We start from the raw sequence: 144179 nt of genomic DNA, 5'->3' as shown, positions 1-144179 counted from the left end.
CGGGATATCTTCTCTCATCAGTAGAGAAAGTCAATAGGGGTGGAAGAGAAGGCCGCCTCGTAACCGTCACGGGCCTCGTTGCCCAGCACGCAGGTGCGTCGTCCAGAAGCTCGTCTGCTTGGGAGGCTCAAGGGAGCCCTTATGTAGAAAAAACAGCAATGGACCGCACACCGCTAGCCCCTCCTCCGGGTCGCCCCTAAGCACTCTGGTATGTGCAGTGCCTGAAGTACGAAGAATTACTGAAAGTTCGTAAGTGGTTCACCTATGTAGGTGCAAGTAGATACTTGTTGTTCCCAAGATCTCAAGACCCGGGACATGGCCCAGGTTTCGGGATATCTTCCCTCATCAGTAGAGAAAGTCAATAGGGGTAGAAGAGAAGGCCGCCTCATAACCGTCAGGGGCCTCGTTGCCCAGCACGCCGGTTCGTAGTCCAGAAGCTCGTCAGCTTGAGAGGCTCAAGGGTGGCCTTATGTATAAAAAACAGCAATGGAACGCACACCGCTAGCCCCTCCTCCGGGTCGCCCCTAAGCACTCTGGTATGTGCAGTGCCTGAAGTACGAAGAATTACTGAAAGTTCGTAAGTGGTTCACCTATGTAGGTGCAAGTAGATACTTGTTGTTCCCCCGATCTCTAGACCCGGGACATGGCCCGGGTTTCGGGATATCTTCCCTCATCAGTAGAGAAAGTCAATAGGGGTGGAAGAGAAGGTCGCCTCGAAACCGTCACAGGCCTCTTTGCCCAGCACGCAGGTGCGTCATCCAGAAGCTCGTCAGCTTGGGAGGCTCAAGGGAGCCCTTATGTAGAAAATGGAGCAATGGACCGCACACCGCCAGCCCATCCTCCGGGTCGCCCCTAAGCACTCTGGTATGTGCAGTGCCTGAAGTACGAAGAATTACTGAAAGTTCGTTAGTGGTTCACCTATGTAGGTGCAAGTACATACTTGTTGTTCCCAAGATCTCTAGACCCGGGACATGGCCCAGGTTTAGGGATATCTTCCCTCATCAGTAGAGAAAGTCAATAGGGGTAGAAGAGAAGGCTGCCTCGTTACCGTCAGGGGCCTCGTTGCCCAGCACGCCGGTTCGTCGTCCAGAAGCTCGTCAGCTTGAGAGGCTCAAGGGAGCCCTTGTGTATAAAAAACAGCAATGGAACGCACACCGCTAGCCCCTCCTCTGGGTCGCCCCTAAGCACTCTGGTATGTGAAATGCCTGAAGTACGAAGAATTACTGAAAGTTCGTAAGTGGTTCACCTATGTAGGTGCAAGTAGATACTTGTTGTTCCCCCGATCTCTAGACCCGGGACATGGCCCGGGTTTCGGAATATCTTCCCTCATCAGTAGAGAAAGTCAATAGGGGTGGAAGAGAAGGTCGCCTCGTAACCGTCACAGGCCTCGTTGCCCAGCACGCAGGTGCGTCGTCCAGAAGCTCGTCAGCTTGGGAGGCTCAAGGGGGCCCTTATGTAGAAAATACAGCAATGGACCGCACACCGCTAGCCCCTCCTCCGGATCGCCCCTAAGCACTCTGGTATGTACAGTGCCTGAAGTACAAAGAATTACTGAAAGTTCGTAAGTGGTTCACCTATGTAGGTGCAAGTAGATACTTGTTGTTCCCCCGATCTCTAGACCCGGGACATGGCCCGGGTTTCGGTATATCTTCCGTCATCAGTAGAGAAAGTCAATAGGGGTGGAAGAGAAGGCCGCCTCGTAACCGTCACGGGCCTCGTTGCCCAGCACGCAGGTGCGTCGTCCAGAAGCTCGTCAGCTTGGGAGGCTCAAGGGAGCCCTTATGTAGAAAAAACAGCAATGGACCGCACACCGCTAGCCCCTCCTCCGGGTCGCCCCTAAGCACTCTGGTATGTGCAGTGCCTGAAGTACGTAGAATTACTGAAAGTTCGTAAGTGGTTCACCTATATAGGTGCAAGTAGATACTTGTTGTTCCCCCGATCTCTAGACCCGGGTCATGGCCCGGGTTTCGGGATATCTTCCCTCATCAGTAGAGAAAGTCAATAGGGGTGGAAGAGAAGGCCGCCTCGTAACCGTCACGGGCCTCGTTGCCCAGCACGCAGGTGCGTCGTCCAGAAGCTCGTCTGCTTGGGAGGCTCAAGGGAGCCCTTATGTAGAAAAAACAGCAATGGACCGCACACCGCTAGCCCCTCCTCCGGGTCGCCCCTAAGCACTCTGGTATGTGCAGTGCCTGAAGTACGAAGAATTACTGAAAGTTCGTAAGTGGTTCACCTATGTAGGTGCAAGTAGATACTTGTTGTTCCCCCGATCTCTAGACCCGGGACATGGCCGGGTTTCGGGATATCTTCCCTCATCAGTAGAGAAAGTCAATAGGGGTGGAAGAGAAGGCCGTCTCGTAACTGCCACGGGCCTCGTTGCCCAGCACGCAGGTGCGTCGTCCAGAAGCTCGTCATCTTGGGAGGCTCAAGGGAGCCCTTATGTAGAAAAAACAGCAATGACCGCACACCGCTAGCCCCTCCTCCGGGTCGCCCCTTAGCACTCTGGTATGTACAGTGCCTGAAGTACGAAGAATTACTGAAAGTTCGTAAGTGGTTCACCTATATAGGTGCAAGTAGATACTTGTTGTTCCCCCGATCTCTAGACCCGGTACATGGCCCGGGTTTCGGGATATCTTCCGTCATCAGTAGAGAAAGTCAATAGGGGTGGAAGAGAAGGCCGCCTCGTAACCGTCACGGGCCTCGTTGCCCAGCACGCAGGTGCGTCGTCCAGAAGCTCGTCAGCTTGGGAGGCTCAAGGGAGCCCTTATGTAGAAAAAACAGCAATGGACCGCACACCGCTAGCCCCTCCTCCGGGTCGCCCCTAAGCACTCTGGTATGTGCAGTGCCTGAAGTACGTAGAATTACTGAAAGTTCGTAAGTGGTTCACCTATATAGGTGCAAGTAGATACTTGTTGTTCCCCCGATCTCTAGACCCGGGTCATGGCCCGGGTTTCGGGATATCTTCTCTCATCAGTAGAGAAAGTCAATAGGGGTGGAAGAGAAGGCCGCCTCGTAACCGTCACGGGCCTCGTTGCCCAGCACGCAGGTGCGTCGTCCAGAAGCTCGTCTGCTTGGGAGGCTCAAGGGAGCCCTTATGTAGAAAAAACAGCAATGGACCGCACACCGCTAGCCCCTCCTCCGGGTCGCCCCTAAGCACTCTGGTATGTGCAGTGCCTGAAGTACGAAGAATTACTGAAAGTTCGTAAGTGGTTCACCTATGTAGGTGCAAGTAGATACTTGTTGTTCCCCCGATCTCTAGACCCGGGACATGGCCCGGGTTTCGGGATATCTTCCCTCATCAGTAGAGAAAGTCAATAGGGGTGGAAGAGAAGGCCGTCTCGTAACTGCCACGGGCCTCGTTGCCCAGCACGCAGGTGCGTCGTCCAGAAGCTCGTCATCTTGGGAGGCTCAAGGGAGCCCTTATGTACAAAAAACAGCAATGACCGCACACCGCTAGCCCCTCCTCCGGGTCGCCCCTTAGCACTCTGGTATGTACAGTGCCTGAAGTACGAAGAATTACTGAAAGTTCGTAAGTGGTTCACCTATATAGGTGCAAGTAGATACTTGTTGTTCCCCCGATCTCTAGACCCGATACATGGCCCGGGTTTCGGGATATCTTCCCTCATCAGTAGAGAAAGTCAATAGGGGTGGAAGAGAAGGCTGCCTCGTAACCGTCACGGGCCTCGTTGCCCAGCACGCAGGTGCGTCATCCAGAAGCTCGTCAGCTTGAGAGGCTCAAGGGAGCCCTTATGTATAAAAAACAGCAATGGACTGCACACCGCTAGCCCCTCCTCCGGGTCGCCCCTAAGCACTCTGGTATGTGCAGTGCCTGAAGTACGAAGAATTACTGAAAGTTCGTAAGTGGTTCACCTATGTAGGTGCAAGTACATACTTGTTGTTCCCAAGATCTCTAGACCCGGGACATGGCCCAGGTTTCGGGATATCTTCCCTCATCAGTAGAGAAAGTCAATAGGGGTGGAAGAGAAGGTCGCCTCGTAACCGTCACAGGCCTCGTTGCCCAGCACGCAGGTGCGTCGTCCAGAAGCTCGTCAGCTTAGGAGGCTCAAGGGAGCCCTTATGTAGAAAATACAGCAATGGACCGCACACCGCTAGCCCCTCCTCCGGATCGCCCCTACGCACTCTGGTATGTACAGTGCCTGAAGTACAAAGAATTACTGAAAGTTCGTAAGTGGTTCACCTATGTAGGTGCAAGTAGATACTTGTTGTTCCCCCGATCTCTAGACCCAGGACATGGCCCGGGTTTCAGTATATCTACCCTCATCAGTAGAGAAAGTCAATAGGGGTGGAAGAGAAGGCCGCCTCGTAACCGTCACGGGCCTCGTTGCCCAGCACGCAGGTGCGTCGTCCAGAAGCTCGTCAGCTTGGGAGGCTCAAGGGAGCCCTTATGTAGAAAAAACAGCAAAGGACCGCACACTGCTAGCCCCTCCTCCGGGTCGCCCCTAAGCACTCAGGTATGTGCAGTGCCTGAAGTACGAAGAATTACTGAAAGTTCGTAAGTGGTTCACCTATATAGGTGCAAGTAGATACTTGTTGTTCCCCCGATCTCTAGACCCGGGTCATGGCCCGGGTTTCGGGATACCTTCCCTCATCAGTAGAGAAAGTCAATAGGGGTGGAAGAGAAGGCCGCCTCGTAACCGTCACGGGCCTCGTTGCCCAGCACGCAGGTGCGTCGTCCAGAAGCTCGTCAGCTTGGGAGGCTCAAGGGAGCCCTTATGTAGAAAAAACAGCAATGGACCGCACACCGCTAGCCCCTCCTCCGGGTCGCCCCTAAGCACTCTGGTATGTGCAGTGCCTGAAGTACAAGGAATTACTGAAAGTTCGTAAGTGGTTCACCTATATAGGTGCAAGTAGATACTTGTTGTTCCCCCGATCTCTAGACCCGGTACATGGCCCGGGTTTCGGGATATCTTCCCTCATCAGTAGAGAAAGTCAATAGGGGTGGAAGAGAAGGCTGCCTCGTAACCGTCACGGGCCTCGTTGCCCAGCACGCAGGTGCGTCGTCCAGAAGCTCGTCAGCTTGGGAAGCTCAAGGGAACCCTTATGTAGAAAAAACAGCAATGGACCGCACACCGCTAGCCCCTCCTCCGGGTCGCCCCTAAGCCCTCTGGTATGTGCAGTGCCTGAAGTACGAAGAATTACTGAAAGTTCGTAAGTGGTTCACCTATGTAGGTACAAGTAGATACTTGTTGTTCCCCCGATCTCTAGACCCGGGACATGGCCCGGGTTTCGGGATATCTTCCCTCATCAGTAGAGAAAGTCAATAGGGGTGTTAGAGAAGGCCGCCTCATAACCGTCACGGGCCTCGTTGCCCAGCACGCAGGTGCGTCGTCCAGAAGCTCGTCAGCTTGGGAGGCTCAAGGGAGCCCTTGTGTAGAAAAAACAGCAATGGACCGCACACTGCCAGCCCCTCCTCCGGGTCGCCCCTAAGCACTCTGGTATGTGCAGTGCCTGAAGTACGAAGAATTACTGAAAGTTCATAAGTGGTTCACCTATGTAGGTGCAAGTAGATACTTGTTGTTCCCCCTGATCTCTAGACCCGAGACATGGTCCGGGTTTCAGGATATCTTCCCTCATCAGTAGAGAAAGTCAATAGGGGTGGAAGAGAAGGCCGCCTCGTAACCGTCATGGGCCTCGTTGCCCAGCACGCAGCTGCGTCATCCAGAAGCTCGTCAGCTTGGGAGGCTCAAGGGAGCCCTTGTGTAGAAAAACCAGCAATGGACCGCACACCGCCAGCCCCTCCTCCGGGTCACCCCTGGCCTGCAGCATTGTAGCCTTTGAAGAGAGGAGCTTTTGCCCAGCCGCACCGGCCGAGCAAGATCTCTTCTCCATTCCATGCCCCGTCAACTTCCGGGAAACAGCCAAATTACTGGCAACGCCACCTGGCCGTCAGGAGCAACTGTGCATCTGCTCCGGAAGGACTAACAAGCACCGGCAACGGGTGGGTTGCCCCACCCCGCACGCACACTTCTCCGGAGGCCTGCCACACCGGCAGCGCTGCTCCAATCAATGTTTCCCTTGCAAGAGCCCACAATTCTAGGGAAAGAAAGAAAACCGTCCTACCTTCCCCGTGCTGCTCAAACCGTAAACAAGTTCACGGGCACCTGACTACCCGATGGCCCTAAGACAGCATGACCGGCAGCATGTAAAATGCTGCCAGGCTGAACACTGAAGTGCTACAGCCACATCGCCTCCACACCAGAAATCTATGCATCCGGCAGCACAGTCCAGTACTGGGTTTGAAAAGAGGAGTCAGCCGCAACTATACAAACATGGATGGAGACGCGGTCCCATCAAAAAGTACCAGAGACAGCCATAAAGGCCCACAGCGCCACCTGGTACCTGCCCACTACACCGCATGTCAGCCATGGCCCAGGAGATAAGCACGTGGCTTGCACCGAACGGGCCTAGGGAAGTGCATCCGCCACCTTATTAATCAAGGTACCTGCAGGATCAGCAACCTCCTCCCAGGCAACAAGCACTGAAAATGGCAGAGTGACCCGCCTGGTACTGAGACTGTATAACAATAAAGGGTACCGCACACCGCTAGCCCCTCCTCCGGGTCACCCCTAAGCACTCTGGTATGTGCAGTGCCTGAGGTACGAAGAATTACTGAAAGTTCGTAAGTGGTTCACCTATGTAGGTGCAAGTACATACTTGTTGTTTCCAAGATCTCTAGACCCGGGACATGGCCCAGGTTTCAGGATATCTTCCCTCATCAGTAGAGAAAGTCAATAGGGGTGGAAGAGAAGGCCGTCTCGTAACTGCCACGGGCCTCGTTGCCCAGCACGCAGGTGCGTCGTCCAGAAGCTCGTCATCTTGGGAGGCTCAAGGGAGCCCTTATGTAGAAAAAACAGCAATGACCGCACACCGCTAGCCCCTCCTCCGGGTCGCCCCTTAGCACTCTGGTATGTACAGTGCCTGAAGTACGAAGAATTACTGAAAGTTCGTAAGTGGTTCACCTATATAGGTGCAAGTAGATACTTGTTGTTCCCCCGATCTCTAGACCCGGGACATGGCCCGGGTTTTGGGATATCTTCCCTCATCAGTAGAGAAAGTCAATAGGGGTGGAAGAGAAGGTCGCCTCGTAACCGTCACAGGCCTCGTTGCCCAGCACGCAGGTGCGTCGTCCAGAAGCTCGTCATCTTGGGAGGCTCAAGGGAGCCCTTATGTAGAAAAAACAGCAATGGACCGCACACCGCTAGCCCCTCCTCCGGGTCGCCCCTAAGCACTCTGGTATGTACAGTGCATGAAGCACGAAGAATTACTGAAAGTTCGTAAGTGGTTCACCTATGTAGGTGCAAGTAGATACTTGTTGTTCCCCCGATATCTAGACCCGGGACATGGCCCGGGTTTCGGGATATCTTCCCTCATCAGTAGAGAAAGTCAATAGGGGTGGAAGAGAAGGCCGCCTCGTAACCGTCACGGGCCTCGTTGCCCAGCACGCAGGTGCGTCGTGCAGAAGCTCGTCAGCTTGGGAGGCTCAAGGGAGCCCTTATGTAGAAAAAACAGCAATGGACCGCACACCGCCAGCCCATCCTCCGGGTCGCCCCTAAGCTCTCTGGTATGTGCAGTGCCTGAAGTACGAAGAATTACTGAAAGTTCGTAAGTGGTTCACCTATGTAGGTGCAAGTAGATACTTGTTGTTCCCCCGATCTCTAGACCCGGGTCATGGCCCGGGTTTCGGGATACCTTCCCTCATCAGTAGAGAAAGTCAATAGGGGTAGAAGAGAAGGCCGCCTCGTTACCATCAGGTGCCTCGTTGCCCAGCACGCCGGTTCGTCGTCCAGAAGCTCGTCAGCTTGAGAGGCTCAAGGGAGCCCTTATGTATACAAAACAGCAATGGACTGCACACCGCTAGCCCCTCCTCCGGGTCGCCCCTAAGCACTCTGGTATGTGCAGTGCCTGAAGTACGAAGAATTACTGAAAGTTTGTAAGTGGTTCACCTATGTAGGTGCAAGTAGATACTTGTTGTTCCCCCGATCTCTAGACCCGGGACATGGCCAGGGTTATGGGATATCTTCCCTCATCAGTAGAGAAAGTCAATACGGGTGGAATATAAGGTCGCCTCGTAACCGTCACAGGCCTCGTTCGTTGCCCAGCACGCAGGTGCGTCGTCCAGAAGCTCGTCAGCTTGGGAGGCTCAAGGGAGCCCTTATGTAGAAAAAACAGCAATGGACCGCACACGGCTAGCCCCTCCTCCGGGTCGCCCCTAAGCACTCTGGTATGTGCAGTGCCTGAAGTACGTAGAATTACTGAAAGTTCGTAAGTGGTTCACCTATATAGGTGCAAGTAGATACTTGTTGTTCCCCCGATCTCTAGACCCGGGTCATGGCCCGGGTTTCGGGATATCTTCCCTTATCAGTAGAGAAAGTCAATAGGGGTGGAAGAGAAGGCCGCCTCGTAACCGTCACGGGCCTCGTTGCCCAGCACGCAGGTGCGTCGTCCAGAAGCTCGTCTGCTTGGGAGGCTCAAGGGAGCCCTTATGTAGAAAAAACAGCAATGGACCGCACACCGCTAGCCCCTCCTCCGGGTCGCCCCTAAGCACTCTGGTATGTGCAGTGCCTGAAGTACGAAGAATTACTGAAAGTTCGTAAGTGGTTCACCTATGTAGGTGCAAGTAGATACTTGTTGTTCCCCCGATCTCTAGACCCGGGACATGGCCCGGGTTTCGGGATATCTTCCCTCATCAGTAGAGAAGGTCAATAGGGGTGGAAGAGAAGGCCGTCTCGTAACTGCCACGGGCCTCGTTGCCCAGCACGCAGGTGCGTCGTCCAGAAGCTCGTCATCTTGGGAGGCTCAAGGGAGCCCTTATGTAGAAAAAACAGCAATGACCGCACACCGCTAGCCCCTCCTCCGGGTCGCCCCTTAGCACTCTGGTATGTACAGTGCCTGAAGTACGAAGAATTACTGAAAGTTCGTAAGTGGTTCACCTATATAGGTGCAAGTAGATACTTGTTGTTCCCCCGATCTCTAGACCCGATACATGGCCCGGGTTTCGGGATATCTTCCCTCATCAGTAGAGAAAGTCAATAGGGGTGGAAGAGAAGGCTGCCTCGTAACCGTCACGGGCCTCGTTGCCCAGCACGCAGGTGCGTCATCCAGAAGCTCGTCAGCTTGAGAGGCTCAAGGGAGCCCTTATGTATAAAAAACAGCAATGGACTGCACACCGCTAGCCCCTCCTCCGGGTCGCCCCTAAGCACTCTGGTATGTGCAGTGCCTGAAGTACGAAGAATTACTGAAAGTTCGTAAGTGGTTCACCTATGTAGGTGCAAGTACATACTTGTTGTTCCCAAGATCTCTAGACCCGGGACATGGCCCAGGTTTCGGGATATCTTCCCTCATCAGTAGAGAAAGTCAATAGGGGTGGAAGAGAAGGTCGCCTCGTAACCGTCACAGGCCTCGTTGCCCAGCACGCAGGTGCGTCGTCCAGAAGCTCGTCAGCTTAGGAGGCTCAAGGGAGCCCTTATGTAGAAAATACAGCAATGGACCGCACACCGATAGCCCCTCCTCCGGATCGCCCCTACGCACTCTGGTATGTACAGTGCCTGAAGTACAAAGAATTACTGAAAGTTCGTAAGTGGTTCACCTATGTAGGTGCAAGTAGATACTTGTTGTTCCCCCGATCTCTAGACCCAGGACATGGCCCGGGTTTCAGTATATCTACCCTCATCAGTAGAGAAAGTCAATAGGGGTGGAAGAGAAGGCCGCCTCGTAACCGTCACGGGCCTCGTTGCCCAGCACGCAGGTGCGTCGTCCAGAAGCTCGTCAGCTTGGGAGGCTCAAGGGAGCCATTATGTAGAAAAAACAGCAAAGGACCGCACACTGCCAGCCCCTCCTCCGGGTCGCCCCTAAGCACTCTGGTATGTGCAGTGCCTGAGGTACGAAGAATTACTGAAAGTTCGTAAGTGGTTCACCTATGTAGGTGCAAGTAGATACTTGTTGTTCCCCCGATCTCTGGACCCGGGACATGGCCAGGGTTTCGGGATATCTTCCCTCATCAGTAGAGAAAGTCAATAGGGGTGGAAGAGAAGGCCGCCACGTAATCGTCACGGGCCTCGTTGCCCAGCACGCAGGTGCGTCGTCCAGAGGCTTGTCAGCTTGGGAGGCTCAAGGGAGCCCTTATGTAGAAAAAATAGCAATGGACCACACACCGCTAGCCCCTCCTCCGGGTCGCCCCTAAGCACTCTGGTATGTGCAGTGCCTGAAGTACGAAGAATTACTGAAAGTTCGTAAGTGGTTCACCTATGTAGGTGCAAGTAGATACTTGTTGTTCCCCCGATCTCTAGACCCGGGACAGGGCCCGGGTTTCGGGTTATCTTCCCTCATCAGTAGAGTAAGTCAATAGGGGTGGAAGAGAAGGCCGCCTCGCAACCGTCACGGGCCTCTTTGCCCAGCATGCAGGTGTGTCGTCCAGAAGCTCTTCAGCCTGGGAGGCTCAAGGGAGCCCTTATGTAGAAAAAACAGCAATGGACCCCACACCGCCAGCCCCATCTCCGGGTCGCCCCTAAGCACTCTGGTATGTGCAGTGCCTGAAGTACGAAGAATTACTGAAAGTTCGTTAGTGGTTCAGCTATGTAGGTGCAAGTAGATACTTGTTGTTCCCAAGATCTCAAGACCCGGGACATGGCCCAGGTTTCGGGATATCTTCCCTCATCAGTAGAGAAAGTCAATAGGGGTGGAAGAGAAGACCGCCTCGTAACCGTCACGGGCCTCGTTGCCCAGCACGCAGGTGCGTCGTCCAGAAGCTCGTCAGCTTGGGAGGCTCAAGGAAGCCCTCATGTAGAAAAAACAGCAATGGACTGCACACCACCAGCCCCTCCTCCGGGTCGCCCCTAAGCACTCTGGTATGTGCAGTGCCTGAAGTACGAAGAATTACTGAAAGTTCGTAAGTGGTTCACCTATGTAGGTGCAAGTAGATACTTGTTGTTCCCCCGATCTCTAGACGTGGGACATGGCCCGGGTTTTGGGATATCTTCCCTCATCAGTAGAGAAAGTCAATAGGGGTGGAAGAGAAGGCCGCCTCGTAACTGTCACGGGCCTCGTTGCCCAGCACGCAGGTGCGTCGTCCAGAAGCTCGTCAGCTTGGGAGGCTCAAGGGAGCCCTTATGTAGAAAAAACAGCAAAGGACCGCACACCGCTAGCCCCTCCTCCGGGTCGCCCCTAAGCTCTCTGATATGTGCAGTGCCTGAAGTACGAAGAATTACTGAAAGTTCGTAAGTGGTTCACCTATATAGGTGCAAGTAGATACTTGTTGTTCCCCCGATCTCTAGACCCGGGTCATGGCCCGGGTTTCGGGATACCTTCCCTCATCAGTAGAGAAAGTCAATAGGGGTGGAAGAGAAGGCCGCCTCGTAACCGTCACGGGCCTCGTTGCCCAGCACGCAGGTGCGTCGTCCAGAAGCTCGTCAGCTTGGGAGGCTCAAGGGAGCCCTTATGTAGAAAAAACAGCAATGGACCGCACATCGCTAGCCCCTCCTCCGGGTCGCCCCTAAGCACTCTGGTATGTGCAGTGCCTGAAGTACGAAGAATTACTGAAAGTTCGTAAGTGGTTCACCTATGTAGGTGCAAGTAGATACTTGTTGTTCCCCCGATCTCTAGACCCGGGTCATGGCCTGGGTTTCGGGATATCTTCCCTCATCAGTAGAGAAGTCAATAGGGGTGGAAGAGAAGGCCGTCTCGTAACTGCCACGGGCCTCGTTGCCCAGCACGCAGGTGCGTCGTCCAGAAGCTCGTCAGCTTGGGAGGCTCAAGCGAGCCCTTATGTAGAAAAAACAGCAATGGACCGCACACCGCTAGCCCCTCCTCCGGGTCGCCCCTTAGCACTCTGGTATGTGCAGTGCCTGAAGTACGAAGAATTACTGAAAGTTCGTAAGTGGTTCACCTATATAGGTGCAAGTAGATACTTGTTGTTCCCCCGATCTCTAGACCCGGTACATGGCCCGGGTTTCGGGATATCTTCCCTCATCAGTAGAGAAAGTCAATAGGGGTGGAAGAGAAGGCTGCCTCGTAACCGTCACGGGCCTCGTTGCCCAGCACGCAGGTGCGTCGTGCAGAAGCTCGTCAGCTTGGGAGGCTCAAGGGAACCCTTATGTAGAAAAAACAGCAATGGAACGCACACCGCTAGCCCCTCCTCCGGGTCGCCCCTAAGCACTCTGGTATGTGTAGTGCCTGAAGTACGAAGAATTACTGAAAGTTCGTAAGTGGTTCACCTCTGTAGGTGCAAGTAGATACTTGTTGTTCCCCCGATCTCTAGACCCGGGACATGGCCCGGGTTTCGGGATATCTTCCCTCATCAGTAAAGAAAGTCAATAGGGGTGGAAGAGAAGGCCGCCACGTAACCGTCACGGGCCTCGTTGCCCAGCACGCAGGTGCGTCGTCCAGAAGCTCGTCAGCTTGGGAGGCTCAAGGGAGCCCTTATGTAGAAAAAACAGCAATGGACCGCACACTGCCAGCCCCTCCTCCGGGTCGCCCCTAAGCACTCTGGTATGTGCAGTGCCTGAAGTACGAAGAATTACTGAAAGTTCGTAAGTGGTTCACCTATGTAGGTGCAAGTAGATACTTGTTGTTCCCCCGATCTCTAGACCCGGGACAGGGCCCGGGTTTCGGGTTATCTTCCCTCATCAGTAGAGAAAGTCAATAGGGGTGGAAGAGAAGGCCGCCTCGCAACCGTCACGGGCCTCTTTGCCCAGCACGCAGGTGCGTCGTCCAGAAGCTTGTCAGCCTGGGAGGCTCAAGGGAGCCCTTATGTAGAAAAAACAGCAATGGACCGCACACCGCTAGCCCCTCCTCCGGGTCGCCCCTAAGCACTCTGGGATGTGCAGTGCCTGAAGTACGAAGAATTACTGAAAGTTCGTAAGTGGTTCACCTATGTAGGTGCAAGTAGATACTTGTTGTTCACCCGATCTCTAGACCCGGGACATGGCCCGGGTTTCGGGATATCTTCCCTCATCAGTAGAGAAAGTCAATAGGGGTGGAAGGGAAGGCCGTCTCGTAACTGTCACGGGGCCTCGTTGCCCAGCTCGCAGGTGCGTCGTCCAGAAGCTCGTCAGCTTGGGAGGCTCAAGGGAGCCCTTATGTAGAAAAAACAGCAATGGACCGCACGCCGCTAGCCCCTCCTCCGGGTCGCCCCTAAGCACTCTGGTATGTGCAGTGCCTGAAGTAGGAAGAATTACTGAAAGTTCGTAAGTGGTACACCTATATAGGTGCAAGTAGATACTTGTTGTTCCCCCGATCTCTAGACCCGGTACATGGCCCGGGATTCGGGATATCTTCCCTCATCAGTAGAGAAAGTCAATAGGGGTGGAAGAGAAGGCTGCCTCGTAACCGTCACGGGCCTCGTTGCCCAGCACGCAGGTGCGTCGTCCAGAAGCTCGTCAGCTTGGGAGGCTCAAGGGAACCCTTATGTAGAAAAAACAGCAATGGACCGCACACTGCCAGCCCCTCCTCCGGGTCGCCCCTAAGCACTCTGGTATGTGCAGTGCCTGAAGTACGAAGAATTACTGAAAGTTCATAAGTGGTTCACCTATGTAGGTGCAAGTAGATACTTGTTGTTCCCCCTGATCTCTAGACCCGAGACATGGTCCGGGTTTCGGGATATCTTCCCTCATCAGTAGAGAAAGTCAATAGGGGTGGAAGAGAAGGCCGCCTCGTAACCGTCATGGGCCTCGTTGCCCAGCACGCAGCTGCGTCATCCAGAAGCTCGTCAGCTTGGGAGGCTCAAGGGAGCCCTTGTGTAGAAAAACCAGCAATGGACCGCACACCGCCAGCCCCTCCTCCGGGTCACCCCTGGCCTGCAGCATTGTAGCCTTTGAAGAGAGGAGCTTTTGCCCAGCCGCACCGGCCGAGCAAGATCTCTTCTCCATTCCATGCCCCGTCAACTTCCGGGAAACAGCCAAATTACTGGCAACGCCACCTGGCCGTCAGGAGCAACTGTGCATCTGCTCCGGAAGGACTAACAAGCACCGGCAACGGGTGGGTTGCCCCACCCCGCACGCACACTTCTCCGGAGGCCTGCCACACCGGCAGCGCTGCTCCAATCAATGTTTCCCTTGCAAGAGCCCACAATTCTAGGGAAAGAAAGAAAACCGTCCTACCTTCCCCGTGCTGCTCAAACCGTAAACAAGTTCACGGGCACCTGACTACCCGATGGCCCTAAGACAGCATGACCGGCAGCATGTAAAATGCTGCCAGGCTGAACACTGAAGTGCTACAGCCACATCGCCTCCACACCAGAAATCTATGCATCCGGCAGCACAGTCCAGTACTGGGTTTGAAAAGAGGAGTCAGCCGCAACTATACAAACATGGATGGAGACGCGGTCCCATCAAAAAGTACCAGAGACAGCCATAAAGGCCCACAGCGCCACCTGGTACCTGCCCACTACACCGCATGTCAGCCATGGCCCAGGAGATAAGCACGTGGCTTGCACCGAACGGGCCTAGGGAAGTGCATCCGCCACCTTATTAATCAAGGTACCTGCAGGATCAGCAACCTCCTCCCAGGCAACAAGCACTGAAAATGGCAGAGTGACCCGCCTGGTACTGAGACTGTATAACAATAAAGGGTACCGCACACCGCTAGCCCCTCCTCCGGGTCACCCCTAAGCACTCTGGTATGTGCAGTGCCTGAGGTACGAAGAATTACTGAAAGTTCGTAAGTGGTTCACCTATGTAGGTGCAAGTACATACTTGTTGTTTCCAAGATCTCTAGATTCGGGACATGGCCCAGGTTTCAGGATATCTTCCCTCATCAGTAGAGAAAGTCAATAGGGGTAGAAGAGAAGGCCGCCTCGTTACCGTCAGGGGCCTCGTTGCCCAGCACGCCGGTTCGTCGTCCAGAAGCTCGTCAGCTTGAGAGGCTCAAGGGAGCCCTTATGTATAAAAAACAGCAATGGAACGCACACCGATAGCCCCTCCTCCGGGTCGCCCCTAAGCACTCTGGTATGTGCAGTGCCTGAAGTACGAAGAATTACTGAAAGTTTGTAAGTGGTTCACTTATGTAGGTGCAAGTAGATACTTGTTGTTCCCCCGATCTCTAGACCCGGGACATGGCCCGGGTTTTGGGATATCTTCCCTCATCAGTAGAGAAAGTCAATAGGGGTGGAAGAGAAGGTCGCCTCGTAACCGTCACAGGCCTCGTTGCCCAGCACGCAGGTGCGTCGTCCAGAAGCTCGTCATCTTGGGAGGCTCAAGGGAGCCCTTATGTAGAAAAAACAGCAATGGACCGCACACCGCTAGCCCCTCCTCCGGGTCGCCCCTAAGCACTCTGGTATGTACAGTGCATGAAGTACGAAGAATTACTGAAAGTTCGTAAGTGGTTCACCTATGTAGGTGCAAGTAGATACTTGTTGTTCCCCCGATATCTAGACCCGGGACATGGCCCGGGTTTCGGGATATCTTCCCTCATCAGTAGAGAAAGTCAATAGGGGTGGAAGAGAAGGCCGCCTCGTAACCGTCACGGGCCTCGTTGCCCAGCACGCAGGTGCGTCGTGCAGAAGCTCGTCAGCTTGGGAGGCTCAAGGGAGCCCTTATGTAGAAAAAACAGCAATGGACCGCACACCGCCAGCCCATCCTCCGGGTCGCCCCTAAGCTCTCTGGTATGTGCAGTGCCTGAAGTACGAAGAATTACTGAAAGTTCGTAAGTGGTTCACCTATGTAGGTGCAAGTAGATACTTGTTGTTCCCCCGATCTCTAGACCCGGGTCATGGCCCGGGTTTCGGGATACCTTCCCTCATCAGTAGAGAAAGTCAATAGGGGTAGAAGAGAAGGCCGCCTCGTTACCATCAGGTGCCTCGTTGCCCAGCACGCCGGTTCGTCGTCCAGAAGCTCGTCAGCTTGAGAGGCTCAAGGGAGCCCTTATGTATAAAAAACAGCAATGGACTGCACACCGCTAGCCCCTCCTCCGGGTCGCCCCTAAGCACTCTGGTATGTGCAGTGCCTGAAGTACGAAGAATTACTGAAAGTTTGTAAGTGGTTCACCTATGTAGGTGCAAGTAGATACTTGTTGTTCCCCCGATCTCTAGACCCGGGACATGGCCCGGGTTACGGGATATCTTCCCTCATCAGTAGAGAAAGTCAATACGGGTGGAAGATAAGGTCGCCTCGTAACCGTCACAGGCCTCGTTCGTTGCCCAGCACGCAGGTGCGTCGTCCAGAAGCTCGTCAGCTTGGGAGGCTCAAGGGAGCCCTTATGTAGAAAATACAGCAATGGACCGCACACCGCTAGCCCCTCCTCCGGATCGCCCCTAAGCACTCTGGTATGTACAGTGCCTGAAGTACAAAGAATTACTGAAAGTTCGTAAGTGGTTCACCTATGTAGGTGCAAGTAGATACTTGTTGTTCCCCCGATCTCTAGACCCGGGACATGGCCCGGGTTTCGGTATATCTTCCCTCATCAGTAGAGAAAGTCAATAGGGGTGGAAGAGAAGGCCGCCTCGTAAACGTCACGGGCCTCGTTGCCCAGCACGCAGGTGCGTCGTCCAGAAGCTCGTCAGCTTGGGAGGCTCAAGGGAGACCTTATGTAGAAAAAACAGCAATGGACCGCACACCGCTAGCCCCTCCTCCGGGTCGCCCCTAAGCACTCTGGTATGTGCATTGCCTGAAGTACGAAGAATTACTGAAAGTTCGTAAGTGGTTCACCTATATAGGTGCAAGTAGATACTTGTTGTTCCCCCGATCTCTGGACCCGGGACATGGCCAGGGTTTCGGGATATCTTCCCTCATCAGTAGAGAAAGTCAATAGGGGTGGAAGAGAAGGCCGCCACGTAATCGTCACGGGCCTCGTTGCCCAGCACGCAGGTGCGTCGTCCAGAGGCTCGTCAGCTTGGGAGGCTCAAGGGAGCCCTTATGTAGAAAAAATAGCAATGGACCACACACCGCTAGCCCCTCCTCCGGGTCGCCCCTAAGCACTCTGGTATGTGCAGTGCCTGAAGTACGAAGAATTACTGAAAGTTCGTAAGTGGTTCATCTATGTAGGTGCAAGTAGATACTTGTTGTTCCCCCGATCTCTAGACCCGGGACAGGGCCCGGGTTTCTGGTTATCTTCCCTCATCAGTAGAGTAAGTCAATAGGGGTGGAAGAGAAGGCCGCCTCGCAACCGTCACGGGCCTCTTTGCCCAGCATGCAGGTGTGTCGTCCAGAAGCTCGTCAGCCTGGGAGGCTCAAGGGAGCCCTTATGTAGAAAAAACAGCAATGGACCCCACACCGCCAGCCCCTCCTCCGGGTCGCCCCTAAGCACTCTGGTATGTGCAGTGCCTGAAGTACGAAGAATTACTGAAAGTTCGTAAGTGGTTCAGCTATGTAGGTGCAAGTAGATACTTGTTGTTCCCAAGATCTCAAGACCCGGGACATGGCCCAGGTTTCGGGATATCTTCCCTCATCAGTAGAGAAAGTCAATAGGGGTGGAAGAGAAGACCGCCTCGTAACCGTCACGGGCCTCGTTGCCCAGCACGCAGGTGCGTCGTCCAGAAGCTCGTCAGCTTTGGAGGCTCAAGGAAGCCCTCATGTAGAAAAAACAGCAATGGACTGCACACCACCAGCCCCTCCTCCGGGTCGCCCCTAAGCACTCTGGTATGTGCAGTGCCTGAAGTACGAAGAATTACTGAAAGTTCGTAAGTGGTTCACCTATGTAGGTGCAAGTAGATACTTGTTGTTCCCCCGATCTCTAGACGTGGGACATGGCCCGGGTTTTGGGATATCTTCCCTCATCAGTAGAGAAAGTCAATAGGGGTGGAAGAGAAGGCCGCCTCGTAACTGTCACGGGCCTCGTTGCCCAGCACGCAGGTGCGTCGTCCAGAAGCTCGTCAGCTTGGGAGGCTCAAGGGAGCCCTTATGTAGAAAAAACAGCAAAGGACCGCACACCGCTAGCCCCTCCTCCGGGTCGCCCCTAAGCTCTCTGATATGTGCAGTGCCTGAAGTACGAAGAATTACTGAAAGTTCGTAAGTGGTTCACCTATATAGGTGCAAGTAGATACTTGTTGTTCCCCCGATCTCTAGACCCGGGTCATGGCCCGGGTTTCGGGATACCTTCCCTCATCAGTAGAGAAAGTCAATAGGGGTGGAAGAGAAGGCCGCCTCGTAACCGTCACGGGCCTCGTTGCCCAGCACGCAGGTGCGTCGTCCAGAAGCTCGTCAGCTTGGGAGGCTCAAGGGAGCCCTTATGTAGAAAAAACAGCAATGGACCGCACACCGCTAGCCCCTCCTCCGGGTCGCCCCTAAGCACTCTGGTATGTGCAGTGCCTGAAGTACGAAGAATTACTGAAAGTTCGTAAGTGGTTCACCTATGTAGGTGCAAGTAGATACTTGTTGTTCCCCCGATCTCTAGACCCGGGACATGGCCTGGGTTTCGGGATATCTTCCCTCATCAGTAGAGAAGTCAATAGGGGTGGAAGAGAAGGCCGTCTCGTAACTGCCACGGGCCTCGTTGCCCAGCACGCAGGTGCGTCGTCCAGAAGCTCGTCAGCTTGGGAGGCTCAAGCGAGCCCTTATGTAGAAAAAACAGCAATGGACCGCACACCGCTAGCCCCTCCTCCGGGTCGCCCCTTAGCACTCTGGTATGTGCAGTGCCTGAAGTACGAAGAATTACTGAAAGTTCGTGTTAGACGGAGACCTGAAGGGTCGGCCGAGCACAGTGATCGCACAGACAGGTAACTTCCCCCCCACAGATGGACACCACACAAAGATCAGGGTAACACCTTTTATAGGCACTTCTGGTAGTAGAGTGGTACGATACAAGGCGATCAGGACACGATGATCCTCTCAATTCTAGTCTCTAGTAAGGGGAGGGGGTAGCGGGACAGTCTTGGTACCCACGGGTACGGAGGTGTAACGGTGATAGCTCACAATCCGCGAGCTCGGTGTTCGGATGGGTCAGACCGCGGCAGCGCCGGCAGGGCCCGAAGAGGTCGTAGGTGGCAACGGGCCGCGGCAGCGCCAGCAGGTCCCAACGAGGATGAAGGTTACAACGGGCCGCGGCAGCGCCAGCAGGTCCCACGAGAATGCAGGTTGCAACGGGCCGCGGCAGCGCCAGCAGGTCCTACGAGGATGGAGGTTACTACGGGCCGCGGCAGCGCCAGCAGGTCCCACGAGGATGAAGGTTGCAGAGGGCCGCGGCAGCGCCAGCAGGTCCCACGAGGGTGAAGGTTGCAGAGGGCCGCGGCAGCGCCAGCAGGTCCCACGAGGATGAAGGTTGCAGAGGGCCGCGGCAGCGCCAGCAGGTCCCACGAGGATGAAGGTTGCAGAGGGCCGCGGCAGCGCCAGCAGGCAGGACAATAGTTCACAAGGCAGGGCTGTGGCAGCGCCAGCAGTCCGTCAAGGATGAGTTCTTCTCGGTGTCTCTCGACTCCAGGATACAACTGCCTTCCTGTCCTGGGGCTGCCTCAGTTATAGGTCTGGCGCCCTTTGATGTCCGGACCCTCGCTCTTGGAGGTCGGGAGGTCTGGGATGAGGGAGTCCAGACACCCAGCAGGGGGGCGGAGCCAGCGCCCAAGGAGGTTGGGGGTGCTCGGCACCTGGCGGGGGAGAGCCATCGACACTTCGTACTCCCATTGACCTGCCAAGTGGGCCGTTCACCTCCTGGGTGGAGGGTGGTGCCGGGATGTCGGGGCCTGGCCAGGCCCAGGGTTGGGGTCGGGCTGAGGCCGCGCGGCCGCGTGGTGCCGTGTCCAAGATGGCGGCTGGGCCGGGCAATGGTGCTGACGGTGGCCCGGGCCCTGTCCTGCGGGGAGGGAGCAAGCCCTTCACGTGGCCTGTCCAACATGCGTCCCCCCCAGCTGAAGGCGGGGAGAGTCACCCATCTTCTTGGGGACTTTCCTCGTCGAGGCGGAAAAAGCGGGACAGGCCATCCGCGTTGGCGTGGTCTTGGCCAGGGCGATGTTCCACAGTGAAGTCCATCCCCTGCAGGGAGATGGACCATCGCAATAGTTTGGGGTTCTCCCCCCGCATCTGCATGAGCCATTGCAGGGGCCGATGGTCCGTCTGTACCCGGAAATGGGTTCCGAAGAGGTATGGCCGGAGCTTCTTGAGGGCCCATACCACCGCGAAGGCCTCTCGCTCAATGGTGCTCCAGCGCTGTTCTCGGGGCAGTAGGCGTCTGCTGATGAAGGCCACTGGTTGGTCCACTCCTTCGGGGTTCAGTTGGGAGAGGACGGCCCCAATACCATGGTCGGAGGCATCGGTCTGCACGATGAACTCGCGGCTGTAGTCGGGGGCCTGGAGCACAGGAGCGGTGCACATGGCGGCCTTCAGCGTCTCGAAGGCTGCTTGACAGTCGGGAGTCCAGTTGACTCTTTTTGGGTGGTTCTTAGACGTGAGCTCCGTGAGGGGCCCCACAATGCTGCCATAGTCCCTTACAAACCGCCGGTAGTATCCGGTGAGCCCCAGGAAGGCTCGGACCTCGGTTTGTGTCTCGGGGGGTTGCCAGGACTGAATGGCAGCTACCTTGAGTTGGAGGGGGGCCACCAGACCGCTCCCCACTTGGTGTCCGAGGTAGGTCACGGACCCCTGGCCGATTTGGCACTTGCTGGCCTTTATGGTGAGGCCGGCCTGTTGGAGGGCCTGCAGGACCTCTCTGAGGTGGTGGAGGTGATCCGCCCAGTGGCGGCTGTATACCGCGATGTCGTCCAGGTAGGCGGCGCTGAATTCTTCGAGGCCCGCCAATACCTGGTTCACCAGTCTTTGAAAAGTGGCTGGAGCGTTTTTCATGCCGAAGGGCATCACTCTGAAATGGTAGTGCCCATCCGGGGTGGAGAAAGCGGAACGTTCTTGGGCTCTGGGGGTGAGGCCGATCTGCCAGTAGCCCGCTGTCAGATCGAAGATGCTCAGGTAGCGGGCTGCCCCCAGGCGGTCGACTAGTTCATCTGCTCGGGGGATAGGGTGAGCGTCGGTTCGGGTGACCGCGTTCAGACCCCGATAGTCGATGCAGAATCGGAGTTCAGGTGTGGTGCCCGGGGCCGCGGCCTTGGGGACCAGGACGACCGGGCTGGCCCAGGGACTGTCCGAAGGTTCGATGACTCCGAGGGCGAGCATCTTGGAGACTTCTTCTTGGATGCATGTACGTACCCGATCCGGTACTCGGTACGGCCGTTGTCGAACAGGAGGACTGTCCCCCGTGTCCACGTCGTGCAGGCACCAGGAGGTGACTCCGGGTGCGAGAGAGAACAGGTTTGCGAACGGCAGCAGGAGGGCCCGGCAATCTTGACGCTGCTCTGGGGTCAGGGCCTCAGAGAGTCGGACCCCGTCCACCGACCCATCTCTTTCCCGGGTCCTCAGTAGGTCAGGGAGGGGCTCGGAGTCTCCTTCCGCGCCACTGTCGGTAGCCATCAGCAGGCTGAGCTCTGAGCGCACGAAGTGGGGTTTGAGTCGGTTGGCGTGGAGGACCCGGAGGGGGTTCCGGGGGGACTCCAGGTCGATGAGATAGGTGACGGGGCTCCTGCGCTCGATCACCTTGAAGGGCCCCGTCCATTTGTCCTGCAAGGCACATGGTTCGATGGGGGACATCACCCATACCTGCTGACCCGGTTCAAACTCGATGGAGGAGGCATGTTGGTCGTACCACTTCTTCATGTCCTCTTGACTGGCCTCCAGATTGGCTTTAGCGATCTCCCTGAATTTCCGGGTCTGATTACGGAGGGTCAGGAGGTATTTGTAGACGTCCGGAGGGGTCTTTAGGGGGGCCATCTCCCATTCCTCCTTCACTAGGCTGAGAGGCCCGCGAACGGGGTGTCCGTACAGGAGTTCGAAGGGGCTGAAGCCGAGGGACTTCTGGGGGACTTCTCGGTAGGCGAAGAGGAGGCACGGTAGTAGCACGTCCCACTGGCGGCGTAGGGGTTCTTCCAGCCCCATGATCATCCCCTTGAGGGTGCGGTTGAACCGCTCGACCAGTCCGTTCCCCTGGGGGTGATAGGGGGTGGTGAATCGGTAAGTGACTCCGCACTGCTACCAGAGGGATTTCATATACTTTGAAATAAAGTTCGTACCCCTGTCGCTGACGACTTCCCGGGGGAAGCCCACTCGAGAGAAGATCCCCATCAAGGCTCGACCCACTACTGGGGCTGTTATCGTACGAAGGGGGACCGCCTCAGGATAGCGGGTAGCGTGATCCACCAGGACCAGGATGAAGCGATGTCCCTGTGCTGTTCGGGGGTCCAGGGGCCCCACAATGTCTATTCCCACCCTTTCGAACGGGGTGGTCACCACGGGGAATGGTTGTAGGGGTGCCTTGAGTTTGCGGCCGCTCTTCCCACTGGCCTGGCAGGTCGGGCAGGACCGGCAATGGTTGGATACGTCATTTCTCATTTTGGGCCAAAAAAAGTGAGTCACCAGGCGGTGGTAGGTCTTGTCTTGGCCCAGGTGCCCGGCCAGGGGGACATCATGGGCTAGGTTCAACAGGAAGTCTCTGAAGTGGAGGGGCACCACCAGCACTCGCCCGGCCCCCAGTTCTGCGATTTTCTGTTCGCTGTACAAGAGATCATTGTCCCAATAAACCCAGTGGGCCCCGGTGGTGTCTCCTTGGCTCTGGGCGAGCGCTTGCTGTCGCAATCCCTCGAGGGAGGGGCAGGTCTTTTGCTCCTGCCGGAATTGTTCCTGGGTGGGCCCCCCTTCTTGACGCCACTGAGCCAGGTCGGGAAGCTCGGGGGGCTGTGTGGACCCCTCTGGGGTGGGGTCCGGGTGGTCGGTCTGGAGGAAGTCTTCTTCTGGAGTGATCGAGGGCGGAGGTGCTGCCCATTCTGGTTCTTCTGGTCTAGGGATGGTGCGGGTGGCCATGGACCGGGTGGTTACGCACGCCCAGTCCGGGAGACCCAACATCCCCAGATGCTCTCTTCTTTCCACAGCGGCCCACGGGGAGCTCTCGAGATCGTTCCCCAGGAGGCAGTCTACGGGGGCATCGTCACGGACAGTTACTTTCAGCATGCCGGACACTCCTCCCCATTCGCAGGGGACGCAGGCCATCCGACACAGGCTCTCTGAGTTATCTGCCGATCGGACGGGGCAAAGTACGTTTGGTAGGATTTGTTCCGGGGTTACCAGGTGACAGCGGACGGCCGTCACACTGGCCCCGGTGTCACGCAGGGCCTCGGCCTTGCGCCCATTGATGCTCACCCATTGGCTGTACTTCCGAGTGTTCGCGGGCAGGGGAGTCCGCGGGACCATGTCTCTTCCTCCTAGGCACGCCAGGGTCATGGCGGCGGGTTCCCACTCGAACTGCTCCGACTCATAGGTCTCCGTGTCTTCGGAGGCTTGTTCTTCTCCCAGGGCGGCGGCCGCCATTTGGCGGGGCCCGGGGGCCTGGTTCTTCGGGCAGGTCGGGTCACTGGCATAGTGGCCGACTCGCTGGCATCGATGACACGTCACGTTAGCTCGGAACCCCGGGCGCATCGGGGGGTTTCCCCGGCCTGCTGGGGCCGGGGTGGCGTTAGTGGGTGCGGCCGGGGCGGCGTCTCTGCCCCGGCCCGGGCCTCCTCCTCCTCCTCGGGGACGATGGTGACCTTGGTTGGTTCTGTTCTGCTCATTCGGCCCACTCCGGGCCACTCGGGTGCTCTCCCACCGGTCAGCCTCGGTGGCGAGCTGCCGGGGTTCAGTCAATTTACTGTCGAGGAGGTGCTGCCTGAGCTCGACAAAGCAGTTGTTGGAGAGGTGCTCCCACACAATGAGATTGAAGAGTTGTTCGTAAGTGGTTACGTTGTTACCCTTGATCCACCCCTCGAAGGCTCGGCTGAAATAGTTCACGTATTCCAACCACGTCGTACCTGGGATCCGGGTGCAGTTGCGGAACCTCTGGCGGTACATTTCGGGTGTAAGTCCATATCGACTGAGGAGGGCGGCCTTCATGTGGTCATAGGACGTCATTTGATGGTCCGGAAGTTGCAGCAGGGCATCACGACCCTCGTTGACGAATCTCCCCCATAGACCGGCTCCCCAGTCACTTCGAGCGACTCGGTGGGCGGTCATGGCAATCTCATAGGCCTTGAACCACTGCTGTATGTCGTCGTTCCGGTGATATTCTCGGACCACATCCTTGGGGATGTGGACCTTCTGCTCGGTAGGACCCGGGGAGTGCGGTTGCTCGGGCACCCCTAGGTTTTTGTTCAGTTTGCGTATTTCTATCTCCGCTAGTTTGCACTCGTGCTCGTATGCCAGTCTTTTTTCTTCGAGGTCTCTCTGTCTCTGTTTTTCCTCTCGCTCTTCTCTGAGCCGTAAGTGTTCTAAGTTTATTTTTTGTTCCGCCAGTTTCAATTCTCCGTCTAATCTGAGTCGTGCCAAGTCTAACTCGTGTAATCTATTTTTTTCCCGCTCTTGGATCTCTTCATGGGAGGGGCCTGTTCTCCGTTCCTCCGTCCGGGTGGTGTTGACTTCCGGGGCTGCGGGGTCCCGGGGGGTTGCGGTATTTGTCTCTGTCCAGGCCTCTAGGGCGTTTTTGAAGTCTTCTTTTGTGCTTAGCCCGGTGGTAGCAATGCCTAAGTCCATGCAAAATTGTTTGAGCTCTCGGTGGTTGTATTCTTCCAGCTTTTCCATCTGGAACTTCTCCGCCGATCCGCTCTCTTTGGTCGTCATTGTGGTTTTAGTCGTAGGGTGAGTTACTGTCTGTACGGTACGCGTTGGTTCGGATCGCGCCGCTAGCCACCAATGTTAGACGGAGACCTGAAGGGTCGGCCGAGCACAGTGATCGCACAGACAGGTAACTTCCCCCCCACAGATGGACACCACACAAAGATCAGGGTAACACCTTTTATAGGCACTTCTGGTAGTAGAGTGGTACGATACAAGGCGATCAGGACACGATGATCCTCTCAATTCTAGTCTCTAGTAAGGGGAGGGGGAAGCGGGACAGTCTTGGTACCCACGGGTACGGAGGTGTAACGGTGATAGCTCACAATCCGCGAGCTCGGTGTTCGGATGGGTCAGACCGCGGCAGCGCCGGCAGGGCCCGAAGAGGTCGTAGGTGGCAACGGGCCGCGGCAGCGCCAGCAGGTCCCAACGAGGATGAAGGTTACAACGGGCCGCGGCAGCGCCAGCAGGTCCCACGAGAATGCAGGTTGCAACGGGCCGCGGCAGCGCCAGCAGGTCCTACGAGGATGGAGGTTACTACGGGCCGCGGCAGCGCCAGCAGGTCCCACGAGGATGAAGGTTGCAGAGGGCCGCGGCAGCGCCAGCAGGTCCCACGAGGGTGAAGGTTGCAGAGGGCCGCGGCAGCGCCAGCAGGTCCCACGAGGATGAAGGTTGCAGAGGGCCGCGGCAGCGCCAGCAGGTCCCACGAGGATGAAGGTTGCAGAGGGCCGCGGCAGCGCCAGCAGGCAGGACAATAGTTCACAAGGCAGGGCTGTGGCAGCGCCAGCAGTCCGTCAAGGATGAGTTCTTCTCGGTGTCTCTCGACTCCAGGATACAACTGCCTTCCTGTCCTGGGGCTGCCTCAGTTATAGGTCTGGCGCCCTTTGATGTCCGGACCCTCGCTCTTGGAGGTCGGGAGGTCTGGGATGAGGGAGTCCAGACACCCAGCAGGGGGGCGGAGCCAGCGCCCAAGGAGGTTGGGGGTGCTCGGCACCTGGCGGGGGAGAGCCATCGACACTTCGTACTCCCATTGACCTGCCAAGTGGGCCGTTCACCTCCTGGGTGGAGGGTGGTGCCAGGATGTCGGGGCCTGGCCAGGCCCAGGGTTGGGGTCGGGCTGAGGCCGCGCGGCCGCGTGGTGCCGTGTCCAAGATGGCGGCTGGGCCGGGCAATGGTGCTGACGGTGGCCCGGGCCCTGTCCTGCGGGGAGGGAGCAAGCCCTTCACGTGGCCTGTCCAACAGTTCGTAAGTGGTTCACCTATATAGGTGCAAGTAGATACTTGTTGTTCCCCCGATCTCTAGACCCGGTACATGGCCCGGGTTTCGGGATATCTTCCCTCATCAGTAGAGAAAGTCAATAGGGGTGGAAGAGAAGGCTGCCTCGTAACCGTCACGGGCCTCGTTGCCCAGCACGCAGGTGCGTCGTGCAGAAGCTCGTCAGCTTGGGAGGCTCAAGGGAACCCTTATGTAGAAAAAACAGCAATGGACCGCACACCGCTAGCCCCTCCTCCGGGTCGCCCCTAAGCACTCTGGTATGTGTAGTGCCTGAAGTACGAAGAATTACTGAAAGTTCGTAAGTGGTTCACCTCTGTAGGTGCAAGTAGATACTTGTTGTTCCCCCGATCTCTAGACCCTGGACATGGCCCGGGTTTCGGGATATCTTCCCTCATCAGTAAAGAAAGTCAATAGGGGTGGAAGAGAAGGCCGCCACGTAACCGTCACGGGCCTCGTTGCCCAGCACGCAGGTGCGTCGTCCAGAAGCTCGTCAGCTTGGGAGGCTCAAGGGAGCCCTTATGTAGAAAAAACAGCAATGGACCGCACACTGCCAGCCCCTCCTCCGGGTCGCCCCTAAGCACTCTGGTATGTGCAGTGCCTGAAGTACGAAGAATTACTGAAAGTTCGTAAGTGGTTCACCTATGTAGGTGCAAGTAGATACTTGTTGTTCCCCCGATCTCTAGACCCGGGACAGGGCCCGGGTTTCGGGTTATCTTCCCTCATCAGTAGAGAAAGTCAATAGGGGTGGAAGAGAAGGCCGCCTCGCAACCGTCACGGGCCTCTTTGCCCAGCACGCAGGTGCGTCGTCCAGAAGCTCGTCAGCCTGGGAGGCTCAAGGGAGCCCTTATGTAGAAAAAACAGCAATGGACCGCACACCGCTAGCCCCTCCTCCGGGTCGCCCCTAAGCACTCTGGGATGTGCAGTGCCTGAAGTACGAAGAATTACTGAAAGTTCGTAAGTGGTTCACCTATGTAGGTGCAAGTAGATACTTGTTGTTCACCCGATCTCTAGACCCGGGACATGGCCCGGGTTTCGGGATATCTTCCCTCATCAGTAGAGAAAGTCAATAGGGGTGGAAGGGAAGGCCGTCTCGTAACTGTCACGGGGCCTCGTTGCCCAGCTCGCAGGTGCGTCGTCCAGAAGCTCGTCAGCTTGGGAGGCTCAAGGGAGCCCTTATGTAGAAAAACAGCAATGGACCGCACGCCGCTAGCCCCTCCTCCGGGTCGCCCCTAAGCACTCTGGTATGTGCAGTGCCTGAAGTAGGAAGAATTACTGAAAGTTCGTAAGTGGTACACCTATATAGGTGCAAGTAGATACTTGTTGTTCCCCCGATCTCTAGACCCGGTACATGGCCCGGGATTCGGGATATCTTCCCTCATCAGTAGAGAAAGTCAATAGGGGTGGAAGAGAAGGCTGCCTCGTAACCGTCACGGGCCTCGTTGCCCAGCACGCAGGTGCGTCGTCCAGAAGCTCGTCAGCTTGGGAGGCTCAAGGGAACCCTTATGTAGAAAAAACAGCAATGGACCGCACACTGCCAGCCCCTCCTCCGGGTCGCCCCTAAGCACTCTGGTATGTGCAGTGCCTGAAGTACGAAGAATTACTGAAAGTTCATAAGTGGTTCACCTATGTAGGTGCAAGTAGATACTTGTTGTTCCCCCTGATCTCTAGACCCGAGACATGGTCCGGGTTTCGGGATATCTTCCCTCATCAGTAGAGAAAGTCAATAGGGGTGGAAGAGAAGGCCGCCTCGTAACCGTCATGGGCCTCGTTGCCCAGCACGCAGCTGCGTCATCCAGAAGCTCGTCAGCTTGGGAGGCTCAAGGGAGCCCTTGTGTAGAAAAACCAGCAATGGACCGCACACCGCCAGCCCCTCCTCCGGGTCACCCCTGGCCTGCAGCATTGTAGCCTTTGAAGAGAGGAGCTTTTGCCCAGCCACACCGGCCGAGCAAGATCTCTTCTCCATTCCATGCCCCGTCAACTTCCGGGAAACAGCCAAATTACTGGCAACGCCACCTGGCCGTCAGGAGCAACTGTACATCTGCTCCGGAAGGACTAACAAGCACCGGCAACGGGTGGGTTGCCCCACCCCGCACGCACACTTCTCCGGAGGCCTGCCACACCGGCAGCGCTGCTCCAATCAATGTTTCCCTTGCAAGAGCCCACAATTCTAGGGAAAGAAAGAAAACCGTCCTACCTTCCCCGTGCTGCTCAAACCGTAAACAAGTTCACGGGCACCTGACTACCCGATGGCCCTAAGACAGCATGACCGGCAGCATGTAAAATGCTGCCAGGCTGAACACTGAAGTGCTACAGCCACATCGCCTCCACACCAGAAATCTATGCATCCGGCAGCACAGTCCAGTACTGGGTTTGAAAAGAGGAGTCAGCCGCAACTATACAAACATGGATGGAGACGCGGTCCCATCAAAAAGTACCAGAGACAGCCATAAAGGCCCACAGCGCCACCTGGTACCTGCCCACTACACCGCATGTCAGCCATGGCCCAGGAGATAAGCACGTGGCTTGCTCCGAACGGGCCTAGGGAAGTGCATCCGCCACCTTATTAATCAAGGTACCTGCAGGATCAGCAACCTCCTCCCAGGCAACAAGCACTGAAAATGGCAGAGTGACCCGCCTGGTACTGAGACTGTATAACAATAAAGGGTACCGCACACCGCTAGCCCCTCCTCCGGGTCACCCCTAAGCACTCTGGTATGTGCAGTGCCTGAGGTACGAAGAATTACTGAAAGTTCGTAAGTGGTTCACCTATGTAGGTGCAAGTACATACTTGTTGTTTCCAAGATCTCTAGACCCGGGACATGGCCCAGGTTTCAGGATATCTTCCCTCATCAGTAGAGAAAGTCAATAGGGGTAGAAGAGAAGGCCGCCTCGTTACCGTCAGGGGCCTCGTTGCCCAGCACGCCGGTTCGTCGTCCAGAAGCTCGTCAGCTTGAGAGGCTCAAGGGAGCCCTTATGTATAAAAAACAGCAATGGAACGCACACCGATAGCCCCTCCTCCGGGTCGCCCCTAAGCACTCTGGTATGTGCAGTGCCTGAAGTACGAAGAATTACTGAAAGTTTGTAAGTGGTTCACTTATGTAGGTGCAAGTAGATACTTGTTGTTCCCCCGATCTCTAGACCCGGGACATGGCCCGGGTTTTGGGATATCTTCCCTCATCAGTAGAGAAAGTCAATAGGGGTGGAAGAGAAGGTCGCCTCGTAACCGTCACAGGCCTCGTTGCCCAGCACGCAGGTGCGTCGTCCAGAAGCTCGTCATCTTGGGAGGTTTAAGGGAGCCCTTATGTAGAAAAAACAGCAATGGACCGCACACCGCTAGCCCCTCCTCCGGGTCGCCCCTAAGCACTCTGGTATGTACAGTGCATGAAGTACGAAGAATTACTGAAAGTTCGTAAGTGGTTCACCTATGTAGGTGCAAGTAGATACTTGTTGTTCCCCCGATATCTAGACCCGGGACATGGCCCGGGTTTCGGGATATCTTCCCTCATCAGTAGAGAAAGTCAATAGGGGTGGAAGAGAAGGCCGCCTCGTAACCGTCACGGGCCTCGTTGCCCAGCACGCAGGTGCGTCGTGCAGAAGCTCGTCAGCTTGGGAGGCTCAAGGGAGCCCTTATGTAGAAAAAACAGCAATGGACCGCACACCGCCAGCCCATCCTCCGGGTCGCCCCTAAGCTCTCTGGTATGTGCAGTGCCTGAAGTACGAAGAATTACTGAAAGTACGTAAGTGGTTCACCTATGTAGGTGCAAGTAGATACTTGTTGTTCCCCCGATCTCTAGACGCGGGTCATGGCCCGGGTTTCGGGATACCTTCCCTCATCAGTAGAGAAAGTCAATAGGGGTAGAAGAGAAGGCCGCCTCGTTACCATCAGGTGCCTCGTTGCCCAGCACGCCGGTTCGTCGTCCAGAAGCTCGTCAGCTTGAGAGGCTCAAGGGAGCCCTTATGTATAAAAAACAGCAATGGACTGCACACCGCTAGCCCCTCCTCCGGGTCGCCCCTAAGCACTCTGGTATGTGCAGTGCCTGAAGTACGAAGAATTACTGAAAGTTTGTAAGTGGTTCACCTATGTAGGTGCAAGTAGATACTTGTTGTTCCCCCGATCTCTAGACCCGGGACATGGCCCGGGTTACGGGATATCTTCCCTCATCAGTAGAGAAAGTCAATACGGGTGGAAGATAAGGTCGCCTCGTAACCGTCACAGGCCTCGTTCGTTGCCCAGCACGCATGTGCGTCGTCCAGAAGCTCTTCAGCTTGGGAGGCTCAAGGGAGCCCTTATGTAGAAAATACAGCAATGGACCGCACACCGCTAGCCCCTCCTCCGGATCGCCCCTAAGCACTCTGGTATGTACAGTGCCTGAAGTACAAAGAATTACTGAAAGTTCGTAAGTGGTTCACCTATGTAGGTGCAAGTAGATACTTGTTGTTCCCCCGATCTCTAGACCCGGGACATGGCCCGGGTTTCGGTATATCTTCCCTCATCAGTAGAGAAAGTCAATAGGGGTGGAAGAGAAGGCCGCCTCGTAACCGTCACGGGCCTCGTTGCCCAGCACGCAGGTGCGTCGTCCAGAAGCTCGTCAGCTTGGGAGGCTCAAGGGAGACCTTATGTAGAAAAAACAGCAATGGACCGCACACCGCTAGCCCCTCCTCCGGGTCGCCCCTAAGCACTCTGGTATGTGCAGTGCCTGAAGTACGAAGAATTACTGAAAGTTCGTAAGTGGTTCACCTATATAGGTGCAAGTAGATACTTGTTGTTCCCCCGATCTCTAGACCCGGGTCATGGCCCGGGTTTCGGGATATCTTCCCTCATCAGTAGAGAAAGTCAATAGGGGTGGAAGAGAAGGCCGCCTCGTAACCGTCACGGGCCTCGTTGCCCAGCACGCAGGTGCGTCGTCCAGAAGCTCATCAGCTTGGGAAGCTCAAGGGAGCCCTTATGTAGAAAAAACAGCAATGGACCGCACACCGCTAGCCCCTTCTCCGGGTCGCCCCTAAGAACCTTGGGATGTGCAGTGCCTGAAGTACGAAGAATTACTGAAAGTTCGTAAGTGGTTCACCTATGTAGGTGCAAGTAGATACTTGTTGTTCCCCCGATCTCTAGACCCGGGACATGGCCCGGGTTTCGGGATATCTTCCCTCATCAGTAGAGAAAGTCAATAGGGGTGGAAGGGAAGGCCGTCTCGTAACTGTCACGGGGCCTCGTTGCCCAGCTCGCAGGTGCGTCGTCCAGAAGCTCGTCAGCTTGGGAGGCTCAAGGGAGCCCTTATGTAGAAAAAACAGCAATGGACCGCACGCCGCTAGCCCCTCCTCCGGGTCGCCCCTAAGCACTCTGGTATGTGCAGTGCCTGAAGTAGGAAGAATTACTGAAAGTTCGTAAGTGGTACACCTATATAGGTGCAAGTAGATACTTGTTGTTCCCCCGATCTCTAGACCCGGTACATGGCCCGGGATTCGGGATATCTTCCCTCATCAGTAGAGAAAGTCAATAGGGGTGGAAGAGAAGGCTGCCTCGTAACCGTCACGGGCCTCGTTGCCCAGCACGCAGGTGCGTCGTCCAGAAGCTCGTCAGCTTGGGAGGCTCAAGGGAACCCTTATGTAGAAAAAACAGCAATGAACCGCACACCGCTAGCCCCTCCTCCGGGTCGCCCCCAAGCACTCTGGTATGTGCAGTGCCTGAAGTACGAAGAATTACTGAAAGTTCGTAAGTGGTTCACCTATGTAGGAGCAAGTAGATACTTGTTCTTCCCCCGATCTCTAGACCCGGGACAGGGCCCGGGTTTCGGGTTATCTTCCCTCATCAGTAGAGGAAGTCAATAGGGGTGGAAGAGAAGGCCGCCTCGCAACCGTCACGGGCCTCTTTGCCCAGCACGCAGGTGTGTCGTCCAGAAGCTTGTCAGCCTGGGAGGCTCAAGGGAGCCCTTATGTAGAAAAAACAGCAATGGACCGCACACTGCCAGCCCCTCCTCCGGGTCGCCCCTAAGCACTCTGGTATGTGCAGTGCCTGAAGTACGAAGAATTACTGAAAGTTCGTAAGTGGTTCAGCTATGTAGGTGCAAGTAGATACTTGTTGTTCCCAAGATCTCAAGACCCGGGACATGGCCCAGGTTTCGGGATATCTTCCCTCATCAGTAGAGAAAGTCAATAGGGGTGGAAGAGAAGACCGCCTCGTAACCGTCACGGGCCTCGTTGCCCAGCACGCAGGTGCGTCGTCCAGAAGCTCGTCAGCTTGGGAGGCTCAAGGAAGCCCTTATGTAGAAAAAACAGCAATGGACTTCACACCGCCAGCCCCTCCTCCGGGTCGCCCCTAAGCACTCTGGTATGTGCAGTGCCTGAAGTACGAAGAATTACTGAAAGTTCGTAAGTGGTACACCTATGTAGGTGCAAGTAGATACTTGTTGATCCCCCGATCTCTAGACGCTGGACATGGCCCGGGTTTTGGGATATCTTCCCTCATCAGTAGAGAAAGTCAATAGGGGTGGAAGAGTAGGCCGCCTCGTAACTGTCACGGGCCTTGTTGCCCAGCACGCAGGTGCGTCGTCCAGAAGCTCGTCAGCTGGGGAGGCTCAAGGGAGCCCTTATGTAGAAAAAACAGCAATGGACCGCACACCGCTAGCCCCTCCTCTGGGTCGCCCCTAAGCACTCTGGTATGTGCAGTGCCTGAAGTACGAAGAATTACTGACAGTTCGTAAGTGGTTCACCTATGTAGGTGCAAGTAGATAATTGTTGTTCCCCCTTCTCTAGACCCGGGACATGACCCGGGTTTTCGGGATATCTTCCCTCATCAGTAGAGAAAGTCAATAGGGGTGGAAGAGAAGGCCGTCTCGTAACTGTCACGGGCCTCGTTGCCCAGCACGCAGGTGCGTCATCCAGAAGCTCGTCAGCTTGGAAGGCTCAAGGGAGCCCTTATGTAGAAAAAACAGCAATGGACCGCACACCGCTAGCCCCTCCTCCGGGTCGCCCCTAAGCACTCTGGTATGTACAGTGCCTGAAGTACAAAGAATTACTGAAAGTTCGTAAGTGGTTCACCTATGTAGGTGCAAATAGATACTTGTTGTTCCCCCGATCTCTAGACCCGGGACATGGCCCGGGTATCGGTATATCTTCCCTCATCAGTAGAGAAAGTCAATAGGGGTGGAAGAGAAGGCCGCCTCGTAACCGTCACGGGCCTCGTTGCCCAGCACGCAGGTGCGTCGTCCAGAAGCTCATCAGCTTGGGAGGCTCAAGGGAGCCCTTATGTAGAAAAAACAGCAATGGACCGCACCCGCCAGCCCCTCCTCCGGGTCGCCCCTAAGCACTCTGGTATGTTCAGTGCCTGAAGTACGAAGAATTACTGAAAGTTCGTAAGTGGTTCACCTATGTAGGTGCAAGTAGATACCTGTTGTTCCCCCGATCTCTAGACCCGGGACATGGCCCGGGTTTCGGGATATCTTCCCTCATCAGTAAAGAAAGTCAATAGGGGTGGAAGAGAAGGCCGCCTCGTAACCGTCATGGGCCTCGTTGCCCAGCACGCAGCTGCGTCATCCAGAAGCTCGTCAGCTTGGGAGGCTCAAGGGAGCCCTTGTGTAGAAAAACCAGCAATGGACCGCACACCGCCAGCCCCTCCTCCGGGTCGCCCCTGGCCTGCAGCATTGTAGCCTAGGGAAGAGAGGAGCCTGTGCCCAGCTGCACCGGCCGAGCGAGATCTCTTCTCCATTCCATGCCCCGTCAACTACCTGGAAACAGCCAAATTACTGGCAACGCCACCTGGCCGTCAGGAGCAACTGTGCATTTGCTCCGGAAGGACTAACAAGCACCGGCAACGGGTGGGTTGCCCCACCCCGCACACTTCTCCGGAGGCCTGCCACACCGGCAGCGCTGTTCCAATCAATGTTTCCCTTGCAAGAGCCCACAATTCTAGGGAAAGAATTAAAACCGTCCTACCTTCCCCGTGCTGCTCAAACCGTAAACAAGTTCACGGGCACCTGACTACCCAATGGCCCTAAGACAGCATGATCGGCAGCATGTAAAATGCTGCCAGGCTGAACACTGAAGTGCTACAGCCACATCACCTCCACACCAGAAATCTATGCATCCGGCAGCACAGTCCAGGACTGGGTTTGAAAAGAGGAGTCAGCCGCAACTATACAAACATGGATGGAGACGCGGTCCCATCAAAAAGTACCAGAGACAGCCATAAAGGCCCACAGCGCCACCTAGTACCTGCCCACTACACCGCATGTCAGCCATGGCCCAGGAGATAAGCACGTGGCTTGCACCGAACGGGCCTAGGGAAGTGCATCCGCCACCTTATTAATCAAGGTACCTGCAGGATCAGCAACCTCCTCCCAGGCAACAAGCTCTGAAAATGGCAGAGTGACCCGCCTGGTACTGAGACTGTATAACAATAAAGGGTACCGCACACCGCTAGCCCCTCCTCTGGGTCGCCCCTAAGCACTCTGGTATGTGCAGTGCCTGAAGTACGAAGAATTACTGAAAGTTCGTAAGTGGTTCACCTATGTAGGTGCAAGTAGATACTTGTTGTTCCCCCGATCTCTAGACCCGGGACATGGCCCGGGTTTCGGGATATCTTCCCTCATCAGTAGAGAAAGTCAATAGGGGTGGAAGAGAAGGCCGCCTCGTAACCGTCACGGGCCTCGTTGCCCAGCACGCAGGTGCGTCGTGCAGAAGCTCGTCAGCTTGGGAGGCTCAAGGGAGCCCTTATGTAGAAAAAACAGCAATGGACCGCACACCGCCAGCCCATCCTCCGGGTCGCCCCTCAGCACTCTGGTATGTGCAGTGCCTGAAGTACGAAGAATTACTGAAAGTTCGTAAGTGGTTCACCTATGTAGGTGCAAGTACATACTTGTTGTTCCCAAGATCTCTAGACCCGGGACATGGCCCAGGTTTTGGGATATCTTCCCTCATCAGTAGAGAAAGTCAATAGGGGTAGAAGAGAAGGCCGCCTCATTACCATCAGGTGCCTCGTTGCCCAGCACGCCGGTTCGTCGTCCAGAAGCTCGTCAGCTTGAGAGGCTCAAGGGAGCCCTTATGTATAAAAAACAGCAATGGACTGCACACCGCTAGCCCCTCCTCCGGGTCGCCCCTAAGCACTCTGGTATGTGCAGTGCCTGAAGTACGAAGAATTACTGAAAGTTCATAAGTGGTTCACCTATGTAGGTGCAAGTAGATACTTGTTGTTCCCCCGATCTCTAGACCCGGGACATGGCCCGGGTTACGGGATATCTTCCCTCATCAGTAGAGAAAGTCAATACGGGTGGAAGATAAGGTCGCCTCGTAACCATCACAGGCCTCGTTCGTTGCCCAGCACGCAGGTGCGTCGTCCAGAAGCTCGTCAGCTTGGGAGGCTCAAGGGAGCCCTTATGTAGAAAATACAGCAATGGACCGCACACCGCTAGCCCCTCCTCCGGATCGCCCCTAAGCACTCTGGTATGTACAGTGCCTGAAGTACAAAGAATTACTGAAAGTTCGTAAGTGGTTCACCTATGTAGGTGCAAGTAGATACTTGTTGTTCCCCCGATCTCTAGACCCGGGACATGGCCCGGGTTTCGGTATATCTTCCCTCATCAGTAGAGAAAGTCAATAGGGGTTGAAGAGAAGGCCGCCTCGTAACCGTCACGGGCCTCGTTGCCCAGCACGCAGGTGCCTCGTCCAGAAGCTCGTCAGCTTGGGAGGCTCAAGGAAGCCCTTATGTAGAAAAAACAGCAATGGACTGCACACCGCCAGCCCCTCCTCCGGGTCGCTCCTAAGCACTCTGGTATGTGCAGTGCCTGAAGTACAAAGAATTACTGAAAGTTCGTAAGTGGTTCACCTATGTAGGTGCAAGTAGATACTTGTTGTTCCTCCGATCTCTAGACCCGAGACATGGCCAGGGTTTCGGGATATCTTCCCTCATCAGTAGAGAAAGTCAATAGGGGTGGAAGAGAAGGCCGCCTCATAACCGTCACGGACCTCGTTGCCCAGCACGCAGGTGCGTCGTCCAGAAGCTCGTCAGCTTGGGAGGCTCAAGGGAGCCCTTATGTAAAAAAAACAGCAATGGACCGCACACCGCCAGCCCCTCCTCCGGGTCGCCCCTGGCCTGCAGCATTGTAGCCTAGGGAAGAGAGAAGCCTGTGCCCAGCCGCACCGGCCGAGCGAGATGATCTCTTCTCCACTCCATGCCCCGTCAACTTCCGGGAAAGGGCCAAATTACTGGCAACGCCACCTGGCCGTCAGGAGCAACTGTGCATCTGCTCCAGAAGGACTAACAAGCACCGGCAACGGGTGGGTTGCCCCACCCCGCACGCACACTTCTCCGGAGGCCGGCCACACCGATCAATGTTTCCCTTGCAAGAGCCCACAATTCTAGGGAAAGAAATAAAACCATCCTACCTTCCCCGTGCTGCTCAAACCGTAAACAAGTTCACGGGCACCTGACTACCCGATGGCCCTAAGACAGCATGACCGGCAGCATGTAAAATGCTGCCAGGCTGAACACTGAAGTGCTACAGCCACATCGCCTCCACACCAGAAATCTCTGCATCCTGCAGCACAGTCCAGGACTGGGTTTGAAAAGAGGAGTCAACCGCAACTATACAAACATGGATGGAGATGCGGTCCCATCAAAAAGTACCAGAGACAGCCATAAAAGCCCAAAGCGCCACCTAGTACCTGCCCACTACACCGCATGTCAGCCATGGCCCAGGAGATAAGCACGTGGCTTGCTCCGAACGGGCCTAGGGAAGTGCATCCGCCACCTTATTAATCAAGGTAACTGCAGGATCAGCAACCTCCTCCCAGGCAACAAGCACTGAAAATGGCAGAGTGACCTGCCTGGTACTGAGACTGTATAACAATAAAGGGTACCGCACACCGCTAGCCCCTCCTCCGGGTCGCCCCTAAGCACTCTGGTATGTGCAGTGCCTGAAGTACGAAGAATTACTGAAAGTTTGTAAGTGGTTCACCTATGTAGGTGCAAGTAGATACTTGTTGTTCCCCCGATCTCTAGACCCGGGACATGGCACGGGTTTCGGGATATCTTCCCTCATCAGTAGAGAAAGTCAATAGGGGTGGAAGAGAAGGCCGCCTCGTAACCGTCACGGGCCTCGTTGCCCAGCACGCAGGTGCGTCGTCCAGAAGCTCGTCAGCTTGGGAGGCTCAAGGGAGCCCTTATGTAGAAAAAACAGCAATGGACCGCACACCGCCAGCCCATCCTCCGGGTCGCCCCTAAGCACTCTGGTATGTGCAGTGCCTGAAGTACGAAGAATTACTGAAAGTTCGTAAGTGGTTCACCTATGTAGGTGCAAGTACATACTTGTTGTTCCCAAGATCTCTAGACCCGGGACATGGCCCAGGTTTCGGGATATCTTCCCTCATCAGTACAGAAAGTCAATAGGGGTAGAAGAGAAGGCCGCCTCGTTACCGTCAGGGGCCTCGTTGCTCAGCACGCCGGTTCGTCGTCCAGTGCTCGTCAGCTTGAGAGGCTCAAGGGAGCCCTTATGTATAAAAAACAGCAATGGACTGCACACCGCTAGCCCCTCCTCCGGGTCGCCCCTAAGCACTCTGGTATGTGCAGTGCCTGAAGTACGAAGAATTACTGAAAGTTCGTAAGTGGTTCACCTATGTAGGTGTAAGTAGATACTTGTTGTTCCCCCGATCTCTAGACCCGGGACATGGCCCGGGTTTCGGGATATCTTCCCTCATCAGTAGAGAAAGTCAATAGGGGTGGAAGAGAAGGTCGCCTCGTAACCGTCACAGGCCTCGTTGCCCAGCACGCAGGTGCGTCGTCCAGAAGCTCGTCAGCTTGGGAGGCTCAAGGGAGCCCTTATGTAGAAAATACAGCTATGGACCGCACACCGCTAGCCCCTCCTCCGGATCCCCCCTAAGCACTCTGGTATGTACAGTGCCTGAAGTACAAAGAATTACTGAAAGTTCGTAAGTGGTTCACCTATGTAGGTGCAAGTAGATACTTGTTGTTCCCCCGATCTCTAGACCCGGGACATGGCCCGGGTTTCGGTATATCTTCCCTCATCAGTAGAGAAAGTCAATAGGGGTGGAAGAGAAGGCCGCCTCGTAACCGTCACGGGCCTTGTTGCCCAGCACGCAGGTGCGTCGTCCAGAAGCTCGTCAGCTTGGGAGGCTCAAGGGAGCCCTTATGTAGAAAAAACAGCAATGGACCGCACACCGCTAGCCCCTCCTCCGGGTCGCCCCTAAGCACTCTGGTATGTGCAGTGCCTGAAGTACGAAGAATTACTGAAAGTTCGTAAGTGGTTCACCTATATAGGTGCAAGTAGATACTTGTTGTTCCCCCGATCTCTAGACCCGGGTCATGGCCCGGGTTTCGGGATATCTTCCCTCATCAGTAGAGAAAGTCAATAGGGGTGGAAGAGAAGGCCGCCTCGTAACCGTCACGGGCCTCTTTGCCCAGCACGCAGGTGCGTCGTCCAGAAGCTCGTCAGCTTGGGAAGCTCAAGGGAGCACTTATGTAGAAAAAACAGCAATGGACCGCACACCGCTAGCCCCTCCTCCGGGTCGCCCCTAAGCACTCTGGGATGTGCAGTGCCTGAAGTACGAAGAATTACTGAAAGTTCGTAAGTGGTTCACCTATGTAGGTGCAAGTAGATACTTGTTGTTCCCCCGATCTCTAGACCCGGGACATGGCCCGGGTTTCGGGATATCTTCCCTCATCAGTAGAGAAAGTCAATAGGGGTGGAAGGGAAGGCCGTCTCGTAACTGTCACGGGGCCTCATTGCCCAGCTCGCAGGTGCGTCGTCCAGAAGCTCGTCAGCTTGGGAGGCTCAAGGGAGCCCTTATGTAGAAAAAACAGCAATGGACCGCACGCCGCTAGCCCCTCCTCCGGGTCGCCCCTAAGCACTCTGGTATGTGCAGTGCCTGAAGTAGGAAGAATTACTGAAAGTTCGTAAGTGGTACACCTATATAGGTGCAAGTAGATACTTGTTGTTCCCCCGATCTCTAGACCCGGTACATGGCCCGGGATTCGGGATATCTTCCCTCATCAGTAGAGAAAGTCAATAGGGGTGGAAGAGACGGCTGCCTCGTAACCGTCACGGGCCTCGTTGCCCAGCACGCAGGTGCGTCGTCCAGAAGCTCGTCAGCTTGGGAGGCTCAAGGGAACCCTTATGTTGAAAAAACAGCAATGAACCGCACACCGCTAGCCCCTGCTCCGGGTCGCCCCTAAGCACTCTGGTATGTGCAGTGCCTGAGGTACGAAGAATTACTGAAAGTTCGTAAGTGGTTCACCTATGTAGGTGCAAGTAGATACTTGTTGTTCCCCCGATCTCTGGACCCGGGACATGGCCAGGGTTTCGGGATATCTTCCCTCATCAGTAGAGAAAGTCAATAGGGGTGGAAGAGAAGGCCGCCACGTAATCGTCACGGGCCTCGTTGCCCAGCACGCAGGTGCGTCGTCCAGAGGCTCGTCAGCTTGGGAGGCTCAAGGGAGCCCTTATGTAGAAAAAATAGCAATGGACCACACACCGCTAGCCCCTCCTCCGGGTCGCCCCTAAGCACTCTGGTATGTGCAGTGCCTGAAGTACGAAGAATTACTGAAAGTTCGTAAGTGGTTCACCTATGTAGGTGCAAGTAGATACTTGTTGTTCCCCCGATCTCTAGACCCGGGACAGGGCCCGGGTTTCGGGTTATCTTCCCTCATCAGTAGAGTAAGTCAATAGGGGTGGAAGAGAAGGCCGCCTCGCAACCGTCACGGGCCTCTTTGGCCAGCATGCAGGTGTGTCGTCCAGAAGCTCGTCAGCCTGGGAGGCTCAAGGGAGCCCTTATGTAGAAAAAACAGCAATGGACCCCACACCGCCAGCCCCTCCTCCGGGTCGCCCCTAAGCACTCTGGTATGTGCAGTGCCTGAAGTACGAAGAATTACTGAAAGTTCGTAAGTGGTTCAGCTATGTAGGTGCAAGTAGATACTTGTTGTTCCCAAGATCTCAAGACCCGGGACATGGCCCAGGTTTCGGGATATCTTCCCTCATCAGTAGAGAAAGTCAATAGGGGTGGAAGAGAAGACCGCCTCGTAACCGTCACGGGCCTCGTTGCCCAGCACGCAGGTGCGTCGTCCAGAAGCTCGTCAGCTTGGGAGGCTCAAGGAAGCCCTCATGTAGAAAAAACAGCAATGGACTGCACACCACCAGCCCCTCCTCCGGGTCGCCCCTAAGCACTCTGGTATGTGCAGTGCCTGAAGTACGAAGAATTACTGAAAGTTCGTAAGTGGTTCACCTATGTAGGTGCAAGTAGATACTTGTTGTTCCCCCGATCTCTAGACGTGGGACATGGCCCGGGTTTTGGGATATCTTCCCTCATCAGTAGAGAAAGTCAATAGGGGTGGAAGAGAAGGCCGCCTCGTAACTGTCACGGGCCTCGTTGCCCAGCACGCAGGTGCGTCGTCCAGAAGCTCGTCAGCTTGGGAGGCTCAAGGGAGCCCTTATGTAGAAAAAACAGCAAAGGACCGCACACCGCTAGCCCCTCCTCAGGGTCGCCCCTAAGCTCTCTGATATGTGCAGTGCCTGAAGTACGAAGAATTACTGAAAGTTCGTAAGTGGTTCACCTATATAGGTGCAAGTAGATACTTGTTGTTCCCCCGATCTCTAGACCCGGGTCATGGCCCGGGTTTCGGGATACCTTCCCTCATCAGTAGAGAAAGTCAATAGGGGTGGAAGAGAAGGCCGCCTCGTAACCGTCACGGGCCTCGTTGCCCAGCACGCAGGTGCGTCGTCCAGAAGCTCGTCAGCTTGGGAGGCTCAAGGGAGCCCTTATGTAGAAAAAACAGCAATGGACCGCACACCGCTAGCCCCTCCTCCGGGTCGCCCCTAAGCACTCTGGTATGTGCAGTGCCTGAAGTACGAAGAATTACTGAAAGTTCGTAAGTGGTTCACCTATGTAGGTGCAAGTAGATACTTGTTGTTCCCCCGATCTCTAGACCCGGGACATGGCCTGGGTTTCGGGATATCTTCCCTCATCAGTAGAGAAGTCAATAGGGGTGGAAGAGAAGGCCGTCTCGTAACTGCCACGGGCCTCGTTGCCCAGCACGCAGGTGCGTCGTCCAGAAGCTCGTCAGCTTGGGAGGCTCAAGCGAGCCCTTATGTAGAAAAAACAGCAATGGACCGCACACCGCTAGCCCCTCCTCCGGGTCGCCCCTTAGCACTCTGGTATGTGCAGTGCCTGAAGTACGAAGAATTACTGAAAGTTCGTAAGTGGTTCACCTATATAGGTGCAAGTAGATACTTGTTGTTCCCCCGATCTCTAGACCCGGTACATGGCCCGGGTTTCGGGATATCTTCCCTCATCAGTAGAGAAAGTCAATAGGGGTGGAAGAGAAGGCTGCCTCGTAACCGTCACGGGCCTCGTTGCCCAGCACGCAGGTGCGTCGTGCAGAAGCTCGTCAGCTTGGGAGGCTCAAGGGAACCCTTATGTAGAAAAAACAGCAATGGACCGCACACCGCTAGCCCCTCCTCCGGGTCGCCCCTAAGCACTCTGGTATGTGTAGTGCCTGAAGTACGAAGAATTACTGAAAGTTCGTAAGTGGTTCACCTCTGTAGGTGCAAGTAGATACTTGTTGTTCCCCCGATCTCTAGACCCGGGACATGGCCCGGGTTTCGGGATATCTTCCCTCATCAGTAAAGAAAGTCAATAGGGGTGGAAGAGAAGGCCGCCACGTAACCGTCACGGGCCTCGTTGCCCAGCACGCAGGTGCGTCGTCCAGAAGCTCGTCAGCTTGGGAGGCTCAAGGGAGCCCTTATGTAGAAAAAACAGCAATGGACCGCACACTGCCAGCCCCTCCTCCGGGTCGCCCCTAAGCACTCTGGTATGTGCAGTGCCTGAAGTACGAAGAATTACTGAAAGTTCGTAAGTGGTTCACCTATGTAGGTGCAAGTAGATACTTGTTGTTCCCCCGATCTCTAGACCCGGGACAGGGCCCGGGTTTCGGGTTATCTTCCCTCATCAGTAGAGAAAGTCAATAGGGGTGGAAGAGAAGGCCGCCACGCAACCGTCACAGGCCTCTTTGCCCAGCACGCAGGTGCGTCGTCCAGAAGCTCGTCAGCCTGGGAGGCTCAAGGGAGCCCTTATGTAGAAAAAACAGCAATGGACCGCACACCGCTAGCCCCTCCTCCGGGTCGCCCCTAAGCACTCTGGGATGTGCAGTGCCTGAAATACGAAGAATTACTGAAAGTTCGTAAGTGGTTCACCTATGTAGGTGCAAGTAGATACTTGTTGTTCACCCGATCTCTAGACCCGGGACATGGCCCGGGTTTCGGGATATCTTCCCTCATCAGTAGAGAAAGTCAATAGGGGTGGAAGGGAAGGCCGTCTCGTAACTGTCACGGGGCCTCGTTGCCCAGCTCGCAGGTGCGTCGTCCAGAAGCTCGTCAGCTTGGGAGGCTCAAGGGAGCCCTTATGTAGAAAAAACAGCAATGGACCGCAAGCCGCTAGCCCCTCCTCCGGGTTGCCCCTAAGCACTCTGGTATGTGCAGTGCCTGAAGTAGGAAGAATTACTGAAAGTTCGTAAGTGGTACACCTATATAGGTGCAAGTAGATACTTGTTGTTCCCCCGATCTCTAGACCCGGTACATGGCCCGGGATTCGGGATATCTTCCCTCATCAGTAGAGAAAGTCAATAGGGGTGGAAGAGAAGGCTGCCTCGTAACCGTCACGGGCCTCGTTGCCCAGCACGCAGGTGCGTCGTCCAGAAGCTTGTCAGCTTGGGAGGCTCAAGGGAACCCTTATGTTGAAAAAACAGCAATGAACCGCACACCGCTAGCCCCTGCTCCGGGTCGCCCCTAAGCACTCTGGTATGTGCAGTGCCTGAGGTACGAAGAATTACTGAAAGTTCGTAAGTGGTTCACCTATGTAGGTGCAAGTAGATACTTGTTGTTCCCCCGATCTCTGGACCCGGGACATGGCCAGGGTTTCGGGATATCTTCCCTCATCAGTAGAGAAAGTCAATAGGGGTGGAAGAGAAGGCCGCCACGTAATCGTCACGGGCCTCGTTGCCCAGCACGCAGGTGCGTCGTCCAGAGGCTCGTCAGCTTGGGAGGCTCAAGGGAGCCCTTATGTAGAAAAAATAGCAATGGACCACACACCGCTAGCCCCTCCTCCGGGTCGCCCCTAAGCACTCTGGTATGTGCAGTGCCTGAAGTACGAAGAATTACTGAAAGTTCGTAAGTGGTTCACCTATGTAAGTGCAAGTAGATACTTGTTGTTCCCCCGATCTCTAGACCTGGGACAGGGCCCGGGTTTCGGGATATCTTCCCTCATCAGTAGAGAAAGTCAATAGGGGTGGAAGAGAAGGCCGCCACGTAATCGTCACGGGCCTCGTTCCCCAGCACGCAGGTGTGTCGTCCAGAAGCTCGTCAGCCTGGGAGGCTCAAGGGAGCCCTTATGTAGAAAAAACAGCAATGGACCCCACACCGCCAGCCCCTCCTCCGGGTCGCCCCTAAGCACTCTGGTATGTGCAGTGCCTGAAGTACGAAGAATTACTGAAAGTTCGTAAGTGGTTCAGCTATGTAGGTGCAAGTAGATACTTGTTGTTCCCAAGATCTCAAGACCCGGGACATGGCCCAGGTTTCGGGATATCTTCCCTCATCAGTAGAGAAAGTCAAACGGGGTGGAAGAGAAGACCGCCTCGTAACTGTCACGGGCCTCGTTGCCCAGCACGCAGGTGCGTCGTCCAGAATCTCGTCAGCTTGGGAGGCTCAAGGAAGCCCTTATGTAGAAAAAACAGCAATGGACTGCACACCACCAGCCCCTCCTCCGGGTCGCCCCTAAGCACTCTGGTATGTGCAGTGCCTGAAGTACGAAGAATTACTGAAAGTTCGTAAGTGGTTCACCTATGTAGGTGCAAGTAGATACTTGTTGTTCCCCCGATCTCTAGACGCGGGACATGGCCCGGGTTTTGGGATATCTTCCCTCATCAGTAGAGAAAGTCAATAGGGGTGGAAGAGAAGGCCGCCTCGTAACTGTCACGGGCCTCGTTGCCCAGCACGCAGGTGCGTCATCCAGAAGCTCGTCAGCTTGGGAGGCTCAAGGGAGCCCTTATGTAGAAAAAACAGCAAAGGACCGCACACCGCTAGCCCCTCCTCCGGGTCGCCCCTAAGCTCTCTGGTATGTGCAGTGCCTGAAGTACGAAGAATTACTGAAAGTTCGTAAGTGGTTCACCTATATAGGTGCAAGTAGATACTTGTTGTTCCCCCGATCTCTAGACCCGGGTCATGGCCCGGGTTTCGGGATACCTTCCCTCATCAGTAGAGAAAGTCAATAGGGGTGGAAGAGAAGGCCGCCTCGTAACCGTCACGGGCCTCGTTGCCCAGCACGCAGGTGCGTCGTCCAGAAGCTCGTCAGCTTGAGAGGCTCAAGGGAGCCCTTATGTAGAAAAAACAGCAATGGACCGCACACCGCTAGCCCCTCCTCCGGGTCGCCCCTAAGCACTCTGGTATGTGCAGTGCCTGAAGTACGAAGAATTACTGAAAGTTCGTAAGTGGTTCACCTATGTAGGTGCAAGTAGATACTTGTTGTTCCCCCGATCTCTAGACCCGGGACATGGCCTGGGTTTCGGGATATCTTCCCTCATCAGCAGAGAAGTCAATAGGGGTGGAAGAGAAGGCCATCTCGTAACTGCCACGGGCCTCGTTGCCCAGCACGCAGGTGCGTCGTCCAGAAGCTCGTCAGCTTGGGAGGCTCAAGCGAGCCCTTATGTAGAAAAAACAGCAATGGACCGCACACCGCTAGCCCCTCCTCCGGGTCGCCCCTTAGCACTCTGGTATGTGCAGTGCCTGAAGTACGAAGAATTACTGAAAGTTCGTAAGTGGTTCACCTATATAGGTGCAAGTAGATACTTGTTGTTCCCCCGATCTCTAGACCCGGTACATGGCCCGGGTTTCGGGATATCTTCCCTCATCAGTAGAGAAAGTCAATAGGGGTGGAAGAGAAGGCTGCCTCGTAACCGTCACGGGCCTCGTTGCCCAGCACGCAGGTGCGTCGTGCAGAAGCTCGTCAGCTTGGGAGGCTCAAGGGAACCCTTATGTAGAAAAAACAGCAATGGACCGCACACCGCTAGCCCCTCCTCCGGGTCGCCCCTAAGCACTCTGGTATGTGTAGTGCCTGAAGTACGAAGAATTACTGAAAGTTCGTAAGTGGTTCACCTCTGTAGGTGCAAGTAGATACTTGTTGTTCCCCCGATCTCTAGACCCGGGACATGGCCCGGGTTTCGGGATATCTTCCCTCATCAGTAAAGAAAGTCAATAGGGGTGGAAGAGAAGGCCGCCACGTAACCGTCACGGGACTCGTTGCCCAGCATGCAGGTGCGTCGTCCAGAAGCTCGTCAGCTTGGGAGGCTCAAGGGAGCCCTTATGTAGAAAAAACAGCAATGGACCGCACACTGCCAGCCCCTCCTCCGGGTCGCCCCTAAGCACTCTGGTATGTGCAGTGCCTGAGGTACGAAGAATTACTGAAAGTTCGTAAGTGGTTCACCTATGTAGGTGAAAGTAGATACTTGTTGTTCCCCCGATCTCTAGACCCGGGACAGGGCCCGGGTTTCGGGTTATCTTCCCTCATCAGTAGAGAAAGTCAATAGGGGTGGAAGAGAAGGCCGCCTCGCAACCGTCACGGGCCTCTTTGCCCAGCACGCAGGTGCGTCGTCCAGAAGCTCGTCAGCCTGGGAGGCTCAAGGGAGCCCTTATGTAGAAAAAACAGCAATGGACCGCACACCGCCAGCCCCTCCTCCGGGTCGCCCCTAAGCACTCTGGTATGTGCAGTGCCTGAAGTACGAAGAATTACTGAAAGTTCGTAAGTGGTTCAGCTATGTAGGTGCAAGTAGATACTTGTTGTTCCCAGGATCTCAAGACCCGGGACATGGCCCAGGTTTTGGGATATCTTCCCTCATCAGTAGAGAAAGTCAATAGGGGTGGAAGAGAAGACCGCCTCGTAACCGTCACGGACCTCGTTGCCCAGGACGTAGGTGCGTCGTCCAGAAGCTCGTCAGCTTGGGAGGCTCAAGGAAGCCCTTATGTAGAAAAAACAGCAATGGACTGCACACCGCCAGCCCCTCCTCCAGGTCGCCCCTAAGCACTCTGGTATGTGCAGTCCCTGAAGTACGAAGAATTACTGAATGTTCGTAAGTGGTTCACCTATGTAGGTGCAAGTAGATACTTGTTGTTCCCCCGATCTCTAGACGCGAGACATGGCCCGGGTTTTGGGATATCTTCTCTCATCAGTAGAGAAAGTCAATAGGGGTGGAAGAGAAAGCCGCCTCGTAACCGTCACGGGCCTCGTTGCCCAGCACGCAGGTGCGTCGTCCAGAAGCTCGTCAGCTGGGGAGGCTCAAGGGAGCCCTTATGTAGAAAAAACAGCAATGGACCGCACACCGCTAGCCCCTCCTCCAGGTCGCCCCTAAGCACTCTGGTATGTGCAGTGCCTGAAGTACGAAGAATTACTGATAGTTCGTAAGTGGTTCTCCTATGTAGGTGCAAGTAGATAATTGTTGTTCCCCCTTCTCTAGACCCGGGACATGGCCCGGGTTTTCGGGATATCTTCCCTCATCAGTAGAGAAAGTCAATAGGGGTGGAAGAGAAGGCCGTCTCGTAACTGTCATGGGCCTCGTTGCCCAGCACGCAGGTGCGTCGTCCAGAAGCTTGTCAGCTTGGGAGGCTCAAGGGAGCCCTTATGTAGAAAAACAGTTATGGACTGCACACCGATAGCCCCTCCTCCGGGTCGCCCCTAAGCACTCTGGTATGTGCAGTGCCTGAAGTACGAAGAATTACTGAAAGTTCGTAAGTGGTTCCCCTATGTAGGTGCAAGTAGATACTTGTTGTTCCCCCGATCTCTAGACCCGGGACATGGCCCGGGTTTTGGGATATCTTCCCTCATCAGTAGAGAAAGTCAATAGGGGTGGAAGAGAAGGCCGCCTCGTAACCGTCACGGGCCTCGTTGCCCAGCACGCAGGTGCGTCGTCCAGAAGCTCGTCAGCTTGGGAGGCTCAAAGGAACCCTTATGTAGAAAAAACAGCAATGGACCGCACACCGCTAGCCCCTCCTCCGGGTCGCCCCTAAGCACTCTGGTATGTACAGTGCATGAAGTACGAAGAATTACTGAAAGTTCGTAAGTGGTTCACCTATGTAGGTGCAAGTAGATACTTGTTGTTCCCCGATATCTAGACCCGGGACATGGCCCGGGTTTCGGGATATCTTCCCTCATCAGTAGAGAAAGTCAATAGGGGTGGAAGAGAAGGCCGCCTCGTAACCGTCACGGGCCTCGTTGCCCAGCACGCAGGTGCGTCGTGCAGAAGCTCGTCAGCTTGGGAGGCTCAAGGGAGCCCTTATGTAGAAAAAACAGCAATGGACCGCACACCGCCAGCCCATCCTCCGGGTCGCCCCTAAGCACTCTGGTATGTGCAGTGCCTTAAGTACGAAGAATTACTGAAAGTTCGTAAGTGGTTCACCTATGTAGGTGCAAGTACATACTTGTTGTTCCCAAGATCTCTAGACCCGGGACATGGCCTAGGTTTCGGGATATCTTCCCTCATCAGTAGAGAAAGTCAATAGGGGTAGAAGAGAAGGCCGCCTCGTTACCATCAGGTGCCTCGTTGCCCAGCACGCCGGTTCGTCGTCCAGAAGCTCGTCAGCTTGAGAGGCTCAAGGGAGCCCTTATGTATAAAAAACAGCAATGGACTGCACACCGCTAGCCCCTCCTCCGGGTCGCCCCTAAGCACTCTGGTATGTGCAGTGCCTGAAGTACGAAGAATTACTGAAAGTTTGTAAGTGGTTCACCTATGTAGGTGCAAGTAGATACTTGTTGTTCCCCCGATCTCTAGACCCGGGACATGGCCCGGGTTACGGGATATCTTCCCTCATCAGTAGAGAAAGTCAATACGGGTGGAAGATAAGGTCGCCTCGTAACCGTCACAGGCCTCGTTCGTTGCCCAGCACGCAGGTGCGTCGTCCAGAAGCTCGTCAGCTTGGGAGGCTCAAGGGAGCCCTTATGTAGAAAATAGAGCAATGGACCGCACACCGCTAGCCCCTCCTCCGGATTGCCCCTAAGCACTCTGGTATGTACAGTGCCTGAAGTACAAAGAATTACTGAAAGTTCGTAAGGGGTTCACCTATGTAGGTGCAAGTAGATACTTGTTGTTCCCCCGATCTCTAGACCCGGGACATGGCCCGGGTTTCGGTATATCTTCCCTCATCAGTAGAGAAAGTCAATAGGGGTTGAAGAGAAGGCCGCCTCGTAACCATCACGGGCCTCGTTGCCCAGCACGCAGGTGCGTCGTCCAGAAGCTCGTCAGCTTGGGAGGCTCAAGGAAGCCCTTATGTAGAAAAAACAGCAATAGACTGCACACCGCCAGCCCCTCCTCCGGGTCGCTCCTAAGCACTCTGGTATGTGCAGTGCCTGAAGTACAAAGAATTACTGAAAGTTCGTAAGTTCACCTATGTAGGTGCAAGTAGATACTTGTTGTTCCCCCGATATCTAGACCCGGGACATGGCCCGGGTTTCGGGATATCTTCCCTCATCAGTAGAGAAAGTCAATAGGGGTGGATGAGAAGGCCGCCTCGTAACCGTCACGGGCCTCGTTGCCCAGCACGCAGGTGCGTCGTGCAGAAGCTCGTCAGATTGGGAGGCTCAAGGGAGCCCTTATGTAGAAAAAACAGCAATGGACCGCACACCGCCAGCCCATCCTCCGGGTCGCCCCTAAGCACTCTGGTATGTGCAGTGCCTGAAGTACGAAGAATTACTGAAAGTTCGTAAGTGGTTCACCTATGTAGGTGCAAGTAGATACTTGTTGTTCCCCCGATATCTAGACCCGGGACATGGCCCGGGTTTCGGGATATCTTCCCTCATCAGTAGAGAAAGTCAATAGGGGTGGAAGAGAAGGCCGCCTCGTAACCGTCACGGGCCTCGTTGCCCAGCACGTAGGTGCGTCATGCAGAAGCTCGTCAGCTTGGGAGGCTCAAGGGAGCCCTTATGTAGAAAAAACAGCAATGGACAGCACACCGCCAGCCTATCCTCCGGGTCGCCCCTAAGCACTCTGGTATGTGCAGTGCCTGAAGTACGAAGAATTACTGAAAGTTCGTAAGTGGTTCACCTATGTAGGTGCAAGTACATACTTGTTGTTCCCAAGATCTCTAGACCCGGGACATGGCCCAGGTTTCGGGATATCTTCCCTCATCAGTAGAGAAAGTCAATAGGGGTAGAAGAGAAGGCCGCCTCGTTACCATCAGGTGCCTCGTTGCCCAGCACGCCGGTTCGTCGTCCAGAAGCTCGTCAGCTTGAGAGGCTCAAGGGAGCCCTTATGTATAAAAAACAGCAATGGACTGCACACCGCTAGCCCCTCCTCCGGGTCGCCCCTAAGCACTCTGGTATGTGCAGTGCCTGAAGTACGAAGAATTACTGAAAGTTTGTAAGTGATTCACCTATGTAGGTGCAAGTAGATACTTGTTGTTCCCCCGATCTCTAGACCCGGGACATGGCCCGGGTTACGGGATATCTTCCCTCATCAGTAGAGAAAGTCAATACGGGTGGAAGATAAGGTCGCCTCGTAACCGTCACAGGCCTCGTTCGTTGCCCAGCACGCAGGTGCATCGTCCAGAAGCTCGTCAGCTTGGGAGGCTCAAGGGAGCCCTTATGTAGAAAATACAGCAATGGACCGCACACCGCTAGCCCCTCCTCCGGATCGCCCCTAAGCACTCTGGTATGTACAGTGCCTGAAGTACAAAGAATTACTGAAAGTTCGTAAGTGGTTCACCTATGTAGGTGCAAGTAGATACTTGTTGTTCCCCCGATCTCTAGACCCGGGACATGGCCCGGGTTTCGGTATATTTTCCCTCATCAGTAGAGAAAGTCAATAGGGGTTGAAGAGAAGGCCGCCTCGTAACCGTCACGGGCCTCGTTGCCCAGCACGCAGGTGCGTCGTCCAGAAGCTCGTCAGCTTGGGAGGCTCAAGGAAGCCCTTATGTAGAAAAAAGAGCAATGGACTGCACACCGCCAGCCCCTCCTCCGGGTCGCTCCTAAGCACTCTGGTATGTGCAGTGCCTGAAGTACAAAGAATTACTGAAAGTTCGTAAGTGGTTCACCTATGTAGGTGCAAGTAGATACTTGTTGTTCCTCCGATCTCTAGACCCGAGACATGGCCCGGGTTTCAGGATATCTTCCCTCATCAGTAGAGAAAGTCAATAGGGGTGGAAGAGAAGGCCGCCTCGTAACCGTCACGGGCCTCGTTGCCCAGCACGCAGGTGCGTCGTCCAGAAGCTCGTCAGCTTGGGAGGCTCAAGGGAGCCCTTATGTAAAAAAAACAGCATTGGACCGCACACCGCCAGCCCCTCCTCCGGGTCGCCCCTGGCCTGCAGCATTGTAGCCTAGGGAAGAGAGAAGCCTGTGCCCAGCCGCACCGGCCGAGCGAGATGATCTCTTCTCCACTCCATGCCCCGTCAACTTCCGGGAAAGGGCCAAATTACTGGCAACGCCACCTGGCCGTCAGGAGCAACTGTGCATCTGCTCCAGAAGGACTAACAAGCACCGGCAACGGGTGGGTTGCCCCACCCCGCACGCACACTTCTCCGGAGGCCTGCCATACCGATCAATGTTTCCCTTGCAAGAGCCCACAATTCTAGGGAAAGAAATAAAACCATCCTACCTTCCCCGTGCTGCTCAAACCGTAAACAAGTTCACGGGCACCTGACTACCCGATGGCCCTAAGACAGCATGACCGGCAGCATGTAAAATGCTGCCAGGCTGAACACTGAAGTGCTACAGCCACATCGCCTCCACACCAGAAATCTCTGCATCCTGCAGCACAGTCCAGGACTGGGTTTGAAAAGAGGAGTTAACCGCAACTATACAAACATGGATGGAGATGCGGACCCATCAAAAAGTACCAGAGACAGCCATAAAAGCCCAAAGCGCCACCTAGTACCTGCCCACTACACCGCATGTCAGCCATGGCCCAGGAGATAAGCACGTGGCTTGCTCCGAACGGGCCTAGGGAAGTGCATCCGCCACCTTATTAATCAAGGTAACTGCAGGATCAGCAACCTACTCCCAGGCAACAAGCACTGAAAATGGCAGAGTGACCCGCCTGGTACTGAGACTGTATAACAATAAAGGGTACCGCACACCGCTAGCCCCTCCTCCGGGTCGCCCCTAAGCACTCTGGTATGTGCAGTGCCTGAAGTACGAAGAATTACTGAAAGTTCGTAAGTGGTTCACCTATGTAGGTGCAAGTAGATACTTGTTGTTCCCCCGATCTCTAGACCCGGGACATGGCCCGGGTTTCGGGATATCTTCCCTCATCAGTAGAGAAAGTCAATAGGGGTGGAAGAGAAGGCCGCCTCGTAACCGTCACGGGCCTCGTTGCCCAGCACGCAGGTGCGTCGTCCAGAAGCTCGTCAGCTTGGGAGGCTCAAGGGAGCCCTTATGTAGAAAAAACAGCAATGGACCGCACACCGCCAGCCCATCCTCCGGGTCGCCCCTAAGCACTCTGGTATGTGCAGTGCCTGAAGTACGAAGAATTACTGAAAGTTCGTAAGTGGTTCACCTATGTAGGTGCAAGTACATACTTGTTGTTCCCAAGATCTCTAGACCCGGGACATGGCCCAGGTTTCGGGATATCTTCCCTCATCAGTAGAGAAAGTCAATAGGGGTAGAAGAGAAGGCCGCCTCGTTACCGTCAGGGGCCTCGTTGCCCAGCACGCCGGTTCGTCGTCCAGTGCTCGTCAGCTTGAGAGGCTCAAGGGAGCCCTTATGTATAAAAAACAGCAATGGACTGCACACCGCTAGCCCCTCCTCCGGGTCGCCCCTAAGCACTCTGGTATGTGCAGTGCCTGAAGTACGAAGAATTACTGAAAGTTCGTAAGTGGTTCACCTATGTAGGTGCCAGTAGATACTTGTTGTTCCCCCGATCTCTAGACCCGGGACATGGCCCGGGTTTCGGGATATCTTCCCTCATCAGTAGAGAAAGTCAATAGGGGTGGAAGAGAAGGTCGCCTCGTAACCGTCACAGGCCTCGTTGCCCAGCACGCAGGTGCGTCGTCCAGAAGCTCGTCAGCTTGGGAGGCTCAAGGGAGCCCTTATGTAGAAAATACAGCAATGGACCGCACACCGCTAGCCCCTCCTCCGGATCGCCCCTAAGCACTCTGGTATGTACAGTGCCTGAAGTACAAAGAATTACTGAAAGTTCGTAAGTGGTTCACCTATGTAGGTGCAAGTAGATACTTGTTGTTCCCCCGATCTCTAGACCCGGGACATGGCCCGGGTTTCGGTATATCTTCCCTCATCAGTAGAGAAAGTCAATAGGGGTGGAAGAGAAGGCCGCCTCGTAACCGTCACGGGCCTCGTTGCCCAGCACGCAGGTGCTTCGTCCAGAAGCTCGTCAGCTTGGGAGGCTCAAGGGAGACCTTATGTAGAAAAAACAGCAATGGACCGCACACCGCTAGCCCCTCCTCCGGGTCGCCCCTAAGCACTCTGGTATGTGCAGTGCCTGAAGTACGAAGAATTACTGAAAGTTCGTAAGTGGTTCACCTATATAGGTGCAAGTAGATACTTGTTGTTCCCCCGATCTCTAGACCCGGGTCATGGCCCGGGTTTCGGGATATCTTCCCTCATCAGTAGAGAAAGTCAATAGGGGTGGAAGAGAAGGCCGCCTCGTAACCGTCACGGGCCTCGTTGCCCAGCACGCAGGTGCGTCGTCCAGAAGCACGTCAGCTTGGGAAGCTCAAGGGAGCCCTTATGTAGAAAAAACAGCAATGGACCGCACACCGCTAGCCCCTTCTCCGGGTCGCCCCTAAGCACCTTGGGATGTGCAGTGCCTGAAGTACGAAGAATTACTGAAAGTTCGTAAGTGGTTCACCTATGTAGGTGCAAGTAGATACTTGTTGTTCCCCCGATCTCTAGACCCGGGACATGGCCCGGGTTTCGGGATATCTTCCCTCATCAGTAGAGAAAGTCAATAGGGGTGGAAGGGAAGGCCGTCTCGTAACTGTCACGGGGCCTCGTTGCCCAGCTTGCAGGTGCGTCGTCCAGAAGCTCGTCAGCTTGGGAGGCTCAAGGGAGCCCTTATGTAGAAAAAACAGCAATGGACCGCACGCCGCTAGCCCCTCCTCCGGGTCGCCCCTAAGCACTCTGGTATGTGCAGTGCCTGAAGTAGGAAGAATTACTGAAAGTTCGTAAGTGGTACACCTATATAGGTGCAAGTAGATACTTGTTGTTCCCCCGATCTCTAGACCCGGTACATGGCCCGGGATTCGGGATATCTTCCCTCATCAGTAGAGAAAGTCAATAGGGGTGGAAGAGAAGGCTGCCTCGTAACCGTCACGGGCCTCGTTGCCCAGCACGCAGGTGCGTCGTCCAGAAGCTCGTCAGCTTGGGAGGCTCAAGGGAACCCTTATGTAGAAAAAACAGCAATGAACCGCACACCGCTAGCCCCTCCTCCGGGTCGCCCCTAAGCACTCTGGTATGTGCAGTGCCTGAGGTACGAAGAATTACTGAAAGTTCGTAAGTGGTTCACCTATGTAGGTGCAAGTAGATACTTGTTGTTCCCCTGATCTCTGGACCCGGGACATGGCCAGGGTTTCGGGATATCTTCCCTCATCAGTAGAGAAAGTCAATAGGGGTGGAAGAGAAGGCCGCCACGTAATCGTCACGGGCCTCGTTGCCCAGCACGCAGGTGCGTCGTCCAGAGGCTCGTCAGCTTGGGAGGCTCAAGGGAGCCCTTATGTAGAAAAAATAGCAATGGACCACACACCGCTAGCCCCTCCTCTGGGTCGCCCCTAAGCACTCTGGTATGTGCAGTGCCTGAAGTACGAAGAATTACTGAAAGTTCGTAAGTGGTTCACCCATGTAGGTGCAAGTAGATACTTGTTGTTCCCCCGATCTCTAGACCCGGGACAGGGCCCGGGTTTCGGGTTATCTTCCCTCATCAGTAGAGGAAGTCAATAGGGGTGGAAGAGAAGGCCGCCTCGCAACCGTCACGGGCCTCTTTGCCCAGCACGCAGGTGTGTCGTCCAGAAGCTCTTCAGCCTGGGAGGCTCAAGGGAGCCCTTATGTAGAAAAAACAGCAATGGACCGCACACCGCCAGCCCCTCCTCCGGGTCGCCCCTAAGCACTCTGGTATGTGCAGTGCCTGAAGTACGAAGAATTACTGAAAGTTCGTAAGTGGTTCAGCTATGTAGGTGCAAGTAGATACTTGTTGTTCCCAAGATCTCAAGACCCGGGACATGGCCCAGGTTTCGGGATATCTTCCCTCATCAGTAGAGAAAGTCAATAGGGGTGGAAGAGAAGACCGCCTCGTAACCGTCACGGGCCTCGTTGCCCAGCACGCAGGTGCGTCGTCCAGAAGCTCGTCAGCTTGGGAGGCTCAAGGAAGCCCTTCTGTAGAAAAAACAGCAATGGACTTCACACCGCCAGCCCCTCCTCCGGGTCGCCCCTAAGCACTCTGGTATGTGCAGTGCCTGAAGTACGAAGAATTACTGAAAGTTCGTAAGTGGTTCACCTATGTAGGTGCAAGTAGATACTTGTTGTTCCCCCGATCTCTAGACGCTGGACATGGCCCGGGTTTTGGGATATCTTCCCTCATCAGTAGAGAAAGTCAATAGGGGTGGAAGAGAAGGCCGCCTCGTAACTGTCACGGGCCTCGTTGCCCAGCACGCAGGTGCGTCGTCCAGAAGCTCGTCAGCTGGGGAGGCTCAAGGGAGCCCTTATGTAGAAAAAACAGCAATGGACCGCACACCGCTAGCCCCTCCTCCGGGTCGCCCCTAAGCACTCTGGTATGTGCAGTGCCTGAAGTACGAAGAATTACTGACAGTTCGTAAGTGGTTCACCTATGTAGGTGCAAGTAGATAATTGTTGTTCCCCCTTCTATAGACCCGGGACATGACCCGGGTTTTCGGGATATCTTCCCTCATCAGTAGAGAAAGTCAATAGGGGTGGAAGAGAAGGCCGTCTCGTAACTGTCACGGGCCTCGTTGCCCAGCACGCAGGTGCGTCATCCAGAAGCTCGTCAGCTTGGAAGGCTCAAGGGAGCCCTTATGTAGAAAAAACAGCAATGGACCGCACACCGCTAGCCCCTCCTCCGGGTCGCCCCTAAGCACTCTGGTATGTACAGTGCCTGAAGTACAAAGAATTACTGAAAGTTCGTAAGTGGTTCACCTATGTAGGTGCAAATAGATACTTGTTGTTCCCCCGATCTCTAGACCCGGGACATGGCCCGGGTTTCGGTATATCTTCCCTCATCAGTAGAGAAAGTCAATAGGGGTGGAAGAGAAGGCCGCCTCGTAACCGTCACGGGCCTCGTTGCCCAGCACGCAGGTGCGTCGTCCAGAAGCTCATCAGCTTGGGAGGCTCAAGGGAGCCCTTATGTAGAAAAAACAGCAATGGACCGCACCCGCCAGCCCCTCCTCCGGGTCGCCCCTAAGCACTCTGGTATGTTCAGTGCCTGAAGTACGAAGAATTACTGAAAGTTCGTAAGTGGTTCACCTATGTAGGTGCAAGTAGATACCTGTTGTTCCCCCGATCTCTAGACCCGGGACATGGCCCGGGTTTCGGGATATCTTCCCTCATCAGTAAAGAAAGTCAATAGGGGTGGAAGAGAAGGCCGCCTCGTAACCGTCATGGGCCTCGTTGCCCAGCACGCAGCTGCGTCATCCAGAAGCTCGTCAGCTTGGGAGGCTCAAGGGAGCCCTTGTGTAGAAAAACCAGCAATGGACCGCACACCGCCAGCCCCTCCTCCGGGTCGCCCCTGGCCTGCAGCATTTTAGCCTAGGGAAGAGAGGAGCCTGTGCCCAGCTGCACCGGCCGAGCGAGATCTCTTCTCCATTCCATGCCCCGTCAACTTCCTGGAAACAGCCAAATTACTGGCAACGCCACCTGGCCGTCAGGAGCAACTGTGCATTTGCTCCGGAAGGACTAACAAGCACCGGCAACGGGTGGGTTGCCCCACCCCGCACACTTCTCCGGAGGCCTGCCACACCGGCAGCGCTGTTCCAATCAATGTTTCCCTTGCAAGAGCCCACAATTCTAGGGAAAGAAATAAAACCATCCTACCTTCCCCGTGCTGCTCAAACCGTAAACAAGTTCACGGGCACCTGACTACCCGATGGCCCTAAGACAGCATGACCGGCAGCATGTAAAATGCTGCCAGGCTGAACACTGAAGTGCTACAGCCACATCGCCTCCACACCAGAAATCTCTGCATCCTGCAGCACAGTCCAGGACTGGGTTTGAAAAGAGGAGTCAACCGCAACTATACAAACATGGATGGAGATGCGGTCCCATCAAAAAGTACCAGAGACAGCCATAAAAGCCCAAAGCGCCACCTAGTACCTGCCCACTACACCGCATGTCAGCCATGGCCCAGGAGATAAGCACGTGGCTTGCTCCGAACGGGCCTAGGGAAGTGCATCCGCCACCTTATTAATCAAGGTAACTGCAGGATCAGCAACCTCCTCCCAGGCAACAAGCATTGAAAATGGCAGAGTGACCTGCCTGGTACTGAGACTGTATAACAATAAAGGGTACCGCACACCGCTAGCCCCTCCTCCGGGTCGCCCCTAAGCACTCTGGTATGTGCAGTGCCTGAAGTACGAAGAATTACTGAAAGTTTGTAAGTGGTTCACCTATGTAGGTGCAAGTAGATACTTGTTGTTCCCCCGATCTCTAGACCCGGGACATGGCACGGGTTTCGGGATATCTTCCCTCATCAGTAGAGAAAGTCAATAGGGGTGGAAGAGAAGGCCGCCTCGTAACCGTCACGGGCCTCGTTGCCCAGCACGCAGGTGCGTCGTCCAGAAGCTCGTCAGCTTGGGAGGCTCAAGGGAGCCCTTATGTAGAAAAAACAGCAATGGACCGCACACCGCCAGCCCATCCTCCGGGTCGCCCCTAAGCACTCTGGTATGTGCAGTGCCTGAAGTACGAAGAATTACTGAAAGTTCGTAAGTGGTTCACCTATGTAGGTGCAAGTACATACTTGTTGTTCCCAAGATCTCTAGAACCGGGACATGGCCCAGGTTTCGGGATATCTTCCCTCATCAGTAGAGAAAGTCAATAGGGGTAGAAGAGAAGGCCGCCTCGTTACCGTCAGGGGCCTCGTTGCCCAGCACGCCGGTTCGTCGTCCAGTGCTCGTCAGCTTGAGAGGCTCAAGGGAGCCCTTATGTATAAAAAACAGCAATGGACTGCACACCGCTAGCCCCTCCTCCGGGTCGCCCCTAAGCACTCTGGTATGTGCAGTGCCTGAAGTACGAAGAATTACTGAAAGTTCGTAAGTGGTTCACCTATGTAGGTGTAAGTAGATACTTGTTGTTCCCCCGATCTCTAGACCCGGGACATGGCCCGGGTTTCGGGATATCTTCCCTCATCAGTAGAGAAAGTCAATAGGGGTGGAAGAGAAGGTCGCCTCGTAACCGTCACAGGCCTCGTTGCCCAGCACGCAGGTGCGTCGTCCAGAAGCTCGTCAGCTTGGGAGGCTCAAGGGAGCCTTATGTAGAAAATACAGCAATGGACCGCACACCGCTAGCCCCTCCTCCGGATCCCCCCTAAGCACTCTGGTATGTACAGTGCCTGAAGTACAAAGAATTACTGAAAGTTCGTAAGTGGTTCACCTATGTAGGTGCAAGTAGATACTTGTTGTTCCCCCGATCTCTAGACCCGGGACACGGCCCGGGTTTCGGTATATCTTCCCTCATCAGTAGAGAAAGTCAATAGGGGTGGAAGAGAAGGCCGCCTCGTAACCGTCACGGGCCTCGTTGCCCAGCACGCAGGTGCGTCGTCCAGAAGCTCGTCAGCTTGGGAAGCTCAAGGGAGCACTTATGTAGAAAAAACAGCAATGGACCGCACACCGCTAGCCCCTCCTCCGGGTCGCCCCTAAGCACTCTGGGATGTGCAGTGCCTGAAGTACGAAGAATTACAGAAAGTTCGTAAGTGGTTCACCTATGTAGGTGCAAGTAGATACTTGTTGTTCCCCCGATCTCTAGACCCGGGACATGGCCCGGGTTTCGGGATATCTTCCCTCATCAGTAGAGAAAGTCAATAGGGGTGGAAGGGAAGGCCGTCTCGTAACTGTCACGGGGCCTCGTTGCCCAGCTCGCAGGTGCGTCGTCCAGAAGCTCGTCAGCTTGGGAGGCTCAAGGGAGCCCTTATGTAGAAAAAACAGCAATGGACCGCACGCCGCTAGCCCCTCCTCCGGGTCGCCCCTAAGCACTCTGGTATGTGCAGTGCCTGAAGTAGGAAGAATTACTGAAAGTTCGTAAGTGGTACACCTATATAGGTGCAAGTAGATACTTGTTGTTCCCCCGATCTCTAGACCCGGTACATGGCCCGGGATTCGGGATATCTTCCCTCATCAGTAGAGAAAGTCAATAGGGGTGGAAGAGAAGGCTGCCTCGTAACCGTCACGGGCCTCGTTGCCCAGCACGCAGGTGCGTCGTCCAGAAGCTCGTCAGCTTGGGAGGCTCAAGGGAACCCTTATGTTGAAAAAACAGCAATGAACCGCACACCGCTAGCCCCTGCTCCGGGTCGCCCCTAAGCACTCTGGTATGTGCAGTGCCTGAGGTACGAAGAATTACTGAAAGTTCGTAAGTGGTTCACCTATGTAGGTGCAAGTAGATACTTGTTGTTCCCCCGATCTCTGGACCCGGGACATGGCCAGGGTTTCGGGATATCTTCCCTCATCAGTAGAGAAAGTCAATAGGGGTGGAAGAGAAGGCCGCCTCGTAACCGTCACAGGCCTCGTTGCCCAGCACGCAGGTGCGTCGTCCAGAAGCTCGTCAGCTTGGGAGGCTCAAGGGAGCCTTATGTAGAAAATACAGCAATGGACCGCACGCCGCTAGCCCCTCCTCCGGGTCGCCCCTAAGCACTCTGGTATGTGCAGTGCCTGAAGTAGGAAGAATTACTGAAAGTTCGTAAGTGGTACACCTATATAGGTGCAAGTAGATACTTGTTGTTCCCCCGATCTCTAGACCCGGTACATGGCCCGGGATTCGGGATATCTTCCCTCATCAGTAGAGAAAGTCAATAGGGGTGGAAGAGAAGGCTGCCTCGTAACCGTCACGGGCCTCGTTGCCCAGCACGCAGGTGCGTCGTCCAGAAGCTCGTCAGCTTGGGAGGCTCAAGGGAACCCTTATGTTGAAAAAACAGCAATGAACCGCACACCGCTAGCCCCTGCTCCGGGTCGCCCCTAAGCACTCTGGTATGTGCAGTGCCTGAGGTACGAAGAATTACTGAAAGTTCGTAAGTGGTTCACCTATGTAGGTGCAAGTAGATACTTGTTGTTCCCCCGATCTCTGGACCCGGGACATGGCCAGGGTTTCGGGATATCTTCCCTCATCAGTAGAGAAAGTCAATAGGGGTGGAAGAGAAGGCCGCCACGTAATCGTCACGGGCCTCGTTGCCCAGCACGCAGGTGCGTCGTCCAGAGGCTCGTCAGCTTGGGAGGCTCAAGGGAGCCCTTATGTAGAAAAAATAGCAATGGACCACACACCGCTAGCCCCTCCTCCGGGTCGCCCCTAAGCACTCTGGTATGTGCAGTGCCTGAAGTACGAAGAATTACTGAAAGTTCGTAAGTGGTTCAGCTATGTAGGTGCAAGTAGATACCTGTTGTTCCCAAGATCTCAAGACCCGGGACATGGCCCAGGTTTCGGGATATCTTCCCTCATCAGTAGAGAAAGTCAATAGGGGTGGAAGAGAAGACCGCCTCGTAACCGTCACGGGCCTCGTTGCCCAGCACGCAGGTGCGTCGTCCAGAAGCTCGTCAGCTTGGGAGGCTCAAGGAAGCCCTTATGTAGAAAAAACCGCAATGGACTGCACACCACCAGCCCCTCCTCCGGGTCGCCCCTAAGCACTCTGGTATGTGCAGTGCCTGAAGTACGAAGAATTACTGAAAGTTCGTAAGTGGTTCACCTATGTAGGTGCAAGTAGATACTTGTTGTTCCCCCGATCTCTAGACGCGGGACATGGCCCGGGTTTTGGGATATCTTCCCTCATCAGTAGAGAAAGTCAATAGGGGTGGAAGAGAAGGCCGCCTCGTAACTGTCACGGGCCTCGTTGCCCAGCACGCAGGTGCGTCGTCCAGAAGCTCGTCAGCTGGGGAGGCTCAAGGGAGCCCTTATGTAGAAAAAACAGCAATAAACCGCACACCGCTAGCCCCTCCTCCGGGTCGCCCCTAAGCACACTGGTATGTGCAGTGCCTGAAGTACGAAGAATTACTGACAGTTCGTAAGTGGTTCACCTATGTAGGTGCAAGTAGATAATTGTTGTTCCCCCTTCTCTAGACCCGGGACATGGCCCGGGTTTTCGGGATATCTTCCCTCATCAGTAGAGAAAGTCAATAGGGGTGGAAGAGAAGGCCGTCTCGTAACTGACACGGGCCTCGTTGCCCAGCATGCAGGTGCGTCATCCAGAAGCTCGTCAGCTTGGAAGGCTCAAGGGAGCCCTTATGTAGAAAAAACAGCAATGGACCGCACACCGCTAGCCCCTCCTCCGGGTCGCCCCTAAGCACTCTGGTATGTGCAGTGCCTGAAGTACGAAGAATTACTGAAAGTTCGTAAGTGGTTCACCTATGTAGGTGCAAGTAGATACTTACTGTTCCCCCGATCTCTAGACCCGGTACATGGCCCGGGTTTCGGGATATCTTCCCTCATCAGTAGAGAAAGTCAATAGGGGTGGAAGAGAAGGTCGCCTCGTAACCGTCATGGGCCTCGTTGCCCAGCACGCAGGTGCGTCGTCCAGAAGCTCGTCAGCTTGGGAGGCTCAAGGGAGCCCTTATGTTGAAAACCAGTTATGGACTGCACACCGCTAGCCCCTCCTCCGGGTCGCCCCTAAGCACTCTGGTATGTGCAGTGCCTGAAGTATGAAGAATTACTGAAAGTTCGTAAGTGGTTCCCCTATGTAGGTGCAAGTAGATACTTGTTGTTCCCCCGATCTCTAGACCCGGGACATGGCCCGGGTTTTGGGATATCTTCCCTCATCAGTAGAGAAAGTCAATAGGGGTGGAAGAGAAGGCCGCCTCGTAACCGTCACGGGCCTCGTTGCCCAGCACGCACGTGCGTCGTCCAGAAGCTCGTCAGCTTGGGAGGCTCACGGGAACCCTTATGTAGAAAAAACAGCAATGGACCGCACACCGCTAGCCCCTCCTCCGGGTCGCCCCTAAGCACTCTGGTATGTACAGTGCCTGAAGTACGAAGAATTACTGAAAGTTCGTAAGTGGTTCACCTATGTAGGTGCAAGTAGATACTTGTCGTTCCCCCGATATCTAGACCCGGGACATGGCCCGGGTTTCGGGATATCTTCCCTCATCAGTAGAGAAAGTCAATAGGGGTGGAAGAGAAGGCCGCCTCGTAACCATCACGGGCCTCGTTGCCCAGCATGCAGGTGCGTCGTCCAGAAGCTCGTCAGCTTGGGAGGCTCAAGGGAGCCCTTATGTAGAAAAAACAGCAATGGACCACACACCGCTAGTCCCTCCTCCGGGTCGCCCCTAAGCACTCTGGTATGTGCAGTGCCTGAAGTACGAAGAATTACTGAAAGTTCGTAAGTGGTTCACGTATGTAGGTGCAAGTAGATACTTGTTGTTCCCCCGATCTCTAGACCCGGGACATGGCCCGGGTTTCGGGATATCTTCCCTCATCAGTAGAGAAAGTCAATAGGGGTGGAAGAGAAGGCCGCCTCGTAACCGTCACGGGCCTCGTTGCCCAGCACGCAGGTGCGTCGTCCAGAAGCTCGTCAGCTTGGGAGGCTCAAGGGAGCCCTTATGTAGAAAAACAGTTATGGACCGCACACCGCTAGCCCCTCCTCCGGGTCGCCCCTAAGCACTCTGGTATGTGCAGTGCCTGAAGTACGAAGAATTACTGAAAGTTCGTAAGTGGTTCCCCTATGTAGGTGCAAGTAGATACTTGTTGTTCCCCCGATCTCTAGACCCGGGACATGGCCCGGGTTTTGGGATATCTTCCCTCATCAGTAGAGAAAGTCAATAGGGGTGGAAGAGAAGGCCGCCACGTAACCGTCACGGGCCTCGTTGCCCAGCACGCAGGTGCGTCGTCCAGAAGCTCGTCAGCTTGGGAGGCTCAAGGGAGCCCTTATGTAGAAAAAACAGCAATGGACCGCACACCGCTAGCCCCTCCTCCGGGTCGCCCCTAAGCACTCTGGTATGTGCAGAGCCTGAAGTACGAAGAATTACTGAAAGTTCGTAAGTGGTTCACCTATAAAATTACTGAAAGTTCATAAGTGGTTCCCCTATGTAGGTGCAAGTAGATACTTGTTGTTCCCCCGATCTCTAGACCCGGGACATGGCCCGGGTTTTGGGATATCTTCCCTCATCAGTAGAGAAGGTCAATAGGGGTGGAAGAGAAGGCCGCCTCGTAACCGTCACGGGCCTCGATGCCCAGCACGCAGGTGCGTCGTCCAGAAGCTCGTCAGCTTGGGAGGTTCAAGGGAACCCTTATGTAAAAAAAACAGCAATGGACCGCACACCGCTAGCCCCTCCTCCGGGTCGCCCCTAAGCACTCTGGTATGTGCAGTGCCTGAAGTACAAAGAATTACTGAAAGTTCATAAGTGGTTCACCTATGTAGGTGCAAGTAGATACTTGTTGTTCCCCCGATCTCTAGACCCGGGACATGGCCCGGGTTTCGGGATATCTTCCCTCATCAGTAGAGAAAGTCAATAGGGGTGGAAGAGAAGGCCGCCTCGTAACCGTCACGGGCCTCGTTGCCCAGCACGAAGGTGCGTCGTCGAGAAGCTCGTCAGCTTGGGAGGCTCAAGGGAGCCCTTATGTAGAAAAAACAGCAATGGACCACACACCGCTAGTCCCTCCTCCGGGTCGCCCCTAAGCACTCTGGTATGTGCAGTGCCTGATGTACGAAGAATTACTGAAAGTTCGTAAGTGGTTCACCTATGTAGGTGCAAGTAGATACTTGTGGTTCCCCCGATCTCTAGACCCCGGACATGGCCCGGGTTTCGGGATATCTTCCCTCATCAGTAGAGAAAGTCAATAGGGGTGGAAGAGAAGGCCGCCTCGTAACCGTCACAGGCCTCGTTGCCCAGCACGCAGGTGCGTCGTCCAGAAGCTCGTCAGCTTGGGAGGCTCAAGGGAGCCCTTATGTAGAAAAAACAGCAATGGACCGCACCCGCCAGCCCCTTTTCCGGGTCGCCCCTAAGCACTCTGGTATGTGCAGTGCCTGAAGTACGAAGAATTACTGAAAGTTCGTAAGTGGTTCACCTATGTAGGTGCAAGTAGATACTTGTTGTTCCCAAGATCTCTAGACCCGGGACATGGCCCAGGTTTTGGGATATCTTCCCTCATCAGTAGAGAAAGTCAATAGGGGTGGAAGAGAAGGCCGCCTCGTAACCGTCACAGGCCTCGTTGCCCAGCACGCAGGTGCGTCGTCCAGAAGCTCGTCAGCTTGGGAGGCTCAAGGAAGCCCTTATGTAGAAAAAACAGCAATGGACTGCACACCGCCAGCCCCTCCTCCGGGTCGCCCCTGGCCAGCAGCATTGTAGCCTAGGGAAGAGAGAAGCCTGTGCCCAGCCGCACCGGCCGAGCGAGATGATCTCTTCTCCACTCCATGCCCCGTCAACTTCCGGGAAAGGGCCAAATTACTGGCAACGCCACCTGGCCGTCAGGAGCAACTGTGCATCTGCTCCAGAAGGACTAACAAGCACCGGCAACGGGTGGGTTGCCCCACCCCGCACGCACACTTCTCCGGAGGCCTGCCACACCGATCAATGTTTCCCTTGCAAGAGCCCACAATTCTAGGGAAAGAAATAAAACCGTCCTACCTTCCCCGTGCTGCTCAAACCGTAAACAAGTTCACGGGCACCTGACTACCCGATGGCCCTAAGACAGCATGACCGGCAGCATGTAAAATGCTGCCAGGCTGAACACTGAAGTGCTACAGCCACATCGCCTCCACACCAGAAATCTCTGCATCCTGCAGCACAGTCCAGGACTGGGTTTGAAAAGAGGAGTCAACCACAACTATACAAACATGGATGGAGATGCGGTCCCATCAAAAAGTACCAGAGACAGCCATAAAAGCCCAAAGCGCCACCTAGTACCTGCCCACTACACCGCATGTCAGCCATGGCCCAGGAGATAAGCACGTGGCTTGCTCCGAACGGGCCTAGGGAAGTGCATCCGCCACCTTATTAATCAAGGTAACTGCAGGATCAGCAACCTCCTCCCAGGCAACAAGCACTGAAAATGGCAGAGTGACCCGCCTGGTACTGAGACTGTATAACAATAAAGGGTACCGCACACCGCTAGCCCCTCCTCCGGGTCGCCCTAAGCACTCTGGTATCTGCAGTGCCTGAAGTACGAAGAATTACTGAAAGTTCGTAAGTGGTTCACCTATGTAGGTGCAAGTAGATACTTGTTGTTCCCCCGATCTCTAGACCCGGGACATGGCCTGGGTTTCGGGATATCTTCCCTCATCAGTAGAGAAAGTCAGTAGGGGTGGAAAGAGAAGGCCGCCTCGTAACCGTCACGGGCCTCGTTGCCCAGCACGCAGGTGCGTCATTCAGAAGCTCATCAGCTTGGGAGGCTCAAGGGAGCCCTTATGTAGAAAAAACAGCAATGGACGGCACACCGCCAGCCCCTCCTCCGGGTTGCCCCTTAGCACTCTGGTATGTGCAGTGTCTGAAGTACGAAGAATTACTGAAAGTTCGTAAATGGTTCACCTATGTAGGTGCAAGTAGATACTTGTTGTTCCCAAGATCTCTAGACCCGGGACATGGCCCAGGTTTCGGGAAGCTCAATTTAGGATTTATCAAGTAAGTCTAAGGAGCGGTTGGGTCTTTTTTCGGTTTTATCAGATGGACAATTGACGGACAGTTTTTTACTGGTGTGGGATTATTTCCTTTTCCCCTTTTTCTGTTTGCACTAGAACTACTCTTTACAACACAGTCTCGGATTTTTCGACCTTTGGGCGTGTTCAAATTAGGTAAGAGACAGCAGAGGTGGTTAATGATGTGTGAGCTCGCATTTTCCTTGGTTGTTGGTACTGACACTGTCACTTCTGAACCGGGATGGTAGTGGAGAATATCCTGAGCCCCTGCTGGCCACCTGCTGCTACTGCAGCACAAAAGAAGTAGGAAGCACACTGCAGAAGCCAGCATTTCTCCAGAAGGCCTCGGTGTCAGGAAAGCTGTGGTGGCCTTTCTGGAATCACCCTACAACACCACCCAGCGGCTACAGGGCTACACCGCCTCCTGAGAGACAAGGCGGAAACTGAGAAAAAGCCACAGGAAGGCCCGTCCGAACTGACACCAGTAGCACATGTAAAAGAGCCCCAGCGCCCACAATCCTGCTACTCCATTGCTCCTCTGATGAGGTTTTCACTTGCACAAGACCGCCGCAGTGCGAATATGAGGTGCCTCCACAGTCCTCACACTGCAGCGGCAGCTCTACCTAGTAACTGGTAATCAGCACCAACAGAAAAGGAACTCTCAGGCACGGCCCTTTAGTGCCACTGCAAATGTCTCCATGCCCAAACAGCCACGCATGGCCTGTGTGACCCACCCAGGAACGAAAGCGCCTGCAGTGCCCAGCATAACCAGGTACACACGTAGGAGTGGCCTCAGCATTTCTACGTCCCAGGACTCTGCAAAGGGAATAGAAGAGCACTGCCTGCCACCTGCCTGTCACCTTTGCAAAGCACGGGGAGACTGACAAACCCCGCAAGGTGCCGCCAGTACCTCCAGTACCTCAGAGCTAAATTCAGGCAGCAACGCCAAAGACACCCACCACCAGCAAGACGCATGATGTAACCCACTGTAAAGAACTGTTTGAACTCACCACAGACCATCACCGATGTCAGCAAGATGGGAGCCACGCAAGATATGTCATCATCAGTGAACTGACGTTATGCAGCGGACGTCTCCAAGCCAGCGGTCATGTCCTGAACCCCTCAGGTTAAACTACGGGTGCCCACCGAGCAAGTCACTAGCTCATGTCTGACGTGCACCTACCACCTGACTCAGAAGACTGATGGACCCTGTGGTATCTAGTTAACTATTTGGTTTTGTCCCCACAGGTTGGTCTAACATTTTGTTTGTTCCTCAATGAAGTTGGGGAGGAATGTAGAGTCCTGCGGGACACGTTCTAGTGTTCAGCAGCACATGCTTGAGGCCAGTTACTACACTGTCTCGCCTGGTGTCTGTGTCCACCAAGGTCACAATTGTTTAAAAACAATAGTAAAAAAGTAAAAGTCACAGCTTGGCATTTGAATGTTGCAATATTTTCAATGCAGAAGTCATAAATTGAAACTCAAATGTGTGACGTACTGAAAAACAAATGTAGAACCTGACTAATTCACTTCCATTTTATAAAGGTGTGCAAAGAGGGGCTACAGTTGCAGCCTCTGGGCTGGGACATGTTTTTAGGGCTGGCATTCAAAGTGTAATAGCACATCTAAAAAGCCTGAACTTCCACCGGTATGGTTGAATCCCCTGGGACAATCTGAGCAATACCTTAGGCTTTAACATAAAATATTTGAAGACATTCAATCCCAGAAATCCATAAAGTTTGTAACTGAGTGCTCTATCATGGCAATAAAAGTGTCTTTTCAACAACTCTAGGCTCGAATAAGCTGTTAGCGGCATCAGTTATGACAACGACAGCCACCAGGAGTCTGCAGATGTGCTTACGTATCAGCGACTCCGAATCACACATTATGCAAAGCTCGGAAAAAACTGATTACAGTGAACAAGATCAGACTGCCCTCAAAATGAAAAGTGGAAAGTGTTTTTTCTGCAATTGGCAGATGCCAAAGTCATCAAAAGTTCACAGAGCGTAAATTTCACCAGAGATGTAATGATGTAGGCAAAGCTCTGTATCTTGAAGCCTATTTAGCAGCGGTCTGATTTTTGACAAAAGCATTGGTGTAGCAGACATAACTGGAGGAGGAAGTATCTACTAATAGGTTTTCTCTAGGCTCACTACATTTGTATGTCTTATGGCTGCAAACCAACGCAGTAACTACGCAATGAACCGGCATTAAGTTAAGCGCAACAATAAATAAGGGGGGATATTCTCAAGAACGTGTGATAATCATCTCAAAATTAGCTTAACGAAACTCTTCACATCGCAGTCTATTGCGGGAAAATAACACTGTTTTAACGTTGGCTTCTCAACACAGCGGTACCATGCGATAGGCTCACAATAACGCATGAAATGACCACGTTAAAATCAACGCGATGGCGCACAAATGCAAAACACAAACACCAAAAAAGTTGCGATGAGGTCAATTGCGATACAAAAGTCCATGAAAACCAACGACAGGTCTGCAATTCACACACATCAGGAGGGAAAAATCACTACAAAAGTAGAAAAAAAACATACAAACAAAAGCCAAACAACAGCAAAGCATAATGGAGCAAGTACAGAGGACAACCAGAACCCCACAAGCCCCCCTGAGGACCAGCCTGGGACCTCGGGGTCAGGGAAGAGCAAGGACAAGAAGAGTAGGAAGAAGCAGTTAAGTCCGCAGGAAAACGGGGATCCTGATATTGGAGTTGGTAGAACACCATCAACTACTGTTCATCACCTCCACTGTGTCATTGTCAACAGAAAATGGAATATGGCAGTCCATTGTGGACAAGGTGAATGCAGTCAGAGTGCTGAAGAGGACAATGGAAGAGGTCCAGAGGCGCTGGAATGATGTGAAGTGCAAAACCAAGCAGAAACTCGCCAACAACCGGAAGGCAGTAATGCAGACTGGAGGTGAGAGTCCAGCGCCACTGGAGGAGCTGGAAGATATGGAGGAAATGGTGTCCACAGTCATCAGTGGGGAGACAGTGGCAGGAGTTGGGGGACCGGACACTGCTCAACATGACCTGACACAACAGTACCAGGGTGAATAACGACCAAGGACTGGGAGGAAGGGGGAAGATGGTCACAATGGTACACATGCACAATAAAGTAGAGCATATCTGCAGACAAACAATGCCCCAGACCCCCAACTCCCACCAAAAGACCAATGCACCCAAGTATGCAACATCTCATCTCTGTATACCCACAGAAGTCAAAGGCACACCGCATGAAAAGGGAGAAAGGGCAACAAAATCAGAGCTGCGGGGGTGACTCCCCCGAAATGCAGCACACACACACATAACATGCAGGGCACATCAACATTGACAACGATGTGATACAAACCGCAACATGTCCACAACAGAACAGAGGACACAACTGGTGCCGCTTGTGTGTAAAAACTGGCCAATCACATTTCGAATTGCAGGGAAATGTGAGATGACAATGTACAAGTACAAACACACATCTGTGATGTTGTGGAAATGTCCACTGTCCCGCATCAAATATGCAGCTCCTCCCAAACAGTCACAATGTACACTGTCATGAAGTCTGTAAGTAAACATGTACAATGCGACAACATACATGTGAACACAATGTTAAACTGCATCTCCCCTTCACACTGCAGAGGGAAAACCAATACCTCCTGTGGAGCAGACCGAACCTCTCTTCACTGATGATGAAGAGTACCACCACACCTACGACACCGACTCCCTCCAAGAGTTAATTGACAGCCTCCACACCCCACCTCCAGGAGCAAGGCAGCCCAGCTGCATCGATGAGACCCCACCCCCTGCACAGACCACATAGCAGGCAGCACCCACCACCATGGCTGGCTCCCAGGACCCCCATGAAGAACACAAGGCCTTCCAACGCCGTGTGTTGGGGTGCCAGGAGAAGCTGACTGAACAGGTGCGAGTGGGGTTCGACCGCATGGCAGCCAAACTAGATGCCATATGTGGGTGTCTAGGTCCCATCAGGGACCACTCACAGTCCCTAACTGACAACCACAGTCCGCTCCATGCTCTCCAATGGACCATAACTGACATCGCTGGAGTCTTGACTCAGAGGCAAGAACAACTGTCCAGTCAGAGTAGCTCTAGCGATGTCACCTGGGAGTTGGGACACATGCAGAGGATAATGGGGACCATGGTGCGGATGCAGGCCCTAAATATAATCCTCATGGCATTGCTGCCACAAGGCCTCGCACTGATGCATGCTGCTGCTACCACTACATCCACATTTCCGCCCACTGAAGTGTCAGTGCCACACAGTGCGGCAGCCATCCTACCTTCAGCCCCTGAAGTATGACTGCCACACAGTGCTGGAGACAGAACACCACCACCCACACATGAGGCACATGAAACTGCAGAGGACGAATATGAGGATGAACCTGCCTTCGTGGTAAGAAGGACGCAGTACCATTCATCTCCGCCACATGGCCGGTTTCTGCTTGGTTCTGCCCTCTGCATCATCACCTTCCACTGTCCCCCGATACACTCTGCGACACTCACCTTGGACCTCGACATGGACTGCCATATTCTGTTTGGTCACCAATGAGACAGCATTCAGATTGCGGACTGAACTCTTCCTCTTCCGTTGGTCTTGTCATTCCCTGAAAGACTCTGGCTAGCCCTCCATGGGCCAACAATGTAAAGTGGGGTTTGCATTGCCCTGTACTGCTCCAGCTGCAAAACTCCACCTAATGTACATTAAACATTCATATTCACACAGATATGTCATGCCTATGATCTTTCAAGTGTGGAAGTATGAATGAATGTAGGGTCAGTGATTCCCCCTTATGTCCAGGGTGCTCATGTCGTTGGACTTGGGTCACAGAGTGACACATTACAGAGTGCGGTCCTGGTGGTGCCGACACTACAACAGAGACACATGCATTAGTTACTTCCTTGTCCAGGCCAGTATGGAACCACACCCAGAGCCCCGGGGTCATTGTGCACACCCTTACAATGGACTGGCATATATACACCAGGCTAGCCCACTCAGCTTACGCTCACAAGGGGGGATGACAACACTACATGTCCCAGGTCTTCCCTGTAGTGATCTGCTGATCACAGGTCTAGTTGTCAGCATGTCACAGCCTGTCCCTCGCAGCTGGTTTATACCACCACCACACCCATCCAGCACACGCTTAGCAGGACATGTGAACCTGCCAATAAAGAGGGCCGGGCGCATGTGCTTGACGCCATTTCCACTCTCTATCTGGGTGTATCTGTGTGGTTAATATTTATGCATGAGGGCCTAGGGCTCTACCACATCACATTACCCAGTGCCGGAGGTGACATGATGGCCTCCACACCAGTGGAGAAGTGTGGCTCAATGGTTAGAGCGGCAGACCCTGATGCAGAGGTCTAGCCCGGGACCAGGGTTCAATTCCCCGCCTCGGCGGGTCTTGAGTTAAAAAATTCCACGGACCTGATAATTCTCGCCTCGGTGCCTATTCCAATCATGGAGTCCCACTCTGCAACTCTGGGCAATAGCTTGCTTAATCTCCATAACGGCCCCCACAATGCTAAAGATGCCTGGCCTCCACCTTGAGGGTGCCCAGGAGTGGACACCTCACAGGGAAAGCCAGGATGGGTTCCACAGCGATATTCATACAAGCGCCTTGAGACCCTTACGGGTGAGTAGTGCGCTATACAAGTATCCATTTTTACCACGAGACTCAATCATAAAGGGTCCATGACTTGCGGGATACAGACTTGGTGGCACCGGATACACTGCGTCCGGCACAGGCACACCACCACAGGACGGTGAGTTTCGGTGCACTGAGGTAGGGGCACCTTAAGTGCTGAGCGGGTCTGCAGCCTGCGATGATGCCCCGTCCTGGCTGTCCGGACTGGTGAGGATTTGTGTGAGCCCTGCTGGACCGCAGTGGATGCCTGAGCCAGCGGGCAGTGCTGTCCTACCTACACGTGGAGTTGGCTCGTGGGTCACAGAGTTATTAGCACTTAAAGGGCTGAGCGGGTGTGCAGCCTGCGATGATGCCGTGTGCACTGATATGTTCTCTGCCATAGCGAAATCACGACCCAGAATCAAGTGTGAGACCTGGTGGCCCGCAGAGCGTGGCTGCATGATGTGGAGGGTATCATGTTCGTGGGCCCCAGGCTTGGTGCTTGCACCGGCACGTGGTGGGCACTCTCAGAGACACGCCAGTGGCTGAAGTTGAGCAGTGAGGCCTGGGTGGGGCAGTCACCGCTGAGCGGCAGGAGGGACTGGGGTGCAGCAGCTTGTGTGCTATGGGGTGGGCAAGCTATGATGGCGTGTGCAATTGTATGTACTCTGCCCTTCATGACTCTGTAGTCTGTTTCAGATGAGGGACCTGGTGGACTGCTGTGTGTACCAGCACGTGGTTGGAGACACACCAATGCCTGCAGGTGAGCAGTGAGGCCTGGGTGGGCAGGTTCGGCACTCTCTCTCTCTATCCCTCTCTTCTTTTCACTGTGTGTCTCTCTCCCTCTCTTTCTCTCTCTCTCTTTCTCCCTTCCTTTCTGTCTTTCTGTCTCTCCCTCTTTCTCCCTCTCTCTCCCTCACTTTCCGTCTTTCTATCTCTCTCTCCCTGTCTTTTTTATTCTCTTTCTCTCTCTCTCTCTCTCTTTCGCTCTCTCCTCCTGTCCTTTGATGAGCACATGTCACACCTTCTTATCTGGATTTTTGACGTGCAGGCTGTGACCTACAGATTGTCCTGAGGAGACCCGCCATGAGCCTTCAGAATTGTTGTTTTGAGTTTATTTGAATTAAATATTTTGTTTGGTAATTCGAAGATGAATGAGTGATTCTCCTTTTTGTGACAACACATGCATGTTATTTGTTGTAATTGTGCGACATCAGTGTTTTGTACATGATTTTGTGAAGTTGATAGTTGATGTAACATATCTTTGTCGGGGAGGGTTCCCAGGGAAGGGGGGGTCCTGGGGGTGGTGGCAAAAGGTGTTGTGGCCCTCTTGGGAGTCCGAGCTGCATGATCGTTGGCTTCATGGCATCTGTTGTTCTTCAGGTGTAGCTCTGGGCTGGGCTCCTATTTCTGGTGCAGGTTGTTGTCCGACTTTACACCAGGTCAGAGAAAGTGTTAATATACTGCTGCTAACGCGCCTTATTGCCTGTTTTGACTTCTTATCACCGATCTGGCTGGTCGTTGAGAATGTTGCTGAGTGGTGTTGTCACGACCTTTTGCACGGGAACGCCTACTCTGTATCTCAATAGCGATAGTTGCCTGGCTCATCTGTGGCGATGTTCTTTGCGGCTGCTAACGCAGGCAAACTGGTGATATGGGCTGTTAGCACCAGCTTGTGAATGGGGCGATACATTTATTGCCACTCTGGCTGCGATAGAGTGCCAATAACTGGGTGATAAAGAATATGCCCCAAGGATTGCTCAGAAACTGCTCTAGATTTACCACATTATTCACCCATAACCCATACCACCACTGCCGAGCACCACATGCTCCCTTGCTTAACCCTTTACAGGCAGGATATCCATTGAGCCGTACTTTAGAGGTGGCATTAGTGAAACTTATGAACAGTATCAGAGAGATGGGAGATGAAAATATTGCTAATACCAGGGTATTACTTGATCCATCTGATGCAATACAAAAATTACTCTTAGTACCTATCATGTTCACGGCATCTGCTCTTCCAACCAATGGATTTGATGGGCAGCATCTGTGCCACTTGATCATTGCATTCCAGCCAGTTTTTTATTGCGGCAATGACAGAAATAAGGTTCAGGTCAGGTCGGTTAAGGCCTGCTATAATTAGTATAATCTGGCATTCCATTTATGGGGGTTGCTAGGCGGTAGTAGTAGAAATTCTTTATTTAGATATAACACAGATATCTTTAAAAGAGGATTACATAGTTCACGTTGTATACAACTTATTAAAAATAAAAACAACAAGACAGTCAATTAGCCAGGCATGATAAAAATAGGGGTCTTCCGCATCCTCAGCCTCCTAGGTCCATAAAAAAAATTTCTTTTTATAAAGGATAAAAACCAGAAGAAAAAAGAAAAAAAAGAAAAATAGTACAAAAGTTAAAATCTAATATACTGGGAACTTCACCCCATTTTCTTTACTCTCACTGAGTTGGATATCAAACAACTAAAAAACGACCCAATTCTCCTAGGGGTACTACTCATATTCTTTTCGTTTCATCCCCCTAGAAATTTGGGATGTGTCGTAAGGGTCATTAAGTAATAAAAAAGAAAAAGGAAATAAGAGGGAGGATTTAGCAGGACCTCTTTAAGTTAAAATTACGATAAGCTTGCTGGATAAACTTTGTGAGTCTGATATTCAAGTCAGTGTTTTCAGGGTTCAGAGCCACAATGATGGCTTGCCTGCAGGTTCGGGCGCCCAACCTATTCCATTCGGGTTTTAGTTTACACCTGCGTTGGAGGTTAAAGGCTGGGCAAAGGCAAACCACGTGTAGCAATGTTTCGGCTGTTTTACCGCACCCTCTGCAGGTTAGATCTTCCACTGTCCGTCTCCAAGGAGGTAAATCTTGCAGAAAACGCCAATCACCCATTCTAATGGCTATAAGGGTTCGTTTTAGATACAGTGGATATGTGCAGGAAAAGTAAGCGGCGGGGAGTAGCCGACTGTAAGAATTTACAAGGGCCCAAGAATGGCTGCGTTTTGAGAAGAGTGCTTTGTCTGTGATGAGTGATCTCATTCTTACACATTTTTTGATGGCAATTTTAAACGCTGTCTGACTGGGGTTAAGAGCCCATAGGTCACCTGCTGACATTTGTTGAATGTAGTCCTTAAAAAGGCGACCAAACGTTCCACCTGGATTTTTCTGGGAAATTTCCAGCCAGACTAGAGATTCTAGTGAGCCTGGGTTAGCCTGCCTCAGCTTGTGACACAAGTTTAGATATGCACCAATATTCAAAACCTCATAGTTTGGTAGCCCCATCTCCAGTCTTATCTGTGCAGCAGATGCAGAAGTTGGCAACTGGAGGACCTTTTTATAGATTTTGGTGGTATGTTGATTTAGGGCCGTATTCAATTTACCCTTGAATGACTCTATCCCGTATGATAGGGTGGGGCCGATTTTCGCTCTCAGGACTTCCAGGAGGGGCGAAAGGGTTGGACCTGAGAGGTTTTTCGAAAGCTTGGTTAAAGATACTGCAAGGGTCGTGGCTTTAACTGCAATCTCGTGGCGCTGTTTTAAAAGGTTGCCCCTTGAATCCAGGTGGACACCAAGATATTTATACGATTGACCAATCGCGAGGCTTATGTTGTTGAAAGTCCACCCACCGCAGACATGTCGTTTCTTCCCAAAGGGGACTACTTGGGTTTTCTTTAGATTGACTTCTAATTGATTCGCTATTGTGTAGCGAAGCAGTGTGTCAAGGAGCCTTTGCAGCCCGACCTTGGTGAGGCTGAAAAGAACTAGGTCATCGGCATATAACAGATTGCTGAGTGCCGTGCCGCCCACCTTTGGAGGATGACTATTAGTTTCATCCAGGGTCTGTGACAGATCTGCTATAAACAGATTAAAGAGAAGGGGGGCCAGCACGCATCCCTGTTTTACACCTCTCGTTGTCATAATTTTCCGGGAGAGATGCGTGCCGGACCCTAACTTCACTCGTACCCAGGTACGAGAGTGAAGTTGAATCATGGCCTCCAGTAGTTTGTCAGGGATTCCCCACTTCCTTAGCTTTTCCCATAGGGCCGCCCTAGGAACCCTATCAAATGCTGCTTTGAAATCGACAAAGCAGCATAGCACTGTCCTGGATGTTAAGAGTGCTTTGTCGACGATGGTTGACACTGCTAGGAGATTGGTCATAGACCCTGAGTTGGCAACAAACCCCGTTTGATTCATCGGGATCCGGTTGTGTTCCATTGCCCAATGCTTCAGGTCCTCCAAGAGGAGGCCTGCATAGTGCTTAGCCTCAATGTCCAAAAGAGCTATGAGTCTGTAGTTGTTAGGGGCAGCGCGAGATCCTGATTTATAAATTGGATGTATTATTGCACCCCGCCATGAATCTGGGATGGTTGCGGTTCTCAGGGCGTAGTTGAAAAGGTTTGTTAGAGTTCCTGACCAAAAAGCTACATCAGATTTGAAAAGGTTCTGTGGCAGGCCATTTGGGCCCGGTGCTCCATCTGATCTTGCTTTAGTCACAACCGTCGCTACTCTGTCTCGGGACACCTGAAGATCCATATTGAGTGAGCTTGATGGCTCATTGGGTGTGTTCCGCTGGGTGCTGGCCCCGATCGCGATCTCTCTCAACGGTCCACATCCTATGGGTCCTAGATGTTCTGGGGAACTGAAATGGTCTGTGAGGAATGATGCCCATTCAGACTCTTGGATATTTGCTCATCCGAAGCTGGTGGTGCTCGAATTGGTGTGGTTTATTAGGGCCCAGAACTTTCTTGGGTTTTTGCTCTTACTCTCCCACACCAGTTTGCACCAAAATTGATTTTCGTGGTTCTGTTTGTCTTTGAAGGTCGCCAACCTAAATGACTTTTGGGCAGCTTGATAGAGATTTAAACATTCGCTGTTCCCAGGATTTTTTGCAAGTGACCGCAGGGCCTTATTCCTGGCTTTCTTAAGTACCTTTGACTGTAATGAAAGTTTGAAATTGTGAGGCTGAGTTGTCCTTCGGGCCTGCTGTATTACTGGAAAACAGTTGGTCAGATGGGAGCACAGCGTTGTCCATATTACGATAGGGGAGATATCTTGATCGTTTCCACCTTTTATACGTTCCATGCATACCTGTAGGATAGTTGGGCTGATATCATCGCTCCACTTAAGGCGCTTAAGATTTTCCGTATATGTTCCCAGACACGCCGAGGGTGCGGGTTTGTGCTTCACTGTGTTTGTGTTAAGGGATATGACCTGGGGTCTGTGGTCACTTTCAGAACGTGGAAGGATACAGAAGCTGGTCAAACAATGAAGCAGGTCCGCGTTACAGATGGTGTAATCCAGATAAGAGTGTTTGCTACCGTTAGACCAGGACCAATTCGGGGGGATATCCCCCGAAGACCTGCCATTCATTACCAGGTAGCCGGCGCTGTATAGTTTCATCACACAGATCTCACCCAGACCGCAATAGGCTTGATTGGTTGGTTTGATTTGTGTCAGGGCCTCAGTAATGGGGAATAAGAAAGGCCCGTCGGTGTCTGCTAAGTCCCCCTGGAATAAGTTGGTGTTAAAATCCCCCGTGACAATGCAGTCTGAGTCGGGGTGTTCCGCAGCTATGTCGCTCATTATTTCCGTTAGGCGTGCCAAGTGATCTTTTTTTGTACGTGTATTGGGGTTGATATATACATTAAAAAGAAGAAGTGGGCGCTGTTTTCGCCACAAGTTAATTTTAACCCCGAGTAGCCAATCTTCCTTGGTACTTAGTCGTGAGATTGGGCCTTTTAGGTTATTTGATATGTATATTGAAAGGCCACCTTTGGCGTGGCCATAGCGGCTGTCCCTGAGTGCGGGTTTCCATAATTCAATATAGCCAATGACAGGAAATCCTTCTGTAGCCCAGGTTTCCTGTAGGGCTATTACGGCATGTTCGCATAGGAAAGAAAAAGTGTCAGGGTGCGTAATTTTCTGGTGGAGGCCGCTAATGTTCCAAGAACATATAAGAAAAATTGGATCAGCTTCTGGAATTGGAGCGGTTGTAGATGAAACTACTGGTGGAATTGGCATTGCTTGGGGTTTGTAGTTGTCGGCAGAAAGCTCTACTTCGGAGGGTCAATCTGAGCTTTTGGTTGACAGGATTGCTGGAAGCCATTCCCAGCCTAGACTTGTGTCGACGTTGGAGACCACCGTTGGGGGAATATTATATAGTTCCTCGGATCCTGCCGCGTTTTTTAAGATCGAATACGGTCTGAGATAGGGCGCTGGTCTGGTAGTACCAGCATTTCGAGTAGGTGTCGGCTGGATTAGTAGGGAGGTGGGGTAACCTGGAGTGGAATATGGATACACTCTGATGCCCCAGTCCCGAAAGGTGGTCTTATGGTTCAAAAAGACTCCTGCCCAGCTGGCCGACTTGAGTGATACTAGCGTTACCTCAGACGGTTGGGTGCCTCTTGGTGGGAGAAATTCGATAGATTCTATGTCCTCCGATGCCAGGCCTGCGAACCCTGGGATGCCTTCCACGAGTTTTATTATGTTAGATCTGTTGAGGATATCCTGACGACCCCTTGATTTATATTCTGGTGCCAGTAGGATGTGAAAGAGTGAGGAATCATTTTTATTCTCTTCTTTGGGTATGCTTGGGGCCGACTTGTTGGTTTTATTAGTAGACTGTCCTGCATCTGTTTTCTGCACCTGTTGCATTGGACAATTAGGAACCTTCAATGAAGGATGACTGGTTTTGTGCACAGTTGTTTTTTGGATGTAAATTGTTTTTGTGAGATTCATTCCTGTTTTTACAGTGTCCAAGCGTGGAGGGGATGTGACCGACGTTGGGTTAGATTTTATTAAAGTAACTGTGGGCCCTATTGGGCTTGGCTCAACAGTTTTGGTCATTAAATTTTCCACAGCTATGCTTGATTCTTCAGTTGCTGCTCCCCTAGCTGGTTCGATAAGATCTTGGATACCCCCCAAGGATGGCTGGGTGGCGCTTGCTGGTGAATCCCCTTTTAATTTGGGGGCACTGGGACTAGTTAAAGTTGATGGGACATCCGTCTCACTTATGGCTTTCTTATCAATTGCCTTCGCAAAGAGGGGAAAGAAGTCCTGGTATGCGGCATTTGCTTTGGCTCTTGTTTTGTTTCTATGTTTGCGCTGTCGTTTGCGCTCTCTCTTGCTGCATGGTGGCGGGGGGGCTGGCAACGCTTCTGATTTGGAGGGTACCAAGGCCGCTGGGCTGGCCATTGACCTGGTCACAGGGTTATCCATGCAGGTTGTATATCCGGTGGACGCCCCGGCGTTTTCACTCGTCACTTCAGTTCGGTCAGAACCTGTTGTTGCTGGTTGGAGGTGTCTGCTTTTTGGCTGATCGTTTAGCTGGTTTGTGCTTGGTTCTGTGCCACCACTTGGCTTTAAGCCTTTATTAGTAATGGACCATGGGTTAGTAGAGGCTTGGTCCGTTACCGATGGTCTTTGCTGTTGCAGACCAGAATTTGTGGGTGAGTTACCCCCCTTCAGCGACTTAACTTCCTTTATGACACTGGATAGAAAGTCTGGAAGCGAAGAAAGTGAGTCAATGATTGGGGAGCAACAGCAGACAGACTGTACGAGCTTGGTCGAGGCTTGTGCTCCTAATATTAAGTTGTTCAATTTGTCGAGTTTGTTATCTATCCCTGCCGTGAACAGGGCTAGAGTATTCAAAAGGTCGACCTGCACGTCCAGTTTGTCCGAATGATAATTTAGTGCATTAACTGTTTGTTGAAACGTTAGGAGGAGTTGTGGCCAGACTCCGGTTACTGTTAGGTCTTCTTTGTTAGAGTTAATATTTGGCGTATGATTGGGGGAGTTTTGAGTGTTTTTAAAAAAGAATGATAGATCCGCTAAGAGCTGGTTGTTCGGATCGGTTTTCTTGGCTGTTTCTCGAGGGGATGATATTTTTGCTGCTGGTGGTGAGAATACAGAGTGCTGAGGACTTGACACGACGTTGTCTATGCGCTGGGGACTTAGCGTGACCGGGAGCTGATTTAATGAGTTTATGACTTGGGGTGAATAGCACGTTTGGAGAGTGATATTGCGCACATGGGAATTTTGCACATGAATTTGTGCAAGAGTTGATTGGCAGTGGGGGACCATTGAGGGTTCATTTGACGGGGCGCGCTCTTGTTGAGAGGTAAGTGCAGGGGACTCTGATCTCGGTTTGTAATCTGAAAAGGAACTTGGGTTAGGTTGCAGGTCCACCGGGGAGGACTGGAGCGGGCATACTCCTTGCTTGTCTGTTCCAGCGGTTAAAAGTTGCTGTCCTAGTTGCAACTGTGGTTGAAAAATGACTGCGGGGTTTTGTTTAGGGCTTACGTCCCCTGGCCTAGCCGAGATAGAATCGTTGAAAGTTGATCCAAAGATATACACTCCCGAGGGTTGGACAGACTTTTTGGATTTCATTGACCACTGTAATGGGGATAACAGTTGTGGAGGGGGCACGCTTATTTCGGCCAGTTGGTCCGGAGCATCAAGCCTTGCTGCGTCCTGGGGCTGGGACTGTGGATGCGTATCCAACGTAGGTGGTGTTTTCTTAAAGTAGGACAACAGGTTTGTGTGCTTCATGATTTTTGGCATGTCCGAACTCTTGCCTTTCTGACTTGAGTGGCAGCAGCTGGTTGGAGAAGCTTTTACCGCTGTCACTATTTCCTCGGGACCCAGGAGGGTTGAATGGCTACCCGGGTGGGGTTTCTCTTTGGGTGCCGGTTGTTTTGTAGTCCTCCGTTTGGGTGCCGCTGTGGTCCTTCTTACCTTCCCCGATCTCATTGCCTCAATTAAATGGAGGTAAGGTAAGCTACCAAGGCTGATAGGAGCCTAAAAGTAGTCCAAAATAGTCAAAAAAAGGGGGTTGCTATAGCCTTAAGTCTCCGATAGCTATGCAATGGCTCTGCTGTTGAGGAGTTGGAAGGGATTTAATAGCCTTGGAGCTCTGGCGGGTATGGTCAATGTGTTCAGTCTGAGGGTACTGCCAGTCCAACCGGTACAGATCTCTCCGTCTGGGTCCGCTATGCTTGGTAGTGCAGTATTCCTTTCCTTTTTGCTCCCCTCCTTTTTGTTCCTTTATGTTCTCCGCATCTGTTCTCCACTATCTTCCGTTTTGATTGATCTGATCTTCGGTGGCTGCCCAGCTAGATGATGGGTAGCTAGGTAGCTATTTAAGTGGCACTGCGGCCCTTCACTGGGCGCGCTCAGGTGCTTTGTCTGCGCTTGAGGTACCTTTGGATGTGGCACCCCCACGCCCTTTGCTCACTAACCAACCCCTTCCGCCTAACCCACGGCCGCCCGCCAAGCCGCACACCTCAAGACTGGGCTCAAGACTGAGCTCGGAGTCTGAACACAGATGGGAAGTTGGTGTGTGTCAGGCCGACTCAGCTTGTTAGTGTCCTGAGCTTGCTGGGCTCGCAGCTTGGCTGGCTGTCACTGGGCAGGCTGGGGGGGGGGGGAAAGACGGCGTGGGGAGCAGCCCCAGAGCTGAAAAGGGCGGCCAGATACTCACACGGCCGACAGCCAGGCCAGTAGGTGAGGTTGCGCGGGAAAACCGACACAGGGCGCCGCAGGGGAGCTTGCTCGCCGGGCGGCCTTCTGGAGTAAATCAGGAGTAAATCAGGAGCAACACAAGAGAGACCTAGGAGATACCAGGGTGACTGTACAGGATGTACAGGATGTACAGGGTTGGGGATCTCTCAGCAGCAGGCAGCAGTGGCTCTATGCGACGTGCGTGCGGTTCAGGGCAGGGGGCTTGTATCGCGTTTGTTAGCAGCTCCTACTGCCAGTTATCCAGCCCAGCCCTACCACAGCAGTGGCGGGGCGCCTCTCCACACCCTTACTCCCTTCCACACGCAATTAGCCGACTTACCGGCACACCGCTGCTCTGTTGGAGCCCCCAAACCGGACCTCAATCGACTCCCGGCTCCCGGCTCCCGACTCCCTGCTCCCTGACCGCACAGCTCGCAGCAGCCCAGCTGCACGGCCTCAGCCAGTCTCCGCCCACCTCACACTCACCACACCTGCCCGTCGGCACGTCCGGGTAGCAGCCTGCACCTCTCGTCAATAGGGCGCGGCCTCGGTACAATTACCACTAACTAAACTCTGGATGACGTATCTAGGCGTTGCTCTACTTTTTGCTAGTAGGGAAAGTCAAGATAGATGAGCATCTCTGCTGGCTGAAAGTTCTGGGATAAGCCCTGTAGTGTCTTGCGAGTGAGAATGCTGAGTTTGCTGATACACATAGAAGAATTAGGACATGTAATACTAAGCCCCCTATGTGGCATAGTCATTGGCAGGTAGCCAGGCTGGTGAAGACGCTACAAATGGTGACGAGATGGGGATAAATAACACAAAGATTGACAGTTATCTCCCAGGGATTTGCTGTGGTCCAAGCCAAATGCTTGTGCGTGCCACATGTGCTTTTGTTGAAGTACGGGAATCAACCTTCAATGCATGTGGAGTCAAAGAGCAGCTTCAGCAGCTGTTAAGCATTTGAAGACAACTAAATCATTGCAGAGAATCTTCATGTAATTGGCTGAGAAACTGCTGATCAAGCCGTACATAAAGGTGCGGCTCTGCCACGCAATATACATTTGTACGTTATACAGAGTGTTAACACTGAAGGCGGATACAGCACGGTTTTCAAAGAGAAGTCATTGATAATTAGGCTTTCCTGTTTTCCGTTTCTATTTTTGGTAAATTCTTCAGTTTTTGTCTAGTGTTTTCCATACCTTAAAAAAACAGTGATTATCAATGTTTACACATTTTCACCCCATTAAAAACAACAGAAACAGTGTTTTACCGGTGTTTATGGAATGTATGGCTTTTACCATTGCTTGCTTTCTGCACTGTTAGTGCATGTGTATAGTCAGTGTGCGTACAAGGTATATGAGGTCCAAATAAATGTTTACAAATCAAACTTGCGGTGGGAGCCAATGGAGACCCACCGCCATGCGGAATAATGTCCCGACCACTGTACAAATCAGGATACCCCAAGCAGCCAGTCACACTGCAGCGGAGAAACCGCCCAACCAGCGACGGGGGAAGCATGTCTGCGGAGCTCCAAACCAGATTCCCAGTGCACACCACCCGTTCTGGACTGCAATGGATCCATCTCTACACGTCTTCCTGGTGCTGTACCTGATACACTACCAGCAAGTTATGCACTGTCGCGAACAACACCACAGGTACGCAATCACACAACTCCCCACACAACCAAAATACACAACTCATGGGCTGACATATGGTTCCTGTCCACACCAGACACCCTGGTGGGGACAGGAACACATCCACAAGTGTACCTACCTGTCACTAAATCACCCCTCTGCATCCAGGTCACCCATCAACCACGATATCAATGCAATGTCCCGGTCACGCCACCGCAGCGGTGAAGACGCGGGAAAACTTGCGCACGATGTAGAAAGCAGGGCCAGCTCCAGGCATGGGCAGTCCATAAAGATCATAGGGCCACCTCTCCACCCTCCACACACCAGGCCCTCTGACCCATTAAGGGAAATGCTATGTGCCCCTCCTGTGCAACTCCATGCACAATAACCAGCCAGTTGAACCCACAGCCTGTACCACACACCAAACAACCAGGAGAGAGTCACAGCAGGTGGTGCTGCACAGGAACACACAGCACATGACCTCAGGGCCAGGGAACTCTCAACCATACCCACACTACACTTTTGTGTCCATGCACAAAATTAACACTCACAATGAATAGGATCAATCACTCAACTAGACACACCCCACACCGACACACTGCCACATACACAGACCAGATGTCAGCAGCAATGGAGGACAAGACATGGGAAATCTAAAGTGAGGTGGACACAACTTTAAGGCCAACGGAACTAACCACTAAGCATGCATACATTACATGCAAGAGAATGAACATATAACAACACCCTTAGCCCATCAAATCACAAATGGCTGGCACAGTGAGTGAAATGAAACCCCAGTTACCTCTGTGCAACAACTCAGGGAGACAGCAAGATAACCCATGCATAGGCACAGGGATGAAAGGAAGTATCTGAAGTCAAACAGTGTTAAGCCACACATCTGTATCCAACTACTTGATAGGTGTATGCCAGCATCACAACACACAGGGCCCATTGTTACACTCCATGACTGTCAAACACAAGTTGGATCCTTCACACATACCTCCCCACCTCACACCTACAGCACTTAACACTAGTGTCAAACACACAGAATGGTGCCAATAATGTCCAGTCAATACACTGACAAACAATCACACTCCCTGGGGGGCATCCACAAATAGCACACACACACACTCAGGGCTGCTTGAACTAATGCTGGCACAAAAACAACAGCCAAACACAAAACTCACTAACAACATACACAGAAGTACAACACGCACAGACCTGTGCAGTAACACTGGGGAAAGGCAATGTGAGCCCAGACAAAACAGGAGTACACAACATCACATTCAGGAAGGGAAGATGTACCTCAGCAAACACACATACAGCTCACCCATCACCCACAGATGCACAAGTCTGGAACACCCAGGTGAAAACATGACCAGAGGACTGTGCAGCACAAACAGTTGAACGGCATATGAGCAACGATGACTGCAAAACAGTACAAGAAAATAACATATAACCAATTGGGAAACTCTCCTGAGTGGCACATTGGTCCTGTTGTGCACCACAAAGCAAAGTGTAACAAATAAAGTGGTGGGGAGGCACACACACTGGCAATATGGACTAAAAGAAGGAGCACAGAGGGAAACACAAGAACTAGGACGCCCTCCACTCATTAAGTCACAACAATAATGATGTCCTAGTGCTCAAGGCAGAAACAATATTGTTAAGAAATCTGCGGCATCACAAGTTGCACCAAAATTACAACATACCTCCCCTCTTGCAATGAATTTGGGGTAGGGGGTGCCTCAGTCTGCTGCCACTATTAAAATAGCCCAACTTTGATAGACTTAACAAACATTTACAAAGCCCACATTCACCTAGTGTAGCATAGAAAAAAGGTGAGAAAGCGAGATGGCACCTCACGGGCGCAACACCAATGGGAAGAGCCTCGGTGTTCCAGGGCTGATTGAGCGCCGGACTTCTCCTCACTACCGTAACAAGAACAGAGGGAGACTTAACAAAGCTTACCATTGGGAGCTGTGATCCTGTTCAAATTCCTCTCTGCTGGTATGAGAGGCTAGGATTATTGAAGGTGCGCAAAGCCCAGTGTCCTTTGCAGTGGCATTGAAAGGTATATGCCCTGAGGAAATTGCCTGATACAAACCAAGGCAATGAAACATGTCGGCTGTGAGTAGGTTGTGAATCGATTGGTAGTATTCACAACTTCCTTTTTTAATTCTATATATGTTTTGTATGCAACAAATAGGAACAAAATTAAAGGAACTAGTCCTAGTTGCAGAATAGAATATGTGTTATGTGTTAAATGTTGTACGTTGAGTCACATATAATTTTTGTTCACTGCATCACGCACGATCTTTTCTTTGGGTTTAGGACACGTTTCCGTTATAGCTTGATGGTACCAATGATGATAACAGGGCCATCCTGGTGAGTACCAGCCAGGGGTCCCATTGGTGTTGTGCCCGTGAGGTGCCATGTCGCTTTCTCACCTTTTTTCTATGTTACACTAGGTGAATGTGGGCTTTGTAAATGTTTGTTAAGTCTATCAGAGTTGGGCTATTTTAATAGTGGCAGCAGACTGAGGCATCCCCTACCCCAAATTCATTGCAAGAGGGGAGGTAAGTTGTAATTTTGGTGCAACTTGTGATGCCGCAGATTTCTTAACAATATTGTTTCTGCCTTGAGCACTAGGACATCATTATTGTTGTGACACACACTGGCAAACCAAGGGGACATCTGACATGAGAGTGTTGTGTACGTCAGCAGTGGACGTGTCTGGAGTGTCCCATACACAATGGTTAGGCATCAGAAGCACAGATAGGGGATGTTATGACTCCACAACCCACATGCCATACTGGAGCCAAAAAAAGTCTCAAGTGACAGCAATGCATGAGAAAACACACCCACAATGCCAGTGTGGCTGAGCAGGTCTGCACAATGAGCACAAACAGTATCAAGTGACATGGCTGATCAACAAAACACAACACTGACTTGTCAGTCACACACTCTGCATACTCATACTCTGAATTCTAAAGAGAGCTCACGGTGCCGCACTGGGCTCTACCATTATCCTGCTCCATCTAAGAGTCCCGGCTGGTCATAAATGTGCAGGGAACTGACACAGCACTGAATCATACGTAATGAATGACAAATTGGGGACAAGAGGACCTCCATGTAAAATATCATGGTGAGACAGCTCTCCCCACTGCTGGGAATATGCCCCTAACAACTAATAATCGGAAATCTCACCGGACCCTCCAGCACTCCTACCCTCTCCCTGGAAACTTGGGAATAACAATCTCAGACGTGCTGGCCTCAGACACGGGAGGCTCAGCACACACCATCACTTACCACGTCTTGTGCCAATTTATCTTCATTCTGAACATCCTGGAGAACCTATGCCTGCTCCCTCTGACATGCGTGTCCTCTACAGAGAACCCTGCGGTCCACACGTTGGCCTTCATTGGGTTCATGATCTTCTCCCTCAGCCTCATGATTCTGAACTAGCTCCCCTGGATGATGAATGGGTTAAACACTGTTAGTTCTGAGCATCTTCCTCTGCACCCAAAACTTAATATGAACACATTTGGATTGCTGATGTGCAGCGTTCTATAAACGTCTGTGAATTGTGAAAAATAAATCGAATTACAAACTGTGTGATTCATGTTCTGTTCTGGATGGCAAAGCTTCTGGAATGGGCTGTGCTAGGTTTTTATCTTAAAGATAGGGCAAGCTCATGGCCACAGAGAGAAAACAGTCTGTCCCCCTAACTGATGCTGTCTGTTCCCATTTAGTACTCTTTCTTTCTTTGTCTACTTCCTTTGCTCCTATCCCCTCCTACTTGAATCTCTCCCCTTGCCTGCTACCCTGTCCTTTTGTGCCCTTTGACTAAGCACTCCTTCTCCCCTTGTTGGGGTAAGATCCAATAGTTATACTCTGGAGTCTCAGCGAACCGCTGAGAGAGTCCACAGGGTCAAGGGAACCACTCACAGTAGAGGTATGGTATGGCACCCCTTGCCAAAGCACTCCCTCTCCCCTTTTTGGGGAAGGATCCAGTATGTAGGCCACTGCATATAGGGAGCCTCTTGCAACAGAGATCAGGAAAATATACCACTTCCCCTGGGATCACAGCTTACTGGACTTTGGACGCTGCTTTGACTTGTCTACTTCCTTTTTGTCCCCGTCACCCTCCCCCGTCTCTTTCCCTGCTGTGTCTCTCCCCCTCCCCTCCTCTTTCCCTCCTCCATTCTCTGTCTACTTCCCCTGCTCCTACCCTCCTCCCCTGAATCTCTCCCTTGCCTGCCTTTTCCCTTATGTATATGTCCTTTTTGTTTGTCTCGACCTTACATGTAACTATGTTTGCCAAACTCTAATAAATGTATAACCTTTGTAAGTATGTAAACTGCAACTATGGTCTGATACTCATGTAAAGCGCTCTGATACCTCCGGGTCTAGCCAGCGCTATATAAAACCTTCAAAAAAACAACAACAACACTACCACACTGCACAATGCACAACCTACAACTCCCACTTGTACACACAATCACAAGCACGGGACTGACTAATCAAACGAACAGGCTCTCAACTCCTGGGTGACACATGTGTCCATTTGCCATTGTAGGGGCACACACACATCAACACTACTGACAACGTCACTCCCTTCACACTGCACTCTTCATGACCACCCAAGTGCACACATTGAAAGTTACCCATGTGACTAGGATGACTGGCCATCACAAGATGACCATACACCAACACTGTTGGTCACACATCAAGAAAGATCACACAGACGTGATGGCCCTGGCCAGCCTGCCTGCAATCCTGTGGATAGAATCCCACTGTGTGCTGGCAGTGCATCCAAACATGACATGTGTACAATTTAGCTAACCTGACGGAAGAATGATTATGATAACAGTAGTTCATCACAAACCACCATCATTTACGAAACAGACAACAGGAGTAACTGTCTTTATTCACATATTACACAGATAAACACCAAAAGTAGACAAGAGTAAGGCCAGTGGCCAGTACAAGGTGCCGAGTAGGTACATAAGATGCTGCACAGGGAATGGGCAAACAGCAGTGAACATCAATGCCAGTGACCAGTACAAGGTGCAGAGTAGGTACATGAGAAACTGCACAGGGAATGGGCAAACAGCAGTGAGCATCAATGCCAGTGGCCAGTACAAGGTGCAGAGTAGGTACATGAGAATCTGCACAGGGAATGGGCAAACAGCAGTGAACATCAATGCCAGTGGCCAGTCCAAGGTACAGAGTAGGTACATGAGAAGCTGCACAGGTAATGGGCACACAGCAGTGAACATCAAGGTCAGTGGGCAGTCCAAAGTGCGGAGTAGTTACATGACACGCTGCACAGGGAATGGGCAAACGGCAGTGAACATCAAGGCCAGTGGGCAATCAAGGTGCAGAGTGAGTACATGGAGAAGATGCACAGGCAATGTGCAAACAGCAAGGTCAGTGGCCAGTACAAAGTGCAGAGTAGGTACATGAGATCCTGCACAGGGAATGGGCAAACAGCAGTTAACAGCAATGCTAGTGACCAGTCCAAGGGGCAGAGTAAGTACATGAGAAGCTGCACAGGCAATGGACAAACAGCAAGGCCAGTGGCCAATACAAAGTACAGAGTAGGTACATGAGCTCCTACACAGGGTATGGTCAAACAGCAGTGAACAGCAAGGCCAGTGGCCAGTCTGATGTACAGGGTAGGTACATGAGATCCTGCACAGGGAAGGGGCAAACAGCAATGAACAGCAAGGCCAGTGGCCAGTACAAGGTGTAGAGAAAGTACATGAGAAGCTGCACAGGCAATGGAAAAACAGCAAGGCCAGTGGCCAGTACAAAGTGCAGAGTAGGTACATGAGACCCTGCACAGGGAATGGGCAAACAGCAGTGAACAGCAAGGCCAGTGGCCAGTCCAAGGGGCAGAGTAGGTACATGAGATCCTTCACAGGGAATGGCCAAACAGCAGTGAACATCAAGGTCAGTGGCCTGTCCAAGTTACAGAGTAGGTACGTGAGATCCTGCACAGGGAATGGGCAAACAGCAGTGAACAGCAAGGCCAGTGGGCAGTCCAAGGTGCAGGGTAAGTACATACGAAGCTGCACAGGCAATGGACAAACAGCAAGGCCAGTGGCCAGTACAAAGTGCAGAGTAGGTACATGAGATCCTGCAGAGGGAAGGGGCAAACAGCAATGAACAGCAAGGCCAGTGGCCAGTACAAGGTGTAGAGAAAGTACATGAGAAGCTGCACAGGCAATGGAAAAACAGCAAGGCCAGTGGCCAGTACAAAGTGCAGAGTAGGTACATGAGACCCTGCACATGGAATGGGCAAACAGCAGTGAACAGCAAGGCCAGTGGCCAGTCCAAGGGGCAGAGTAGGAACATGAGATCCTGCACAGGGAATGGGTGAGACGGTACCCTGCCATGGTCAGCAACACAGTAAGGGGGATAACAATGGGCAGTCCAGGCACCGCTGTGGGAGAGACAGGTGTGTGAGGGCATCTCTGACTCAGACTTGGCTGTCAGTCGGACTGGGAGATGGCTGAGTGTCGAGGCCAGATGGAGGACTGGATCGGGGAGAGAGAGGCCCCGCTGAGATAGAGGTATCAGTGGCTTTGGAAGCAGGAGGGCTGCTTGGACCGGGTACTGTTGTGCCATGTGGAGGTGGAGTCATGCTGCCGTGAGATACAGTGTGGGTGGAAGAATGTGGAGGGGAGCCTTTCCACTTCTTGGGGATTTAAAATGGCTTTCCTGTTTTGTTAGGAGTGGGGGGTGGGGCGGACACATCAGGCATACTCTCCACCAAAGCTGCATTAGGTGCAGCCGGTGGCCCTCCCTCTGGGGGACATGCTGGATCCAGCGGTACGCTTGGCCTGGCCTTACCTTTGCCCCTCCCTCCCCTGTTTACCAGGTGAACCCCCTACAGTGCCCTCCTTTCCCTGCTTCACAGGGGTGTGGATGGGAGTTGAGATTGTGGGTAAATCTGCCTTGAAGCTCTTTTTATGTGGACTCTTAGCAGGCACCAGCTTCTAAGCGGGCACGGCAACTGTCTGCTTGTCTTTTCGAGACGCTTTTGGGACAGGAGAGTCCTTGGCTAGGGTTGCCTCTGAGGCATGTGAGCCTGAGACCTGCTTCTTGGCTTTATGCCCCTGAGTGTTGCCTGAATGGCTTTTGCCTTTGCACTCTGGGTCGGCTTTGGGTTTTTTGGGGGATGGTGTATGCGCTCTGGAACGCTTGGGCTGCTGCTGTTGTGTGCTGCGGGTGCTGTATCTTGGGCCTGAGGTCTGTGGAGTGTGGTCACTTTCGCAGATGTAGGCACTGGCAGGGGGTGGCCAAAAGGGACTGGCGCTGGACACTGAGATTGTGCCAGTTGACTGGCTGCCGTCACTGCAGAGGACAAAGACTGGACAGTCCAGTGTAGCCCACCCATGTCTGATTGAATGCCCTCCATAAAAGCAACGACCTGTGCCAACTTTTTGTCATGGTCTACGAAGGCGTTGATGAGAGTTGCCTGCCCCACACACAGATGGTGCAAAAGGTCTACAGACTCAACACTGATGGCACCAGGGGAGACAGGGGCAGCAGTGTCTGGGGTGAAGGACACTCTTCCCTTCTTACTGGTGTGAACACAGGCAGCACTAGTGGAAGTAGAAGGGAGGGTGGGCACTGGATGCTGTATGGTGGAAAATGAGGCAGAGTCCCTGCTCCCTGTGCCTGCCAACATAGATGCATCACCACTGGCACCAGATGATGTTGAGGTTGGTGTCTCTGGCTTTGATTCCTCAAGCAGACTCCGGTCCCCCTCCGAGGCGCTGGTCATATCAGTGTCACTTTGCTCGTGTGTAGCAATTGTGCTTGATGCCTCACCACTGGTGTCCGTCCCCTGTCCTTCTATGCCCACAGGAAATGCTGCATGAGACAGAGATGTAGGATCAGTTCAGTGGCATTACCACCAACATCATATGCAAGCAAAGCACAAAACAAGATGATGATATCCCCATGTTGCCCACCTCCCTGTGCAGTAACATTGTGCAGCCTCAATTCAAAAGTCGAATTTTGTGTGTTGTCATGCAAACGTGGCTAAGTGACCCATGTGATGATCACACAGCCAAATAGCCTGCTGGTGGCTCCATGTAACCAGACCCACAGATACCTCTGAGCACACCTAGGACCCTGTGGGGGAAACAATGTACCTCCCAACATGATGCAACTGCCACATCCGGAGGCAGCATAACTGGACAACACAGATACAGACTGCAAGATAACAGTCCACATTGGCCATGAGCTCATGCCATCCACCATGTCGTACTTTTGGGGCACAACTACAGTTGCACATTGGTGCCATATGTGTAGTCCTCACAATTCTGACGTCAAGCAATGCACACATTGATTAAAGCACACTCAGATGATGCACTGACTACCCCAATCCAGAAGATGCCAGAAGGTCACAAATCAGAATGCAATGTCAAGGGCCATTACTCCAATGATATGAGAAAGTACAGGATAAGGAAAATGCATGACAGCTGCACCCAACACAGAGGCCGTTTACAAGCTATTGCATCACACTAGCGAAATCACAGAGCACAGCACTGGCCCAGGCTGTGCACACATGCAGCCACTCACAACCAAAGTCACCCTTCCCAGAATACTCACCCCCAGCTTGCTGCTGATGCTCCTTCAAATGTGCATCAGCTCAGGCTGCGTCACTGCTAAGATGCAGGCCATTAGTGGTGTCATGTTCCAGCGCGCCAACCTGCCAGTCAGAGGGAGCAGCCCCAGTGTCATCTCTGCCACGTTTTTGCTCTGCCGGCAGATATAATCCCACCGCTTGTGACAGTGTGTGCGCCTTTGGTTGAAAATCAAGGAGGGCCGCACCTTGTGTGCAATGGCCCTCCACACGGCCTTAGGCTGGTGGACTTTTAGCTGCTGCATGGGAGGCAAGAGGGGGAAAATCAGTGACACTGGGTTATGTACCACTATCTCTCAGTACAGGAGCATGATACTAACTCAGCACTACTTCACAGGTATGTCTACCAGACAATCAAGCATCTCACGTAGTACATTAGCATGGGAGAATCATATGAAAATGCATGCAGGTATGATGGTGGACATAGTACCTGCACATCTCATACACATGCAGGATGCCAGCACAGAAAGCAATGTGTAGGCTGCCCACATCTACTATCCAGTTTGTGGATGAGCATGACACACATTATATAGTAAAATATGTTTTGGGGCAGACTCACTGTGTCCAACACTGCGCAGCCATCAATATCCTTGCCCTGCGAATGGCTCACTGTGTCATGGAGGTCACATTGAGGGACATGTTCTTTCAATCTCACACCCTCTCTCAATGCCTGTTGTGTGCAATCTATAGGGCTTAGATGGCTCTTTAATGGATAGTCTAGCAAACAATACACATGTTTTACTCGGTACATTCAGTGATGTGTCCTTGTCAGATTGGGCAGTGACTGTGCAGGCCAGGTGGGCTCACACTGAGGTCCAACACGGGGCATCAAAAATGTCACATGACGCGACAAATTGAGAGGGCAAACAGTGCCTACATATGTGAGTCAGTACACATGCTGGTGAAAATGGAAGGGGCTGTTCACAAAAGTACTACAATCTGCTGTGTCATAGGTGATTTACCACCAAGAGTGTCACCCTCTGGTATTAAAGTCCTGAGCATAGTGCTGACCTATACGTGATGCAAATTTTGAGTCAGACACAATTCCATCAGTGCCCTCTGGATGTAAACCCTTGCTAAGGCCACAGATGAGCCTGTGAAGAACATCAGGGACCCACACATCCCTTCACACAGGCAATTTCTGTCCTTACTCCTGGATTACCAATTTGCTGCGTCACTGTATGGCTGAAGAAAATACATATCCCTCCAATTTTGATGTGCAGGCAGGGAAACGTGTGAAATAGGCTACGCACCCCTATCCCCTGGAGACAGTATGCTAGGCAGTGCATGACAAAACCCCACACTCTCAGGCACATACTGCAGCTGATCAACATTATGTGTACACTCCCTGCACTCTCACTTCCACTCTGAAACACTTACCACAACATTTGGAGCACCATATAGCCTTCCATACTTTGTGAGCAACTCATCCACCAGGACCTTCAGCTCCTCGGTGGTGAAGGTAAGGGCCCGGATCTTCTCGGTCCTTGACATCACTGGGTCCAGGAGACAGGAGCAGCAGCAGTTGGTGGTGAGGGTTGTCAGGCAGCAGGCTCTGGACATAGGGGCATCAGCAGTAGGTGGTGAGGGGTGTCAGGCAGCAGGCTCTGGAGAAAGGAGCAGCAGCAGTTAGAAGTGAATGGTGTCAGGCAACATGCTCTGGAAGCTGTGGAAATGTCAGACTCTCTCTCATACATATATAGCCCCCTGGTGCAGTTTCAGTGGTTCTAAGCTGCTGCCATTGGTGTTCCAAGTCAGCCTTTTTCAAATGCATCCAATGATCCGCTCCGCAGTGGCGTAGCACGCCTAGCGCGATTTTCAAAATTGCATTAGGGTGCCACGATTGCTGTTCCCCTTGGCTGTAAGGGCTTGGGCATTGGCGGTGACACACATCAGGGGCCAGGCGGTCGCTACCGCTATCGTGCATTTTTTAATTGCATCAAATGACCGGCTCCACGGTAGCGGAGCACGCCTACTGCGGTTTTTAACAATGCATTGGTCTATCGTGATTGCGGTTCCCATTGGCTGTAAGGGCTTTGGCATTGACAGTGACACACCGCTGGGGCCAGGCGGTAGCTACTGAGATATGGGTGCCATACATTGGTAAGAATGACCGTGATTTGGGTGGCGGAGCATGCCAACCGCCATTTGACCATGGGTATGTGCCTATCACTACCGCATGGGTGGCTTTGACATTGGTGACATACCGCTAGGGCCAGGCGGTAGCTACCGCTATATGGGTGCCATACATTGCTAAGAATGACCGTGATTTGGGTGGCGGAGCATGCCAACCGCCATTTGGCAATACACATATCACTATCACTACTACAAGTGAGGCTTTGGCATTGGCAGGGACATACCGCTGGGGCCAGGCGGTAGCTACCATGATATGGGTGCCATACATTGCTAAGAATGACTGTAATTTGGGTGGTAGAGCATGCTAACAGCCATTTGGCAATACACATATCACTATCACTACCGCAAGTGTGGCTTTGGCATTGGCAGTGGCACACCGCTGGGGCCAGGTGGTAGCTACAGCAATATGGGTGCCATACATTGCTAAGAATGACTGTGATTTTGATGGCATAGCATGCCAGCCGCCTTTCGGCAAAACAGATATCATTTTGACAACCGCGAGTGTAGCTTTGGCATTGGCAGTGACACACCGCTGGGGCCAGGCGGTAGCTACCGTGATATGGGTACCATACATTGCTAAGAATGACCGTGATTTTGGTGGCGGAGCATGCCAACCGCCATTTGACCATGGATATGTACAATCACTACCGCGAGTGTGGCTTTGGCATTGGCAGTGACACACCGCTGGGGCCAGGCGGTAGCTACAGCGATATGGGTGGCATATATTTGTGCCAATGACCATGATTTCACACATTGTATGTCTGCACAGTGATGTGAATCATGACATGATATGGAGGTACATACATACATTTTCCATGGTGTGACATATCGATGGATACCATGCCCCACATGTAGATTCTGTGATTACGAGAACATGTTGTCATCTGAGAACTGACGGCAATACAACTTGAAGTGAGGCATCTTTGCTGATTACTCTGCATGGCAGGCGTTACATTTGCACATGACCTAGGCATTATCATCTCACACATACCTTTGTCATGTCCTGGGCCTAAATGTATTGGTTCGACAGACCATGCGTGGTTTAATTTCATATGGTCCTTCAAGCTCAGCCCCCATGTAACTTACAAATATCATTCAGTGCTGTGCATGTTTGTGTCCTGATTTGTTTTCAGTTGGGATTCGTTGAGTCACACTTCTGTTTCTGTGACAGATACATACGCTTAGCTATCTGCAAACTGCAAGTGGCAATTTTATCTGTGTATATTTTGGGGGAGATGTGAGGGCTGGTGTTGTCATTTTGCTCTATGCGTTTTTAGAGGAATGACTGGGTGCATGCACTGTCTACTTGCCTGTTCTGTTGTCACATTTGGGTGGAATTTGTGACACATCTCTCTGGGTGTGTGGTTGAGTACTCCATCCTGCTCAGGGGTGGGACAAGGGAGCATAAGACGGCTCCCTACCTGTTAGTTTGAAGTGAACAATGCAATGGCTTCCACATGCTTCTGGGTAGGAGGGAGTGATCCATCCTGCTCGGCTGGGGAACAAGGGAGCATGGTGGGAGTAGTATTGCAGGCCTACCACCACCAAAGTGCCCTCCTTTTGATAATGGATACCTACCTGTTAGGTGAAGGTGAACAATGCAATGGCTGCCACATGCTTCTTGGTGGGGTGAGTGTTCCATCCTGCTCAGGGTAGGACAAGGGGGACTGTTGGGAGTTGTAGTGAAGGGCTCCCACACACACAAACCCCTCCGGGGGAAGATGGCTACCTAACTGTTAGATGAGGGTGAACAATGCAATGGCTGTCACATGCTTCAGGGTGGGTGGTGAGTGTTCCATCTTGCTCAGCTGGGGAACAAGGGAGCATGATGGGAGTAGTATTGCATCCCTACCACCTCCAAACAGCACAACCTGGGAAGATGGCTACCTACCTGTTAGATGAGGGTGAACAATGCAATGGCTCCCACATGCTCCTGGGTGGGAGGGAGTGCTCCTTCATGCTCAGGGGTGGGGTGGGGTAGCTGGTGGGAGTTGTAGTATGGGCCTCCCACCATCAAACACCCCTTCCTGGGAAGAAGGATACCTACATGTTTGGTGAAGGTGAACAATGCAATGGCTGCCACATGCTTCTGGGTGGGTGGGGAGTGCTCCATCTTGCATAGCTAGGGAACAAGGGGGCATGGTCGGAATAGTATTGCAGGCCTCCCACCCCAAACAGCACAATCTGGGAAGATGGCTACCCACCTGTTAGATGAGCGTGAACAATGCATTGGCTGTCATATGCTTCTGGGTGGGCGGGTAGTACTCCATCTTGCTCAGCTGGGGAACAAGGGAGCATGCTGGGATTAGGATTGCAGGCCTACCACCCCCAAATGGCACAACCTGGGAAGATGGCTACGTACCTGTCAGATGAGGGTGAGCAATGCAATGGCTGCTACATGCTTCTGGGTGGGAGGGAGTGTTCCATTCTGCTCAGGGGTGGGACAGGGGTACCTGGTGGGAGTTGTAGTGCAGGCCTCCCACCCCCAAACAGCCATCCTTGTGATAATGGCTACCTGCCTGTTAGATGAAGGTGAACAATGAAATGGCTGCCACATGCTTCTGGGTGGGAGGGAGTGCTCCATCCTGCTCAGGGGTGGGCATGGGTACCTGGTGGGAGTTGTAGTGCAGACCTACCCTCCTTGTGATAATGGCTACCTACCTGTTAGGTGAAGGTGAACAATGCAATGGCTGCCACATGCTTCTGGATGGGAGGGAGTGCTCCATCCTGCTCAGGGGTGGGATTGGGTGGCTGTTGGGATTTGTAGTATAGGCCTCCCACCCCCAAACACCCCTCCCTGGGAAGATGGCTACTTACCTGTTAGGTAAAGCTGAACAATGCAATGGCTGCCACATGCTTCTGGGTGGGAGGGAGTGCTCCATCCTGCTCAGGGGTGAGACAGGGGGCCTGGTCGGAGTTGTAGTGCTGGCTGCCTGCACACATACAACCCTGGAAATATAGCTGACTACTTTTTGGCTGAATTGAATGGGGTGAATGTTACATCTGTTAGACCTTTGTTGGATATAGAGGTGCAAATGAATGGGATTGGGCCTAGGAGGTGTAGCGTTGGAGTTGTGTAAGACAGAATATGGCAGTGTAATGGTAGACATTTGTTTGTCCTTACCAGCCTCCACTCCCCCGGCTATTCCTGAGACTCTCTTTGGTGAGATGGGAGGGCCACCGCCAGTCTTCTGAGCCAGCTCATGGTTTATTTATTTATTTATTTATTTATTTATTTATTATATAGTTTTGTATAGCGCGAACAAGACCCGTGGGTATCAGAGCGCTTAACATGAAATATGAAAAGGAAAAGGGTTAACATATATATAAGCAGTTAACAAGCAACCGCAGTGAGGTAGATGATATAAATATTCATAACACATGTTATGTTAGCGTAAGTAAATATGCTATGATTAAATTAATAACAACGACATGTATATATAACAACTATGAGGTAGTTCGGTATAGGTTCATGAAGGATGTTGTTCTCATGTTCAATCAAAAACACCATTGCTATTAGCCTTTAGGTTATTCTTATATCATAGGATACGTATTCCATTATAATATTGCAGAAGCCTCCCCTTATAAAGGTGTACATGTTCTGTACTAAGGCAGTAGTATAACAGAGCCAAGATCAATGATCTTCATTAAGTAATGTATCTATTCATCAGCAGGCTCTTCACTTCTCGTTTGAATGTTACCAGATTCTGGATCTTCCTGATGTTTGGGGGGGAGTGAGTTCCATATTCTGGGGGCCGCTCCTGAAAACGCTCTGTCATAGGTTTTCTTCTTACGGAAGAAGGTTGGCCGTAATAGCAGCTCCTCAGCACTCCTAGCTGGTCGGTTGCCACCGGACAACTGAATTTTCTTTGCTAGATATCTTGGGGTGTTGTCATGTAATGCTTTGTGTGTGATACATGCTATCTTCATTTGGATTCTTGCTTCGTATGGTAACCAGTTTAGTGCTTTCAAGTGCGGAGATATATGGTCATATTTCCTGGTTCCGGTGATGAGTCTTGCTGCAGCGTTAAGGCAAGCTTTCAATGGTGCTGTGGACATTTTTGGTAATCCAGCCAAGGTAGTGCAACCATATTCAATCCTCGAGATAACTAAGGATTGGATTGCCAATTTGAGGTCTGATTCTGTGATGTATGGTTTCAATTTTCTTAAGTAGTTCAAGTGAAATCGGGCACTTTTCGCCATTGTGTTAATGTGGGCTTTCATGTCTAGATTCTCATCTAAGGTGATTCCTAGAGATTTTGCTGAGTTGACGAGGGTTGGGGTGCAGTTTAGCGCGGTCATAATTTTCATCCATTCCTTTATTTCTGTATTGCTCCTTGGTGGAGAAATTAATAGGAACTCTGTTTTATGTGCATTCAGCTTCAGGTGGTTTGCAGTTAACCATTGAAGTGCCATTTTTAGTGTCTCATTCATTAATTCCAATTCTTTTATGGATCCGACCTTCAAGTATATTTGCGTGTCGTCCGCATACATGTGATAGGATATTTGAGATTTTTGGAGAATTTCTGTGAGTGGTTCGACGTATAGGTTAAACAGATCTGGGGATAGGGTCGATCCTTGAGGGACTCCAATTGAGATAGGGCAAGGAGGTGAGATTGATTGGTTAACCAGGAAGCGCTGCGTTCTGTTCTGTAAAAAGGAATCGAACCATTTCAGCACAATTCCCGATATTCCCATCCTGTCCCGTAGTCTGGTCAGCAATGCTTCATGATTTACCGTATCAAATGCCGATGACAGGTCTAGGAGAATCAGTAAGCATGCTTGATTTTGGTCAAGGGCCTGTAACGCGTCATCAGTAATGTGGAGAATCGCTGTTTCCGTGCTGTGCCCTGCTCTGAATCCTGATTGGCATTCATCTAACAAGGAGAATTTGGTGATGTGTTGGCTCAGTTGATTCTGCACACATTTCTCAGTCAACTTGGCCAGTAAAGGGATGTTGGTCACTGGGCGAAAGTTATTTGGATCTGATGCATCCGCTGTTGGTTTTTTGATTATGGGAACGACTTGACCTGTTTTTAAGCAGTCGGGAAGGATCCCTTGTGACAGTGACGCATTTATTATTTCGGTCCATATTGGAATCAGGATGTGATTGATTTCTTTTACGCATTTTGCAGGCAGAGGGTCTTGGTAGTGGTTGTTAGGTTTAATTCCTGAGAGCGTCTTGGCGATCATGTGTTGGTCGTACAGTTCGAATGTTTCCCAGCTCGCCTTGTTTTTTGCCATAGTGCAATCCGTTGTAGATTCGGCATTGATAGTAAATCGAGGTTCGTTGGGAAGGTTCAACGCAGAGTTTCTAAGCTCTATTTCGAGTGCTTTGGCCTTTTCGGTGAAAAATGTGGAAAATTCATCACAGCTTAGAGGTATTTTTGAATTTTCTTGTACTGTTTTGGCTAGTTTGTTTGATTGCTCCTTTAGGATTTCAAATAGTTTTCGTGGTCTGTTTTTGGCATTATCCAGTTCTGCTCTTATAAAATCCTTTTTTGAGTCGATGATCTTTTTATTATATTGTTTCCTTATTTTTCTGAGAGCTTTCAGTTCAGGAGATGATGGGTGTTGCCTCCATTTTCGTTCTGCCATTCTCAATTTGCGTCTATCTTCATTTAGTGCTTCGTTAAACCATGGGTTTTTCGTCTTCTCTGAGACTCGTTTCAATTTTAATGGCATGGTGTTATTAACGATATTTTCGACAGTTGCTATGTAGTGTTCCGTCAGCTCGTTAACTTTGTCCAGGTTGTTGGGTGGCTTTAAGTCTCTTTCACAGCTTTCGACCAGAAGATCCATATTTGCTTCTTTTGTGTCTCGAGTCCATTTTTTGGTCTTGAGAGGTTGTCTGGTCCTACCTTTTTTCGTTGTGGGTATCATGAATGTTATGGCGTGATGATCAGACCAGTCACATGGTGTTATGGAGTGGATTGTTGCAACTTTGTTTCTTGAGATAATCCAGTCTAACGTCGCTCCTTTAGAGTGTGTGGGTAGTGTGCACGCTTGAGTGAGGTTTAGTTCAGTGAGGAAACCTTTAAGCGTGTTGACCAGTTTGTCATTGCAATTCTCCCAGTGCAGGTTGAAGTCGCCTAGAAATATATTATTGGCAGCGTTGTTAGAGTTGGCTGTTATGATCTCCATTAACTCTGCTATAAACTTTGCGTTATCTCCTGGTGGGTGGTAAAATGTATGCAAGTTGCAGCGTTGAATGTTATTTGATCTTATGTTAAGACCAAGATACTCACAGGATTCTAGCGGGTCGGCCTGAATTTGTTTAACCTCTATGTCAGATCGATGAATACAGGCTATCCCTCCCCCTAGCTTTCCATGTCTATCCAGTCTCAAAACGTTGAATTGTGGTGGTACTAACAGATCCATGGTTGGGGATGAAGATTCCGTAAGCCAGGTTTCTGTAAGGATTGCCAGGTCGATGTCCTTGTTGAGGATGAGGTCCGCTATGTCCGATGCATGTTTGTTTGCTGATCGACAGTTGAGTAGTAGACAGGTTAGATGTTTTTCTTTTTTGCTAGCATTCCCGTTTTCGTCTTCGTTTGGTGTTAGCTGTATGTGCTGTAGGTTGTGGGGGTTGGATGTTCTATCGTTTTTTCTCGCTGTTCTGTTAACGTCTAGTGGAACTGTTTTGATTCTCTCCTCTTCCTTGTAGTCCGATAGGTCATATGTTCGGATTAAGGCCAGTGTTTCCTCTTTGGATATTGATTTGGTCCTGTCTGGTCGGTTGTCTCTCTGTTTTAAACGCATGTCCGCCTCGTTACTCTTTCTATGCGAAGAGTGTACCAGATTTTGAATATCCGTGACTTTAGCGTGAATGTTCACCGTCAACTCTTCGATTTTTTCTATCGTCTGTATGGTATTGATAGTGGCTTGAGCTAGCTTGCTCACTAGTTTCTGAAGCTTAATAACGTTCTTCATGTTCTGCTGAGATTTCTTAGGGGCGGCAGATCTGTACATCCGCTCAACTCTTCTCCTTTTTGGAATGGTTCTTATTTGCGCTGCCATTATCTTTATCTCTTCTCTATGATTGTCCGTTCCAACTCTATTAGGTTTGTCGTTGGTGCTGGATATGTTCTGAGTTGCTAGGAGCATGTTTGAGGGTGAAGGTCTACAGGTCGCTGGTGTTGTACTAGCGCGTGGTATAGGTATTATCTCCTCTCTTTGATTGTCGGTTCCAACTCTATTAGGTTTGTCGTTGGTGCTGGATATGTTCTGATTTGCTAGGAGCACGTTTGAGGGTGAAAGTCTACAAGTCACTGGTGTTGTACTGGCGCTAGGTATAGGGAAGTTGATGGAGTTAGATAGGTCCTGTGATGTTGGGATTTCATTTGTCGGTGGAGGAGTGTACGACGTTGGTATTGTGTTGGCGAGGGTGTGGGACGTAGGAAGGCTGATGTCTTCTGTCTCATCCAATTCCTGGATATTAGGTGGTACTACCCTCGGTGCCAGTGTAAGATCTACGTGATGGGCCACGTGGTTCGGGAGTAGGGGCGACTCTTCTCTTAGGCATTGATAATGTTCTTTGTTTGTCTGATAGGTAGACCTCTCGGTTCTTATAGTCGTGTTCTCTAGTACTAGCCTTACTGGACCAGTTAACTCTACCTGGTTAAGGTTTAGCGCATGATGGTTCCTGGTTCTATTAGCGCCTCTGATGGTGACATCGTGGATATCTAGAGTGTCTACTGGTGGGGTTAGGAGAAATTGATTACTCGGGTCGTCCATTGAGTCTTTTAACGATAGGAAGGTCTTGGCGAATCTCTCTAGATCTCGATTTGCTGCTTGTATCAGCACCATACCGGATTTATATATCGTGATGCTAAGTTCAGCTCTGCATCTCTCTGACGATGAGGTTGACATTTTTAGGCCATGAGGAATGTTTTTCGTAGTTTTTATGGTAAGCATCCTAGTGAAAGCATTGCGCCATTTAGCTGTTCTGTATGTATAGAATATGAGGTCATTCATTTTCGTACCATTAGTTGCATTAAAGTATAGGTCTGCGAATATTGTGTCCGGGTTTTTCCTCAGGTAGTCGTGTTTAAACTTCTTAGCTGCATTTTTAGTTAAATTGTTGGGGTATTTTATACTCTGGGCACTCAAGCCAGCAGATTCAAGGTATCTTTCGCTCATTTTGGCTCCGTTCTGCATTAATTATGGCACTTATTGGTGTATTATTCTGCTTTTCTGTTAATTGCACCTCAACATATATCGATGTTCCGTAGTAAGTATATATTCTCTGCTTTCCCCTAATTAAATTATATATGTGTTACCATAACTCCGGAAAATTAATTTGCCTATCCATTATTCTGATAAGTCAGGTGTGGGGCTGTCCGTTACAAGATGTCCGACTTTTCAGTATCTGTTGTTCTTCTGTGCAGGAGTAGACTTTCTTTCTTTCCACTCCTGTGGTAAGTCCTCTTTCTCTTTTGCTCCTTGATTCTTTGGTCTGACGACAGTCCCCTTTCAGTGTCTATGTCCAGAAATGATGTAGTTTAGCTGGCACTTTGGTGGCTATCGAAAGCATTTAGGACACATCACTTTCCTGATCGGGACCAGGATTTGTTCATCTTTATGTTCGTATATTCAACCCCTTAGGTCTCCTTGCCAGGAAGGTCCTCTGTACTTTTTTTGCATCATTACCGAGGGGGATCGTGGGCGACTAATGTCTTAAGCGGCCGCCATTTTAAGGTCAGGCGCGCCGCTTTACTGTTCCCCACTCGTTTCTCCCGCTTTCTTTTCCTCGCTTATGCTCATGGAGGGGGCGGTGGAGAAGGGGTCGTGCAGTCGGTCAGGGTGCTCGTACCTTCCTGACTTTTGCCGAGGCTGCTCTGCTTTTCCCCACAGCTACCGGATCCCGATCTCCGGCACCGGGGATCCCGACGATCGCCTCAGCTTCACGCAGCCCCGCGCAGCCCAGAGCGGCATCAGATGACACCGGATGGCTCCCGTTTCAATCACTGTGGTTCCACTCGTTCCCGGTCCGTCCTCTATGGGTCCGATGGGATGAGGCGCCCCTGTAGTCCGCCGACCAGGTAGGTTATCTCCGTTGTTAGCCGCGTTCCTCCCGTTCCTTTCTGCTCTCTTTTTTCCTTAATGCCTCCGGTCGCTCCTGGGTCGCACTGAGGGTTATTTGGGGATTTACTCCAATATTGGAGATCCCTAACCCCAGAGCTCCTCGCTAGAGCTCCTGACCAGCGGCCATCTTGACCTCTCTGGTTCTTGTTCCTCTTTTGTTTCACAGCCACCGCTTCATGATTTCATTTCTGGAACGCGGGGTGTTCCCTACTGCATGGACCTTGTCGACTATCCTTGCCCACTTTTGTGCTCTTGTGGCTAATGGTGTCTGTTTGACCAGGTGACCAAATACATGTGGTTCTACTCTGATTATCTCATCTACCATGACTGACAACTCACTCTTGGTGAATTTGGGCATTTTCTGTGGTGCCATGGTATGTGAGGTGCTAATGTGTTGAGGTGCAGTTGTGAGGGTGATGGGGGTGGCGTGGGTGGGGGGTGTGTGTGTGTTGTTGTGCAGGTGAGATGTGTGGTGTTTTTTCTATCCAATGTGCTGCAGGGTTTGGTTCCTTCAGTGCTGGAGTAGTGCAAAGGATTCTGGTCAGGGAAGGGGCTGGTTTTATACTCAGCTAAGTGGGCGTGTTAAAATGGAGTATTGCTGTCAGGTGTGTTGTGTGGGTTCTCCTTCGATTTGTATTTTTGGAGTTGCCATGGGTGTGTGCCATTGGGATGTGTTAGGTGTTTTTGGGGACAGGGCTAGTTTGCTATGTGCACTTGCTGGCCTTGTTGTGTGTTTTTTTTAAAACAAGTTTTATTCATCAAATGATCAAATCCGACCGCAGTGGAACAAGGCCACCAAAGACCACCCGTAGCGGGCGGAGCAGGTGGAAAATCATACGCGGCAGTCTGATTCATGGCGGAAGCACACCAAACTGCCGCCAGGCCAGAGAGACTGCACAGAAAATTAGCATTCCCCCGCTGTGACAGCATGATGTTCCGCTGTTTCCGACGCCTGCGGTCGCAAACAATGATGAATGGGAGAGCCGGCAGAAGGGCTGTTGCAAGGCCACCGCTGCGGACGCTCTCTGACAAACATGGCGGTTGTCCAAAAAAACACACAAGCAGTCTTGTGATCTAACAGGTTTGGAAAGAACTGGTCTAGAGCATCAAATTAAAATCTCTGGGAATATGTAGTGTTGGAAGTCCCTTTACACAAGTGCCTAAGGTGGTCTAGAGAGAAACATTACGCTTGATCACATACTGTCCCTTTTATGTAGTTCTGACAGAATAGAGATTTAGTCAATGTGGTGTCAGAGTGTTAGGATGTATGGAGGAAATCCAGTAGCCGAGTTAAGATTGTAGATGAATGATTTATTGATCTTAGTTCCATAAATGTATGTAGTTTAGTTCTTATGGTAAGCCCCATCAGGAGCAGCCTCCCTGTTGCTCAGCCCATACTCCAACTGACACTCCACCACAGACATCCTAAACATTCTATTACATCACCATTCTACACATCACATTCACACTAGCAGAGCAGCAGGGGCAGGGAATTAGGAAAGATGCATAACACCATAAACTAGATGCAACTATGGGCCAGAATCTGGCTTTGGGCCAGATTATGATGTCCCTGGATTTAGGTGCAGGGATACCAGTGAACCTGAATCTCTGATTCCAGCGGGTATCCCTACACCTACATTAGGTTATTACAAATAATTTCTCCAAAATGGGGAATAACACACACTCCAGGAATTTCTAGGTCAAATGACACATTGTTCCCCTTTGTGAGGGAAATAACAGGCTCAAACTGTCCAATATTTATCACTTCCCGTGAGAAGGTGGTAAATGCGTGCAAAGCTTTTTAAGGGCCTGAGAGTGGAGATAGGAGTCATCACAGGGACTAATACTAGACTTAAGGAAGCGCTTACTGCTCCCCCAGGTTGTGTAATAGGGCTAGTGGGGGCCAGGTGCAGCTATTGACCCCAACTCCGTTATGAAATTTGAAGACCTGATAATTTTGGACCCGTAGACACCAGGAAACTAAGAGTGACTCAGGGGCAAATTTATTCAAGCCCCTCCATGGCCAGAGGTTCTTGCAAAAAAAAACTCAGGCGAAGGAGATGATGCGGCTCCCATAGATGTATCATCATTGGGTCCACAGTCTGTCTTTGTCCAATTCCTTTCAGACTACTTGTTGGTCCATAAACGTAGATTCAAGCATATTTTCACCATTCCCAGCCCAGCACATAACCAGATTGTATTTCTGCTAACAAGCTTGTTCATTGGTGCAGGGTTGATTTCTTCCAACAGTGTTGTACTAGTGATCTTTACTACAGAGTTTACCAGGAAAATTGCACAATAATGTTTAGGGTCCCTGTTTTTTCCTTTCTTAGAAACTAGCCTAATTATACACATTTACCATGACATTGTCATTGCAAAAAGGCTTGGTGCATTTAAGACACTTTATAAACGTTGCTCATGATTCTTGCTCTGCTTTAAAGAGATCCATTTCGTTCCTGGTTCTCTGGTCAAATTCCAGGACCCTTTCTTCCTTTTTTGGTTGAAATCAGTACGGCCGGGATCTTGGACGATCTAGTTGTGCCAGTGCCTTCATGGCTCGGTCTGGGAAACTGGGGTCTTGTTTCAATACCCTCCCACACTTTTAGCCTGGCTTTAGATGCAACTTTGAGGTGTACTGGATCCCTACTACCCAGGTTCTCAGTACCAGTGTTCTTTCCCCGAAACTGCACCACAATTGGCACAACTTCAGCAACAACACAAACAAATCCTTGGGTCTACAATACAATGTAAGCATGTGAAGTGACAGACTGGATTCTAACACGATCTAACTGTGGGAAAAATCCCTTTCAGGAAGAATACCCTCACCCACCAGAGGTGGCATGCTTCATCATCTGGGTAGCTCATCTTAGTGGGAAAACCTAGTCCCATCATGTGCTACAACTTCTTCTCTGAGAGGAAGGAGGTCAGGGATGTTTTTGATATTCCTACCATATCAAGGATATACTAAGTCCAACAGCTGAGAGATGCTGGGAGAATAATGGTGAGTGTGCAGCGCAAATACATTTAACAAGTTGTGAGGTGGTGAAGTTAAAATTGCCTAGTGGGAAAAAAAGAATACTTAATTACTTGCTGCTACTGACGGAATTAACCCTTTGCGTGCGTTCGTCGGCCAACCGCCGTCGCAAGCACTACCTCCGTAGTGCTGCGAATGTCCGTTGACCGACGTGGCCCCGCTCATTCCACTAGAATTGACGTCGCTGTTAAGCGGTTAAAAGACAGTGCAAAAGGAGTATGGATTTAAACTGCTTAGTGTTAGACGAAAAGGTCTACATGTTTCAGCCAAGTCGACTCAAGAGGTGTCAAGGCTTTCGTCAGGACTTAAAAGATTGCTGCTGCCAGTGGAAAAAAAAAAGGATAAGTGCTATGATATCAAACCATTAATCCTTTCTGTTTCATTGTCTCAGATTTACTGGTTGCACCTAATACAAGTGAGACACAAACAACAGGGTGAAAAGTACAAACATATCAATCTGTCACTCAAACCATGATCTCAGTTTAGCAAGACAGGAAATGAAATGAAATACCAGCATTTGTAAAGCGCACAGCTACCTCCAGAGAGCTGTCCCAGTGCTGGGGGCCCTCGGGAAGATTAAGCAAGCTATTGCCCAGAGTCACATGGTGCTGGGCTAACCTGCCTCTGGGCCTGGGGATCGAAACGTGAACCCCCGGGTCCAGAGACAGGCACCCTGGCTGCTGCGCCACTCCTCTTCCAGGAGGAAAGGAAATATCACCTGTACCATGCCGAAGGATGGTGTGGGTAGCCTGGAGCCTCTATACACAATGCCCTCCGTTTCAGGTTTGATACTTATGCATTCATAAATATCACACGCTCGACAGATTGATAGAACCATTCACTCCATTACAATATAAACCATTTTATAAACCATTTTATAACGCGCTCCGTTACTGGAGAGTATCCTGGCGCGGGGGAAAAATAAAAGCAGATAGCAGAGCATGGGAAGGAATCTTAGATTACACTATTAAACAGATGTGTTTTCAAATGTTTTTTGAAGGCATCTACTGTCGGTGTGGAGCGCAGATGAAAGGGAAGTGCATTCCAAGCACGAGCCACCACCACCGAGATCGACTGGCCGCCAAGTCTGGCACGTTTAAAGCGGGGCAGGGACAGTTTAAGCAAAGTAGAAGATCTCAGGGTGCGTGCCGGGACATAGCTAGTGAATCTTCTTCTCAGATACTGGGGGCCAAGATTATGGGTAGCACGAAACGCCAGGACCAAAGATTTAAACCGGATGCGTTGTGCAACAGGGAGCCAGTGGAGTGTGCGCATCTCAGCGCGAACGCTCTTCCATCTAGGGATGTTAAATAATAGACGGACAGCCGCGTTCTGAATAATTTGCAGGCGTTTGACTAGGTAAGCAGGGATGCCACTGAACAATGCATTAGCATAGTCTAACCTGGCCAGTATGAGCGCTCGAGCAACAGACTCCCTGGCCTCTTTTGGGAGCAGGGGAAAAAATTTACGAAGCATTTTTAAAGTAGAAAAACAGGTGCCAGTAAGTTTTTTAATGTGATGTTCAAATTTTAAATCCTCTGTAAACCAGATGCCCAAATTTTTAGCAGGTCTCCCCATCTCCTTCGGGCTAGGAATGTCAGGGGGCCATAAGGAACTCTTGAACGAGGGGGGAAAGGACCCGTAAAAAAGCACTTCTGATTTGTCTTCATTGCACTTCAACTGTGCCTTAGCCAGCCAGCGAAATACAGAGGACAAACACAAATGGACCGCAGATGTATCAAGGGTATCATCTGGCCAGGTAAACAGCAGTTGGGTATCATCTGCATACCCTATGATCTTAGCATCATATTGGGGATTATATCACACCTCTTGCTTTAGTTCCCTAAATACACATTGCATTAACATCCATCCATGTGATCTTTACGTGTACCGTCTTTAACCATAATTGTTTGCATGTTGCGATCTACAGCACAAAGTTAAAGCCTTTCAAACAAAAAATCATTTTCTATGACTGGCGGTTTCCGAATGGACATGCCCAGTGAGGAGACATTACGCACTACCACAGCTAAATCAGAACAACTAAAAGGAACTTCATCTACAACAAAATCCTCACCAACTCCACCAACCCCAAGGAACTCTTCAACGTCATCCAGGAATTCACCAACCCACACTGCAAAGCCACTGACATCACCCCATCACAGGACCTCTGAGACAAGCTTGGAACCTTCTTCCACCTCAAAATCAGAACACTCTACGACAACTTCACCGACCACCCACAAGACACCTCTGCCAGCCCTTTGCCTCCCCAAGATACCAGCCAGCCCACCATCTCCAACTGGACACCCATCACGACCACGGACACGGTCGCAATCATTAAGGGCATCCACTCGGGAGGCCCCACAGACCCCTGCCCCCTGCACATCTACCACAGAATCCCTGGGACAACAACCTGCTCTGAAAAAAATGTTGTGCACCCATTCACAAATGGGAAGGTGTCCCCTAGGGACTCCTTCCAGTGTGTGAATGGTTTACCACCCTCTTGAAGAGGGTGATAAACTGCGAGTGTTTTGTGACCGCAATTGGAGTCGCAAAACATTCTTACATAGGGTTCAGACTCGCTAATAGCGAGTCGCTAACCCTATTTTTCGAGTCACCATTTAATTAGCGACTCACAAAATAGGTTTAGTACATGGGCCATAGGTTTTTTACATGTGCAAACGGGTCTAAAACCATTTGCGCATGCAAAAATCAGTCGTACATCTGGCCCATAGTTCATGAGGGAAACCTTCACTGCTGTCATATAGTGCCTGCTCTGTTTGAGAGAAGCTTGCACTGCTGATATCTTTTGAAATTGCATTTATGAAGCACTTACTACCCCTAACGAGGCATAAAAGTGCTTCTTCGGTGAGTAGCACGCTACTCTGGAACCCATAAAGGATTAGTCTACACTGCGTTCAGGAAACCTGCACTGCTGTCATATAGTGCCTGCTCTGTTTGAGAGAAGCTTGCACAACTGATGTCTGTACTGTGTTAGGTAAACTTGCACTGTTGCCATGTTGTGCCTGCTCTGTTTGAGAGAAGCTTGCACTAATTATGCCAATGCCGCTATTGGGAAACTTGGCACAGAAAATCTTCACAGTCTAACGGTGGGTACCAGGGTAAAAACTGGGATCCTAAAACAGCTTGGTGTCAGACTGTCAGACTCTTAGACACCAAACTGGAGACCTTAATCAAATCTCCAAATGGGATCACAGGTGGGCCCTGACCATGTCAGAGAGCCTGCTGAGGCAACTCTAGTCAAAGAGGGTGGAATGGATGTAGCAACCCTGACTGACTGGCCCAGTAATCTGGAGAAATACAGACAACAGTCACATATCAATTTGGTCGGAGTTGAAGCTCTGCGAGAAACTAGTGCCAGTGTCACCATGGTGACTGAGCAACTTGCATTCTCAGACCAGTACTTGCCTGGAGAGAAACGTGTACAGTCCTCAAGGCTGACAATCAGGCTAAGCTACATCCAATGGCGTTCGGCTCTAAAATATATAAGACCATTCTTGGATATTGTATATGCACAAGAAAGCCTCCGAGAGTACATTGGATGGACACCAGTCAATATGAGCTCCCCAGCACCATGATTGCTTCACTGTACACAGGAATGTTTGGTATAAAAAATCTCGTCTTAATAAATCCACACTATTGGCAGTGTTTGATGTATTAATAAATGCACACAGGGAACACCTGAAAACCTACCAAACACTGGTGTGGTCTCTGGCTAGTCTTTGCCAAACTGCCATCACCAGACATGTTTCTGACCTCTTGGGTAAGAGCCTCTGCTCTCAGAGACCAAGAAGAATGGCTGCTCTCGGCAGAGATGCTTCACACCTTCTCCAGGTCAGAATGGCATTCCAAGGCGGGAAGCTTCAAAGGCGATGCCAACTTTGAAAGGCAACCCCCAGCATCTCCAGATAGTGGAGGATGACAACCCCCCAGTCCTGCTCCACATTTGGCATAAGGGCAGGTGGGTAAATTAGTTAGATTAGAATGTGGGCCCACATTCAGACAGCCCCACCCCTAAGGTGGGGAAAGCGATGTGGATCCCACTTTTCAGTTTCCACCATCTTGTTTGAGTGGGAGGTAGCCAATTATAGTCATTGCCCAGAGGGCCTTGTACGGCCAGGGTCCTTCTTATCTTCAGAAGAGGTTTGCTTTTTACAATCCTATGAGAAAGTTGCAGTCATCCTCCCAGCTCCTGATGCAGACCCCGAGATTTAAACGCCAGAGGCTTGGTGGGAGTTCCTTTGTGCGCAAAGCTGCTTTGGCTTGGAATGCTCTTCCCATGTCCTTACGCAGTATTCAAGACTCAGTGATCTTCAAAAAAACTTTAAAAACCTTCCTCTTTGAATAGCGCCTTGGTTAGTGGTTCCTTCTCCTGAGTGCGCACCGGGACACTGTTCGGAGTATCTGTGCGCGATATATAAAAGGATTTAACATAACATTATGGTCAGGATTGTGCCCACTGCCAGAGGGATGTGCTCACCCTAAAGGTAGGTAGCCCTGTCTCCCCCAGTACCACCCCTAATTTAGTATTTAGGTGGCACCTCTGGACCATGAACTTTAGATTCAATGGAACTAGAAGGCAACAGACAAATAGAAGCTGCTGGCCCAAGAACTGAGTACCTCCTGCAGAATTTTGGTGTGAAACCCTGCCTTCTGCCTCAAGTACTCGACCATAGTCGTGTGCTGTCTTGTTTTGCTGCTGTGATGCCTCCAACATCCCTGTAGAGCCTACAGCCCTTCGCCAATTGCCAGAGAACTCCCTTGGAGGAACTACTTGCCTGAAATCTGTAGGCAACGATTCTACAGAGTCTGGTTTACCCAGCTTGCTGCTCCCTGGTGACTCCAATGTAGCACCCATGCAGGAAGAGGTACATCAGCTCCAGAAGGTCATATCTGTCCTCCTAATGAGTGACAGGGCACCAGGACCTACCTGAGCTGTGCCTTAGCAATACCAAACATCCTGGGCCACCTGCAACTGACACTGAGATGAAGAGCCAATTCAGAACTCCAACTGCCCAGGAAGCAAGCACCGATCGAGGGACATTGAGATCATTAAGAACCACTTTGTCCAGAAATCATCTCTGCAACCTGCCTGCCCCTGATCATGAAGACCATCTTGATGCACCAATGCTGGCTGGCCTATCTGTTCTGCACCCTGCCTGCCCGGCCTGGGTTCTTATGAACTAGCTGTGCTCCCGTGGTCCTGAGGCCCTTGTGACCTGATCCCTTTTTTGGGTCCCCCAGACTTATTCTCTTCTATTCACCTGAGTTGTACAGTGCCTGGCTACCCGACGGGGGCTTCCTCGCACTTTCAACAACTACTGGAGTGAGGGTAGGTAAAAAATTGATGAGATTCGGGAAACCTGTACGTTTTTAGTTTCTATGTGAAGCTCATACAATTATTGTCCATTTCAGGCTGATCAGCAGAGAGTTCCAGAGTTTAGGTGCCAGAAGAGCGAAGGAGTAACCTTCACTTCTAGATCTGGAACTCTGGGAACAGCAAGAATCTCAAAATTGCTGGACTCGAGAGCCCTGTTGGTCCGATGGGAAGTGACCAACTGGTGTAGAAAGTGAGGGTCCAATTTATGTTTTGCCGTATGTCAGATGCATAGTGCCTTGAATTGTACTCTACAACTTATGTGTAGGTTTTCAGCGCTGCACATGCTGACAGTGTTTTAGGGATGCCTAACAGAATTCAAGCTGCAACATTTTGGATGACTGGAAGTTTGCTGATAACCAACAGAGGACTGCCCAAGTACAGTGAGTTGCCATAATCAAGGTGCAAGAGAATCAGTCCTTGGATCACAATTCTCTGTGACCCCATTGAGAGCCATTTCAGAATTTTCCTTAAATCTCTCAAAAGACCAAAACAGCTGCCAGCCACCCTCTTTACTTGGGATACCATGGAAATGTGTTTATCCAAAGTAATCCCTACGATCTTGACTTCCAGCTTAGGGGGTGGATGTTCTCCTAAGCAACGAGGGCAGCTTATCGGGTTCCAGAGTGTTGGGTTATTGCCTACCACCTGGATCTCCTTTTTCTCTCCATTTAGCTCTAGACAGTTGCCCACTATCTATTTAGAGACCTTCTCTACAGCTGTTCTGTCCCATGGAGGTAGAGCCTATGTCTGGTGACAAGGACACAAGCATCTGAGTATTCTCTCTACAGCTGTTCTGTCCCATGGAGGTAGAGCCTATGTCTGGTGACAAGGACACAAGCATCTGAGTATCATCTGCATAGGATACCATTGTGAAGCCATAAAAGCAGATGATATCAGAGGGTGGACATATACATTAAAAAGTGTAGGGCTTAAATATGTGCCCTGTGGTACCCCACAGTTTAACTGATGTTTGGTTGAGCGGAAAGACCCTCACTCACTTGAAAACTAAGCTTCTCCAGGAAAGATGTAAGCCATTTTAAGGTGTTCCCTGTAATGCTTGCTTATATCAGCCTGTGGAGTAGAATCGGATAGGAGATTGTGTCAAATGCAGCACTTAGCTCAAGGAGGATCAGAGCCGCTTACCCGCCCTAATCAAACACCGTTTTATGATCTTCCATGAACTTTAAAAGCACTGTTCCTGTACTGCAGCCAGAGCGAAAACCTGCTTGGGGAGGATGAAGATAGTTGTTGGCTTACAGGTTTTCGGCGAGGTGCCTATTTATTATCTTCTCCAAGATCTTGCTGACTCCAGGAAGTAATTATATAGGTCTGTAGTTTTCTACCACTTCGGAGTCCAGAATGGGTTTCTTAAGTAAGGGCCGAAATATGGTATGTTTCTATTCTTCTGGGACACTGCAATTTTCTAGGTACAAATTTTATATCTGTCAAAGCAGAAAATATCGCATCTTTACCTTTTAATAAAATATCTATAGGCGCAGGGTCAAGCGGAGAACCTGATTTCACTAAGGTTGCTATTTTAATGACTTCCTCTTTAGCCATTTGTGAAAAAAACAGTGAGTTCAGTTCTACTACTATTGACAATCGGCCTTCCTTCTGGCATGTCATTTTGGTCTCCTGAACCCAGTAAAGCATCATAAATGTTCCTTACTTTTCCGAGAAAGTGTTTCACAATTAGTTCACATCGTTCTACTGATGAGGGAGGACCAACCTTTGGTAACTCAGGCTTTATAAAGGAATTTACTATATTGAAGATTTCCTTAGCAGAGTTTGAGGATTACCTGTAAGTCCTCCTGAGCAGCCTGTTTGTAGGCATCCCCCCTTCTTTGTAGTGCCCCAGCTACCAACGACCTCAACAATCTGCTCCCGTCCATTCTGGGATGCTACCGACTATCTGCTGGTGGAATATTGGACCTGGCCTTGCTACGTACCTAAATCCAGAAGGTGAAACCCGGGAACCAACTGTTCGATTTTCTATTTTTCACCATAGACCTCTATTGTGCTGTGTTATTTCCAGTTTTCCAAATTTTGATAATTCATAACTTAAAAAGTACTTACCTATGAACGAAGTTCTTGGTCTTAAAAATTACACAAAAATCAGTGTTATTTTTGCAAGTTGGTCTCTGATAAACCTAAATGGTCGCCCACACTACAACAAATACATTAGTATTATCTACTTTTGCCTCTGTATACCAATCTGGGACACACTGGACTCTGTACAATGTACTTCATTTTAGTATACTATATAGTGAGCCAGCTTCTTACAGTAACCATATAGAGGAACATGGCCAAAGGCCCAGTTCCTTCATAAGGTAATGGAATTCCGAGGTGGCTTGCAATATCCTTATAATGTATGCCAGGAAGTACTTTATCCCATATAATACATAGCCACACCATCATCTTTCCCACAGACCACTTAAAACCTTAGTGCATAGCTCTTTCATATGAAAGAGCAAGCATATTTGCAAACATGAAGAATAAAAATACAATATCGAGTGAAAAATTAAATTAGACCAATCAAAAACACGTTAGTTATTTGTTGCAAATAGATATTAGAAGCAGTTAAAGGCAATTCTTTTTTTTCATATGGTGCACTTGCTCGGAATGTGTAGAAACAAGCAGAACGATTCTAGCTTTTCTCTAACTATTGTAAGCTAAAACATAGAGGAGAAGAAACAAAAACTACCTTCCGTTTCTGTACCTTTAAACAGCTGCCTCAATTATGCTATATGACCTGAACTGCCTTTCAACTAGGCTGCTGGTCCTGGCAGCTGGTTTGTGACATCAGAACTTGACTGTAGTAACTTATAATAGTCAGATTCTGACAAACTTTCTTTGTAAACGGGGACTGGGTGCGTCACATGTGGCCAATTAGAAAGAAATTGGAGACTGGCGTTTATATAGGAATTACAGAATCTGAACATACTATACAGATATTGTGATAATAATACATAATTTATGCAGAGATCTGTAAAAATGGTTAGCTAACTGTCTTAAAATGAACACTGTCAGTCATAGAGTGACACAGCGGCATGCTTGAAAGATGTCAGCCTAACATGTCAGTTCACCTAATAAAGATATTATAGCTGTAGGAAAAATGTACTGTTTTCTTAAGAAATAACACTCACTTTTTGTCTAATACAGTATCTCCTATAATTATGCTTTTTAATTAAGAACATTTCTTATCGGATGCCTTTAAAACCCAGCATATATATATAAAAAAAAGGCTATGTGATTTTGCAACACACAAAAGCCATGGTCGTGGTATTTGTGATTTGTGGGGCATAGTCCCCTGTAATCCCCTACTTTGAATAACATACAGAAATTGGTGTGACTGCACAGTTTCCCCATGTATTCACTAGTTCTGATTTTGTTCCTGGCACAAATACTTCCTCGTTCGACTTGAGGGTTTGTCCCCAATAACCTCTTTATATGATGGAGATTTCTATTTCCCATTCTCATCATTAGGGCCGTCAATATTAGGGCTGCATTTGAAATATTATAACATTAGCATTATTTTTGAGGTTGATCAGCAGCATTCAACACGCTCATCCACATGTGCTTCTGGAGCCCTTGCCCTTATCTGCAGTATTTAAGGATCGACTTGGCCTGGTCTGAATACTGTGTGTTCAAACACATACTTCAAGTCAAGTTAGGATCCAATCTGTCTTCAACCACCATGTTGATCAACTATGATGACTCACAGTGCTATGCTGTCCATGAAACCTTTTCACTATTTCAACATCTACATGGTCTGTTTGCTAACATCTCATCACCCTACATGCCTATCAATTGTCTGTTTGCATTTTGGGTAACTAGCTTTTGGAATGACTTCAAAGACTGGATGCAGTGTGACCGACTTCTGCATATCTTTAGGGGTGGGCAATAATTCTGTTCCACTGCGGAGTTTGGCCACTCTATGTTACACATGCGTGGTGGAGTATTCCTCACTTGGGGCTCGCCAACGGTAATTTGGCAAGCGCGAGCGAGAACGGGCATCCCCTAGAAGGATTTCTGGGCTCTAGGAGGGAACCGGTGAGATTTTCCCAAAGCGAGAAGTCATGAGTGGTCGCGACCGTTCACAGTGAGAAAGCACCCACTTAAGTTAAAATCTACTCAAGCAGCAGCAAAACCAACTCGAGAAGTAGTGCCCTCTGGTGTGCTGCATGATGCTGTTCAGACTGAATTTTCAGCTCCCAGTGCTAAAAAGGAGCACGAGCAGTATGACGTGCTGATTTCTACCCATTCCTGGAACTCAACGGAATCTTGCAGATTTTGTATGTAACTCTGGGGAATTTTGCCCAAGTTCAACTAATTCACTAATCTGTTTAGCAACCTTGCAGATCAACTGGTAAACTTGTACCAACATGAGCGCATCTTTTCCAAAATTTACTGAGTCATGGTTCTCCGAATTTACTTTCTGTCACATAGTGATGACAACATTACCATCTCAAACACAAAGCAATTCCTCTGCGGGATTACTCGTTGAGGCAAAGGAGGAATTGTATTTTACAACAGCGCAATGCACAATAAAATCTCTCTAAGATAGTTGAAAATGTGTGGGAAAGCAGTTTCTCTGTCTGAAAATCTTTGGAACACCCCAGAGACAGCAGGTTCAAGGCAAGATCATGATTAGAACCCATTGAGCAAGGAAAGATGGAGCATTGATAGGAGAAAGCAAACATTCAAATACACAAAGAATAAGATGAGATCCTTATTAAAGAGATGACTAAATGCCAGGACCTGCTATTTTTCACCTTCAAGCGTCCCCTGCAAAGAAAGTAGCATTGTGAATCACCATCCGTGGCAAGACCATTGCGGTGGTACCCACAAAGAGGACAACAGAGGCATTTAACAAACAAGCCTATGATATGAAGCTTGACTTCGATGAAAAATGAATGCAAAACTGAATGACAGATATAGTAGTAGGTGGTTTCAAGAGAGCTCGGAACAGCTCACTGCCCCGTATGAGGAGGTGGCTGCTGCCATTATCCCTGTGTTGGTCTGTGGACTACAAAGCCATTAGACCGTCAACCTTAAGGAGCGGTCAAATAAGAATGCATTACTACACAACATGCAACTGGTATCCTTCTCAAGAACATGCATAATGGTGACTTCCTGCCATGTTCAGTTGCATACATACCCTTAAAATGCAGGCAGAAGTCCTACAGGCACAGCATTCCACAGGAGCCACAAATCCCTGTGAAAGGGATATATGTTTGATAGATAACGTACACCCGTTACATAGTGTCCATACGGCTGTGAATACACGTATGAATCACACAAGAGAAAGGTTTGCCCATGTCAATGTAAAATACATAGAAGAAGCACAGCTGCGTGTGCATGATGACATAATTGTTGAATGTGTCAGAGCATGAAGACAACTCTCACAAATTACCATTATACAGTCATATAGAGCAACACAAGAGCGACTTCTCTACCTCATCTATTATGTCAGTGTCCCTGCAGTGAAGGATGAAGTAGTAGCATCGATGCCCCTGCACTGTAGAACTGATCATGGCCGTTAACCATTAGCCGCACCTCACCCAGTTCCCTAAATGTCTGTCAAAACATGGCACTTCTAGAAGTGCAGTGACATAATTATGATGACATGGGGTTTCACCACTTCACATTGCCATACGTTCCTCTCATCTGCAGGTGAAGGCAATCTGGTGATGATGCAACCGAACAACCAGTTGCTGACAATAAAGTACACATCTCCATTACATGTACAGATGACAGAACCATCATGCTAATGTTGGAGGACATTTCATAGGCAACACTACAGGAAACTATAGACAGCATGGAAAGTGTGTGAGTGTAGGATGCTGGCTATCTATATAGTGTACTAAAACAAAGTGCACTGTGCAGAGAGTCCAATGAGACCCGGATTGGTATACTGAGGCAAAAGTTGATAATACTAACACTCTATTTGTGGTAGTGTGGGCGAACAGTTAGGCTTATCAGAGGGTAGTGGTATGCATTTGTAGTAATCACATAGGCAATACATGAGACACACACTCAAGAATACATTTGGGACCAATTTGGAAAAATAATATTGATTTTTATATAATTTCTCATACCAAGATCTTAGTTCCACAGTGAGCACTTTTTAAGATATGCATTTTTCAAGTTTGCGAAATGAATCCCTTTTGTGCGCAATTTCGCAACTATTAAAGTCAATGGGAAAAAAGAGAAAAATGTATATAAAACCACGCAGTTGGATCTCAAGGTTCACCTTCTGGATTTAGATAAGTAGCAAGGTTAGGCACAATGTTTCATCAGCGGATTCTCAGTAGTGCCCCGGATTTGGGAGCAGGGCACGGAGGTCATTGGTAGCTGGTGTACAACGAAGAAGGGGGCCACTTGGAAACCCACTGCACAAAGGGACTTAAAGTTAAGCCGAAGGGGTCCCACTCATGGAAGCAGGTCATAAGGGCCTCAGAACCATGAGAGCATAGCTGGATCCTAGTTACCAATGCCACGCAGGCTGGGTCCAGAGCAGATAGGTCAGCTGGGCAGTTCGCATCAAGGTGTCCCCGAAGTCAGGAGCAGGCTGTTTGGAGAGGCGATTCCAGGACAGGTATGCCATCCATAAAGTATATCTCAGGGGTTTCGACTTTTCTCGATGGATGCTTGCTTCTTGGGTATTTGGAGTCCCGATTGGACGCTTCGTCTTGCTGCATGCAGCAGGAGGTCCAGTACCGCAGATTTTGGTACAGCACTGCTCCGGTAGGCCCTGGTGTCTCCAAACTTGGTACTGAAAACAGACCCGACTCTCCAGGGCTTATGTACCTTTCTTGGTTCAGATGCTGCATTGCAGTCGCTGGGTAGCAGCAAGTCAACCAATCGGACTGTGTGGGTTCTTTGCGTGCAGACTGCAGGGGAGTAGTAGCTCTACTCCAAGGGAGTTCTTTGGCAATTTGTAGAAGGCTGCAGGAGCTCCAGGGTTCTTGGAGGCCTCAAAGTTGCAGGATGAGACAGCACACCATGATAGTTGATCCTAAAGGCAGCAGGCAGCGTTTGACACCAATTTTTCGGCAGCAGGGCTTCATTCTTCAGGTCAGCATCTCTTCTTTGTCATTTTCTTCTCTGTGTCCATTGAATCTAAGATTCAAGGTCCAGGGATGCCACCTAAATTCTAAATTTTGGGGTGTTAAAGGGAGTGACAGGTAGTAGTCAATGGGCTGCCTACCTTAAGGGTGTCTACACACTCTAAGTGACAACTTCCTATGGGAAGGGGCACTGCCCTAGCCCTGATAGGTTAATTCATGCCATCCTAAGATTGAGGAATTGGAAGAGTTGTGTTCAAATCACCTGTCCAACCTTCTGCAGGAAAGGGGAGTTGGCATCCTCTAGTAGCTGGAGCTGCCTGGGTCGCATTTCAGAGGCAGCATCACCTTTAAAGCTTCCAGCCCTGGAAGGTCACCCTAATCTGGAGGAGGGGTGAAGCACCTCGCTCAGTGCAGGCTTTGTTTCGGCCTTTGAGAGCATTGGCTTTCATCCCATGATGTCAGAAATATGTCTGGTGATGGCAGGCTGGCTAAGACTAGTCAGAGACCACACCAGTGCTCAGTAGATTTTCATAGGAGCCTCTGAAGGGTCTCCTGTGTGCATTTCTTAATAAATCCCACACCGGCATCAGAGAGGATTTATTAAGACAAGTTGTTTGGTACCGAACATCGTACGGTACAGTGAAGCCATCATGGAACTCGGAAATTCGTAATGACAAGTATCTAGCACATGTACTCTCTATGGTTTCCCTATGCACTTACAATATCCAAGATTGGCTCCGATATTGTAGTCATATCTGTTCAAGCAGATATGTCCACCCATGGGGTATAGTGCATCCTGCCTTAGGACTGTAAGGCCTGCAGTAGGGGTGACTTACCTATACCCCATGCAGTGTATAGGGACATGGCAGGAAGGGCTGTATGCCACATTGACTCTTCAGTTTTCTCTGCAGCAAGACTTGCAGCCTGCAATGGCAGTTTGCGTGGTCTTGGTGAGGTGTCTATTAGGTGGCATAATTGGTGCTGCAGCCCCAGTGAACCTTCTTCAGTACCTGTGCTCTAGGTACCAAGAGTGCCATTTGCTACGGACTTATAGGGGTTGCTGCTGAAATTGTGCTAATTGTGGTACAATTTCGGGAAAAGTACACTGGTACTGGGAACCGGGTTAGTAGGGATCCAGTACACCTCAGGCAAAGCTTATTACAAAACCACAGTAAAAGTCTGGGAGAGTACTATAACAAGAGCCCAGTTTCCCAAAGTGAGTCATAAAAGGGACTGATACAACTGGATCATCCAACATCCAGGCAGTACTGATTGTACCCAAAAAAGGAGGAAAGGGTCCTGGAATTGAACCAGGAAGAAAATGGATCATTTTAAAGTAGATCAAGAATTATGGGCAACGGTTATAACATGTCCTAAATGCAACAAGCCTTTTTAGCATAACAAACTCATGGTAAATGTGTATAATTAGGCTAGTTTCTTAGAAAAAGAAAACCAGGGACCCTAAAAGTTATTGCGCAATTTCTCTGGTAAACTCTGTAATAAAACTCTCTGGCACAACACTGTTGGAAGAAATCGGCCCTGGACCAAGGAAACAGGTATGTTAGAAGAAATAGAATCTGGTTATGTGCTGGGCTGAGAATGGTGGAAAAATGTTTGAAGCTACGTTTATTGACAAACAAGTAGTCTAAAAAGAATTGGACAAAGACAGACTGTAGATCCGATGACGATACAGCTATGGGAACCTCATCATCTCCTTTACCAGCTAAGTTTTTTTTTTTTTTTTGCAAGAACCTCTAGCCATGCTAGGGCTTGAATAAATGTGCTCTTGAGTCATTCTTAGAATGCTGGTGTCTCCCGGTTCAAAATTAGCAGGTCTGTGCAAACTTCTTAATGGAGTTGCAGGTCTGCAGGCTGCTGCTGGACCTGGCCCCCACTTGCCCGATTATTGCAGCCTGGGGAGCAGTAGGCACTTCCTTAACTCTAGCATTAGTCACTGTGATGTCTCCTATGCCCATTCTCTGGCGCCCTTTCACGCATTTACCACCTTCTTGGAGGAAGTGGTAAATATGGGATGGTTTGAGCCTGTTATTTCTGTCACAAAGGGGAAAAATGTGTCAATTGACCTAGAATTCCCTAGGTTGTGTATTATTCCTCATTCTTGGAGAAATAATTTATAATACCTGATTTAGGTGTAAAGATACCCGCTGGAATCACAGATTAAGGCCTTCGGGTATCCCTGCAGCTAAATCCAGGGACCTTGTAATCTGGCCCTTAGACCTCACTCTGACACCACATTGACTAAATCTCTATTCTGTCAGAACTACATAAAAGGGACCGTATGTGATCAAGCGTAACGTTTCTCTCTAGACCACCTCGGGCACTTGCGTAAATGGACTTCCAACTCTACACATTCCCAGAGCCTTTAATTGGATGTCCTTGACCAGTGATAACCCAAACGTTTTATAACAACAACCCACACTTAAGCAATACAAGCGTTCGCAACCCACCTTGCTTAAGTGGACATAAGGTGGGCGATTTTTTAATGTAACTAAAGCCTCGTGTGGTAGCGCGCAGTCATTTACAGAGAGCACTCCTTTCATTGAAACGGCCACTAAAGCATAGAAATCGTGTTTCAGTTAATATTTATCATTTTCTCATCACCTGGAAAAAGTGGCTCAATTTGTTTTGATCATGTTAAAATCTTTGTTTCTGTCACATTCTGTTCAGAATTACCAAAAAGTGCCTCATTTGTGATTTCTGAACTGCTGAATGTGTACATTTACAGATACTTACATTTGGTTTCCTGTTTAAAAATGATATCCAGCATCCTGTCCTTTCAGACAACTGCACCTGACCCAGCAAGACTGCCACATAATTCACTTTATTTATTTCAGTTAAGAGTTTTAAATGTCTCTGGCAAGACCCGAAGGTATCAGAGCGCTTTCCAACAGTGCATGTTTATAGCAGATAACACATACAGCTGAATTGAATTAAAATAAGTCAAAGTAGGAGCACAAAAATATAGCAGACTGTACTTTTCTTTGTCTGCAAAGTGAGAAATGTTTGTACACCAATCCCCATGTTAAAAAAGATAAGTATCGCAGCAAATGTGACAAGATAAATACAGAATTTAAAGGCAGCTTTATCCATTGCTTGGACTTTCACGCACCACCAAAAATCTACTCATGACCCACCAGTGGGTCAAGACCCACAGTTTGGGGAACATTTATTGAAAATGACGTCCAGAGTCCTGTCCTTTCAGACAACTGCACCTAACTTAGCAAAACTGTCCACATAATTCACTTTATTTTATTTTAGAGATTTTTATAGCTCTGGCAAGACCCGAGGGTATCAGAGCACTGAGCATGTTTATGACTGCTAATACATATAATCTAACAGGCTGAATTGAATTAAAACAGGTCAAAGTATGAGCACAAAAATAAGGCAGACTTTACATTTCTTTTTCTGACTGCAAAGTGAGAAAGGTTTGGACACCAATCCCCATGATAAAAAAAAGCAGCTATTGTCACAAGATTAAGTCTGACTTGTGACCTCTGTCATTAAAGCACAGCAAATGTGACAAGATAAATACAGAATTTCCAGGCAGCTTTATCTTTTGCTTGGACTTTTACGCACCACCAAAAATCTACTCATGACTCACCAGTGGGTCAAGACCTACAGTTTGGGAAACACTGCCATAGACTATTGTTTATTGTTTATTGTTCAAGGACAAACACTTCTATTTAACTGGTTAGACGCGTTTTTCTCAGTCTTTGTAGTTACTAATAATAAAAGGCCGGTTTTGTAAATCTCTTTGACTGAACTGTTTTGTATTTGGTCTTTTAACTTGATAATGATCATACTTTCGGAATTCAGCCTTCCTTACACCTCTGAGGAAGTTAAAGCTTTGAGTTCGGCCTGTGTTGCCACTGATGATCCTACTTGTCCTTCAAAGAATCGGCTGTCCCACTCCTGTAAGCCTCTAGAATTGAGATAAGGTGTGTACGACCTACAGCCACCCCCTGACCGATAGCCCTCCCAGACGCTCTCTTACAGTCTGGGGCAGTTTTTGTTACTGAACCTAAACTATAGATGGGTTTTGTAGAGAGCCCTGTGACAATATCAGCCAAAAGACATAGTCAAACTAGTTGTTTCTTGCTTTGTGATCTTCTTGAGCATGTTTGAGAAAGAATAGCTGGATTCATGTGAACTTTATGCTGCATTAGTTTAACACTTCCTGATACCAGTAGAGAACTGTTTGGAGACACATCATAAGAACCTGTAGGAAATGCCCCCAACCGCTTCTCCCAATCTTTGTATCTACTGGTTTTTTGCAAGAGTTAACTCTAAAAGAAATAAAGGAACTGGATCAGATTCAATTTTACCCACTGTTGAAAATGGGCTGTCTGATATTTCTTCCTGTGATTTTGAAATGTCCATTTAAATTAGTATAAGAATATTCAAATACTTTATTATTTTTATAGTTATTACATATTTTTTGTAAAAAAGAAAAAAAGAGGGAGATTTTTTTTAACTATCTTTAGCTATAAACTATCTTTTAGAAGTATTACTTGAATCCATTTACCTTTCTTTCATCCCAAGATGAATCTTTGGAAATAAAGTTAATTCTTCTCAACAGCTTTTAGTGACCAAAATAAACTGGTTCGTAAAATATGCCTCAGCATTCCACAGGTAATGACTTCCATGCCTGGTCTTGTCAGTCAACATACCACCACCTCCTAACTATTTCAGAGGTGAGACAGTAAATTGGGACCACAGATGCCTCCACAGCTACCTACATCTGACTCTTGAGACACATGCTTTTGTGGTCCCACTCCTTCAAGGATGCTGAATAGATCAAATCATGAACCCATTGGTTTCGACCCCAAGACAAATTTTTACACTGAGTGGTAATAAACTGTTCTATGTGCTAAACTCCCAGTCGGTAGCTCAAGCCCATGTCTAAAGTTATAACATTGAGATTCTTTTTTCTAATTTCTTTCCTCTTTCTTCCTGTTAAAAAACTGAGGTTTTGGAAAACAGAGAAGTGTGTTCATGAGACCTGTCACTAAATTGAGTCCTAGGGATAACAAAAAGGGGAGAGAGAGTCTGATTGAGTGGATTCGTACTCCCTGGAATATATGTGTAAACAAAAAGAATCCACCAATAGATGTCGAGTGTTCCCTACATTGGTGGGGAGCACATAGTGTTTTTAAAATACCCCTCACACACCAAAAGGACCCTTGGTGTCATGCTTCATCATTGGGGTCTTTGCACCCCTCTACGGGATGCGGCGTGCTACTACCTACGACTACGCGGGAGCACTTATTTAAATGACTATGCGTGGTGCGTGTGAGGGTTGAATGTTAATGTGAGTGAGTGGTGGGGTTATATGTGAGTGATAAGTTAAAAAATACCTTGCTCGTGGGGTGAACTCAAAATTTTAATGGGCCCCCGGGCTGGTACTATTAAAATGTGTGCTGTGAGGTGTCTATGTTACATTATGTACATCACCTCTTGTGTGCGTCAACATGTTTCGGAGATCAACTCCTTCTTCAGGACGGGGTGCACAACTCGCTACCTTACTCAAGTGTCACTATGTAAAAATGTGTTTGTTATTTACAGAAAAGTGAAAAAAGATTGCAGGCTACAATGTTCCTACAGAAATGTCTTCAAGGTGTCTGCTAATTGCATAACCTAGGGGAAGAAAGGGAGAGAACAAATATATTGCCTTCTGCGCCTTATTTTCATTCATGGTGTGATGACCTATGAAAAAATATATATATAGTGTGGGTTGTAATCATTAGACAAATCTTGTCATTCTAAATGTGATGGTGACCCTGTAAAAAAAGGGGACAAAGACATGACGTACACACACTTAACATAAAACACACACTCTATTTTAATGTCCGTTTGGTGCCATCTGGGACTTGTATACTATGAATGGAAAAAACAAGGAAAATGTACAGAGAACATACTTGTTTCCTCAAACTTGTTAGCCTCATGAGCCTCCTAACGTTGGGGGTAAATGCGTGCCAATATGCTACGATCTCTACGAGAGAATTTCTCCTTGTGCCCCCACACGCAGCTCCGCTGGGAATGCCGGTGTTGTGTCGGTGAGGGCTATATATATATCCCGTCTAACGAGGGAATTGGTGCCAATTAAGTGTTAAGGGTTGCTTGTACCGGAAGGAAATAGCCCATATATGGGTATTCCGGCGTGTCCTAATAGCGTCCCTTGCATTGGCGATGTGCTGCTGTCTGCTGGCCTTGGGATGTGTTCTCAACGCATGCGTGTGTTTATACTGTATGAGCATGCGCGAGTCTGAGACAGGTGTGTTTCGATTTCAGCTCATGCGCAGCAGATGTAGGTAGCACACTTGTGCCCGGCTCAGAATGGTCCGAGCACAAGATAAAATGGTGCAGTGAAAAAGCTTTTGATACTGTCCAGTACATACCTAAGGAGCCTGGCGGAGGGTAGTCATGGAAAAGCTCGAACATGTGTGGTTGGCTGGCCTTATGTGTTGTATGTGTGGCAACAGCCCAAACGCGCTTAATGTGCGCTTGCGCGTGTGTGAGACACACGATGTCTCTGTCTCAGTGCTTATTCTGAGAGTGTTCGATCCTGTGTCTACGAATGGTTGAAAGTAGATTGAAATACAGGACGAGTATAATAACTGTTACAGACACTACTCACCCCAGGCCTATTAGGTGTTGACAGTCCACTACTTACAAGGCAATCCTTGTCAAAGGAAAGTCATAAAATCCTGGGGTGACCGGTGGGCAGTCATTGTGTGTGCCATGGTCGTGAAGTGGTTATTCTCTACGCCTGGGAGACTGGGCAAGTGGGTAGAGAAAAAAATGCATTTTCAGAGAGTTCAAATCGTCTCTTATTGTTAGGTCAGTTGGCCCCATGGAATATCATCATTGAGGCCCATGATGTGGGTGCCCAAAAGGAAAACTCAGCGTTGCTCCTTTTGAAACAGGCCAAACTCTGACTGTAACTGTTCAATAACCGTCCAGTTGAGGTCATTCACACAGTGTTCTGCGTCTAAATAGTGTGTTGCCATTTTAGTGGTGCTTTTCTTGCACCTTACATTGCTCTTGTGCTCATTCATTCGTGTTGACTGCTCTGGTGGTCATTCCCACATACTCAAGTCCACATGGGCAGGTGATCAGGTAGACCACGTTTTTACTGTTGCAGTTGGTTAGTTTTCTTTGCTCCCATGTAGTACCGTTCCTGAAGATTAGTTGCTTGCTTTTTTTAGTTAGATAGCAGCTGCTGCAGTTCCCACACGGGAAATGTCCCTGTATGCCATGCAGCGACGGTGTGGACTGTTGATTTTCCTTTGGACGGGTATGGACCAGAATGTCCTTCAAATTCCTTCCCCGTTTGTGTGCGAACATTGTTTTTTCAAAATTTAGTTCACCGCATGTTAGGATTCGCCAGTGTTTATTGATTATCTTGGAGACCTCATTTGGATGTGTGTTATAAGTCATTATGCAAATTGGTCTCTTCTGATCTGCATTGGTTTGGACCTTGTCTTCCAGAAGGACCTCTCTATTGTTGTTTCTTGCCCATTTCATCGCTGAGTTTATTATCCGGTCCGGGTACTGTCTTTGTTGTAGCTTTTCTTTTAGGTCCACGGCCTGTGCTTTGTATTCCGCCACATCAGTGCAATTTCTTCGTAGGCGCAAACATTGGCCATACAGAAGAATTTCTCGGAGATGTCGGGGGTGGAAGCTGTCAAATCTTAGCAGACAGTTTCGGGAGGTAGGTTTGAAGTGAGTAGTGGTTTTGAGTGTACCTTCTTCTGGGTATATATTCAGGTCTAGGAATACCAGACTTTCATTAGAGAATGAGCTAGTGAATTTCAAGTAGGTGTTTTGGGTGTTCAACCATGCCATGAAATTAGTAACTGATTGCAGATCTCTTTGCCAGACGACAAATATGTCGTCGATGTATCTTTTTCAGATACAAATGTTATTTCTGAATGGGTTGTCTGCATTCAGGATTCTGTTGGTTTCTAAATGGTGGACATAGAGACCAGCTAGGCGCGGGGCAAAAGTGCTGCCCATGCTGGTCCCATGGCTTTGGAGATAAATGGTGGTTTTGTCTTTGAAGAAGTTTTTCGTGAGTGCTGTTGAAATGCACTCTAATACCAATCCTCTAGGTGTCTGGTATTTCCATGGGGTGGTAAATAATACTTATTGAGAGTGTTTCGTCATGGGGTAGGCTTGTATACAAGCTCTCCACATCGAGGCGCAATAGTAATTGTGATCCTGGGTCAAACGGTAAATCCTTTAATAATTGGAGGACTGCCTTGGTGTCCTTAAGGTACGTGTCTGTAGTTTGAACAAGTGGGCGGAGCAATGCGTCAGCAAACCTTGAAAGTGGTTCCAAAATGGAACCAATCCCTGAGACAATGGGTCTCCCTGGCAGTTTTTCAAGGTTTTTGTGTATCTTAGGGATACATAAAAGCAAGGAATCCATGGTGACTTTTCAACTAGATACTCCGCATCTTTTTTAGACAACCAGTCATGGGTTAATGCCTCCTCAACCATCCCCCCGATGGTAATGTGTAGGGACTCAGTTGGGTCTTCTGGTAGGATGGTGTAATTGCGTCTGTCAGACAAAAGTCTCAGGCATTCCTGATCATATGCAGATGTTGTCTGTACCACTATGGCTCCCCCTTTATCTGCAGGTTCTATTGTGATTTCTTTGTTATTAGCCATTTCTCGTATGGCTTCTTGTTCTTTGTGACTAGTATTGTGAATCCAAAACAACAGTAGAGGAAGTGTAGAGGTAATGATAGAATCACCCTCCTAACTGATCTATATAAACAAAAGGATTCTATCAATGTGTAATAGTGACTAATTTAAACTTTTTGCGGTGATTATTTTTGTAATTTCTTTTTTGTAAGTGTGGGACTAGGCTCTCTCTTAAGATGACAAGACGAGGGCACTATGTGCTTTTAAAATACCCCTCACACACTAAGAATCCCTTAGTGTCATGCTTCATCATGAGGGTCTTCCCATCCCTCTACGGGGCGGGGCGTGCTGCGACCTACGGGCTACGTGGGAGCACTGATTTTATTGTGACAATAGGCTATGTGTAGTGCAATGTAGGTGATATCAGTGAGGTGTAGGGACCTAAATATGTGAGTGAAAAAATAAAACTTAAAAATTCCCTAGCTAGTAGAAAAAATATATTTTATTAACTTGTAACTAGTATTGTGAAAGCTGTTGGTATGTGATAAGTTCAGTGTGCTCAGCTCGTTCATCACTGCCTTCTCGAAAGCTAGTACCTCGATTGGTAACACTGCATCTGGGGGAATGAAAGTCGATTTGGGTTTTAGGCCGTATCAGTGGTAGTTCTCGCGGGTTCTTTGTCCCGAAAGAATGTCTGAAGTTTTATTTTACTGACAAAGTCCTGCATTTCGGTGTGTAGTTTAAAGGTGTCTAGTTTGTTGGTTGGAACAAAACCCAGGCCTTTGTTTAACACTGCCCTTTGGAGATCTGAAAGTTCCCATGGTGTCAGGTTCACCACTAGGTCCCCTTCCTGTTGACTGAGGTTGAGGGCTGGTTCCGGAGGGCTGGTTCGGGAGTTTTAACTTATCACTCACTTATATCCCCACCACTCACTCACATTAACATTCAACCCTCACACGCACCAAGCACAGTCATTTAAATAAGTGCTCCCGCGTAGTCATAGGTAGTAGCACGCCGCATCCCGTAGAGGGGTGTGAAGACCCCAATGATGAAGCATGAAACCAAGGGTCCTTTTGGTGTGTGAGGGGTATTTTAAAAACACTATGTGCTCCCCACCAATGTAGGGAACACTCGACATCTATTGGTGTATTCTTTTTGTTTACACTAAATTGAGTCCCTCATTTCTCTAATTTACAACTTGATTCAGTGGAGGTCAGTAATGAGGTTTTCACTAAAAAAACGTCTGAAGTCCTGCCTGCTTTCTCGACATCTCACTACCCTATCATGAGAGTAGTAAGGGCTCATGAATCCGAAGGTGGAGCCTTTACTGGTCACATCGTGGCATTTGTTATGCCTCACCGAAAATGTTGGTGGACCACATGCCCATTTTAGTGATCAGTCTGCCACCTTGGGTTAATGTCATCAACACCAAGAAAGCTAAATATACTTAATGGCCTTATTTAAAAGTTGGTGGATGTATGTGATATCTTATGGCACTGGTAATAAGACGGACAGGATATCCATCACATTTGTTTCTGAGTACCCACTTGCCAAACTCTAAACCAGGCCCTCAGTGTCCCGCACATGGTGGGAGAAAATATTGGGATTTGTTGTCAGTTTTCAGTAGACGCATGTGGAGGCAACATTTATACCATGTTGCATTGGTAAGGTGGAGTTTCTGCCGCAGATGATTTTTTTCATTGGTGGCTCCTGCCATGGTGGGGGTAGGTGCAAGAGAATCACTGCTATCTTGGTGGCAACCTGATAATTAGGGCTCCCAATTTTATGGCATTTATTTTCTTATCATTTCCATATGCACTCATCCATATTTATTTTTGGGCCATTTTATCGATATGTATCCAGATTTATTTTACATTTTGGGAATAAATAGAGTTGTGAAATGGTATAGTTCCACATTTATTTAACTGATAAACATGCACTCATACTTTGATGACCACTACGTTTTAGCAAATAAAGCAGCTAAATATAACAAAACACTACACCAAAGGGTAAATATTAGCATTGTGTACAAATATGTGTTGAATGCCTCTATTTAAGGAAGTCTCATCCTGTTTTAGATCTCCATGATGTCTATCTGCTTTGTAGTTGGTCTGGAATTCATGAAGGAATGCAAGGAGAGTCACTCACAAGAAGCACAATGTTCTGTATTTTTGGCTAAACACAGACAGCAAATAGAGTGTTTTCTGTCTGATTTATCGGTAAAAATAGGTAAAAACAGAAAACTGGAAGTCTTACTCATAACATAGCTTACTTTACTCTGCCACATCAGCACAGGGTTCGCAAAATGAAACTTTCACATCAGACTGAGAAGGATTACAACATGGTATGATCAAGGAAACAAAATTGTACAGCACATTTGTTTTTGTTTTGTTCCACGTAATACACTTGCAATATAAAGAAATGTAATGCACTTGCGTTGGTGATGAAACGCCAAGTAGAACCTGTCTCTTCTCTGCTACGATAATTACCTAGACAAATAATCATTTAAAACACATACTCTGAAAGCTTCATTGTGTTCAAATAAATGCATTTAGCTCTCTTTGATAACACGTTCTTCACAATGTATTCAAAAACATTTATTTTATTTATTGAACACTTGCTAGCACCAACATGAAGATCAAGGCTGAGTGCTAATTTGCATAAACCATTTTTCACAGAGCACTGTCGTGTATTTATGCTTAGGTATTATAGTGGCTATTAGGTGCTGTGCATGTTTTTCAAGTTAATATTTTCTCTATCGTTCCTTGTCACGAAGTGCAGGCCCGCTATTGTTTCATCTAAGTAAACCCGGCGTTGGTAAACCAAGATGTCTGCTCCACTAAGAAGCAAGAAACACACTGATTGTTCGTTCTAGAAAATCGTCTCGAATCATTCACATGGTGATTGCTATGTTTAGTCAATCAAATTATGGTTAACAAGAAAGTCAGTTTTGCTTGAATGCTTTTCCAGTCCTCTAAATTCCTACTTCCCAACTGATGGAACAATTTTAGGAGGGCCATGTCAACAGTGCAAAATATGTCAGCAAACGTGCTCATATGGAGCGTGATCACTGCATCATTTGTGACGGTGTTTACAGGTGGGAACCCCCAGCACTTATTTCAGGGCATAGGGTCCCTATTCTAATATGGACTCTACTGTAGCCGTGTGTTGACCTCTACTGCAGCCCGACCAGTGCTGTTGAACTCTGTGCTTTGACTTCAAGAGTGGAGACACATTTGACTGCACCTGCTGTCCATTCCTAGTTCTGGGAGGTCGGCCCCCGGGGGAAGTAGGGTCGCAGACCAGTCTTCCCCCGGGGTGCTTTGCGTAGAGGCAGAAGGACAAGCTGGGGAGTGGATCAAGGGGTTGGACAATGGGAGGGATTAGGGTGGGTTATAAAGGCGCAGGGGTGGAGTGTTCTTCCTCATCCTGCACCTGGCACCACTGTGGAGGGTTAGGAAAATTTAGTTCACCCACCCACACTACAAGTTTTGGGCAAGGGCTATGGGTCGGTCGAGCGTGCCAGTTTAGGACATGTTGTAGGTTTTTAGGGTTGGCAGTACTTTGGAGGGGTGGGGAGTCATAGATGGGCACATCCACCCCTCGGGCGGGGGGGGGGGACCAGGTGAATGATGGGGGTTCTGGATGCAAGAGAGCGGTGGCAGGAAATCCAAAAGAGGATGTTGAAAGATAAGTGAAAGAGAGATGGAGGAGGTCGCAGAGTGAAACGGGATGAGAGCATCAGGTGTGAGGGTGTGTGGAGGTTGGATAGAGTGAATGAAGGGTTTGCTGATGGGAAATGTTATAGTCATTGATGTTTGGTTAATGTAATTTGTTAATGACCTTGTGCTAATAAAATAGCTTATTACGCTTCAAGTAACAGGGTGGAGTGTAATTATTGCATGATTTACCCTTCTCGGTCTCAAACCATACCACATGAGAGCACAGAAGTAAGAGATTACAAGAAGGGAAGATGGGAGTAAACATGGGGAAAGGAACAGATACACAGGACCTACTGCCATCCGGGATGGACCCTAAGTTCGTCAGCCGGTGCAGGTACAGGGGGGGGGAGTGCGGCTGATGGACGACCTGTTGGGCAGGGGAGTGGCAGTTGTCAGACATGACTTGCTCAGCCCCGCTGCCCCCAAAAACAGTCCCCGTGGGGTGGACTGCCCCACTCCCCTTGCCCTAGCTGTGCCATTACAGTTACCTGAAAGAATGCAAGGAAAAGCCAAGAAATGCAGGGGAGGGTGAAAAACAAGAGAAGGAATTGTAAAGAAAAGTTAAGGCGAAAGAGAAGGGAAAGGAAAAGGAAAATTGAGAGAAAGAAGTGTAGTAATCATAAAATGAAAGCTGAGGATAGAATGCAAATGGAGAAGCAGAAAGTGAAAGAAAGTAAAGAGTAAAGTAAGGAGGATGAATGTACAGGAAGGAGGAGGCAGGAAATAGGATGGTGACACATCAATGTACGAAGAGATGTAGGCAGGGCAGAAAGACAGAAATGAAGCAGAATGTAAGTGAATGCGAAGGGAAAGCAAAAAATTAAGGAACACAGATGAGTACATACATATATATATACACACACACACACACTCCGTTGGTTCTCTGGTTGATACTCATGGCTTGCATTCTGCACTGCAGGAAGCCACGTTAAGTATTCCCGAAAGGTTCCTGCTGAAAAAGTCGCAAGTCTCTCATCAGCCGTACCTCGCATTATGAAAATATGAAACCAAATAATTATCAACTATAGGAATAAAACTGCCATCGTCCAGCCTACTTCCTTGGAGCTATGTTTGTCCAAGTGCGCGCACAAAACATACACACCTTTCAAGTTTACACCCTCCTAGGAATGGAGAATGGACATGTACTTTGCTTGACTAGACGTTGGCTCAATGAGGCAAGCATCAAAGTCTATTCTCTAAAATGCCAGAGCTAGCGGAAGTGACATCATGCACCCTTTAACCTTGATGACATCATAGGGTTGTCACTTTGTCTAGCCCTTAACCACTTGATTAGACTAACATTTGCTGCTGAGGGACTAAGAGAAGAGCAGAGAGTGCAAACTACACAAACTAATCTTCAAGCTCTTTTTGGTTAGCTTTCCTGCCACGGTCTTCATGACCCCTGAGGCCAGGACTGCCAAGGGCAGTGCCAAGCTTCCAAAGGTAACCCTGGCACTTGCCTTGCCACAGCAGGATTCAAGAGGCATAAAGACCAGAACAGAAAGCATATACAGCCAGATTCATCAGCACAAATTGCGATCGCAATAGCTGCGAAATAGCTATTGCGATCGCAATTCATGAAATGAAAAATGACAAAATTGCGAATTCGCAAAACAAATTTTGCGACTTCGCAAAGAAAATCGCAGAATCAAGGTGGAACCCCCTTTGCGATTCGGAAATTGCGAGTTCCCAATGATTCTGCGATTTCATTTGAGAAATCACTAAATAATCGCAAACCAAATGCATGAAATATCGCAATTAGCGAAAAACCTCAAAATCGCAATTTGCGAGGCGCAATTTAAGGAGAACCCAAACCAGGTGGTAACCATGAACTTAAAAAAAAAAAAATCCTAACTAGCCACAGGTGCGGGGCTGACCAAACACACTTAAGGAGACACAGTAGGAGCATAAGGACATCCACAATGCCAGGACTCTAAATGGTGGTTAGGCGGCGAAGGCTCCAGGCTGCAGCAAGGAACAGACGCAGGATCCAGGAGCGAATATTCCGCCAGCGGATCACACTACTGGGCCAAACTGAGGAGGAAATCTACTCAAAGTAGCATCTGAATGGGGCAGTGATTACAAAGCTCATCCAGGACCTTGACCCCCCTGATGCAGCACCCAAAGAGGAGGCCCAATGCCGTGCCCACCCATGTCCAGGTCTAGTGCAGCCTGCACCTCCTGGCCTCCAGAAGCTTCCACGGGATAGTTGCTGTTGCAGGGGGGATCTCCCAGAGCACCATGTCCCGCTGCCTAAGGAGTTTCCTGGAGGCCATGCTGACCCGGCTACACCATTACATTAAATTCCCAACCACCCAACAGGACTTGAATCAAACCAACCTACAATTTTACAACATTGCGCAATTCCCCCATGTAATTGGATGCATTGACTGTACCCACATCCACATCTGCCCACCCACAGAGACAGAATACATGTACCGGAATCGCAAGTCCTACCACTCACTGAACATCCAGATGGTGTGCAACGCTAAGACAATCATCACCGACAAAATGGCACAATACCCGGGGAGCACGCATGACTCCTTCATATTCCGGCACAGCAGCATGCACACACGACTGGCCAGGGGAGACTATGGCGAAGGACACCTTCTAGGTAAGTACACATGCCAACAAACAGTACATCGAGACCATGTAGCTGCACATGACAGGCACTCACCCTCTGCTCCTTTCATTCAGGTGACAGCGCATACGGCCTCCGTGAGTACCTCCTCACCCCATACCTCAACCCTGCCACACCACAGCAACGGCGTTACAATGCTGCACACATTCGCACTAGAAATTGCATTGAGCGGACATTTGGGATTTTACAGAGCCGATTCCGCATCCTACACAAGACTGATGGGGCCATCAAATACCAGCCTGAGGTCTGCTGCTGCATCGTGGCCGTGTGTGCAATACTCCACAACATTGCTACCAAGCGGAGGATACCTGTGGATATCTCTGGCAGTGAGTCGGAAGGGGACAACCGCCCACCTGCACGTGTGCATCATGCACGCAGGGAGAATCCTGCTGAAGACACAGGCGCCACAACCAAATCACAATGAACTGTTTCTAGTGCACCCATTCCCCTCACACAACACTGCACGCATGCATGACAAATGTAATAATGACATGAGTCGGATTTACTTGTGACCATAAAGTCTTATTGTTTTTAATAATAATGGGTACTATAATTTTTGACAATATTACATGCGAACTGTATTCCCTCATACAGCCCCATGATAGGGTAGAGGGCATGCTTGTGTAATCAGCATGGCCCTGCTGGTAGAGTTCAAAGTGTCACTGGCGCCTCCGGCCGGACGCACCCAGTCGCCTCTCCACGTCCTCCACAACACTATTGGCCCGTCATGCTGCAGTGGGCCTGGTGCTGCGGCGGCGTTCTGTTACCAGCGGCAAGGACAGGCTGCTGTGACTGGAAGTGCCCTTGTTGGCATCATCCCCCCACTTGCTTGGCCAAGGCCAGACGCATGCAGACTCTGCACAGCTGTTGTTACATGGTCAAGGGACCTGGCGACGTCCTGGCAACATTGGACCATCTGCATCGCAAGGGAGCGGCGTGAAAGTTGGGAGGTGGCATTTCCTATGATGTCGTTGGACCTGGTTGGACCTGGTGTAGGCTGACTGGCGGGGCAGCAGCAGGCGGTGGTGGCGGCGGGTGATATCCTGCTGGGACACCAGGATCTGGCTGTTTTCACGGACAGCTGCGGTCATAGCCTGCATGCATTCTGTGAGCTGCAGCACATTTCGCGAGGTCTTATTCAGCTGCAGGTGGATGGCTGCCAAGTGCCGTGCCTGCTTCTGGTGTACTGCAAGCATCTGGCGTTATATGGCCAGCCCAGGATCCCGGGCATGTACCCCCCTGCCAGCGCGTTTTGAGATGGCCCGCTGCTGCCTCATCAGTCCGCTGTGCGCCATGTCTGCCTCCTGGGTGCTGGTGGTATGGCCTGTACCACTGCCATGGGTGTCACTTGGGGTGGTTGCTGGGCACCTGTGGCTGCAGGGTTGGCCCTGTCCACATGGGGAGGTGGTGGTACTGCTGCTGCTGGCTGAGATGGTCCGGGTCGTGGGGCAGGATGGCCCTCACCCTCTGTGTCCTCCGGGTTCTCCTCTATGTGTAGGGCTTCACTGTTGGTGCTGGGTTGTTCAGACGCACCTGTGATGTAAATGGGTGCATGATTAATGATATGTATCTTGCACATGGGATGTTGCTACATGCATGCAGGCTTGCATTCCTTGACTGGCTTTGGAATAACTTTCATTTGACAGGTCTGGCTGTGTGGGGCTATCCGGGTATTGTGGTCACACTACAAGTATCATAATGCAATAGGGCATTTCAGGTGTGCATGGCCTGCATTACTGGGGTTATCAAATAGCTAGCTCTGGAGTCATGGGCATTGTTAGGGGACGGGTTCACAGTCGTATGGCACTTACCTTGGGATTGTTGGGTGAGTCGGGAGGAGTCCAACCTGGTGACCCCCAAGCAGGCTGCAGGATTTAGGGTGTCCTCCACAAGGTCTTCCAGTGGAGTGTTTGGTGCAACAGTGGGGTCTCCTTCTCCGGTGGCAAGTCGCTCCCCCAGCTTCTCAGCGATGCGTTCTTTGGCACGCCCTCTGAGGTCGTACCACCTCTTTTTTAGTTTATCGATGGAGCGTTGGGTCACTCCGACTGAGTTCACCTTTGCGCGGATGCAGCCAGATGTGCCTCTTGTCCGCCTCAGGCACCCTCCGGGACTCCTTTCCAAAAAGGCGATCATGGTCCTTAGAGACTCCCTCAATGAGGTACTCCAGTTCCTGCTCTGAGAATTTGATTTTCCTCTTTCTTCCTGATGCACTGCTCCCTGCTGCTTCCTGGGACATTTTCAGTTGGTCTGGGGTGGTACTGCAGGTAGTCTTTTGTGGAGCTCTGGCCAGTGCTGCTTCCACTTTCAGGCTCAGTGATCAGAATGAGGGAGGGAACTGCCTACTTCCTGTTTGTGATGTCATCATTGTGCTCGAAATGCGACTTTCCCTTTTTGCAATCTCGCAATTAGCGAGATCGCAATATGCGATTTCGGTAATTGCGAGTTCGTAATTTCTACATGGAAAACGAGTGATTCTGCGATTTTTTTGCGATTTAGCAAAAATCTCAATCGGCAATTGCGGCCGATTGCGATTCGCTTTTTTAAATCGCTTTTCTTGATGCATCCCATTCTGCGAATTCTAAATTGCGATTCGATATTTTTCGCTATTTAGAATTCGCAGAATATGGGCTTGATGCATCTGGGGGATAGTGCGTAATATACCCTTAGTGCAAATAGGAGGATGCTGATGAGCCAAGGGAGGTGCAAGATGTGGCGTCACCAGGGAGTTAATGGGAGTGTGATATAACTTATGCTACCCTGTGCAATTTGATAAATTAAACTCCATGAATTTGAGCAGACATAAGCCAACACCATATCTTTTGCTTCTAGTTTTACGTCATTAGGGAACTGTTCTCAGGATGTAGAATATAGGTCATTAGAGTTCTCAGAACATCTGCCTCGAAAAAGTTATTGAGCACATGAGTCCTTTTAGGCAACAGAGGTACTCATCTGATGACATATTTATCAAAATCCTTGGTGAGACCAGATGAGCTCTTTAACCTTTACTCATTATCGCATTGTCCATATTCAGGAATTATCGCATTGTCCATATCCAGGAATACATATTGACACCAAAAGTCACTTTTGAATACCTGATAAGTTGGGTTATGGCGAAACATAGGAATGAAAATTATGCTTTTGGCTATAATAGTTGCATAAGATATAAATAAGCCAATACGTTTAATTCTGTAAAGTAGGAACAACAGCAGTGTTGCACATTTACTTTTAGAAGACTCCCTGAATACTCTTGTAGAACTTGGGGTTGGAGGGGCTTGCACTAGGATGGATGACCTCATTTCTTCGAGGTCAAATGCAGCACATTGAGCTACGCCCATTTATACCAGAAGAAAAGGACATAAAGCGCGCAGTCCCTTGAACCCTGATCTTTCTCTGCATTGATTCTTTAGATACTTCAAAATGATGTCTTTCTTCAGCCTATGATTCGTGGAGCAGAGCGTCTTTACATTAAATAGCTGCCACACTCTGGCCTTTGACAATAGTAAGCTCTGAATCTCCATCCGCTGGACGTTGGACTCGACCCAGTGCCGACCCCTGCTCAGCATCTCAGCAAATGTGGACGTTCAAATGGACGAGAGACCGGCTTTGTTACTAAGTATTGCCATGACTTACTTCTGATTATTTAAAAAAAAAAAATAGCTTACACGTACTTCCTAATTATTCATAGAATACGGTGCCTGCAGGCCACAACTTCCAGGTCAGGATATGTAACAGCCTTTTTTTGCACCCCCCACAATTCCTGAGCGAGAAATGTAAATACCCACAAACGCCACAGCCCATGACAGCGTTAGTTGTTAGGCTCATATTTCTCCAGTCCTCAAACATCTGTATTCATTGCTCATAAGCCCGCACAGAAAGTTCAAAGCACCTTCTGAAGCCACAAGGATACTTGATTTGATAGTCCTGCTTTTATCACCAACAGATCTCATCGATGCTGGCTCCTGCAAGATCAGCTTGTCTAACAGAGGTTCGCTCAAGGACAAGGCTCGATAATTCTACAAAGTTCACACGGAAGAACAACCCTTTGTAGTTCATGGAACATTCTGCACTCACAAACACGATCCAGTAAAATGACCCTGCCTTGGTGTTATACAGGCCACAACCAACTTATTTCTAAAGGCATTTCAATGATAAACGATAAGCGCTGTTTGACATCTGTTATGAAACAAGCGCCAAGAAGCCCTCGTGGCTATCCAGTGTTATGCAGATAAAGAAATAGATACAATAAAACTTGAGTTTCCTATCTATGTGAACCTACTTATTTCCACTCACCATGTATTACAAATCTTGTCGATGATCACACTAAGGGGGAAATGGGTTAATAGAAGACAGGAGTATGTAACAGGTCCTTCCTGGATTTAGGGCAACTAGGGGATGTACACGTTATCTGCCCTAAGGCACTAGGACATAACTCAACTATCATAAACCCTAACCTGGGACATAAATGTGCCTACATTAGTAGTATGGATCGCACGGGCTACTTTTATTTAATTTGGAGCTGCTGGGGAAACATACACTGCTTCCCGTATTCTTTTAAAGGGAGGCCAAGCAGCACTCTTCTCTATAAGACCCCTGCTTTAGCAGCTACAGTGGCGTGGGGTTCTTTATGGGCATTTTTTTAATCTGTGATTTAGCAGTTAAAAGCTCATAATTAATGTTAAAAGGAAGAACAAAAGATAAGTTGATAGGAAAGAGAAAGAAGGATTGACGAATTGGTGCTGGAGAGGGTACAATGGTTGACAGATGAGTGGATGAAAGGATGGATGGGTAAATAGACGGATGACTAGGTGAAAGGATGTATAGGTAAACGCATGGATGGGTGGAAGAAAGGGTGGGTGGATGAGTGGGTGAAAGAATGGGTGGGTAAAATGGTGAATGGATGGGTGTGTAGAAGGATGGATGAATGAGTGGGTAAAATGATTGTGGGTGAAATGATAGATCAGTGAATGGGTTAAAGGATGGGTGAATGAGTGGGTGAATGGGTGGGTGCATGAGTGGTTTAAAGAATGGATGGATGGGGTGGTGAGAAAACGGATGGATGAGTGGGTGAGAGGATGGGGAGATGGGTGGATGGAAGGATAGCAGAGTAAATGGAATTCTGAGATGATGGATGATGTATGGATGAGTGGATGAAAGGATGAATGAATGAGTGGTTGAAAGAATGGGTGGGTAAAAGGAAGGTGGATGAGTGGGTGGATAAGCAGATAAAAGGCTGTGGATGAGCGGGTAAAAGGATGGGTGGGTGAAAGTATGGATGAGCGGGGAAAAATACAGGTAGGTGGATGGGTGAGAGGAAGGGTGAGAGGATGGGTGGGTGTGTGAAAGTATAGATGAATGAGTGGAGAAAGGATGGTTGAATGAGTGCTTAAGTGGTTGAGAGGATGGATAGATGGGTGGGAGAAAGAATGGAAAAGTAAATGGAAATCTGGATGAATGGATGGATGGATGGAAGGATGGATGTATGGCAGAATAAAAGAAAATCTGAGGATGGATGAATGGGTGGGTAAAAGGATGGCAACAGGGGTGTTATGAACCCCTATCTTTATCAGCTTCAACGGGAGTGGAGTTCTTGATGAGCCTTGTTTATCTGAAACTTAGCAGATAAAAGCTCATAATTAAAGCTAAAAAGAAGAAAGAAAGATGAGTTGATAGAAAAGGGAAACAAGGATAAATGAGCAGATGCATGAGATGGAGAAAGGATGGATGGGTAAAAGGATACATGGATGAGTATGTGAAAGGATAGGGCGGGAAAAGTGGATGGATGAGTGGGGGAAAGAGTGAGTGTGCATGGGTATAAGGATGGGTGGATGGGTGGGTGAAATGATGGACTGTATGATTTTACATGCCTTTTTTTAGTTTTCTACCCTGTGCATAATTGTGCACAACTGTGAGCTATTTTCCCAACTTTGAGACTTCATAACTGAAAAAGTACTTACATGTGAAATAAGTTCTTGCTTTAAATATTAAATAAAAATCGGTGTTATTTCTGCAAATTGGTCTCGGATTTATTCTTTAGTGTGTATCTTATTTCTTGCCTCAGTGAGTACAACAAATGCTTAGCACTACCCTCTGATAAGCCTAACTGCTCGCCCACACTACCACAAATAAAGCATTAGTAGTATCTACTTTTGCCTCTGGGTACCAATCTGGGACCCACAGGACTCTCTGTACAGTGTTCTTCACTTTAGTACACTATATAGAGAGCCAGCTTCCTACAACCCTGATCTTACTGAGGGTTAGAAAGGAGACAGTGGAAGAGGCATTTTGAAGCTCCCCTGTCTTGGAATGTTAATCTGCAGGTTATCCTGAGGGCAGAGGTAAAAACAGCCCCTACCCAAGTAGGCCTGGTTTCTGGCCCCCCGAGAGCAAAGGCCCGTGAGGGTCAGACACTCGTTTCTGGTGGCGGACTGAGAAACGCTGTCAGTCAGCACCAGGGGCTGGTAGGTTTGCAGGGGGCACCTTTTAGGAGCCCTCTGGGTGCCCTGTATCAATAACTCTGACTCTGGCATCTATTATTTATTAATGTGAGATGTTTGATACCAAACCTCCCTATTTTTGGTGAAGCCATCATGTAGCTGGGGAACTCATTTTCACCAATGTCCAGCACATGCTTTTAAAATAGCTGTAATGGGACTGTCCAGAATGGGGGCATATATGCTCAGACAGTTAGGACCATCACATGTAGTATATGCACCCTACCTTAGGGGCTGTAAAGGCTGCTGTAGGGGCAACTTGCCTATGCTGCATGCAATGGCTGCAGGCATGGCACACAGGCCGTGTGCTATGTCATGTTCTCACTTTTGTCTACACCAGGACACGCAGCCTGCAGTGGCAGTCTCCATGAGCTTGGTGATGGGTTCCTTAGGACGGCGCAATTTGTGCTATCGCCCATTGGGAACCTCTTTAGTTTCTCAGGCCATAGGTACCAGGAGACTCATTTGAAAAGAACTTACAGAGATAAAGAAATCACCAATTGGGGCTAACAATTGCACAGGTTTGGGGAAGAGATCTGGCACTGGGGACATGGTTAGCAGGTACCCAGTGCACATCCAATTTAAATCGCATCAAATACCAGGCAAAAAGTGGGGGGTGGCCATGTCAAAAAGGGCACTTTCCTACAGTGGGTAAAATGACCGTTGTATGGGTGGGTTAGAGGATGGTTTAATGGGTAGGTGAAATAATGGTAGAGTAAATGGAAATCTGACAGGATAGATGGACGGACAGACAGACGGATGGATGGATGGATGGACGGATGGATGGATGGATGGATGGATGGATGGACGGACAGACGGATGGATGGATGGATGGATGGATGGATGGATGGATGGATGGGCGGTTAGATGGATCAATGAGGGAATAAGTAGAAATCTCAGGATGGATGGAAGGGTGGGTTAAAGAATGGCAGCAGGAGCATTGTGAACTCCCCTCGCTTTATCAGCTATATTGGTGGTGGGCTTCTTTATATGCCTTGTGTATCTGCAGTTTGGCAGAAAAAAAGCTCCTAATTAATATTACAAGAAAGACAAAGAAAGAAAAATAGGTTGATAGCAATGGGAAAGAAGAATGGATGAGTGAAGGCATGATTTGGTGGTTGGATGGACGGATGAGTGGTCGAGAGGATGGGTAGATGTGAGAAATTGAGTTGTTGGTTGTGAGGGGTGTGAGCCCTTCTCAAGCAACAGCTAGAATCCCTGTCAGGGTGAGCCACAAGCAGTCACTAAATTAACCTTTGCTTAACCTTCTGGTAGCTTGGCACAAAGCAGTCATAGTGGCCATAGTGGCAATGTGCAAATCATTTAATTGGTAGAACCAGAGATATTCAATTTTAAAGGAGTAGGTAAAAATAGTGCTTAAAAGCATAAAGTGCCAACTTTGGTTATCAAAACGTGCCGGACCGGTACAAAGTCATAAGTTTAGGCTGACCACGATGGATCGTGGGCTGAATAAAGGGATCAGGTTAGGCCCGCTGAGAATTGTAGCTTATGTGCTTTATGAGGGGTGTTTGGCGGCTCTGAGGAGCGATGAGGTGTCCTGCATCAAGTAAGTTGAAAACGCGCTGCACTGGTTCAGATGAGGAGCTGCAAGGCTGCGATGTGGGGTTTGCTTTGGATTGTGTCACGCTGCATCAGTTCCAATGAGGACTGCGAGCGCTGCGTCAGTTTGGTTCGTGTTGATTCTGATGGGGACCACAGCTAAGCCAGTAGAGCACTTTTATCTCCACTTCCAAGGGTCCAGGACTGGGGAGGCAACACTTGGGGCGGGAAGCTAGGACTTATAGTAGGCAGAGTCCAGCTGTATGTTTAAGATGCTTGGAGCCTTTTCTGTCCCTGGGTCGCTGATCAGATGCCAGCCAACTATCCCATGAAGTCACTTGGATGCATGGTTCAAGGTGCTGGTCCAGTCCTTCTTCCTCATGTAACCGGGCAGCAGAGCAGCAGGGCAGTCCTTTTTGCAGCAGGGCAATCCTTCATCTGTGTCTTCCACAGCTCTAGAAGTAATCTGAAAAGTGTGTCTGAGGGTCCCCCTTTTATACTGTGTGCTCAATTTGAAGTAGGAGAAGCATCTGGATTCTCCCCCAACAGAGGTGTCTGGAAATTCCTGTAACACTGCCCTGGTACCAGTCTGTCTGGGTGCACAATAGGCTAGTGTGAAGTCCTTTGTGTCTGAGCTGAACCACTGCCTTTGATGTGCAAGTGTGGTAGGTAACAGCTCTATCTTCCTTTTAAGTCAGAGATGGCCCACCCTGCCAGCACCGAGACCCTCCTTTGTGATACTGTCTTGTAGGAATACACAAAGGCCAACTACACCTAGTCATGTGAACCAGGAACAGGCTGCAGGCACCACACAGTTAGGACAGGAAAATGCCAACTTTCTCAAAAGTTACATTTTCAGAATTGTAACTTGTACTCCAAATTTACCATTAAATACAATTTCTCAGATACTAAACATGAATTTCCTACTTACAGGACCTGGGTACCTGTAGTAACACTTTACTAGGAGCTTACAAGTAAATTAATTGTGTTGATAGACTTGGCCTTTTCTGCAGGGTCATCCCCAAACTTTTTGCCTCCATCTTTTGTGAACCCTTATTTGTTGGCCGTTAGGAGTCTGCTCACTTTACCACTGCTGACCCATGCTAATATTCATGTGCTCGCTCAATTTAAGCATGGTAGAATTAGCTTACACCAAATTGCACATTTCCTTTTCTTATAAGTCCCTAGTTCAATGGTACAACATGTACCCAGGGCCTGAAAATGAAATGTTACTGGTAGGTCTGCTGCACTACATGTGCCGTCCACTTAATTTTCAAAACGAAGCAAAGGTGCACCACCAAGGAGTTCTACCAGCAAAGATAAATCAAATGTCCATATTCAACAGTTCTTTGATGTTTCTTTTATTTCTTTTTTTCTCTTTGTTATTGTTCCAGAAGAAACAGTGCAAACAACACAACGGACAGACGACGCTTTTCGTCCATATACAGGACTTCTTCAGGGCTGTTAAGTACAAACGGATAAAAATACCAATATAAAAACAGACTTACAGATGTCATGAGAGACTTTTTCTTAAATATACGCAACAAAGACAGACAAACAGAATATTAAGATAATACAAAATTCTCAGATATACAGAGATACATAAAAACTTCATATTTTTATACCTAAGGCAAATATATCTACATGAAGCAACAAGCAGAGATTAACATTAACCCAGCCGGGACTGTGTTCATACTTGTGATTCTTACATATACATGTCTTATAAATGACCATATCACAAAGAGACAATAGAGACTGATGTCATAAGTAACATGCAACCAAATGAAGTGACCAAGGAGAAAGTACTAAAAGACCCATGTGAAAAGAACCCACTAAGTGAAAAAGAAGAAAGAAAAAAATAATAAAGACAATGATATGATAAAGTGATGAGATAATAAAAATAGGAAAAGTGAACCTGGATTTCAAGACACAGGCAATCTAGGCGCACACACCCGTGACTTGTGGATTTAAAGGGGAACCAGAAAAAAGGCACAGAGCGCAAAAAAGGTCCACTTAAGTAGCCTATTTAACATGTCTCGGGCCTGCCATTGCCACCTATGTGTGCCGTTTAAACTGCTATTTCAACCTGGCAAGATAAACCACTTGCCAGGCCCAAACATCCCTTTTTAATAAGTCACCCATACGGTACGCCCTAAATAGCCCAGAGGGCAGCGTGCAGTGTATTTGAAAAGTACTTTTAAGTTTTACATGTCCTGGAAGTGAAAACTCTTAAATTCATTTTTCACTACTGTGAGGCCTACCCCTTCTATGGGATAACATTGGGTTCCCTTTATTAAGTGGCATCTTTCAATTTGGGGCAGACCGGAATGTCGAGTTTGGTTTCTACGGAATTGTAATTTAAAACCCTTTTTAATGGTAAAGTCGGATTTTAAGTTGCTATGGCTGGGTCTAAACTGGAATGGCATGGCGTGCACAAAAATGATGGATTTAACCCAGATCTGTGACTGGGGGTGAATGTTTGATGAATTCAGCATCCCCTTCATCATCTGTTCTTTTTACACTTTTAGAAAGTTGGCATTTTCCTGCCCTACCCATTTGGTGTCTGCAGCCTGTTCCTGGGTCAAATGACTGGGTGTAGTTGGCAGGATGGGGACAGAGCTGGGCACTTCCCTTCTTACAACTAAATAGGCTGTGCTTTGTCTTTACACAATGACTTGTAACTGTTGTATTGTCCATGTAGTCAGTTTGGAGCCAGAGCAGGGAGGCAGGTCATTTCAATTTCTTCAAAATGAATTCTCTAGATACTTCTACTGAAAAGTGGGCACCAGGTATAAATAGTGGACCCTCAGACCTATCTCTTCAGTACACCCCTGGACCTGTGGATACCACAGAAAAAGGACTGCTGTGCTGTCAGAAGGATTGCTACCATGCTGCCCTATTACTCTGCTGGCCTGCTGCCTGCTGCTCTGCTTGCTGAGATGGAAGGCTGGACCTGAACCCTTCATCCCAGGATAAAGTTACTCCAAGGGTCAGCATACTGACCTCCTGGGACATACCAAGCTCTAGAGGCCTCCCTACATCTGCACAGATGACCTGCTGCCTGGAGCTGCCTGAGCCCTGCTGACCTCTGCTGGAGTGATTACCTGACCCCCAAAATGTGCCCCTTAGGTCTTGGACCTTTGATGTGGCCTCAGTTAAGCTCATCACTCAAAGAAAGGAGAAATGTTGAAGATTTGGGCTCTTTTTTGACCCCTTACTAGCCTGTTTATGCCAGGATCTTGCTGCACGTGCCACCCACCAAAGCAAATCTTGGGTGAAACAAACAGTTTGTACCGCAGCAGCTGTCTCCAATGCCTAGCAAAGTAAAAACTGCACTTCACGCTCAGCATCGATAGCCTGCAGTGACCACCAATGTGAAGCTCCAGCAATGACTGCGACGCTCGACAGGATAGTCGCTCTACAGTGACCACTGTCTATAAAGAGCAGACCGGGTGTGGTCTGCTCTTTATGCTACATTGACGACCGTCAACAACACTCTCCCTGTTCCTTCGGCCACTTACATCATGAACAGAACTCTTGCCACTGGACTTTGAAGACAACTCTTTTAGAAGGACTAACCTGGCCCCTGCATCTTATCCGCACTCCATTGTGGTTGACCTGAACTTGTAAATTTCAGATAATTGATTACATTTTACTCTATTTTTCAAACTTGGTGTGGGGTTTTTCTTGTGTTGTGTTTTCACATTATTACTGTTTCATGTGTTGCATAAATACTTTACACATTGTGTCTAAGTTAAGCCTGACTTCTTGTGTGCCAAGCTACCACAGGGTTAAGCACAGGTTAATTTTGTGTTTGTCTGTGTTTCACACTGACAGAGAATGTGGTTTCTGCTTGAGTACGGTTTCACCTAGACGTGGGCGGAACTCACAGAATTTGATTAAGCTGACTCAAGCAGAAATAACATTAAAATTCTGACAGATTCCACAGAATTCAATGATGTGGTAGAGTGGGCAGTTGCCGCTATTTTCTAAGCACAAAATGCACCCCTTGTCAAAAATGGATGTGACAATGGATTTTGTCTAAAAAAATAGCACAGCCTCCGGATGGCGCCAAAGTGTATACAGATCTTTCTAAATATGGATGGAAGAGGGAGCAGTCCCTCTACGTTTAGAAACTGCCTACAGCTCGACACCCTTACATACTATGCAGTAATTAAAACTTTTAATCGCTGCAGAGTATGTAAGGGCCCCGAGTGAAATGCAGTGGTTTTTAAACATAAACCGTGTTTAGAAACCATGGCATATCCAGCATTGGCCTTTCATACTATGCAG

Source organism: Lissotriton helveticus, chromosome 7, assembly GCF_964261635.1.
Source record: "Lissotriton helveticus chromosome 7, aLisHel1.1, whole genome shotgun sequence".
NCBI lineage: Eukaryota > Metazoa > Chordata > Amphibia > Caudata > Salamandridae > Lissotriton > Lissotriton helveticus.
This window is presented reverse-complemented; position numbering follows the sequence as displayed.